General features: G+C 47.3%; 4 protein-coding genes across 14 annotated transcripts; all 4 read left to right on the top strand.

Annotated features, from left to right (window-relative positions):
- The first annotated feature begins 14,370 nt into the window (after window positions 1-14,370).
- Window positions 14,371-20,217, top strand: SRSF6 (serine and arginine rich splicing factor 6). Of its 3 annotated transcripts, XR_004345851.1 has the most exons (7): window positions 14,371-14,629; window positions 14,856-15,004; window positions 15,687-15,954; window positions 16,298-16,422; window positions 16,573-16,781; window positions 17,011-17,094; window positions 17,195-20,217. XR_004345851.1 is itself a non-coding variant. In XM_032605750.1 (6 exons), the coding sequence occupies exons 1-6, from the start codon at window positions 14,523-14,525 to the stop codon at window positions 17,556-17,558; spliced, it is 1,038 nt and encodes a 345-aa protein (XP_032461641.1). In that variant the 5' UTR covers window positions 14,372-14,522; the 3' UTR covers window positions 17,559-20,217. The 3 variants fall into 3 exon arrangements, 2 of the variants coding, with proteins under 2 accessions (XP_032461641.1, XP_032461640.1); XM_032605750.1 differs by lacking the exon at window positions 15,687-15,954 and having other exon boundaries at window positions 14,372-14,629; XM_032605749.1 differs by lacking the exons at window positions 14,371-14,629; window positions 15,687-15,954 and having other exon boundaries at window positions 14,731-15,004.
- A 14,951-nt stretch (window positions 20,218-35,168) lies between these two features.
- On the top strand, window positions 35,169-66,670 carry L3MBTL1 (L3MBTL histone methyl-lysine binding protein 1). 2 transcript variants are annotated; one of them, XM_032606637.1, is made up of 20 exons: window positions 35,169-35,555; window positions 35,727-35,953; window positions 36,286-36,427; window positions 36,741-36,891; window positions 37,024-37,159; window positions 37,834-37,918; window positions 46,088-46,176; window positions 46,670-46,774; window positions 47,629-47,764; window positions 48,107-48,198; window positions 49,459-49,610; window positions 51,658-51,734; window positions 52,298-52,383; window positions 52,568-52,678; window positions 53,156-53,270; window positions 54,064-54,163; window positions 54,345-54,542; window positions 54,633-54,682; window positions 58,451-58,608; window positions 64,384-66,670. In XM_032606637.1, the coding sequence occupies exons 1-20, from the start codon at window positions 35,420-35,422 to the stop codon at window positions 64,516-64,518; spliced, it is 2,481 nt and encodes an 826-aa protein (XP_032462528.1). In that variant the 5' UTR covers window positions 35,169-35,419; the 3' UTR covers window positions 64,519-66,670. The 2 variants fall into 2 exon arrangements, with proteins under 2 accessions (XP_032462528.1, XP_032462530.1); XM_032606639.1 differs by lacking the exons at window positions 35,169-35,555; window positions 35,727-35,953 and adding an exon at window positions 59,040-59,102 and having other exon boundaries at window positions 36,279-36,427.
- Window positions 66,671-74,637: 7,967 nt separating this feature from the next.
- On the top strand, window positions 74,638-95,835 carry SGK2 (serum/glucocorticoid regulated kinase 2). 2 transcript variants are annotated; one of them, XM_032607207.1, is made up of 15 exons: window positions 74,638-74,772; window positions 80,005-80,250; window positions 81,366-81,425; window positions 82,067-82,116; window positions 82,607-82,664; window positions 82,871-82,954; window positions 83,852-83,983; window positions 85,060-85,172; window positions 85,449-85,485; window positions 86,515-86,601; window positions 89,000-89,095; window positions 89,778-89,933; window positions 91,741-91,830; window positions 93,441-93,646; window positions 95,435-95,835. In XM_032607207.1, exons 3-14 carry the CDS (start codon window positions 81,390-81,392, stop codon window positions 93,603-93,605), a joined length of 1,104 nt encoding a protein of 367 aa, XP_032463098.1. In that variant the 5' UTR covers window positions 74,638-74,772; window positions 80,005-80,250; window positions 81,366-81,389; the 3' UTR covers window positions 93,606-93,646; window positions 95,435-95,835. The 2 variants fall into 2 exon arrangements, with proteins under 2 accessions (XP_032463098.1, XP_032463097.1); XM_032607206.1 differs by lacking the exons at window positions 74,638-74,772; window positions 80,005-80,250; window positions 81,366-81,425 and adding an exon at window positions 81,700-81,785 and having other exon boundaries at window positions 95,435-95,831.
- A 1,452-nt stretch (window positions 95,836-97,287) lies between these two features.
- On the top strand, window positions 97,288-132,653 carry IFT52 (intraflagellar transport 52). Of its 7 annotated transcripts, none has more exons than XR_004345706.1 (16): window positions 97,288-97,441; window positions 100,215-100,339; window positions 101,007-101,094; window positions 105,508-105,637; window positions 105,931-106,006; window positions 107,063-107,134; window positions 109,696-109,725; window positions 111,154-111,280; window positions 114,682-114,768; window positions 116,285-116,353; window positions 120,438-120,592; window positions 124,491-124,578; window positions 125,589-125,697; window positions 127,797-127,942; window positions 129,762-129,985; window positions 132,459-132,653. XR_004345706.1 is itself a non-coding variant. In XM_032604517.1 (16 exons), exons 3-16 carry the CDS (start codon window positions 100,221-100,223, stop codon window positions 129,807-129,809), a joined length of 1,344 nt encoding a protein of 447 aa, XP_032460408.1. In that variant the 5' UTR covers window positions 97,312-97,441; window positions 97,732-97,908; window positions 100,215-100,220; the 3' UTR covers window positions 129,810-130,040. The 7 variants fall into 7 exon arrangements, 6 of the variants coding, with proteins under 6 accessions (XP_032460407.1, XP_032460409.1, XP_032460411.1 ...); XM_032604517.1 differs by lacking the exon at window positions 132,459-132,653 and adding an exon at window positions 97,732-97,908 and having other exon boundaries at window positions 97,312-97,441; window positions 129,762-130,040; XM_032604516.1 differs by lacking the exon at window positions 132,459-132,653 and having other exon boundaries at window positions 129,762-130,040.
- The last annotated feature ends 8,031 nt before the right edge of the window (window positions 132,654-140,684 follow it).

The following is a 140,684-nucleotide window of genomic DNA, read 5'->3' as shown; positions in this document are numbered from 1 at the left end:
AATCTGGCCATGGGAGGAAAAAAAAAAATAGAGTTTCTTAATTCCAGAATCTTCCTTTTACATATCAAGGGCAAAGCCTAAATCTGGAGTTTATTATGAGCAATCAGGAGATGGGAGTCAGGAAAAGAGGTCAGGAAAGTGCCCACCCCACGAGAAGAAGGTGATCTCTTCTAGAGCTGGAGGTGGACCCAAGGAAGGAGGGAGACTTGGAAACAATGTGAATAGGAGAAAGACATTGACTGGGCCTCAGGGACCCAGTGCCCCTGCCTCTCTCACCCCAAAATGGGAAGGCAAGAAACTAGCAATCCCAGTAGGTAAGGGGATAAGGACAGATCAGAGGGAGTTTTGCTTTGTTGAGGCTCTAAGAGGAGACTGTGCCTCAGGATACGCCCATGCCCACCTGGAGCAGCTGAGATGGTGGAGAAAGGTGGGATAGCCATCAGGCTTTAGTCACAGAAATTAGAGCCTCTGCAAGTGCTATGGGAATAAGATGTTTCATATTGTAAGGACTCACACAGGTGTGGCAGGACTTGGGGAAGGGAAGGAAATGAGAGGGGCAGAGAAAGAGGCGCTATTGTGTCTGCCGGAAACACTGACGTGAGGGTTGCAGCGCACAGCAGAGCCCACAGGGTCATCCAAGAAGCTCTTCCTGTCGCCAAAGGGAGCCCACAAAGGGGGGCCTCATTGTGGAGAAGTGGTGGCAAAGGAGATGGAGAAAGGAGGATAGACTTGAGAGATGCTTGGAGGTAGGACTGAGAGATGAGCAATGGAAAGGAGAGGGGCCACAGAGGAGCCCAGATTTCTGGCTTGAGCCCCTGAGTGGACTGAGTGCAACCTACCAAGATGGGGATGACAAAGGGCTGCAACGGGACCAAGACAAAGGTGAGACGAATGAGGTACTGCCTCGGGCACCAGATACAAGGGCATGCCAAAAAACTCAGTGATCAAGACAAATAATGTTCTAGTGCAATATTTTTTTAATCAAAATGAATGCCAGAAAAAATCCATGATGAACAAGATCAGTACTACTGATTTTTCCTTTGCCTCAGGCTTCAATATGGCTTGGCACTGTTACTGATCCTGTCTAGATTTTAAATTCTGATATCTTTTTCATTGTGGATTTTTTTTGCATTTATTCCTTTTTTTAAAAATTGGGGCATAGTTGTTTTACGATGTTGTGTTAGTTTCTACTGTATGGTGAAGTGAGGTAGAGTTCCCTGTGCTATACAGCAGGCTCTTATTAGCTATCTATTTTATACATGTTACTGTATAGATGTCAACCCCAATCTCCCAATTCATCCCACCACCCCCCTTCATTCCTTCTTTTTTAAACGTTGCGTTAAAATATTATTTGATGGCCATGTTTTTTGGTGCCCCCTTAAATGTTGAGCCTGGCACGAAGGCCTCACTCTCACCCTAGTCCCAGTCCTAAGGAGTAGGACTGAGAAGAGGAGGTAAACTAAGATTCAGTCTTGGATATATGCAGAGGTTAAATGAGATGGCAGATGTTAAGTGCCTGGACCACAGTAGGTCTCTATGGGTGCCTGGCTTGAATTCACCAGGCCTTACCATTTCAAGGCATGCCAGCTGCCAACACCTGCATTTCCTGCCTGAGGACTGTCTTGGCCACCAAGTGAAACAGGCCAGAAGCACTGGGTAATTAACACCCCTGCAGCAGCCCTCAACCAATGATCCACAAGAGTGTAAATACCCCCACTCCTTCACCCTCCAATGGGGTAATTTTGAAGTGTATATGCTACACCATTTCCAGAGTCCCCAGGTGAGATTAAGCTCCGTTGTCCACAATGTAACTGGCTTGATAATACACCTCTAAGCTCTGTCCCTTCCCCACCTCGCTTCCCTTCCCTCCTGGTGTTTCCCAGGATCGCCTCCCAAATAAACTCCATGGACTCAAATCCTCATCTCAGAGCCTGCTTCAAGATCCACGTGTGTCCTTTCTTCCCTTACCCTCTTCTCTGTGAAATCATGGAATGTTCTGCATATACTTGGAAGTCTGAGCCTGCCCCCAAAGAGAGACCCCTGACTTCCACACTCTCCCGGGAGGGAAGTCAGTAGGGGGGTAATTGCCAGCCAGCGCTGGGAGGCCTGGATCTGAAATGGGCTCCACTGTGTTTCTGTAATCTCTGCGCCTTGAGTGGAAAAATAATTGGCAGACACCTTTCCTGGCCATTAATTTTTCATAGCCAACACTGAGCCCTTGGGGCAAAAACTGATTGTCTGCTGTTACTGCCAGCCTGGCCCTGAATTCATAACAGGAAGCATGACTCTCTCCCTCACCCTCTTTACAGACAACCTCTCTTCTCCCATGGTTCCATCTCCCACCCACCCACAGATCCCAAGAGCGGCCAGAGAGGGCTATCGGTGAAGACTAAAGACAAGAAATGACCCGCAATCCAGGGGGCCTAAGGGGTTGAGTCAAAAATCATCGAAGGTGGAGACTTTATGCTTCCTTTTTAGGAAAAAGTTTTTCAGCATCCACGCTTTTTCCCACGATCTCCATTCACACTTGCAACAACCTTATGCAGTAGGTAGGATTATCACGCCCATTTTACAGATGAAGAGGCTCAGAGAAGGGAAGTATGTTAGCTTAGGTGACAAAGAATCTCTCCTTGACCAAACTTTAACCTCTGAACTCTCTTCCCAGCTAGGGTCTGATTTCGAAGCTTCTGTGTTCATCTCTGCTAATATGTACAATTTTTGCAAGAATTCTGCTAAGGTGGTTTCACCAGAGTTCCCCACCCTTGATATCTGAACACAGTCAATATTTAATCAGGTTCCTCATCTTCTACCATCCCCCAGGTGATGACAAATCCCCCTGGCCCGCCTTCAGCAAGAATCCTTTTCGGTTGGTTTAACCAGAATCGCCCCTTACTCCTGATGTTTCCTCTTGATAATTTTCCATCTGTCAACCTGACACACCCTGCTCTTTGGCTATAAATTACTTGTTTTCCTTATTGTATTCGGAGTTGAGCTAAATCTCTCTCCCTACCACAAAACCCCAATGCAGTAGCCCCTACACTTATCTCAATTTTCCCCCCTGAATTGAGTCTGCTTTCCCGTTTTTTAACAAGGGTGGTGAATAATTTTTTTCCTTAACACATTTCTTTAATTTTTTTCCTTTCTTTCTTAGTCACAGGATTTGGACCCAGGTCTGCTTGACTCCAAAGGCCATTCTCTTCCCAGTGTCATATGCTGTTTTTCCAGAGCACCTACTATGCACCAGGCCCTATGCTGAGCCCGAAGGAGGACAAAGGTGAGTAGGAAAGATTGCTTCCCTCTAAGAGAGAGAAATTAAAACCTCCCCATTCTGCCCATTCCCTACCCCAGGGGTCAGCCTGGGGGCTTGAGCCTTAGAAGGGCAGATCGGAGTAGGTGAAACAGAGATTTAACCCACAAAGCCAGAGCATACACTGCCTCACCCTTTACAGAAAACATTTGCTGACATCTGGTCTACCGGGCTGTGCACTGCAGATACACCATCTTAACTACTGTTCAACTCAACTCTACAGCTTCATCCTACAGTTATGTCCATTCTACAGATGACGAATAAGGCTCAGAGGCACAAGATGACTTGGCACACTGCCAGAAAGGTGAAATTTGGATAATTCCAAAGCCCTCCACCCTTTCCTTTTAGGCACTCCTCCAAGTCACATCCAAAACATTGGCGGCCAAAGTTTTGAAACACGGACATTCACTCTTGAAACAGCCCACAACCCCTACCAGGAGTGCGCCACTGGGCCAGTCCCCTGACCTCCACCCTCCCCACCTCCAGACATCTGCCAGGCTGCTCCTACAGCTGAAGCCCATCTGGTCTCCAGCCTTGTATCATGCTTTTCACCAGCTAGTATCCAAAATCTGAGGCCCCGAGTAATTATTTCTACTGGTTTTATTATTGAACTTTTTATGAGAAGGGCAGAGCAGCAATCACTGGGGTTGGCATTTCAAGGTGGAGCTGGTGAAGGCAGGGAAGGGGTGGGGGGACTGGCGTGTGCTGCATGTCAAAAGCGCCCAGATCAGTTCACAAGAAACCGTACATCAATCCATTCTTATCAGGGGAAGATGCCTTGAAAACGGAATTGCAAGGCGAGGAAGTCGACATGCCCGTGGCAGATGCCGAGCTAGCTGCTTCGTCTTCTCAACACTCACCTCCACAGCCAAGGTTGCAGTGCTGGCAACACCTGTGCCTCTCTGCCCCAGGGCTTGATTTCTGGCTGTAGGAAACAGCTGGCCACTTGGGCAAGCTGGAAGTGGCAGGGAGTGAACGCTCCTGGAAGCAGCTCTCCTCCAACACGTCTGGCCAGCTGATGTACCGCTGCGAAACCTCTCAGTTGCGCAAAGGCCATTCTCTTCGCCAGTCTGAGGTGTGTGTGCACTGGCTCCCAGAGTCCTCAGGGGACTCCGCAGCATTTGGGATCTTCCCGGACCAGGGCTCGAACTCCGAGTTCTCAACCACTGCGCCACCAGGAAAGTCCCCTAGTGGACTATTACAGTGAGACATTGCGGGGCACAGCACCCCCTTCAGGCCTGGAGGGCCAGTACTCATTTTTGGCAGGGTGAGTAGGAAGCTCAGGTATGGGGGGTGGGGTGCAGGGCAACGGGGAGAGGCTTAACCTAGGCTGTCTGGAAACAGTACAGTCGGTAGGAAGCACTTGATGGTCTTGGTCTTGTTACATGTCTTTTTTTTTTTAATCATTTTTATTGATATATAATCTACGTACAAACACACCCATTTTAAGCATCCATTTCAATGAGTTTTGGTAAATGCATACGTTTGTGTACACACCACCACAGTCATGACATGGAACATTTCCCTCACTCCAGAAAGTTCCTTCCTGCCCCTCTGCAGTCAATCCTCCCCTCCAAACACCAGGCCCCACAACCCGTCCCTTTAGTTCTGCCTTTTCCAGAACATCATATAAGTGAATTCACACAGCATGCAGATTTTTGAGTCCAGCTCCTTCCACATAGTATAATGCATTAATCCACATTGTTCCTTCTTATTGCTGAGTAGTATTCTATTTTGTGAATCTGTTTATCCATTCACCTGGGCTGTTTGTAGTTTGGAGCTATTATGGGCAGAGCCGCTGTGAACATTCACGTACAAGATTTTCCCAGTTTTGGTAAAGATTTTCATTCATTTATTTTAATTACCGAGTAATGCATGAATACACTCTTCCTCTTATCAAAATAATACACAAGTAGGGTCAAAAGAACGACTCCCTTGCACCTTGCACTGGCAATGCTTCTCAAACTTGAATGTGCACACGAATCCCCCCGGAATCTTGTTAAAATGCCTGTTATGATTCAGTAGGTCTGGGATGGGGTCTGAGATCCTGCCTGTCTAACACGCTCTCAGGGAATGCTGATGGGAGGGAGGTCCACAGACCACGCTTTGAGTAGTAAGACCCCAGGCCAGTAATTCCCGAGCATGGTCACTTGACCATCTGCTTTACAATCACGCAGGAGGATGTTAAACATGCAGATTCCCAGGCTCTGCCCCATACCCACTGACCCCGGCTCTGAGGGGTGGAGCCCGCATAGCTTTGAGTTGAAATCATGCTGGCCAGTGTCCAAGGACCACTGCTTTGGGACTCGTTTTTGGAGGGCCTGACTGGGTCTGTTTTCACACCGGTTATGTCCCCTGAGCCTCACAGAGTGCCGGGACCATGCAAGATGCCTTTAAAAAGACTTACTTCCCCTCCCTCTGCTAGGAAGTGGATTTCGTGCGCTGGGCACACCCCTGGATGCTCTCCAGCACGTTCCACTCAAATTCTCTGCCCTACGACGTTAGAGGGCCACCATGCGATGTAGCTTTTGCTGCCAGGGTAAGAGCTGTAGTGAGAGGCATGAGCACTGACAAGGCAATCAGCTTCAGCTTAAATTTCCCCAAATAACAGCATGTGGAACTGATGATGGGTAAAATGTCTGCAAGCCAAGCTCAGTGCCAGGTGGAAGAACAGAAACCTACATGCAGCGGCCTCGGGGAACGTCTGTGAAGGGACCCAGCATTGCCTCTCATGGGACTCTGACAGGCTTGGAGCCCACAGCACTGGCTGAAGTCGGCTGTGGGTTCTGTAGTCATTCTTTTCGGATTTCCTCCACGGCCTCGTTTTCTTCACCTGACACATGGCCAACTCGGACCTTTCTCATCGGCACTTCTGCCTCCCGGCTGCCCCAGAAATTGGAGCAATGATTCTGAGTCCACCTGCCTATGAGCACTGGATTTCCATCCTGCTGCCTAGCCTGCTTCCATTCACAAGACAAACATTTTTTGCCACAGTGGGGTATTCCAGGAGCTTCTCAATCCCCATTTGGTTCCGCACAGCAAGAGAGGCAGGGCTGAGTGAGGAATAAGACAGCAGCCGCCACCTATGCCAACAGCGGCCGAAGCTCTTAACTGGCCCAGAGAACAGTATGGCGGCAGCAGCAACGGGCACGTCCAGACAAGCCCAAGGGGATGAGCTTGGCTCTTAGGGCCGCACCTGAAGAGGACCACAGATGAGTCTCCACACACGAGCGGCCGGCAGCCAAGGTGACAAATGGACTTGAAAGCAGGCCCCAGGAAAGATTTGGCGGAAACTGTAGACATTTAGCCAAAAGAGGGGGCATGAACAGGGAGAGGGTCTGTGTGCTGCCCCCAAACATCTGAAAGACCTATGTGTGGGAAACAGATGTGGCTACTGAACAGCCTCGGAGGCACAATCAGAACCAGTGGGTAGACAGTTCAAGGCAGCAACTTTTTTACTTTCTACAAAGAATTTAATCACAGTGCAAGATGTCCAAGAATGGACTTGGCTGCCCAGTTAGTCAGTGAACTCTCCATCAGGGGAGGTGTTCAAGTAAGGGCCAGAAAACCTCTGGGTAAGGGCTTGACAATTAGAAGATTTGGATTCAGGGACCTTCAAAGGCCTTGTCACTGAGCTTCAAGAGGCGTGGACGAGGCAGCAGGTGGAATTTATCTACCACTGTAATAACAAATAGCCACCAGGTGGCGACAGAGCCACATCTTCCCAGCCAAGAAGCAATTAGCTTACAGAAAACCATTTGGAAGCACACACAGCAACTAATGGATTCAAATCAACATTCATGGGCAAAAATTATGAATCAAGTCCTCAGTAGACCTTTAGTCCCCAGCAGGATCCAGAGGGCTCCAGGTCAAGTAAGTTACAATTTTCTTTGCGAGAGATTTATTATCTTTTTTCTTTAATTTTCCATTGAAGTACCACACACATACAGCAAGGTGCACAAATCATAAGCGTACACCTTAATGAATTTTCACAAACACAGCACACTGTGTAACTAGCCCCCAGCTCAAGAAACAAAATATGACCAGAACGCCAGAAGCCTCCTCTCTAGTCACTCCCCAGACTCCCGGTCCTAACTTCTAACACCATAGCCTCGTTTTGGTTGTTTTTTTCAGTTTTATATACATGGAATCATAGAGTACGGATTCCCGTGCATCTCGCTCAGAGGGCTACATCGTTGTGAGAGCCACTGACTTTGCTGTGTATGGTTGTAATTCCTTCTCGTTGCTGTGTGAATAAACCACAACTAATTTGTCCATTCTCCTGTTGATGGCATCTGAGTGATTTCCAATTTGGGGGCTGCTACACATTATGCTGTTGTGAATTTCTAGCACGTTCCCTAAGGAGAGCAAATGTACATGGTTCTGTTGGGTGTGGGATTGTTAGGTCATGGGGTAAGCACTTAGCAGGTTTCCCCTTTAGTGGACCCTACCAGCCAGTCTTCCAAAGCAACTGTATTAAGTTGCATCCCTACTGACAATGTATGAGAATTCTGGTGTCTCCATAGGCACCCCAGCCTTCTCCCTCTGTCTAGATAAGCTTGGGTGGAGGAAGTGTGGGATCTGGAGTGGACATCTCTGCACACCTCTCAGCCCTCGGAGCGGGTGAGTGTATGGGCAACACGAGTGGGTGAGCAGGAGCCAGAAGGAGGAAGATTCCATCCCACCAGCATGTCCCAGTGAGCCCTTCAGCACGGGTATCTGCTGGATGGACAGCCTCAGTTCCTGGGCTCTGAACAGTCACCACGCTGAGCACTTACTGTGGGCCTGGCACTTTCCTCCATACTGGGGATACAGCAGTGAAGAGACAGACGACATCCCCGTGCTAATGACTCTTATGCTCTAGTGGGGGTGGGGAGAGAGTAAATAAATACATGTCACGTGGTGAAAGTTTGATAAAGAAAAATACAACAGGGTAAGAAAGTACAGGGAGTGATGCTGGTTTAAAGTGGGTGATCACCGTATCACCTCACACCTGTCGGAATGGCTATGATCAAAAAGTGAGGATGCGGGGAGAAGGTGGGAGTGTAAATTGGTGCAGACACTATGGAAACAATGTGGAGGTTCTTTAAAAAATTAAAAATAGACTTATTTTTAATTCCACTTCTGGGTATACAGTATATCCAAAAGAAATGAAAGTGCTGTCTCAAAGAGATAACTGTACTCTCATGTTCACTGCAGCATTATTCACGGTAGCCAACACATAGAAACAACTTAAGTGTTCATCAACAAAAGAATGGATAAAGAAAACGTAGGGGGGCTTCCCTGGTAGCACAGTGGTTGAGAATCTGCCTGCCAATGCAGGGGACACGGGTTCGAGCCCTCGTCTGGGAAGATCCCACATGCTGCGGAGCAAGTAGGCCCGTGAGCCACAACTACTGAGCCTGCGCGTCTGGAGCCTGTGCTCCGCAACAAGAGAGGCCGCAATAGTGAGAGGCCTGCGCACCGCGATGTAGAGTGGCCCCCGCTTGGCGCAACTAGAGAAAGCCCTCACAGAGAAACGAAGACCCAACACAGCCAAAAATAAATAAAATTAATTAAAAAAAAAAAGAAAAGAAAACGTGGGGAGGGACTTCCCTGGCAGTCCAGTGGTTAAGGCTCTGCACTTCCACTGCAGGGGCGCAGGTTCAATCCCTGGTCGGGGAACTAAGATCCTATGTGCCTCACTGCGTGGCCAAAAAGAAAAAAAAATGTGAGGAATGTGATATATACACACACACAATGGAATGTTATTCAGCCATAAAAAAGAAGGAAACCCTGCCTTTTGCTACAACATAGGTGGACCTTGAGGGCATTATACTAAGCCAAGTAAGTCAGACAGAAAAAGACAAATATTGCGTGTTCGCACGTATACACAGAGTCCAAAAAAGTCGAACTTATAGAAACAGAGTAGAATACTGGTTGCCAGGGGCTGGGGAGTGGGAGAAATTGGGAGATGCAGGTCAAACGTTACACACTCCCAGCTCTAAGATGAATAAGTTCTGGGGAATCTCATATACAGCATGGTGACTATAATTAATAATTAACAATACTGTATTAACAACTTAAAAGTTGTTAAGAGAATAGACTTTAAAAATCATCACCACACACATTCCCCAAAAATTGTCCCTATGTGAGGGGATGGAGGTGTTAACTAACCTCATTTTTTTGTTTGTTTGTTTTTAATTTACTTCATTTGTCCCCAGTTTTCTTGAGATATAATTGACATACATCACTGTAGAAGTTTAAGATGTACAACATAATGTTTTGGCTTACATATATTGTGAAATGATTACTATAATAAGTTTATTTAGTATCCATCACCTCATAAAGGTACAAGAAAAAGAAAAAGGAAAAAAATGTTTTGTCCTTGTGATGAGAACTCTCAGGATCTACTCTTAACTACTTTGCTACACATCACACAGCAGTGTTAGCTCTGTTCATTATGTTGTGCATTACATCCCTAGTGCTTATCTTATAACTAGAAGTTTGTACCTTTTTTTAACATCTTTATTGGCGTATAATTGCTTTACAATGGTGTGTTAGTTTCTGCTTTATAACAGTGAATCAGTTATACATATACATATGTTCCCATATCTCTTCCCACTTGCGTCTCCCTCCCTCCCACCCTCCCTATCCCACCCCTCTAGGTGGTCACAAAGCACCGAGCTGATCTCCCTGTGCTATGCGGCTGCTTCCCACTAGCTATCTATTTTACATTTGGTAGTGTATATATGTCCATGCCACTGTCTCACTTTGTCCCAGCTTACCCTTCCCCCTCCCCGTGTCCTCAAGTCCATTCTCTAGTAGGTCTGTGTCTTTATTCCCGTCTTACCCCTAGGTTCTTTATGACATTTTTTTTTCTTAGATTCCATATATGTGTTAGCATATGGTATTTGTCTTTCTCTTTCTGACTTACTTCACTCTGTATGACAGACTCTAGGTCCATCCACCTCACTACAAATAACTCAATTTCTTTTCCTTTTATGGCTGAGTAATATTGCATTGTATATATGTGCCACATCTTCTTTATCTATTCATCCGATGATGGACACTTAGGTTGCTTCCATCTCCTGGCTATTATAAATAGAGCTACAATGAACATTTTGGTACATGACTCTTTTTGAATTATGGTTTTCTCAGGGTATATGCCCAGTAGTGGGATTGCTGGGTCATACAGTAGTTCTATTTGTAGTTTTTTAAGGAACCTCCATACTGTTCTCCACAGTGGCTGTACCAATTCACATTCCCACCAACAGTGCAAGAGTGTTCCCTTTTCTCCACACCCTCTCCAGCATTTATTGTTTCTAGATTTTTTGATGATGGCCATTCTGACCGGTGTGAGGTGACACCTCATTGTAGTTTTGATTTGCATTTCTCTAATGATTAGTGATGTTGAGCATCTTTCATGTGTTTGTTGGCAATCTGTATATCTCCTTTGGAGAAATGTCTATTTAGGTCTTCTGCCCATTTTTGGATTGGGTTGTTTGTTTTTTTGTTATTGAGCTGCATGAGCTGCTTGTAAATTTTAGAGATTAATCCTTTGTCAGTTGCTTCATTTGCAAATATTTTCTCCCATTGTGAGGGTTGTCTTCTGGTCTTATTTATGGTTTCCTTTGCTGTGCAAAAGCTTTTAAGTTTCATTAGGTTCCATTTGTTTATTTTTGTTTTTATTTCCATTTCTCTAGGAGGTGGGTCAAAAAGGATCTTGCTGTGATTTATGTCATAGAGTGTTCTGCCTATGTTTTCTTCTAAGAGTTTGATAGTTTCTGGCCTTACATTTAGGTCTTAACTAACCTTATTGTGGTAATCGTTTTGCAACATATACATGTATCAAATCATCACATTTTACATCTTAAACTTACATGTGTTATATGTCAATACTATCTCAATAAAACTGGGAAAAAATAAAATAAAGTGAGTGGTTAGAGGAGTGATAAGGTGATTTTGAGCAGAAACCAGAAATGAGGGAACAAACCATTGGAAAAGAGAGCTCCAGATACTGGGAGACAGTCAGGGCAAAGGCCCTGTGGTGGGTGGGTGCTTGGCACATTCAAGGCACAGTAAGAAGCAAGTGGGAGGAGGAGTAAGGAATGCTAGGAGAGGATTAGCGGGGACATGATTGGGTAGGACTCACCCCCACGGATGCTCAAAGACAACCACAAACCCAACCCTTACACACATATACGTTCATATATAGGGTTGAGGCTTGGGGTGATTGTTGTTGTTTATAAGAATAGGGTCAGGGCTTCCCTGGTGGTGCAGTGGTTGAGAGTCCACCTGCCGATGCAGGGGACACGGGTTCGTGCCCCGGTCCGGGAAGATCCCACGTGCCGCGGAGCAGCTGGGCCCGTGTGAGAGGCCCACGTACAGCAAAAAAAAAAAAAAAAAAAAAAAGAGTCATGCATATATTAAAACTAGCCTTTCTCACTTAACAACATACCACAGGCATCTTTAAAGTCCCTAACATGGACCAGGGGTAGGCAAACTTTTTCTGTGAAGAACCAACTAGTGTATATCTTAGGCTTTGCGGGCAGTCTCTGCTACTCAATATCGCTGTTGTGGCTTAAGAGCAGACACTAGGTAAGTAAGAGGGTGTGGCGGTGCTCTAGCAGAACTTTATTTACAAAACCCGAAAGCAGGCCTGATTTGGTCTGGGGCCATAGCTTGCCACAGTCATTGCACTCCACCCTCTTGAGTTGCCATGTTTTCCCAAAATCCGTTCAAATTGACAGCCTCTGGAATGATAAATTTTTCAAACATAAGACAGCCTATCAGAATCCAGCTTACAATGCTGGGAAATACTTTTGGTTTCCAAAAGTAAGTATACCCACTGGATTGAAAATCACAACTATGCCCTGCTCCAGACTGTACTTTACAATCTGGGTAATTATGGATTTGAAGTTATTAACTCTCTTCTGTATCAGATTGAGGCTCCTCTCCCTCTCTTTCTGACAGACTCCTGTCAGCACTCCACAACTTTCAAATGAGCAGTGACCTTTATCTGCCACCATGTTTATAGACACTTCAGACACCGCCACATGCTGTACATCCATCATTTCTCCTTTGAGTTGTTCTTCCAAAATATCAACAGAGGTGAGTTAGATTATCAGCAAGACTCCACAGAAAGCTGATGACCCAACACTCCCTTCAGTGATGCTACTTGAGACTGTTTCCTCTTAGGCAACTCAAATTTTTTGTTAAGAGTAGTCAGTGGGTGGTACTTCCCTGGCGGTCTAGTGCTTCCACTGCAGGGGACATGACTGCAATTCCTGGTCGGGGAACTAAGATCCTGCATGCTGCTGTGCGACCAAAAAAAAAAAAAGAGTCGTCACTGGGCTCTGGAGAAAGAGAGGTGAGAGAGTGTGGAGGACATCAGCTACATCTTTCTCTTTGGGCAAATGAACCGAAAGGAGAGAGGAGGTGACACCCCACTCCCCATATGCTTCTAAGTACCACCCCATTACCTTCCCAAAAGGAATATTCAGAGTGGCATTTCCTGGTTCACCTCTTGCCAACAATGAATTTTTGCCTGGCTTGTGGGATCTTAGTTCCCCAACCAGAGATCAAACCTGTGCGCTAAGGCAGTGAAAGCATGGAGTTCTAACCACTGGACGGCCAGGGAATTCCCCTCCAACAATGAATTTGAACAAACTTTAAAATATTGACAATTCAATGAGTGAAAAAAATGTTATCCCGTTAATTCTTCTTTCCCTAATTACTATATGCCACACACAACTTTTTTAAGATCCACCTATATATTTTACTTACCTAACTTTAAGCACAGACAGTGTAGTCTCTACCGTCAGATGCCAGTTATTAACACTCACCCTCCCCTAGTCGTAACAGCCAACAGACCCCCAGACTTTGCCAAATGTCCCTTGGTGGGGGCAAAATCGCCCCCTTTCAACAGAACCTGTAGAATATCAAGGTTGCCCCACTCACGAAGAGCTGGAATATACGGAGATACCTAAAGAGCCAGTATTATCCCCGTGATGCCATTTCGTCTCAGCTGTGTGACACCACGCCCTCCAGCTCTCCTTCCCACCTCTCTGGTCACTTCTTCCCAGCACCTTTTCCTGAACTGAAGTTTCAGAGGACTCCAGGGTCTTCTGCTCTCCACTTAAACTTATTCCTCTGTGGTTTTCATCTAGTTCTCCAGCTTTAAATGGCATCTCTAGTGATAAAACTCCAAAATGTGCGTTTCTGCCACATAGATAAGATGCCTTCCAAACCAATGGGGGAAGGGATCGCGTTGGGACAACGGACTCTCCACAGTGGGGAGAACATGAGCGTACCTCTGGGGCAGGACTGCCAGGTCTTGCTCAACTTTCTTGGGCCAGAGGCCTTGGCCCTGCTCCTTTCGTCGGCAATTACAGCGAGCGTGAGACTGCCATATACACCTCAATCTATAGGTGGCTCCAGGTGCCAGTGCTCCAAGAAAGACCCATGGAAGGAGAGGCGGACGTACAGGGAGGCGGTGAAGTGAGACCACGATGACGGCTGTGAGACCACGATCACGGCTGTGAGACCAAGAGGGATAGAAGCCAGCAGGGCTGTGCGCGCCCGGCCGGGTCCCCACGACCTCGGAGCGCAAACCTCGTACGCTGTGGAAAAGGGTACCTAATCGACTGTGTCCGAAAGCACCTTCCCCACCAGCCGAGCGTGAGCCGAACGACCCGCGGAGAAAATTCGAGCCTCGTTTCCCGGGACCAATCAGAGACCGCGGAGGCCTATCATGACAACCTCGAGAACCAATGAAAAAAGGGATTCTCCTAGCGCCAGTCCTGGAGAGATCACACAGAGGAACGGTTCGTTTTTTTATTTTAAGTACAAATTAGAAAACAAGTCCGCGGCTGGAGACGGAATACGACGTTTACAAGGATGTGTGGAGAAAATTCGGTGAGCTGCTAGACCCTCACTTCCCCAAAACTTGGCGGGCGAAGAACTCGCAAGTCACCCTCGCGCCCAGCGCACCGGCTTAAAGCGCGGGAGGGTAGGTGCAGCGCGCTGACGCCACACGCCGGGCCCCTCCCACAGCCGCCCGCCCTTATAGCGTAGCCCAGGCGCGCGCGCACCATTGTGTGGCTGGACTCGGCCGCCGCTGCGGAGGGAGGTGTGTGTCCGGGCTCTCGCCGTCCCCGCACCCGCACCGCGGCTTCTGCCTTGAGGTCCGCCGTTCGACAGCCAGCCCTCGGGCCCCTCGCCCGCCACGGACATGCCGCGCGTCTACATAGGACGCCTGAGCTACAACGTCCGGGAGAAGGACATCCAGCGCTTTTTCAGTGGCTATGGCCGCCTTCTCGAAATAGACCTTAAAAATGGGTGAGTCTAGCCTGGGTGCCCACGTCCGGCCGCAGCGCCCCGGGCCTGTGGCGGCAGGGTAACGTCGGAAGGAGGAGACGGCCAAGGCCGCGGCGCCGCGTGGCAGGGCCGCCAAGATGGCGGCGGCGCGGGGCTGCGGGAGCGCGCGGGGGGAGCGGGGGCGCGTGCGTGCGCGCCCCCGGCCTAACGACTCCCGCCGGTCTCCCGCCCTCGCACCGCCCCTCAGGTACGGCTTCGTGGAGTTCGAGGACTCCCGCGACGCCGACGACGCCGTTTACGAGCTGAACGGCAAGGAGCTCTGCGGCGAGCGCGTGATCGTGGAGCACGCCCGGGGCCCGCGCCGCGATCGTGACGGCTACAGCTACGGAAGCCGCAGTGAGTCCCACCCCCGCGCGCTCCGCGTCCTTGGGACCCCGGGGGGCGGGCGCAGGCTTAGGGGGGCCGGGGTGGGGCCTCCCAGCCGGGCAGGCGCGGTGGCCGGGGTCGTTTGACTCGGGTGTCCCCGGGGCCCGCTGCCTTCACGCCTGCCCGGTGAAGACACGGGACGCCGGAGCGCGGGGATTGGGTGGTGGGTTTTGCCTAGCCAGGGTTTGGGTGTTTGGGGGCGGGGTTGCTAAGCTGGGAGGGGGTGACGTGCTGGGCCCCTGTCAGCACTGTCGTGGGCTCTGCCTACGGAGGAAGTGAGGGATGGCTGTATTTGTTGCATGCCCCTTACTTACCTGTCAGTGCATTAGCTGGGAATGTGAATGATTTAGCCTAGAAGTTTGGGGACAGGCTGGGGTGGAGGTGGGGTCGGGGCGGGAAAGGGGGTGGGGTTTTAAGAGTAGATTTTAGTGTTATTCAAATTGGCGGGGGCCAAAGGAAATATTCTTTAGAAGTAATGTGGTAGTCTACCACAAAGTAGATTTAAATGAGCTTTATGCTGTATTTGAACTAGTTGGGGCATGTTATTGGGAGGAGGTGGGGGGATTTTTGGTTATGTTAAATGTTTGATGTTGAAATTGTTGCATGTTGAATTCAAACTTTTTAACAAGTCCTTGATGTTTCAATTTGAAAGTGACCAATGGGGCTGAGGCTGTGTCCACTGAGGCTAAGATGACTGCCTTTCCTGATTGGCCTTGGCTTTTCCATACATTGTGTGACCCTTGCCCTATGACCCTTTGGCTGACCTTACCGGAAGCCATGACGACAGCAGCCTTTTGCCATTAGACGCAGGGTGATGGTGAGGATTCCAAGGGTTAGACAAAACTGGTTAATCTGAACTAGGTGACTGTTACCTTGCGTGTTTTGTGGCCAAACCACCACCAAAAACCTCACACTGTGATGTAAGTACTTAGTGTAACTAGTAAACATTTTTGTAAAATGTAGAAATGCATGTAATCAGTTAAGTTTTATATTTTACAATGTTCTGTAAAATAAAACTTAGCGAGGTAAATTGAATAAAGGAGCAGTCACTTTCTAACAGAATGTAGGAGAGTTTAGTTGGATTTAGTCTATTTGACTTGCCCTTAATTTAATTTATGGCAAATCACAACTGTATCAAAGGTTTAGCAATATAGTAGCAAAGTCCTACTCCAGTAAATAAAAGTTGATATGTTTGTACTAACTTTCAAAAACTTGTATCCCTATCACTACAAAGCATCTAATTGTTCTCTTCATGTGATAAAGGTGGTGGAGGTGGATACAGCAGTCGGAGAACCTCTGGCAGAGACAAATATGGACCACCTGTACGCACAGAATTCAGGCTTATTGTAGAAAATCTTTCTAGTCGTTGCAGTTGGCAAGATTTAAAGGTGAGTGCTATAATGTGAGGTAAAAAAGATATGACTAATGGTTAAAAGGTAGGGTTTTGTATTGCTCTTTCGTTTCTGAGGATTGGATTTAGTGCATAGTTGTTTTTTCTTTAGATTTTTGGGTCTGATGTGTCTTGTTGCTCTTTTTAGGATTTCATGAGACAAGCAGGTGAAGTAACCTATGCGGATGCTCACAAAGAACGCACAAATGAAGGCGTCATTGAGTTTCGCTCCTACTCTGACATGAAGCGTGCTTTGGATAAGCTGGATGGTACGGAAATCAATGGGAGAAATATTAGACTAATTGAAGATAAACCACGAACAAGCCACAGGCGGTCTTATTCTGGAAGCAGATCAAGGTAACTTATTGAAGGATATGGAGAAGGGAGGAAACAGTATTTGCCACAAATAAAGAAAAATTCAATCAGCAGTATTTCAATTGCTGCTTAATTGAAATTAGGTCAGTTCTTAGTTTCTTTTGTTGCATCATTGGAGCAATTGTTGGTTAGTCTATTTTTCATAAATGGTACAAACATTCACATCAAGATGTCTTGAGATAAAGCTTTATTGTCGCGTTTCTTGTTACAGGTCACGGTCTAGAAGAAGGTCACGAAGTAGGAGTCGTAGGAGCAGCCGCAGTAGATCTCGAAGTATCTCAAAAAGTCGCTCCCGGTAAATGTGTTCTTGAGTGTTTTTCTGAATTACATACTTTATAGAGTGCTTATGTGTTTGGCAAGGTACTGAAAAAAAAAATCTGGCTTTTATTGTCTAGATCCAGGTCTCGGAGCAAAGGTCGATCACGTTCTCGTTCAAAAGGCAGGAAATCTAGATCAAAAAGCAAATCTAAACCTAAGTCTGATCGAGGCTCCCGTTCGCGCTCTCGGAGCAGATCGAAGGATGAATATGAGAAATCTCGAAGCAGGTCTCGTTCTCGATCTCGTTCCCCCAAAGAAAATGGGAAAGGTGATATAAAGTCAAAATCCAGATCAAGGAGCCAGTCTCGTTCCAATTCACCCCTACCTGCTCCACCCTCAAAGGCCCGTTCTGTGTCCCCTCCACCAAAAAGAGCTTCAAGATCCCATTCTAGATCTCATTCAAAGTCAAGGTCACGATCCAGATCGAGTTCCAGAGATTAACCCAGAACTCTACATTCTTTGCACACTATTACGGAACACTTTCCTACTTGCTTAGGCAGTTACTCTTCCACGTTTGTACTTGGCCTCTTCTGCAAGAAGAGTCTCCCGAAAACAGGGGCATACAAAAATTGGATTTGTAGCCAAATTTGATGAAAAAGATGAGATTCTAAAGAAATGGCATGAAGTCAAAGATCTTCTCCCTTTGTAGAATTAAGATAACTTTGATTTTATAGCTTTTGAGCTAAAATAACTTTTGTAAAGATTAAGCTCATTTAGATTTTTTTTTAAGTATTTCAGCAGCATCTGCTGCAGGGGTTTCTGTCATTGTTATATTTGTTTGCTTAATTTTAAATTAACCGTTTCAAGCTTTGAACACTTAAGGCTTTAGAGGGAGAACCCAATTTCCAATTATGTTGGCTTTTTATAAAGCTTGAGTTATGTAAGATTTCAATAAAAGTTTGCTACCAAGATGATTGCCTTATTGAATAGGTCACTCTTAAATTCCTTCAAATATTGATTATCTGCTATCTGTGGAAGTAATGTAAATTCTACTTAAGTGTAAAACAAGGCAAGTCTCAGACCAGCAATAAATTATTCAATTTGGATAACATTATTTTGTCCTGTTATTCAAATTTGCCAAAGTCATATTGGCCCCCTAAACAGGTTAAGTTAAAAAAAGATTTTATAGTCGATCTGTTATACAGTTTTGCCTAAATTAATAGATTTTTTAAATAATGAAACCTTTTTCAAACTTAAATTGATTGAACTCTTCAAAAAATAGTTCCTGTTGTTTGGGATCTTATCTAGCCTGGTAATCCCACTTTCTGGAAGTGGTCATTGTAATTAGTGTTTTGTTAGAAAAAGGTTCCGTGGTCTTTAATGTTTGTTATGTAAAAATGGAAGTAACCTTTCTTTGATCAGAAATTTGGTGTGTTATTCAAAATGGAAAAGCAAATATTTCATTTTCTACTGAAACATCCTTAACAGGCACTTAAAACAGATCGCTTGATAAATCAGTTTTACTGATTAAAGTAAAATTCCACCTAATAAGTCAGTCCCCTTTAGTTAGTGGGGTTCTGTGATAATTGGTTAGATCATCCTTGTAGAACTTTATGTGGTTGGCTTGGAAAAAATTTAAATGGGTTAACCCTAAACTTTTGTACATCGTCATGAAGGGTAATGAATACTGTGGAAACCAAATTTTATAATACTGCAAATTTGTAGGAGTTACTGGGTTACCAATTAGTCCATACATCCGTTAAGCCTAGTTAGTTGGGATTGCAGTTTGAGAAATGAATTACCTTATATATATATATCTTTCTCCAGATTCTTTAAATAAGGTAATTTCATTAAAAGCACTCATTAATCTTAGTCTGAAATCAAGATGTAGATTATATGGCTCAGCTTTAACATCTTCCTGGGAGCTGTCAATCTATATAAGGTGTTACGGGCTGGGTAGTGTTAGGGTGTGGTGGGTACCACTCATTGTGCTGCAGGGGGGACTAGAAAGCATCATAATCTAGAGTTGGTTTGTAGGTTCAGATAATCCAGAAGGCAAGCGTAATCAAATTGAGACTGTGTGGAAAAGATTGAGTCAAAGATCTAGATGCCAAAGTGACACTGTAACTGCTAGTGTTTGCTCATGTAAAAAGACTTGTTCTAATAATTACTGGGCTTCCTGTTATGAAATCTTAGAACCTAATCTTAGGAACATAGTGCCCCAGAAGGTTGATGCTTCTTCCAAGACCTTATTTTCTTTAATGCTTTTGATATTTTTTTTTTAGATGTTCATAAGAAATATGGTTTGTTTGGGGTTTTTTTTCAATATAAACTTCAGATTTTGAGAGAAGAAACTGGTATCTGTAATTATAGTTCATTGATTTGCCTGTTTGAAGGAACAAAAGTTAGGACTCTTACATGAGGAAGCAAGCCTCCACTGCCTTTCAAATTACATTTAAGGACAAGTTACTTTTAAGAATTGGCTTTGACCAAAGTTCTCTTGTTTTCAGCGGAAGAAAAAAAGCTTTTAAAACCACAGCCTGTTAAAATGAAAGAGGGGAGTACTACAATGTGAAATTAGGCTTTCTAAAAGTATGCAGCATCCTTCAACTGGGCTTTCTTGTGTCGATATTCCATCGCATGGTAGTCAGGTTTGTTTGCATTGTTAGCTCCCCGCCCCCCCCCACCCCGTGGGTAATTGTATAGCTAAATGTCTGCACCATAAGAATTCAGCAGCAAAGGCCAACTTATTAAAATTCTGGTTTCTATCCCACACCTGTGAACCTACATCATTGGATGTGCTAAACCACTGTATTTATAACACTGGCCCACTTGACCAGTGAAATGTTTAGTTCCTTGCTAACTTTGAAGTAGAATCTGAGTCTCTACAACTTGCCACATGTTCATCTGTGGCTAGATGGAGTATTAACCTGGTGGAGAGCAAACTAGAAGTGAATGATAACTGGATCCCCCTTTCTTTTATGTGATAGCGTGTGGACATGCCATAGTGCCTTTATGGCCAGTTCCAGTCCTTCCTGCTCCTGTGACTTAATGTTCCACTCCTGTGTTGTTACCATCTTTTCTCTTGGTATCTTCTTTCTCCCACTTTGTTAACCTGCTTTGTGCTTTATTACTTCAATAAAATGTTCACTGAGGGAAAGGTTTGTTTTGAGTTTATTGTGTATTCCCACTTAGCGCCACATATTTGGCAGATGGTGATTTGAATTTGAGTTGCCGTTGGCAAGTTTCATTCCTGATTTGAGTATGAGAAAAGGTCTTGTTTTCAGCTCCTCAGAAACGTGAGGTTAGGATCAACATAGTAGATGGTTTAACTGGGGCAAGTACTTAACATCGTGCTTCAGTGTCATCTGCAAAGTGGTAGGGATAACCCCTCATGGGTGGTGAAGGTGAAAGGTTAATATGTGAGAAGTACTTAGAACAGTACCATAATAAGTAACTATGCTGCTACGAAGGACTAAACATGCTAAGTCTCTGCTATTGTCCTGCTTTAGTTTTCACACAGAATTTACCCATTGTTACCTTGTAGCAGTTTGAACATTTTCTGTGACAATTACTCAGATAAACTAGGGAGCTCAGTCATCTTTTCCCACCTGATTTCACTTTTATTTACATTGCTTTCAGAAAGCATTGTTTTCTACCTTCATCCAGGTTTTGTGGTTGTACACAAATCTTGTGGAATGTTTTAAGTTCCTGATTTTTTAATTGCAAAAGTAGTATGTCCTTGGAATATAAAGTATCGCTCTTTTAGAGCCCACTTACTAAGGTAGCTGCTTCTAACACAGTGTATTTGCCCAGACTTCTCCAGTCGTAATTCCTGTGTGCTTCAGTAAGCTATTCATACCATGAGTGTGTTCTGCGACTTGCTTTTTCTTTTTTGGCCAAGCTGTGCGGCTTGTGGGATCTCAGTTTCCCAATCAGGGATCGAACCCGCAGCCTCGGCAGTGAAAGCGAGGTGTCCTAACCACTGGACTGCCGGGGAAGTCCCAAAATATTGAGCTTTTTGAGGCAGCAACCACATCTTGAACAAGATACATCTTTGTGTCCCTAACACCATGTATGCTTCCATTCACTAAAAGGATGTGTGTTTGCAGTTGTGTTAATTGGTCTTCTAGATCCTAAATAGCTTGTTTAGATTTGCCTGGCTGGCTTACAACAACTTCACATATGGGCCCCCAGCATAGTACTTAATAAAGTGATAAAGTGAATAGAAAGGAATCATGGTTCAAAAATCAGAAGGTAAATACAAAAAGTTAACAAACAGTAAATTCCATCCTTGACCCCTTGGAGGAAGCCAGGATTACTAGTTTCTTATGCATCTTTCTGGAGATGCAAACCTGGTAAAATTAATGTTTCCCAGGTAGTTTGATCATAGCTCATCTGAATTTTACAAAGTCAAGTGATATTTAAGTATTATACTTTCTACGAAGAAACTCTCACATGTAATTTATATTATTTATTGTTAACATCCAGAAACTTGCACCCATTTTTGAGATCATTACTGAGAAAAGTATGTTATTTGTATGGGAAGTTGTCAACAGAGGCAGGATTTAAATCCTGGTTCAGTTCTTAACAGCCCTAAAGTGTCAGTATCTATTTCAGATACTCAATTCCCCTTAGTGAAAAGCATTGAAGAGGCATTAATGAGCAGGCTTCTTTTATAGTTATTTTGATAAAATTTCAAAATTAGGAAAAACTTGCAATATAGTACAAAAAATTACATACCCTTTGCCATTCACCAATAATATTTTGTTTCATTTACGCTGTTTTTTCCTAAACCCTCTGAAAGGTAAGTTATATCTTTCTGTTTTATCCCTAAAATTTTGTGTATTTCCAGGGACATTCTCATATAACTATAGTGTCTGCCTGTCAAAACCAGGGAAATAGCTTTGATATAATCTTATCTCATCCACAGTATTTATATTTTGTCAGTTGTCTATAACATCCTTTATACTTTTTTTCAATTGGCCCAGGATCATTTGCTGCATTTAGTTGTCATGGTTTTATTTAGTCTCTTTTAAACTGGAACAGGTCCTTGGCCTTTCTTGACCTTGCCATTTTTGAAGAGTAAAGGGTGGTTATTTTGTAGAAGTTTTCTCAATTTGGGTTTGTCTGATGTCTCCTCATGATTGCATTTTTGGCAGAAATATCACAAAAATGAGACTGTCCTCAGTGCATCATATCTAGTGGCGCATTGTGATAATAACCTGAATCAATTATGAAGTCACTTTTTCCCTTTATAGTCAATAATTTGTGGGAGATAACCAGAGCCTATTCAATACCCAGTTCCTATCAAACTGTCACCCGCTATTAACATTTGTTGATTTTCTAAGTTTTGTTCATTGACATTCTGTCGGGGTGCTTTCTGTGGGGGGTAGACTGTTTTAAAGGTCAGATCTAAAGAAGGGGTGTTTGGGTTTTAGGAGGGGAGGGAATCCTTTTGGAGACTGACAAAGTTACTGAACGGAGAGCTTTGATGGCATCAATTTGTACTCCGTTATTGTGGAAACCAGGACAGTGGTTCCCCTGGCCAAGGGCCGAAAGGGAGTTGGAGGTAACTTTTACGTAGATGAGAGGAATATGCAATAGAAAACTGTCCTCAGCTATGAAACAGTGTCTTCCCGCGTTGTAGGCAGTGCGTGCGATCATCAGAGCAGCTGGCACAGCCACTTGTGAGATAGTAGCTGCCTGTGTTGTAAACCACTCCAGGAGACTCCCTGGCAGTACAGTGGTTAAGGACTCCGCGCTTTCACTGCCAAGGGCTCGGGTTCGATCCCCGCTCGGGGAACTAATCCCGCACACCGAGTGGTGCAGCCAAAGATGAAATAAAAATTTCCATGATTAGAATAGTCAAACCTTAATGTTCTAGCCAGGTGAGAAAAAGGTAAAGCAGAGTTGCTGAATATGGTGCCCAAGTATTAGAAATGTCACTACCCCTTTCCAGTCATTCACGAACAACCTTGCGTGTACTATTTAAATATATTGCTGCTACTTTTATACAAAAGTTCAAACACCGGCTAGAGAATAGTGTGATGGACCTCCTGTGCACTCATCCAGCTTTAACTATCTAGATGCCTATCCACTTTCTCTATAGATACTTTTGAAGGAAATCCTAGACATTTCAGCTGAAGATGGTTCAATATATACCTCTAAAAAGACATCTTAAGTCCCATTTATCTATAGGGTCCTCCAGTTTTTTTTCCTTGCACTGTATTTGGAGTTTTTTTGTTTTTTGTTTCTGCAGTGTATTTCTTGAAGGTCACTGTTGAGTAGTTTCCTGGTCTTGATTTCACTGATTGCATTCTCGTGGCATCCTTTAGCGTGTTCTGTCCCCTGCATTCCCTGTGAATTAATAAACCTAGAGCAGTGGTTCTGGAAGTGTGGTTCCTGAATCAGTAACATCGGCATCACCTGGGAACTTGTTAGAAATGCAGTTTCTCAAGCCCCACCCCAGACTCACTGAATCAAACTGTAGGTGGAGCCCAGCCATAGGTGTTTTAACAAGCCTTCCAGGTGAATCTGGGGCACGCTCAAATTTGAGACCCATTATTCCGGAGGCTTTTTATAAGATTCTGATTCATCTCTTGTTGTTCATATTGGCAGCCACTGATCTTTGTCAGGATCTTTGTCAAGATCCATTAATCCATGAACCCTTGATTTTAAAACTTTTTTTCAACCCACTGCAGTTTTTTTTGATGTTGCTTTATTCTATCTTTGATCAGTGGGAGTCAATTTAAGTTGCTTCCTGAGTTCTTTTGAAACAACCCTAATAATCTTAGCAGTTTTTTTGCTTTCTGGTATAAGATTTACAGGCTCATATATCTAGTCCCAAACCTGCAATCAGGCATTTTCTCCCAGGAGCCCTGGTTGCTGCTTTATTCTCAGGAGCCTGAGTCAGACCCACTTGCTGACCTTGGAGAGCTTCCCAGAGAGGCAGGAGGCAAGTGAGACTCCCCCCGGGGGCATACAGAAATGGGTGGCAGCCATTTTGGGGAGCTCGTTCTACCATGAGGTCACTGGTGCTGGCAAGCGCCATTTTGGAGTCCTCCCTGTGGCCTATTATTGCCAGGCGCTAACCCACCAACCGGCAGGCCAGCATCAGTTCCAGAACACCCCAGCCCCACAAGCCAGCTGTGGCCCAGGGGTCAGCCTCACCTACCACTGTACCCACAGTAATCAGTTCTGCCACAACAGAAGGGCCACAGAGCCCACATGGGGGCACCCCTAGAGCATATAGCACTGGTGGCCAGAGGGGAGTGTGCTGCCAGGCCCCATAGGACATCTAATAAAGCCACTCTTCCAAGAAAGGGAAATGTAACTGATCTACCTAATACAAAGAAATAAAAATAGAGATTTAGGCAAGATAAGGAGACACAGAAATATGTTCCAAAGGAACAAGACAAAACTCCAAAAGAAGAGCTAAGTGAAGTGGAGATAAGCAACCTACCCAATAAAGAATTCAAGGTAATGATCATAGAGATGCTCAACCAACTCAGCAGAAGAATGGATGAACACTGGGAGGGGTTTAACAAAGCGTTAGAAAATATAAAGAAAAACCAAAGAGCTGAGGAATGCAATAATAAAAATACACTAGAAAAAATCAGCAGTAGATTAGGTGATATGGAGGAACAGATCAGTGAATTGAAAGAGTAGTGGAAATAACCCAAGCTGAACAGAAAAAAAGAATTTTTAAAAGTGACAATAGTTCAAGAGACCTCTGGGTCAACATCAGATGTACTAAGTCTGAGAAGAAGAGAAGGGGCAGAGAATGTGTTTGAAGAAATAATAGTTGAAAACTACCCTAACCTGGGAAAGGACACAGACATCAAGGTCTAGGAAGCAAAGATAATCCCAAACAAGATCAATCCAAGAGGTTCACACCAAAACACATTGTAATTAAAATGGCAAAGAGAGAGTCTTAAAAGTAGCAAGGGAAGTAGAATGGAACACCCGTAAGGCTATCAGCTGGCTTTTCAGCAGAAACTGCAGGTCAGGAGGGAGTGGTGTGATACATTTAAAGTGATGAAAAGTAAAAAACCTACAACCAAGAATACTCTACCCAGCAAGTCTATCATTTAAATTTGAAGGAGAGAGAAAGAATTCTAGGGACAAGCAAAAGATAAAAGAGTTCAGCACCACCATTTTGGATTTCTGACCTCCAGAACTACAAGATAATTAATTTGTATTGTTATAAGCCACTAACTTTGTGGTCATTTGTTCACCAATTAAAAACTAGTAAGGACTTCCCTGGTGGTGCAGTGGTTAAGAATCCGCCTGCCAATGCACGGGACATGGGTTCGAGCCCTGGTCTGGGAAGATCCCACGTGCTGTGGAGCAACTAAGCCCGTGTGCCACAACTACTGAGCCTGTGCTCTAGAGCCTGTGAGCCACAACTGCTGAACCAGTGCGCCGCAACTACTGAAGTCTGTGTGCTCTAGGCCCACGTGCCACAACTACTGAGTCTGTGTGCTGCAACTACTGAAGCCCACGCACCTAGATCCCGTGCTCCGCAACAAGAGAAGCCACCACAATGAGAAGCCAGCTCACCACAACAAAAGTGTAGCCCCTGCTCACCGCAACTAGAGAAAGTCCATACGTAGCAATGAAGACCCGACGCAACCAAAATTTAAAAAAAAATAAGCTTAATCCAGTGATTTTTTTCCCATTTTTTTTTTAATGTTTTTTAAAATTTATTTTATTTTTTTGGCTGCGTTGGGTCTTCGTTGCTGCATGCGGGCTTTCTCTAGTTCCAGCGAGCAGGGACTACTCTTCGTTGCAGTGCGCGGGCTTCTCATTGCAGTGGCTTCTCTTGTTGCGGAGCATGGGCTCTAGGTGCACAGGCTTCAGTAGTTGTGGTGTGCAGGCTCAGTAGTTGTGGCTCGTGGGCTCTAGAGCACAGGCTCAGTAGTTGTGATGCACGGGCTTAGTTGCTCCATGGCATGTGAGATCTTCCCTGACCAGGGCTCGAACCCATGTCCCCTGCATTGGCAGGCAGATTCTTAACCACTGCGCCACCAGGGAAGCCCACCCATTGGGTTTTTCAGTAGCATCATGAGACATGAATTCTATCAGTATGTTGAGAACAAGATTCAGATATTTAGCAGGGCTGGGGTAGCAGAAATAGCCGAGGCTCTGGCCCTCACTGAGACAAATTTACCTAGTGGTTGCAAATATAAGCTTCAATTCCCAAAGCCAAATATAAATTTTGTCAGTTTCTGATGCTTTGGAAAACATACACCCATACACCTATGTCCAGGGGGAAAGCAGGACCTGGAGCTAATCATATTCGGAAACTTGCACCTCCCCTGCCTTTTCCACCGTGGGACCCCCAGGTCAGGGGTATCCAGTCTTTATACAGGGGTTTCAGTTTCAACTCCCAGTACCACATGGACCCAAGATCCCATCTCCCATCATTATGTGTGTGATGAAATCCAAATCCCTATCCAACCACCTCCAGGACAAGAGAGACATCAGGCCACCCCCTGGGTGCTGTTTCCATCTTTGTTTCTGACTCCTGCTGACTTCCCCTTCTTTCAAGTTCAGCCATGAATTTACTCTCCTTCCTTCTTGGCTTGCCTGCTTCCTTCCTTCCTTCCTTGTAATATTTTATCCAGGATTTTGGGGTGTCTGTGCTACAAAATGCTCCCTATTAGCAAAATGTGCCATACCGCTGAAACCAGAAGTGTTTTCCCACTTACAAAAAGGGCACATCCTGATGATTTTCGTAAAATACATGGACTGCCCCAATGGTGAATTTAAAATCTCCTGTAGGAACAGAAAGGTGTGGGCTGCTCACAAACAACAGTTTTCTCTGTGCTTCTATTCATCAACATTTCAAAAAGCTTTGGGTCCACTCTTGGATAGGGGGTTAACTTGGAGAAGACACTGGGGGCTATTAACTTGTAGAAGAGGGGGCTGTCTCTTGAGGGAAGAATTGGACTTGATCACTTTCTCCTGAGGGCAGATTGGACCAGCGGAGCAAACTCTGGCTATATTAGAGGGAGAACCTTCCCCAAACACATCCACTTGGGAGGAGCTCTCCATCCCTGAAGGTGTGGAGGCAAGCAGGCCCACCAAAGGTATCAAGACCACCAAATACTGTTAACAAGCAGAAAAAAATAATATATCGGCAACTCACACCCGCATTCATTGTTTATTCCTGCGTCCCACTAGATCAGATTCCACTAGTCTAAAAGACTCATTCCTTATTGAAATTTATGTGTTTGTGTAGTTCTGTCACTTTCCTTTAATCTTCTGAATACCTAAAATAAACCTTTTGGAATCTAGAACAAGCACAGTCTGGGTAGAAATGAGAGAAAAGTGAGTGGATGGTGTGTATGTTGGTGTGTATAAAGAGACTTCCATTGTTATGGCAACCAGCATCCTCAACTGCTGTAATCCTGTTCCCAATAATACAAGTTGTGATTAAAAACTGACACTCCGGCGAGGAAGGACACATGTAATGCGTTGGTGTGGCAACCAGAATAAAGTCTGCATAAATTTAAATCTGATGATCACAACAATTAGGGGAATTTGCCTACAATTAATTAGGAACTCTTTTCTCATCTGCACTGGAAATCAGGAGCCTGGAGGTCTGACCTGTGGCCATGACCTTAGGCCAGATGGACCTCAATATCCTTTTCTGTAAAATAAGAGGTTAGATTAAATCACTAATGTGGGTGTGGGGCACAACTCGACTGTAGCAAGAGTTGCCCTGTTTTCATCTGCATGCAGTACATCATTAGTCAACAAACGTTTATTGACCACCCACTCAAGTGTCCAGCCCTGTGCTAGGTGCTGGGGATACACAAACTAGTGTGTTTCCTTCCCTCTTGGAGCTTGCAGTCTCTTAACCTCTCCAATAACACAAATCTATGTGAAGTTACAGCTGCCGTACGTTTAGAGGCATTTTGTGCTACAAGAACCAGTAACAGGGAGATTTGACTAGTTAGATCAACCAAGGAAATCGAAGCACAGACAGGCAATGATTTGCGCAAGGCAACACCACCACGGGAACCCATTATTCAAAACAAAACAAAACACACAAACAAAAAACCCCAAAACAAAATCCCTACGCCATGAAGTAGCTTATAGTCTTTACAAATGGAGAAGTGGAGGACCAGGAGGATAAGTGATATGCCCCAGGTCACAGCAGCAGCCAATGTCAATGTGGTCATCCAGACGCAGGCGCGGCTGATGCTGCCCTTTAGGCCATCAGGGCCAGGATCGGAACCCGCACCTCGCGGGGGGCTCCTTTCTTCTGGTCGCATGGCCCTTCGTGCGCCCTGAGACGGTTTTCTGACGTTCCTCGGCTCTCCTTCCTCAGGTGAGAAGCACGCGCCGTGGGAAGGCGTTGGATAGCGCAGCGACCCGGCCGGGGTGCGTACGGGAGTGCAGCCTGGCCTTGTCACTGACCGCTCAGCTCAGGGGCCCACCAGGCTCTCTCTTCCGGAGCCGTGGTCCCCGCGCCCCGCTGCGCGCTGCTAGCTGTGAGGCAGGGGGTGGGGGACAGGGAGAATCTCGACCCGCCCCGCCCGCGCAGCAACCCGACCCCGGGGCTAGGGGACATTAGGCCCACGCAGTCGGTGCCTGGCAGGAGGGCCCCCGGCCGGCGTCCCCCAAACGGGCTCCGCGCGCGGTCTGCGCTCCGCGTCCTGCGGGGAGGCGGGCCCGCCCCCCTGTGCGCGCAGGCGCGCGCCGCGCGGGGCTCGGACCGCAGCTCGGCGCTGGGTGGCCGCACGCGGGCCTTGCAGGTAGGACCCCGGGTGCGGGGCGCCGCGCCGCCCGGCCCCGCCTGGCAAAGCGAGTGCTCGCGTCTGCGGCCGCGGGGCGTTGCTCCTCCAGAGCGCCTCCGGCGGGGTGCACGGGCCCAGGAGTAGGTTGGGGGAGCCTGAGTGCAAGGGGGTCTGGGCGGGTGCGGGGCTCGAGGGCAAGGCGAGCGCGTCCGCCGTGCTGCTGCTGGCGGCGATCGGGAGGGTGGGGAGGGAGGCGGCTTGGTTTTTAGAGAAATGCAGTCAATTAAGAGTTCATTAATAGAAGAGAAGGTGTAGAGGGCGGGGCTTTGGTTTTCTTGAAATGGGTCATTTGGCAAACTTTCTCTTTCCTACCGTTAATTTCCAATTTTTATAACGGAAAATTGAATTATTATTATTATTTTGCCATAAAGGGAAAGAATAAAAAGAATTCCGCCATTTTGGCGTTTTAAAAAGTAACCGTTCCGCGGGGCTGACTGGTCAGTGACTGCCCCGCCCGCCGCCGTCTACACTAGTCCCTGGAGGCGGGTACCCTGGAGCCCGCAGCCATCCCTCCGGCGTTCAGGCCGCAGCTGCAGCGGGGGGCGGGGCCGAGGCCCCAAGTTTGCGGCGCTCAGGCTCGCTGAGGCTCAGAGTGTGTGTTGAGGGTATCTGTCTGGGGCGGTAGCTCGCCACCCCCAACTCCTAGAGCGAGGGCATTTATTGAGGGTCTGTTTTATGTGAGGCCTTGACGGGCAAGGGCCGGGGGAAGCCTTGGCAGACAGTCCAAGAGAAAATAAACACGGACACATTCACTCAATAAATATTTATTGAGCATCTGCTATGTGCTAGACACTAATCTGGGTTGGGAATCCAACGGTTGTTTTAGGTCGGGTTCCCTGGAAACAGACTCTGAGAGGGAGGTTTGAGTGTAGGTTTATCGGGGTGGCCTTGGGAATATCACCTGTAGGGGAGTGAAGACAGCAGGCTGGTTGGGCGGAGGAAGAAGGTGAACTGCTGATGTAGTCTTAACAGAGGCCTCTGCCTGTCCCAAGGGAAGTTCTGGAGGGAAGAAGGCCCTGCAGAGATGTCCCAAATTGAGGCAAGGGGGCGGGGCCTTCCTACCCCGTATCAACTAGTGAGCAGATGGCTGCTTCCCGGAGAGGGCACTTGCTCCCCCTGGCTGAGGGCAGCTCAGAGAGGAGCTGACAGCTGAGGGCTGCCAGTGACAACCTTTGCAGTAGCCCGGGCCTCCCACTCTATCCCCTTCTCTTCCAGGCCCTGAGAGACACAGAAGGAGGAAATAGTATTCTAGCCCCTAAGGCAAGAATGGCTAAGCCATTTATGGATTTCAGAAATATGTGTTTCTTCTTATGTTATTGATCACTCTTTACTCCCATCTCTCTTTCATTCATTCACTGACTATTTGTGGGTGCAGGCTCTGGATCAGGCTCTTTGGTGCTTTGTTCTGTCCCAGGGGAAGACACAAGTTAATGTACAGTTAGATTGTGGTGTAGTGGAGAACAGTAGAGGGAGCGATGAACTTTGTTTTGGGGGGTGGATTCTGGGCCTTTCACAGAAGAGGTATCAAGCTGGATCTTGAAGGATGATCAGGAATTTTCCAGACATATGGGATCTGGTAAGGTACCAAGCAGAAGGATCAGCACGTGCACATAGAAGGCCACAGAAGTGGGGTTCTGAAGCTGTGACCAAGCTGCAGCAGGGAGTGGATGGATTCCTGGCATCTGGCTCAGGCCTGGGAGCCGTGTCAGACTGGTTGTGTTGCTGTGTGGACCTAGAGGGACAAAGCTTATGAAAATTCTGTGTGAGCTGCAAATTTGGGGGCTGGTAGTGGTAGAGGAGAAGTGAATCCAAATCACAGAGAAGGTAGTTCCAGGCCTCGGAGAAGTTAATGGTCCAGCTGGGGAAAAAACACACACAGTTGGTGCTGCTAGCCAGGAGCCCACAGCCACATGCGATGGGTCCCAAACATCACAGGTGCCCTGGATCCTCTCCCCTCCTGCACTGTCAAGGACTTGTCTTCTAGAATTATTCTTTTTCCCCTGCTCTGTCAGTTTCTTCCTTTATAGGCTCATTTTCATCAACTACAAACATGCTGTAGCATCTTCTATTTAAAAAACAAAAAAACAAAACAAACTCCCCCTTCCCTGAGAGCTCATCACTCTCCAAATACCATTCCCCACATCCATGTTCTCCTTCCCGTCACAACTCCTTGAAAGAGTTGTTAGTCTTGTTGTTCCCACTACCTTTTCTCCAATCCCCCTACAAGGACCAATTCTTACTGTCAGTTTCCCCACTAGAATGCAGACTCCATAATGGAGGTTTTTGTCTGTTTTGCTCATTACAAGTCTGCATTGCCTAGAACAGTGCCTGGCACATAGTAGATGCTCAATAAATATTGAACTAATCAATGATTTCTCTCTAGAACCCACTCTGATCAAGTTTTTGTGTCCACAGCTCCTCTGAAATGGCACTCGTCAAGATTTCTGGTGATTTCTTTATTGCTAAAATGGTCAACGCTCAGCTCTCATCTGACTTGATATGTCAGTGGCATTGAACACCACTGAGCAGTCCCTCTTTCTAGAAAACTTTCTTCCAGAAATCCCTCCAGGAGCCCAGATGCTTCTGGTTGCCCTTTGATCTCATTGCAAGCTCCTTCTCAGTCTCTTTGGCTAGATCTTCTTCCTCTTCCCAACCTATAAATTTTGGTGAGCTCCAAGCCTCCCACCTTTTTCTTTATACTCGGCACTATAATTTTTCCCTCCCGTCTGTACAGGATGGTTTTTAAATTATAACTCCAGCCTTAACTTTATCCCTTATTTCTAGAATGTAGGCTTCATGAGAGCACTTTCTCTTGTTTGAGACTATTCGCAGGGCACAGAAGGATGCTGATACCTAGTTGGCCCTCCAGTGTCTGCTGAAAAAAGGGCAGAAACCTGAACAGAGAAGGGCAGCTCTCTCAACCACCCTCCCTTCATAGACCTGAAATATATGATGGGCTTTCAGACAGAATGGAATTCTTTCAGGAGTAACCATATTCACTCCTAATGACTGCCAATGTTTTGAATAAAAAGGTTAACTCTATTTAAAAGAACTTAAAATGGTACAACTGTGTCAGCTGTGCAAAGCAAAATAATTGGAATTGAAATTCAGCGAATGCTATTATATTTTAACATTTTTTTGAAGGGGAGGAAGGGGGGAGAACAAACCTTGGTTTGACTGTTGCCTTAATTCATCAGGTTATATGTTTAAGCCTTTGCCTACCTGAATATACACTCTCTATATACTATATAGGAGGTACTCTGTATTTTAGGGAGGAAAAGCTGGAAGATAAATCAGTGCTCAAGAACAGCAGGAGGGAGGAATGAAGGGTGGGAAAGATAGCAACCATTGCAAGCTGATTTTGCCAGCAAGCAGCTTATTTGTTACTAGAGCTACCAAGCTCCTCAAAATTTCTGTTAAAAGGGAGTGAATTGGTATTTATTGAAGGCCTGCCGATATCAAGACTTTCCATATTTTTTCCATTTAATCTTCATCAGAGCCCTTCAAGATAGATACCATTACCCCCTTCATTTTACACATGAGGAAACTGAGGCTCAGGGAAGGTAAGCTACTTATTCAGAATCACAGGTATTAAGGGGGAGCTGAGATTCAAACTGACTTGTCTGTCTTAAGCCTACATCTATGTTCTTTCCTTTAAGCTGTATGCCAAAAGCCATTGTCAAGCCCTGCTAACACCTTAAAGCAACCAACTATCACTTACTCATACACTCCTTTTTGCTTTTTTTTTTGGCTGCACTGCCAGCTTGTGGGATCTTTGTTCCCCGATCGGGGACTGAACACGGCCCCCAGCAGTGGAATCATGGATCCTAACCACTGGACCACCAGGGAATTCCCTATACTGCTTTTTTTCTTTAATAAATTTATTTATTTATTTATTTTTGGGTGCGTTGGGTCTTCGTTGCTGCACGCGGGCTTTCTCTAGTGATGTGCAGGCCTTTCATTGCTGTGGCTTCTCTTGCTGCGGAGCACGGGCTCTACGCATGCGGGCTTCAGTAGTCATGACACGCAGGCTCTAGAGCACAGGCTCAGTAGTTGTGGCGCATGGGCTTAGTTGCTCTGCGGCATGTGGGATCTTCCCGGACCGGGGCACGAACCCGTGTCCCCTGCACTGGCAGGCGAACTCTTAACCACTGCGCCACCAGGGAAGCCCCCCTATACTGCTTTTTATTAACAAGTTCAAATTACTGAAATCCAACACAGTACATACTGTGTGCCAGGGACTATTCTAAGTGCTAGGGATATAGCAATGGACAAGACAGATAAAGTGTCTGCCCTTGTGGAACTTACATTTATGTGGGGACGACTGATCAAACACAAATAAATAAATGAAGATCATTATTGATTATAACGATGGACATAAAGGAAATCAACACAGTTATGAGATAAGAGATAGGGTGATGGGCATGGTGCTTTAAACTGAGTGATCAGGAAAGCCCTCTTCTGGGGACGTGACCGCTGAGCTGAGGCCTGCTGAAGGGGAAGGAGGCGGCCAAACGTAGAGCTTGGAGAAGAGCATTCCAGGTGGAAGGAACAGCAAGGGCAAAGGCTCTGAGGTGCAAACGTTTGTCAAGCAATAGAAGAAAACCAGAATCTATCAAGGGTAGAGAACAAGGTGAAGGGTGGTGGAGGATGAGGTCAGAGAGGAAGGCAGAGGTTGGATTCTATACCGTAAAGCACTTCGATTTTATTCTAAGGGCAGCCAAGAGCCCTTGGGGAATTGTGGATAGGGAAATTTTGTGATTTGGTTTACATTGTTAAAGATTGCTCTTAGGGCTTCCCTGGTGGCGCAGTGGTTGAGAGTCCGCCTGCCGATGCAGGGGATGCGGGTTCGTGCCCCGGTCCAGGAAGATCCCACATGCCGCGGAGCGGCTGGGCCCGTGAGCCATGGCCGCTGGGCCTGCGCGTCCAGAGCCTGTGCTCCGCAACGGGAGAGGCCACAACAGTGAGAGGCCCGCGTACCGCAAAAAAAAAAAAAGAAGAAAAATTTTAAAGTTGCTCTTAGTGGAGAATAGACTGTAGCAGGGGCTGGAGAGGCAGCAGGGAGATGAATTAGGAGGCAATTTCAGAAGTCCAAGGAGAGCTGATGGTGGTTGGGACTAGCATGGTGGTGATGGAGATGGGGGCAAGTGGTCAGACTCTGAGATGTGTTTTGGAGGTGGAGGTGACAGGCTAATTAGAATATGTAGGGACTTCCCTGGTGGTCCAGCGGTTAAGACTTCTCGCTTCCACTGCAGGGGGTGCGGGTTCGAACCCTGGTTGGGGAACTAAGATCCCACGTGCTGCGCAGCCAAAAAAAAAAAAAAGAAAATGTATAAAGTCGTTCTGTGCTAAACAATAGCTATGGCCAGCCCCGGTAGCTACTTAAATTTAAGTACAGTTAAACGAAATTTTTTTTTTTTTTTTTTTTGCAGTACGCGGGCCTCTCACTGTTGTGGCCTCTCCCGTTGCGGAGGACAGGCTCCGGACGCGCAGGCTCAGCGGCCATGGCTCACGGGCCCAGCCGCTCCGCGGCATGTGGGATCCTCCCAGACCGGGGCACGAACCCGTGTCCCCTGCATCGGCAGGCGGACTCTCAACCGCTGCGCCACCAGGGAAGCCCAGTTAAACGAAATTTAAAATTCAGTTCCTCAGACATATGAGCCACATTTCAAGTGCTGAGTAGCCTCATGTGGCTAGTGGCTACTGTGTTGGACAGTATAGGTATAGGACATTTCCATCATCACAGAAAATTCTACTGGACGGTGCTGGGAGGGCATCTAGGACAGTGGCCGACACATTTTAGGAGTTAAGTAAATGATAGGTATTAAGCCCATTTGTTATGTCACTAGGTCTTCTTTCTTATAAACTTACCTGTTCAACTAACTCTTTATTGAATGTCTCTGCTGCCCTGGCTTGATTAAAGCAAAATCATGCACTGCCTGCGTTCTCATACACTACCTCTTTGCTCTTCAGATGCATACATTTCTTCAACAGATGTTTGAGTGCCTACTCTGTGCTTGGGATTGGAGGGAGTGGTGGACAGGGGGCATAAAAGAACACGAACAGGAAAGATCATCTCCCAGGAAAATGAACGTGTATGAGTGAAGGAGAATCTGGTACTTGAAGGCTCTGAATCCCCAGAGGGAGAAGGGAGTGATTCTGTTGGGGATGGAGGTGGGGGTTGAGAAAGAGGGGGAGTTTGGACTTGGCCTGGGCTGTGCCATGAGACAGCTGGCTGAGACAGCTGGCCAGACAGAACCTTGGCCTGAAACACACTGCCTGCGACTCCCTAGAGTGTGCACGTCAGTTTACAAAGCACCCTCACACATGCCCATCTTACAGAGACTGGGGGAGGTGCAGGGCCTGGCCAGAGCCCTCACCTGAGTGACCTGGATAGAGCCAGGAGCCAAACTTGATGCTGGGCTCCTAAAACACCCTACTCCCCTCAGCACTGAGGCTTTTCTCTGTGGGTGGGCAGCTCCTCCTCAAGGAGGCCTCTTACCTCCCTGATCACCTTGGGGGCTGCGTTCCTTTTGTAGGCCTACCAGGATGGAGGGGCATGCTGAAATAGAGATGCTGAGGACACTGAAGGGACCCTCCACAGGGGAGGTCAGCGTGCACCTGGTGGCCAGAGACAGCCCAGGTTCAGGCTCTCACCTGCCCGCTGCTGCCTTTATCATTCCAGGTGGGCATAGCCAGGGGTCTGGGGAAGAGAAGCACCCACATACCTGCCCAAGCAGGTGTGGGTCCTGGGGAGGAGATGATACTTTTCACCTGCCTGCACACATGCATGGCCAGATTGGGGCAGGGCCACCAGGCTCATCTGTGTCGTGTCTGTCCGTGTATCTGTTCGCAGCCAGCTCGGCCACCCTTGGTCTGCCCAGCAGTGCCCTGGATGTGTCCTGCTTTCCGCGGGAGCAGATCCATGTGGGCACCTCAGAACGAGTGGCTGGCAGCGTACCTGTCACCGCCACCGTTCTGCCACAGTTAAGCGCTGGGCCGGCGGCCAGCCCCAGCGCCAGCACAGTGCGGCTCCTGGAGTGGACCGAGGCCGCGGACCCGCCTTCTAGAAGTGGCCTGCGGGTCAGTATCTGTGAGGATTGGGGGGGTCCAGCGAGCCGCAGCTGCGGGGCGGGGCCTGCGGGCCTGGAGGCGGGGCCTGAGGCGGAAGGTGTGGAAGCTGGCCGAGAGGAAGGATTCTGGGGGTGGGACTTGGAGTGAGGGACTCTGGGGGCGTGGCTTGGAGTGCAGACCTCCCCAAACGAGACATTTGCGGAGCCCTAGGGGCGTGGCTTATGGGGAATGGGTTCCGGGGGCGTGGCTTGCAGTGAGGCGGCTGGAGAGGGACCATGCTGACTAGGGGTGGGTCAAGGGCCAGTACAGGAGCCGTGGTCCTCTGACCCTCCGCACTCCAGTTTCAGATAAGCGAATACTCACCGCCGAACATGGTAGGAGCGGAGCAGCCCCCAAGCCCCGAGCTGCGGCGGGAAGGCGTGGCCGAGTACGAAGATGGCGAGGCCCTGGCGGGAGGTGGCGATGCGGGCCCCCAACAGCCGGGTAGGAGCCCAAGGCCCGAAGCTGGGCCCCTGTGGGAGTAGGGGGAGCCCTGAACTCCCTGAGGAGCCAAGGCCAGGGGCGTGGCCCGAGGGGGCGTGGCCCGGATGCCAGCAGGTGTGCCCACGCCCACGGGTCGGTCTTGGGGCGGAGAAGGCTGTGGGGTGGGGTGGGAGGGGAAGTAGATGGGGCTATCCAGTAGGGGAGCCCAAGGTGGGGGGACCAAAGGGGAGGCCAAGCGTGGGCTCCGAGGTGGGCGGAGCCTGAGAGTGGAAGTGATGGGTGGGAGGCCTGAGACCCTTTTGGCCCCCTGCAGAAGACGTCCCCCAGGACCCTCCAGAAGATAACCCTCAGGAACCGCCAGAGGATGATGGCACCTGCCAATGCCAGGCGTGTGGGCCTCAGCAAGGCGCTGGTCCAGATCCTGGTGCCTCCAATGATGGCTGCCCCCAGCTGTTCCAGGAGCGGTAAGGGGGGAGGGAATTCACCTCTTCTTCTCTGCCTGCGGGCCTCAAAGCCCCACGCCTGTTCAGGGCTTAGGAGAGGGTGTGGATGGTGCAGGGTGGGTAGTTCTTTCCCTCAGGCTGCCCCTCCCTCAGGTCAGTCATAGTGGAGAACTCTTCAGGCCAGAACAACTCCTGCACCAGCGCTTCTGAGCTCCTCAAACCCATGAAGAAAAGGAAGCATAGGGAATATCAGAGCCTATCTGAGGAGGATTCGGAGCCGGAGGCCATGGTAGGAAGAGGGCATGGGGAGGGGAGGGGGAGGCTAGAGGCTGTACCTCAATTCCACTATCCCCTCCATTAATCCAGATCGTGGGGCTGGGCTAGAGAAGACACATAGTGACTCACTCATCATATTTTGGGGTCCCACCCTGAGTCAGATCCTGTACTTGGTTGGAGGGAAATAAATAAACCGCTCTCCTGTTTTTCTAGAGCTCCCATCTCAGTCTAGTGGCAGGGCTAAGTCACATTGACATGAATCAGTAACCAAGTAGATGTGCAGGCAGATGGAAAGCTTCATCACTGGAGCCCCATCTCTGAGCCAGAGGCCAGGGAGCACAGGGCTCTAGTTGCAGAGAAGCTGGAAAAGACAGAGCATGAAAGTTCCACTGGGCAGGCAAAATTGGCACAGGGCAAGTATTTGTGTCCTCAGTTTCCCCACCTGGGAATGAGGACAGTTGTAGTCAGGCTGTGTAACTAGGGGGGGTGTGCTAATGTGAGTCTCTGCCCATGTGGTAAGGGACTGTCTGCCAGAGCTGTGTTCCTGCTGGTAGCCTAGAAGAATATCCATCTGTTTGGGGAAGAGCACCATGTGACCAGAGAGCTAGGCAGGGGCCAGGAATAGAGGCTGAGGCTTCACGCCAATCCATGAGGACAGGAAGCTGGGATCTGGCTTGCCTTCCACAGGAGAAGCAGGAAGAAGGAAAGGATTCAGAGGGACAGCCCACCACTAGCACCCCAGAAAGTGAGGAGTGGAACAGCAGCCAGCCTGGTATGATGGCCCGTGTATATATTATATTCATGTGTGTATACACCTTCGGAAGTGTGAGGCTGGGAGTGTGGGTTACCATTGTGATAGTGTGTTGTACATATACAGATAACCATAAGTTAGCATGTGTGTGACAGAGAGAATGAGAGAGAGAGAGAGAGAGAGAGAGAGACGGTGTTTTTGGTTTGTGCATCAGTATATGTGTGTTCTTGGGGCTTATATCATGTGTTTGTTTATCCAGTTGTGAGTAGGCCTCACAATATCCAAAGACTTGAGCAGCCTTTAATGGCACCATGTGGTGGTGTGAGCAAGTCCGTAGTGGTCATTGGTCTGACCTTGCTATTTGGGCCCCCATTCTGACCCTTCAGTTCTAAGAAAAATGGAACAAAGGTCATTCATAGTTAGCTCTGGCCCTCAGGTCTTCTCCATTACCATCTCCACATTGCCATGTGACAACAGCCAACTGGAGCCAAGTAACATTTATCACACTTATAATCACCTAGATACTGGGGAGCAATGTCTGTCTTCCTCCCTCAAAACCGAATCTTCTTCTACTAAGCATTTGTATCCCTGGTCCTTAGTCCAGAGGCTGGTGTGGAGTACACTGTCAGTAAATGTGTTTGTTCAGTGGATGAATGGAGGAGTTGTATGTTGGTGCTTCCTCTTGGACCATGGCTCAGTTGCATGAGTCACTGTCTTTCCTGTCCCAGAGAGAACCAGAGAGCAAGGTCAGTTCTAGGGCATCATTCTGCCTTGATGGATCCAGTGCCATACAGAAGAGTGCAATCTGTGTCCAGGGCTCTGAACTCTATAGTGCCTATTCCATATTTTGCCCATCTTAGCCAAACCAGATTTTCACTGCTCTCTCTTTCACCCGAGGCTGTCACATCAGAAGCCAAAGTCTTAGCTCTCATTGGTTTATGGCATCTTAAGTCTTAAATAGAGGAAGGAGTTAGTGTCTAACTGCTGTTGGCTCAACTGCTCTATCTCTCTTAAGGAAATACATTCTTTTTTTGTTTTTTGGGGCCGCACTGTGTGGCTTGTGGGATCTTAGTTCCCTGACCAGGTATCGAAGCTGGGCCATCGGCAGTGAGAGCACAGAGTCCTAACCACTGGATCTCCAGGGAATTCCCTCCCCAGAAATACATTCTTAAACCAGCATTTTTTTAGCTGGCTCCCGTTGACCAGTCTAAAGTTATCTTTTGATTCATACATTTCACCATCTCAACTGTGAACATTAGTGTGGCATTTGTTTCTGGATATTTTCTCCCTTCCGCCTTTTTTCAAGGGAAGAAACTTTGTCAGTAGACAGAAGTTTGCATTTATGGCTAAAATCTTTTTCCACTCATTTTTGGGATCTTTTGGGAGAAGAATTTTGGGGTAGAGGTGGAGGTGGCAGGGCTGCTTGCATGTCCTGTGTGTGAGGATAATCTGTATTTTATCTACATTCTATTTGGTAGTTTGATGGCTACCCTATTGGATTCATGTTCTACAGACCTGATGTATCTAGTCCTGATGGAATGTTCCAATAGTTTAAGAGTTAGAACCATGTAACTCATGTACACACACTCAGCCTTCTCTCCCATATATCTCCTTCACCTTTTCGATTGTTTTGTGTGAAGCATCATTTTCTTTTTTTAAATTTATTTATTTTTTGGCTGCTTTGGGTCTTTGTTGCTGCCTGCGGGCTTTCTCTAGTTGCGGCGAGCAGGGGCTACTCTTTGTTGCGGTGCGTGGGCTTCTCATTGCTGTGTCTTCTCTTGTTGTGGAGCACGGGCTCTAGGTGCGCAGGCTTCAGTAGTTGTGGCTCGCGGGCTTAATTGTTCCATGGCATGTGGGATCTTCCCGGACCAGGGCTCAAACCCATGTCCCCTACATTGGCAGGCAGATTCTTAACCACTGCACCACCAGGGAAGTCCAATGAAGCATCATTTTCTAACACACCATTGCAGAAGTCTTAATAATTTATATAGTCGTTAATAGCTATTCTGATAATTTTAACAGTTACTGATATTCTCATTTCATCTCTCATCCTGCCCACATCCAGGTCAAGTATCTGCAGTGGCACTCTTTGGGGTCAACTTGTTATAGCCTTTTCAGGTTCAGAGAAATCCTGTTCTATTTCCTTATAGTTACTTTAGACATATATTTTTACCCATTTTGAATTGAGTTATTGTCTTAATTATTTGAATTAATTGTCATTAATTCTTTATTCTGGATACAAGTCCTTTGTCAGATGTATATATTACAAATATTTTCTCCCAGTTTTTGGCTAGCTTTTTTGTTTTCTTCTGAATGATGTCTTTTGAGGAACAGAAAGTTTTCATTTTGATGATGTCTAACATATCCATTTTTTTACAGTTAGTGCTTTATACATATTTTTACAAGAAACAGCTTTTTTTTTTGCCACGATGCACGCCTTGTGGGATCTCAGTTCCCCGACCAGGGATCAAATTGGGCCATGGCAGTGAGAGCTAGGAATCCTAACCATTAGGCCACCAGGGAACTCCCAAGAAACAACTTTTTAATAGGTTTAGAGAGATATAATTCACATACCATATAGTCCACTCATTTGAAGTGTACAATTCAGTGGTTTTTAGTTGATTCACAGAGTTGTATAGCCATTATCACAATCAATTTTAAAACATTTTCATCACTCCAAAGAGAAACCCTGTACCCATTAATTGACATTCCCCACAAACCACCAATTCCCATCCAGCCGTAGGCAACCACCAATCTATTTTCTGTATATATGGATTTGCCTATTCTGGGCATTTCATATAAATGGGATCATATAACATGTGGTCCTTTGTGACTGGCTTCTTTCACTTAGCACAGTGTTTTCATGGTTTATCCATGTTGTAGCACGTATCAGTACTTCATCCCTTTTTTTTCCATCTCTTTTTTATTGCTGAACAATATTGTATGGATAGATCACACTTTATTTATCAATTGATGAATATATATGGGTTGTTTCCACTTTGGGGCTATTATGAATAATGCTGATATGAACATCTGTGTGCAAGTTTTGTCTGGACATAAGTGTTCATTTCTCTTGGGTATATACCTAGGAGTGGAATTGCTGGGTCATATGGTAACCCTATGTTGGGCCTTTTAAGGAACTACTAGTCTGTGTTCCAAAGTGGCTGTACCATTTTATATACCCACCAGTAGCATATAAGGGTTCCAGTTTATCCACATTCTCACCAAGCCTTGTTATTAACTGTCTTCTTGATTATAGCCATCATAGTGGGTATGGAGTGGTATCTCTTTGTGTGTTCTTTTTTTAAATAAATTTATTTATTTATTTGTTTGTTTGTTTTTGGCTGTGTTGGGTCTTCGTTGTCGCACGCAGGCTTTCTCTAGTTGCAGTGAGTGGGGGCTACTCTTCATTGCATTGCGTGGGCTTCTCATTGCGGTGGCTTCTCTTGTTGCGGAACACGGGCTCTAGGTGCGTGGGCTTCAGTAGTTGTGGCACGTGGGCTCAGTAGTTGTGGCTCACAGGCTCTAGAGCACAGGCTCAGTAATTGCAGTGCACGGGTTTACTTGCTCCGTGGTATGTGGGATCTTCCCGGACCAGGGCTTGAACCATGTCCCCTGCTTTGGCAGGCAGATTCTTAACCACTGCACCACCGGGGAAGTTCCTCTCCTTGTGGTTTTGATTTGCATTTCCCTGATGGCTAATGATGTTGAACATCTTTTCATATGCTTGTTGGCCATTTATATATTCTCTTTGGAGAAATATTTATTCAGATCCTTGCCGTTTTCAAATTGGTTATAAGAAACACGTTTCCTATCAAAATACAAGGAGTGCCATGCAGAGTTGGGGAACAAGTTGAGAATATAAGTGTGTGATTCAGTACAAGACATTGATCAGTATGCCGCTTGCAGCAGTGCCCTCTTAAATTTACATGCAAAATTCTGTGAATTGCTCATTTTCCTGGGGAGGTGGCCCATGGCTTTCATTAGATTTTGAAAAGAGTCCATTTATACTCCGTAGAAACTGAGGGCTGGATAAACAGTAGAGCACAGCATTATGGAGCCCAACCTCTTGAGTCTGGTATTCCCAGGCATAGATCCCTTATACTTTTGGAACACAAGTAACAGGCTCTTCATTAAGCATTCTGTCTTAAAATGAACTGATTATGAATTGGCTAACCATGCTCTATAAGAAGTAGATAAATACAGAGATGTATCTGTAGCAATTTAAAATGAAAAGAGCCAGCCAATGGTGGCATCCTGATGACTGCTTGTCATCGGTTGTTCTTGAACCATGGTGTTCTGTTCTTCTCTTTACATTTTTTTGTCTTTCCTGTTGACCTTCCAGTGGAAGGTCTGGCTAGAACCATTCATTTGGGAATTATCTACTGAAAAGCTGAAGCCATGCTGAAGAAGCTTCCAGAGAGAAGATGGGAGGGAAGTACTATATTGATTTCTAGGGATCCACCATTAATGAGCAGGGTTAGGGTGGGAGAAAGAAAAACTGGTAATGGAAGTAGAAGAGGCGGAAGATACAGCCAAGAAAGTACAGCAAGAAGGAAATGCTGAGATGGAACAGGTGGTTGGTAGCACATGGAGATCAAGAGAGTTGAGTAATAAGACAAGATCATTGGATTGTGGCCCTGGTGACTCAAGAGAGCAATTTCCTTAGTGTGTAGAAGTAGGCTTAAGACTGGGTGATTACGAAGGGAATTCGTCAAAAGAATGTTAAAGTTCTTCATAATATCCCTTTATCTTTTTGAAGTCTGCAGGATATGTAGTGATATCCCTTTTAAAATTTCTCCTATTATTACGTGTGCCTTCTCTCTGTTTCTTTTTTTTCCCAGCTTTGAGAGGCCCACGTACCGGAAAAAAAAAAAAAGAAAAAAGCCCTATGCTAGGTGCCAGAGATATGGCTGGGTCTTGAAGGATGAGAAAAAGATAGGAGGATGGGACAGGGTGGTGACAGAATCTCTGAGACAGAGGGATCAGCATGTGCAAAGGCACAGAGGCATGGAAATGCAGGATGAGGCTAGTTCACTAGGGGGTTTGTATGTGTGGAAAGGTATTTGGATTTTTGGTTTTTGATTGGAAATCCAAAGCCGTTGAGGACCTCAAAGCAAAAAAATAACAAACTAATTTTTATTTTAGAGATATTCTGGCAACAGACTGAGTTTTAGGCACAGTAAATTAAGAGGCTCTAGGACTAGGTTCAAAACAAGAAGGACAGAGAACATGGAGAAGTGGAGATATAGTCAAGAGATAGCTAGGAGTTGGCATCAGTAGGACTCAGGCACTAAAGAATCCTGGGGAGTAAAAAAAGAAATGTAAAGGATCCCTTCCAAGCTTCCAGCTTGCATGACTGGATGAATGGTGTGGTGCTGTTGACTAGGATAGAGAATACTGAGAGGGGCAGAAGCTTTGGCAGAGAAGTTGCGAGTTTGGTTTTGGACAGCCTGACCTTGCTAAGAAAATGCTAGCCAGGGGCATCTAGTCTAAGGGAGCAGAAATAAGCAAAGGAGCATTTCTGGAAATCAAGGGAGGATCGGTGCTACAGCCAGCCTATATGGTGCCTTTGTGCAAATTATAAAAAGGTGCCCCTTCAGAACAGACCAATTAGAAAAAGGCAACCTGTCTTCATAGCAGACTAAGCCACGTGGCCTGGCAAGGAGCCAAGCTAGATTTCAGCCCCCATTCACCCTCTTGGCTGGGCACCTATGTATGGTACACAAACTATACAAACATGCACGGGAGCTTTGGGACTTACTTGAGCTTGGGGATTTACCTAAAGTTTCAGCCAGTTGTTCACCATGGAAAAAGGATGCAGGAAACTGGAGGAGGCTGGAGGCTTGGTCAGGGAGGGAGTCTAGTCATTACTAAAAGGTTTAGTGGTCAGGCCTCTCTCTAGTGGATTACATTTAATCTCTTTTCTCATCTGTGAAAAGGATTACTACCAGCCCTGCCTATCATGTCCAGACAATGTTAGGATTAAAGGGGACCACGTATATGAAGTCTCTGAACCATCCCTGTACCCCCAGTTTCTGGCACCAGACATGGTGCATGGGAGGTACCCCTACATGATAAAAGGAATGGTTGAGGTAGAAGGAAGTGGTGGGCGATGGTAAACTGTAAAGATGCGTTATGACTATGAGAGAATCCAGGTAATAAAGGCCCAGGGAGGGAAGTGGCGGGGAGGATGGGAGGGTAAGGATGGGAGTGTGAGGGATGGCAGGTGAAGATGTCAGAGGTCTCTACTATGGCATGAGGGGCTTAGAGCTTGGCCATGTTGGAGTATGGCTAAAGAGAAATGAACTTGGAATGAAAGAGCCGAGGCGGGGCCGAGGTGCCTGAGATGAGGAATCTGACAGCTAATCAGCTCCTTGGCTTGTGTTATAGTTTGGGAAGAGTGAGACAAAAAGCTAGATGTCATCCACAGAGAACTGGGTGCTGTAAAGGGATTGGTAAATAGTACTGGTGATTTGAAAAAACAGGTATTATGCAGGATGATGTGGAATGCCAGTGGCCAGAAACAGCAAGGTGATGCTAAGCCTGGCATCCTGAAGTCTCCTCCCTGCCCCTCCCCCTACACCGTAAGTCCAGATGAGGACCGAATGGGAACAGTGAGAGTTTCTTGAGGGACCGTAGTGGGTGATGTGTTCTAAGGCAGGGGTTCTCAACCCCCGGTCCGGTCTTCGGCCTGCTAGGAACTGGGCTGCAGAGCAGGAGGTGAATGGCAGGCAAGCGAGCGAAGCTTCATCTGCCGCTCCCCTTACCCCCCACCCATCGCTCACATTACCACCTGAACCATCCCCCCTACCCCCCTCCATGGAAAAACTCTTCCACGAAACCCGGTCCCTGGTGCCAAAAAGGTTGGGGACCGCTATTCTAAGGGGCGACCCAGGTTTCACTCTGGACAAAGGGGAGTTGGAAGAGCAGTGCTCTAGGTTGCTGTGTCGGTGTAGGTCTCAGAGTTTCCTGGCTTAGTTGATCTGTTGGTGAAGAAAATACCTGCTTTGGCCCATCTGGGTTAGATGGTTGGGATCTCAAGATTCAGTGGAGTGACTGGTGAACTTAGGCAGCTCCTAGGAGCCATGTAGGTTCCAATTAAGGAAAAAGCTTCTTCCTGAGTGACAAACCACTCCACACCAGAATGACCCAGAGCAATCACCAAGCGAGCCAGAGCTAGGCAGAGCGAGAATCCAGACCAGACGGCCTTCGTGGAGACCTGGGAAGGATCCAGTATCTCATAAGGATCTTTTACTCACAGCATCTCACTTGCTCTTCCTGATGACCCTCTCGGGTAGACAAAGCGATCTGCATTTGACAGATGACAAAATTGAGGCACGGAAGTTTCTAGAAGAAGCTGGAGCTATTCACCCAAGCGATATGAATTGATTGTGGCAAATTTTTTCAGGCTGACGTTGGGAGCTTACCTTACATGTTGCCAGCTTTTCCCATCTTTTTTTTTTTTTTTTTTTTTTTTTTAGCTTTTCCCATCTTTAAAGGATGTTTCGCCTCTGTGTTGGAGGCCAGGACTCCATCTCAGGCTAAATTGAAGGTCCCACAGGGGGATTCAGCTCCCCCTCCCCAGGACCTGGAGACTCCGAGGGCTGTAGGCTCTGACCAAAGTACGTGTGTGTGAGTGTGTGTTTGTGTGCACTCTGTGTGTATGTCTGGTGTGTGTGTGTGTAATCAGTCTCTACTCTGTGGGCACGCCAAGCACACATACATACATTTTGTCTCTGTGTGAGCCTGTCAGTCAGTGCTCAGAGGAAGAAGAATCGGGAAAAGGGGGTTTCTTCTTTCTGTGTGGTCTCTTCTGTTTCTTCCTCATTGCATGTTTTCCTCCCATCTCTCTTTTTCCTCTTCTTTCCCGGTGAGCTTAGGTGTTGCTGTGATTAAGTCCTCTGGCTCAGGATTTGTCACGCAGCTTTGTCCCTCTGTGGTTGAGACTCTAACCTCGGTTAGTCGCTCCCTAATCCGAAGTGCTTTTGCTGACAGTGGGCTGGGGTGGGACGGGGCGGACAGAATTTGGTACAGCCCACTGTGTGCGGCACCTCATGGCTGAGTGGGACCAGAGGGCAGCACGTAATCACAGACAAAAGTTTGTTTTGGAGGTTAAGGTAGAGTTGGGTTGGAAGATGGTATTTGAGGAGCAGCCCAGCGGTCAGCCTGTCTGTCTCCTGCCCACAGCCTCAGGGGAGAAGAAGGAAGGCTGGTCGTGGGAATCCTACCTTGAGGAACAGAAGGCCGTCACTGCCCCCGTCAGCCTCTTCCAGGATGTGAGTCACATACTTTCCTCCTAGGAAGAGCTTGTCTTCCCAGTCCAGGGACTCACCACCAAACTCAGGCCTTCTGGTGTTTTCTGTGTCTGACATCCCTCAAAGGACTTGCAGAATAGAAGGTGGAAAGACTCGTTAGGGGCCCAGAGTAGAAAAGGGCTCACTGTAAGGGGCTTCCTCGGTGGGAAGAAACAGGGGAGTGGGACCCAGGCTCACCCATCACTGGGCCTGCAGACTTTTGAATTCTGGTGCTTTCTAATCAATTCTGATCTTTCCATGACTTGGGTAAGAGAGAGCCCTGCAATCCATTGTTCGAGGGACCTAGGAGCTAGTCTGTCCTGCTTTGGATCCCTGCACTAAAGATCTCCAAATAAGTTACCCCTTTGGTAGTACTGGGTGGGTGGAGCCCAAAGGCAGTTCCTTTGCCCTGAGCGCACTAAGCAAGGGTAAGGCTGGAGGGAAGCTGAGCCCTTTTCCATCTGTGCGTTGACAGTACCAGGTGGTCACTCATAACAAGAATGGCTTCAAACCGGGCATGAAGTTGGAAGGCATTGACCCTCAGCACCCAAGCATGTACTTCATCCTCACCGTGGCTGAGGTGAGCTGAGACTGGCACCCCCATCCTGGTGATGCCTCTCAGGATGGCTTGAAGGAGCCAGCCAGGGGCACGGAGGGCCCGAACTCAGATGAGGGGGGCACTGCACTGCCCTCAGAAAGGGGAGGGGAAGGCGCAGAAAGCTAAAAATCGGACAAAAGGCAGGCGAAGGGTCGGGGTGGTGATGTTACCGAGGAGGAGCGCTCCTGAGGGCGGGGATGGTGGCACGAGTCCAACAAGGTCCTTGTCCTCTTAGGAGCTCACCGTTGTGTGGGAATCAGCCAGATAAACGGCCACAGCCCACAGGGGTGATGACAGATGTGAGCAGGGGGGCACTGAGGGGACAGGAGCGGCTTCAGAGAGGAAGGGCCTCCATTGCTGAGTCTCGAGAGATGAGTTGTGAATGAATAGGATGTTCCAGGCACAAGAGGCAAAGCGAGCGGAAGCACTGAGGCATGGAATGCCACGTTCAAGGGCGCCGTGCTCAAGGAGCCGCCATCAGCTTGCTGAGGTCTGAGCAGTGAGAGAAGGTAGCAGAAGGAAAGGTCCCCGGGGGCCCTGAGCAGGCCTGAGCCTTGGTCACTGCCCTTGGGATTCTATCCAGGGTTCAGAGGGGCCAGAGAGTGCCTTAGAATCTACCTGTCTTGTGCCCAGAGCTCAGGGCTCGTGGGTACGTGAACCATCCTCACTGCAGGATGGGAGGGTGTGGGGCAAAGTGCAGGGTGCAGGGAAACCTGGGGGTGAGGAGGGGTGGAGTGGGGGACCTGCCAGAGCCCCTGAGACACCAGGCTGGGCCAGGAGAGGTGAGGGAAGGGGAGTGCAGCAACTGTTTCCCTCCGTCCCCGTCATGGGGCCAGGTATGTGGCTACCGCCTACGTCTGCACTTCGATGGGTATTCCGAGTGCCACGACTTCTGGATCAATGCCAGTTCCCCTGACATTCATCCCGCTGGCTGGTTCGAGAAGACGGGGCACAAGCTGCAGCCCCCCAAAGGTAAGGCCTAGCTGGGTTGGTCCCAGTGAGCAACAGTGAGCCTCCCAGACCTGCCCCCACCCCTTCCTGGTGGTAGCTCCTTCCCTGTTCCCATTGCACAGCCAGCCTCTCTGCGTCTCATCCTGCTACGCCTCGGCCCCAGGGCTTCTGCTTTGCCCTTTGCCCTTTGAGCGGACGTCCACCCCGGTTGTGTTCTGCTTCAGCAGGGGTTCCCTGGGCAGGTTCTCGAGGCTTGTGGGGTCCTCAGGCCTGCCTGATTCTGCTGCTTCAGTGTGGGGTGCGCACGCCATGGCCCAGCCTCTGTCTGCACGGTGCTCTGTTCTTCCCCCACGAGGGGCCCAGGTTACAAGGAGGAGGAGTTCAGCTGGAGCCATTACCTGCGCAGCACAAGAACCCAGGCTGCCCCCAAGCACCTGTTTGTGAGCCAGAGCCACGTGAGTGCCCCTGAACAAGCGGACATGTGCTTACCAGGATAGATTCACTGCAGCCGGCCAGGCTTTCTGACTCAGCAGACAAGCACTCATCTCCTGGTGCCCCCAGCTGGGCTCTGGTCCTCACCAGATGGGAGGGGCCCACTGGGCAGGCCCAGGGCCAGAGGAGGAAGCCGATTATGGGGTTCCCCCAGTTCCCTCCCTCCTCCCTACCGCTGAAATCCTCTCCTCCGCACATCCTCCTCCAAGCCTGGGCACTGAGGTGTCATTCTTCTTTTTGGCTTGGGTTTCTCTGCAGTTCTTGGTGTCAGGTCTAAGCCTGTATTGTGGGAGTGGCTTTTTCCTTCCTTTTGACCAACATTGAGGCTTTCCCATTTAGTTCCAACACTCACCCCTTGTCTTTCTCTCTGTTCAAGGCAGCCGGCAACTTTATCCCGCAGCTAAAATATCTCCTAATCCCAAGCGAAAGGTTTGAGAGATATATAGGGAACTCCCAGTACAACTGTTACCATCTGGAAAGCCCAGGGTCCCCATGGGCCAGGGGCTGTACCATGCTGTCCAGGAACGGGCAGGTACCCCCAGCCCCAGTCCAGCCCCAGAGATCATACTTTGAGGTTCCCATGTGACCGGTGGGCTTCTACCAGCTATTGTGACGGGGGATGCAGATTTTTAAATCAAACTGTTTAAGTCCTGTCCCCACCATTGACCAGCTTTGTGGTCCTGGGCAAGTCACTTAATTTATAAAATGGGGGTGATAATACCCATCTCCCTAGGGCTTTGGTAAAGATTGAGGGAGGTGATGGGTTTTGGAGTTCATGCCCGACACGTGGCAGGTGCCTCCCTGCCCTGCCCCCGCCGCTCCCTGCCTCACATGTCAACTCCTCTTTCTCTGCCACCCCTCTGTGGACCCACCTGCCTTGGCCCAAGCTGGGCCAGGCTTGTCTGGGGAGGGGAGGCTTGTGCTCAGCCTGGCAGGCTCTTTGGGTGAGTGTGTAGCCTCGTGTTAGTCAGTCATCTTCTGCCACAGTGAGGCTTCCTCTGAGAGTCCCTTGGAGGCCAGAAATTCCTGAGTGGCTCAGGGCTGAGGTTGGTGATTCTGCCCTGGAGGGACCCTCTTTCTCAGCCTCTTTGTCCCGCCCTCCTCCCTGCCCACCCACCAGGCATGACCCCCAGGGAACCTACTCCTCTTCCTTTGCCGGTGGGTCCTGGGCCAGCACAAGCCAGCCTGGGCCTGGCCGTGGCAGCCCCTCTTCTTGCCCCCAGAGTCCCCCACCCCTGGGCTTCCAGGTGGGCATGAAGCTGGAGGCCGTGGACCGCATGAACCCATCCCTCATCTGTGTGGCCAGTGTGACCGACGTGGTGGACAGCCGCTTCCTGGTGCACTTTGACAACTGGGATGACACTTATGACTACTGGTAGTGGGAGGACCCAGACTTGGCCCTGGGGGGTGGGGACGGGGATGGGGAGGGGATGGCAGGGGCGGGAGGCTTCACATAGACCCAGCCCAGCCCTGACATATTGCTCGGGGGACAATTGACTGCCCTGTGGATTTGATCTACATCATTTATTAATTATGATGGCAATTAAATATTTCATCTAAAAGTACCAAGGTTAAGACGAGCAAACCCCTGTGACCCATGATTGTCCCTGAGATATTAAGGTGCTGTTAGAGTTTTTAGTTACTGTTGGAATTTTCTGACTTTCTCACCTCATTTGTCTCACTCTCACTCAGAAGTAACATGAGGGTGTGCCCTGTCGCCATGATCTCATAGGATAGCAGATTTAGGACCTCGAAGTTTCATCTGGGACAGTGCATAATTCTTTTTTTAATTTTTATTTTATTTATTTTTTTATACAGCAGGTTCTTATTAGTCATGCATTTTATACACATTAGTGTATACATGTCCATCCCAATCTCCCAATTCATCCCACCACCACCACCCCCGCCACTTTCCCCCCGTGGTGTCCATACATTTGTTCTCTACATCTGTCTCTCTGTTTCTGCCCTGCAAACAGGTTCATCTGTACCATTTTTCTAGGTTCCACATACATGCGTGGATACACGATATTTGTTTTTCTCTTTCTGACTTACTTCACTCTGTATGACAGTCTCTAGATCCATCCACGTCTCTACAGATGACCCAATTTTGTTCCTTTTTATGGCTGAGTAATATTCCATTGTATATATGTGCCACATCATCTTTATCCCTTCGTATGTTGATGGACATTTAGGTTGCTTCCATGACCTGGCTATTGTAAATAGTGCTGCAATGAACATTGGGGTGCATGTGTCTTTTTGAATTATGGTTTTCTCTGGGTATATGCCCAGTAGTGGGATTGCTGGGTCATATGGTAATTCTATTTTTAGTTTTTTAAGGACCCTCCATACTGTTCTCCGTAGTGGCTATATCAATTTACATTCCCACCAACAGTGCAAGAGGGTTCCCTTTTCTCCACACCCTCTCCAGCATTTGTTGTAGTAGATTTTCTGTTGATGCCCATTCTAACTGGTGTGAGGTGATACCTCATTGTAGTTTTGATTTGCATTTCTCTAATAATTAGTGATGTTGAGCAGCTTTTCATGTGCCTCTTGGCCATCTGTATGTCTTCTTTGGAGAAATGTCTGTTTAGGTCTTCTGCCCGTTTTTGGATTGGGTTGTTTGTTTTTTTAATATTGAGCTGCATGAGCTGTTTATATATTTTGAGATTAATCCTTTGTCCATTGATTCATTTGCAAATATTTTCTCCCATTCTGAGGGTTTTTTTTTTTTGTCTTGTTCGTAGTTTCCTTTGCTTTGCAAAAGTTTTTAAGTTTCATTAGGTCCCATTTGTTTATTTTTGTTTTTATTTCCATTACTCTAGGAGGTGGATCAAAAAAGATCTTGCTGTGATTTATGTCAAGGAGTGTTCTTCCTATGTTTTCCTCTAAGAGTTTTATAGTGTCTGGTCTTACATTTAGGTCTCTAATCCATTTTGAGTTTATTTTTGTGTATGGTGTTAGGGAGCATTCTGATTTCATTCTTTTACATGTAGCTGTCCAGTTTTCCCAGCACCACTTATTGAAGAGACTGTCTTTTCTCCATTGTATATCCTTGCCTCCTTTGTCATAGATTAGTTGACCATAGGTGCGTGGGTTTATCTCTGGGCTTTCTATCCTGTTCCGTCGATCTATATTTCTGTTTTTGTGCCAATACCATATTGTCTTGATTACTGTAGCTTTGTAGTATAGTCTGAAGTCAGGAAGTCTGATTCCTCCCGCTCCATTTTTTCCCCTCAAGACTGCTTTGGCTATTCGGGGTCTTTTGTGTCTCCATACAAATTTTAAGATTTTTTGTTCTAGTTCTGTAAAAAATGCCACTGGTAATTTGATAGGGATTGCACTGAATCTGTAGATTGCTTTGGGTAGTAGAGTCATTTTCACAAGATTGATTCTTGGGACAGTGAATAATTCTTGCCTTTCAGGTGTGATCCCAGCAGCCCCTACATCCACCCGGTGGGTTGGTGCCAGAAGCAAGGAAAGCCCCTCACCCCTCCACAAGGTGACCCTGCAGCCTGAGCCAAGCCCCCCTCTCCCTGGTCCCCTACCAGTATCTCATTAGCTGGGTCTTTAGGGGGCAGGGAGAGGGGACAGATGTGGCCTGGAGCCTTAGCTTCTTTGCCTGGGAGTTGAGAACCCTCTGATCTTAGGAGAGGCCTGTCAAACCCTGACTCTGTTAAGGTTGAAGGGAAGAAAGTTAGTTGACCCCCCCCTCAGCAAGGGAGCAGGAGTCCAGAACAACGAAAGTGTATCCTTCCCTGTTGGGGTGTTACGCTGGCCCACACGCAGTAGGGGTTCAGATGGGACTGGGGCTGGAGCAACAGAGCCAAGGAGGGGGCTAGGGGCCAGGGTTCCCAGAAAGCCCTGTGAGCTGTGAGGTGGTGTGCTTGCTTCTGCCTGGCACCCCTCTGCCTCAGGAGCCCCCTGCAAGGAGCAGGCTGTGGTGATGCCAGGGGACTTCTCTGCACGGGCCTTTGTCCTTTCCATGCCCCTGGGCCTTCTTGGAGGGGAGAGCTCCCCCAGTACACCTGGGTGCCTAGACATTACGCTCATCCTCTCCTCCAGACTACCCAGACCCTGACAGCTTCTGTTGGGAGAAATATCTGGAAGAAACTGGGGCCTCTGCTGTGCCCGCCTGGGCCTTCAAGGTGGTGAGTCATCTCTCCCCGCCCCGAGCTGAGCTCGGGAAGGCGAGGAGCCCTCGGCCAGCCAGGATGGGGCCCTGGCCTACCCGCTTTGGCTGTGGTTTCCCCAGGCACAGCACCTGGGCTCCCCTCTTGGGGATTCAGCTCTGCTGAACTGGGCCTCAGCCTGAAGGCTGCTGTCCCCCCGCAGCGACCCCCGCACAGCTTCCTGGTCAACATGAAACTGGAGGCCGTGGACCGCAGGAACCCAGCCCTAATTCGTGTGGCCAGCGTGGAGGATGTTGAGGACCATCGGATAAAGGTGGCTCTGGGCTCCTTGGGCTGGCGGAGTGGACAGGCCAGTTGGGCAGGACTTCTGTAGGCTGGGTTGAGGTCAAGGGCATGGCATGAGCCAGACTTGAGGGAGGCTGTGCGTTGCAGGGAAGGGAGCTCTAAACCTGAGGCCGAAGATCTTGGGTCTCAGTCTGGCCTCATCTGTGACTTACTTTTGTGAGTCTGGACAAGTCACGTCCACTCTCTGAGCCTATAAAATGGGCCTAATAATCCTTGTCCTATCCAAGGATTGATGGGAGATACCACTAACTTAAAGGGTGAAACCCTTGGGAAGTGTGGTGGCCAAGACAGACTACTGTGGGGTGGGCCCCTTGGTTCTTCCAATCCAGGATCTTGCTTCTGACGGGCCCCAGGGATGGGGAGAGCCTCCTGGAGCCTGGAGGACCTCCTGGCTGAGCTGGGCTCCACAAGGAGCACCTGACCTCCAAGGGTCTTTCCTCCCCAGCTCCACTTTGATGGCTGGAGTCACGCCTATGACTTTTGGATCGATGCCGATCACCCTGACATCCACCCCGCGGGCTGGTGCTCCAAGACAGGGCATCCCCTGCAGCCTCCTCTCCGTGTGTACCCCTGGGGCCCTCTGACCCTCTCCTCCTGATGTCCGGCCCTGCCCCCGAGCTCTGGCACCCCTCCCCCTTCTATAGCATGCCCACAGTGAGCTCTGGGGTCCCTCATCCTCCCCACCTCAGGGGTCTTTGCTACACATAGCGGTGCCTCTGGCCTCCCCAGTTTGTGGGGTTTGGAGCCTGGAGGTGTGAAGGCCAAGCTCACTTGGGAGCATATGCTTAGGAGGTAGTTGTACCCCTGGGGAGTTCTCTCAGCGAATAGCAGAGCCACACCGAGCATGTGCTGTGTTTGCTAAGGCAGTGTGGCTCCCTAAATCGAATCCTGGTCCCCTCAGCAGGCAGGGGTTAGAGGTCACCCACATCTGTTTCACATGTGGCGTTGATTCTTCTTGATCGTTCTCTGCACATGGGCAGAGCCTAAAAAAGGTCACCAAAGTCTTGGGGGTAAAACTGAGAAACAAGAATAACATGAAAATCTGCCTGATGTGGCTTTCCGGGGCAGCTGTGCCCACACCGGCTCTGAGTTGCTCTCCCCAAGGGTTCTCCTCCTTTCAGAGAGTATGGCCTGCAGGTTTCCACAGAGTGTATGAGAGCCAAGCCCTCATTCCCCCAAGAGGGGCTGACATCCATATCCATCCAGGAAGTGGTGTCCCAGCCTGGTTCAGGGCCCCTTGCACCTGGGGAACTGGTTCCTAGTCAGGGAGCTGACCTTCCCTGCCCTGCATGACTCCTCTCCCAGCCCCGCCCCCACCGCCCTGTGCTGACCCTTTTCTTCCTGCCCCTCCAGGACCCAGAGAGCCCAGCTCAGCCTCCACTGGGGGCTGTCCCCCTCTCAGCTGTCGAAGCCTGCCACAGACCAGGACCTCCAAGTACAGCTTTCACCACCGGTGAGTGAAGGGCTCCTGCTAAGAGACCCTCGGGCATTGTTGCTCAGAGAGGGTCTGTTTTATACCCACTATGGGTGGCCGACCAGGGCCCACCCAGCCGCTCTCCTAATGGGGCCAGGGTTGGGAAGAGCTAAGTGGGAACTATCAGATTCAGCCCATCTTAAGCCTTCTTCTTCTCCAGAAAGTGCCCCACTCCTGGTTGTGATGGCTCTGGCCACGTCACAGGCAAGTTCACAGCCCACCACTGCCTCTCGGGCTGCCCACTGGCCGAGAGGAACCAGAGCCGGCTGAAGGCAGAGCTGTCCGACACGGAGGCCTTGGCCCGTAAGAGGAACCTCTCGGGCTTCTCCCTAAGGAAGAAGCCTCGCCATCACAGCCGGTGCGGAGGGCAAGGGTGCAGGGCCTCGAGTCCTCCTGGGCCAGGCCAGGCCCTGATTCCCTGCCATGGACCTGGTCCCTCTCTCTCCAGGATTGGACGCCCTCCAAAGTATCAGAAGATCCCACAGGAAGATTTCCCGAGTGAGTCCTGGGCCATTTATTCCTGTGTCCTCCGCCGCATTCACAATGAGTACTTAGTAATTGGTGGGAGGAGTCACCAGGGGTGCCCAGAGCCGGAGAAGCTGGCAGGCAGGCCACCTCTGCATTCGAGATACTTGGGGATACAGAGCAGTGGCAAGACCACAGGGTAGGGCCTTGAGCGACCTCGGATTCCAGCCCCTTTTCATCCCTGGTTTTGCTGTGATTTTCCAGGAAAGGCGCAGAGCCTCTCTGGACTTCTGGTTCACTGTAAGGTGGGATGATGCCTCCAGCTCTGCTTTTCTCAATCTAGGCTTCCAGGGAGGGAGGCCATGGCTGTCACTTTCTAGCTGTGTGGGCTTGAGCAACTTAGTTAACATCTCTGAGCTTCAGTTTCCTCATTTGAAAACATGAATAATATCTGCCTTTCTGGTGTCAATTACCTGAAATAACAGTGGCTACTTTGCTGTTTATTGAGCACCTACTATGGGCCCAGCACCATTTCAGATGCTTTACCTATACTGTTGCTGACTCTCACAAGTGGTCTGTAACATAGATGTCATTCTCTCCTGAGAGAAGAGGAGTGAGAGGTTGGTAGAGTGAGGTCATTTGCCCAAGGTCATTCGCCTCATAAGGGGCTGAGCTGGGCTTCAAACTCAGATCTGACTTCTCCTGCTATCGCTGCTGGTACAACAGACGTAAATTATCTGACCCACACGTCAGTTCACTTTTCCACCTCCTTTGTCTTAACTTGGCGGCAACAGCCAAGTACCACAGACTGGGTGGCTTCAACAGAAGTGTACTTTCTCACACTTCTGGAGGCTGGAGGCCCAAGCTCAAAGGATCAACAGGTTTGGTTTCTTCTGAGGCCTCTCTGCTTGGCGTACAGACAGCCACCTTCCTGCTTGTGTCCCACATGGTCTTTGCTCTATGCCTGTGTGTCCCCAGGGTCTCTCCATGTCTCCAAAATTCCTTTTCTTATAAGGATACCAGACAGATTGGATTAGGGTCCACCTTATCAGCCTCATTTTAACTTAATCACCTCTTTAAAGGCCCTTTCTCCAAATACAGTCGCATTCTGAGGTACTGGAGATTAGAGCTTTAACATATCAATTTTAAGGGGCATGGGACACAGCTCAAGCCCATGGCTCCAAGGGGAGGGACAAGGTGACCGAGCCCTCTACTGCATGATGAATTCATCTATATCTTCAGCCACCCGCATAGGTCCTGATACACAGCAGGGATGCTGGGGATCTTGTTTCAGTTGAGTTGAATGCGCATCATGTTTTTTGTTAGATAGATAATTTTTTTGGCCACGCCTGGGGGCACACGGGATCTTAGTTCCCCGACGAGGGATCGACCTGGGCCCCTTGCAGTGGAAGCACAGAGTCCTAACCACTGGACCACCAGGGAATTCCCTGAATGCACATCACTTTAAGGCAAGAAGAGACCTTGAGAAATCACCTGGATCAATGCACAATTTCTGGGCAGGACCCAGGCTATTCCAGTTCTTCAGGAACAGTCTCTGTAACCCGGGCAGTATTAGCACAGAGATTTAAAGCACAACCTCAAGGCAGACTGTCTTTTACATGCTGTGAGAGCTCGAGCAGAAGCCACGTCTCCGAGCCTCAGCTTCCTCATCTGTAAAATGCTAATAATAATAGTGCCAATCTTAAAAGGTGGTGAGAGGCTTAAATGAGGTGGTCCATGTGAAGTGCTCGATAACCTGCAGGAATCATTAGTCCTGATGTCTTGCCTCACTCCCTCTTGCTGCTGTTCCATACTGTTTCCTCTTGGTAGAAACAGAAGGCAATTCCCGCAGCCTCAGGCCTGAGTGAGGTGGGTCTTGGCCTGCCTCCCGGCCCTCAGAGTGGGGACTTTCAGAGATGGGACTGCCGTGGGCACCTCTTCTATCCCATCCTGGTACACCTTGTTGGCTTCCATGTTCTGACTGCCAGAGGGCTCTTGCCTACTGTGTTCATTCCAGAATTATCCTGAGAACTCTTCCCACAGACTGAGGCTGTGGCCCAGGTTGGACCGGGAAGGACTCACCCAAGGCCTGAAGCACTTCAGGGACAGGGTGGGGGACAGAGCCCAGGCCTCTGACCTCTGGGCAGAGCTCCCCATTCCACCAGCTGGCTCTCGCAGAGGGGACACTTGTCACTCTGGCTTTCGTTCCGGCGGAATCTTCTCACGCATCTGTGGGTAGACCTCCTCCCTGTGGGTTTGCTGGGAAACAGCTCCCTGGGGGAGACTGCCTGGAGAGGACAGGCCTCAGCTGTGCTCACTCTGTTCGCAGGGCCATTCACGCCCCATGAGTGTCAGCTGTTGGAAGGAATGAGGAAACAGCAGTGATTTCCTTACCCAACCAGTTTATTTACAGATGGAGAAACTGAGGCCCATGTTAAATGACCTGCCCAGGACTAAAGAGCAAGTTAGTAAGGAACTAACCCCATTTCCTGATTCTGAGTCCAGTTTGTGTTTTCTATTATATTGCATTAACCCCACTGTCCCCCTCACCGTGGTTCCCCTGCCTTTCCGCAGTGCCTATTCAGCACACCGTTATTAACCTCCAATAATAATAGTGCTATAGACTGAACGTCTGTATCCCCCCCAAATTCATATGTTGCAACCTAATCCCCAGTATCATGGTATATGGGGTGGGGCCTTTGGGAGATGATTAGGTCATGAGGATGGAGCCCTTGAGAATGGGATTAGTGCCCTTATAAGAGACCCCTTGCCCCTTCTGCCACGTGAAGACACAGTGAGAAGATGAAGTCCAAGCAGACAGCCACCAAGCCTGGCCAAAGAGGAAGCCAGGTAGAACAGGGTCACTCACCAAATCGAAGAGCCGCTTGGAGGCTGGAGTCGGGAGCCAGAGGTTCCAGGAACAGATCAGGAAGCAGAGGGACAGGCAGCATGCCTAGTTGGTCAGGGGTCACCCCAGATGTGCCTGAGTAGACCGGGGTCTGGTACGCAGAGAATAAAGTAGACCCAGCTGGGGACGCAGTGGGGAGGAGTGGAGCTTGAGACAGAGGCAGCAGGTAGCAGGTGCGTGTCAGGCTGGGCAGGCTGATCCTGATTCTCAAACAGGATCCCCCTGAGGCTGCAAGAATGGGGGCCCAAAAGGACTTAGGAAAAGGAGGACAAGCAGAATGGACTTTTTTTTTTTTTTGCGGTACGCGGGCCTCTCACTGTTGCGGCCTCTCCCGTTGTGGAGCACAGGCTCGGGACGCGCAGGCTCAGCGGCCGTGGCTCACGGGCCCAGCCGCTCCGTGGCATGTGGGATCTTCCCGGACCGGGGCATGAACCCGTGTCCCCTGCATCGGCAGGCGGACTCTCAACCACTGCGCCACCAGGGAAGCCCCAGAATGGACTTTTGATATCCGGGCTGAGGTTGCTTGGATGTTGGGGGCCATTTTGATGCAAGGTATCTAGTGGTGTTTCTGGGATGCTACAGCAGATCCAGGAGAGAAGAGCATCCTCGAAGGGCCCAGGGTGATGCAGCCTCAGAAGGTTGGGGGTGGGGTCATCCTACACAGTCTGTAACATGAGTAACCCACTTTACCCCAAGGGGCGAGCCCTGGATGAGGAGTCAGGAGATCCGGATCACCCTCTCGGCTCTGCAGGGCTATCCGAAAGGGGCCATGGTCCTGCCCGCTCTGCCAGCCAGTCTCTCAGGTGGCCTGGGGATGAGCGGGCTTCAGAGACCAGGTTAGCCTTCGGCCTTGGCCGCCAGCCTCTGCTTCTGCCTCTGCCTCTGCCTTCCAGCACTGACCACTGACGTCATGCACCAGTCCCTCTTCATGTCGGCCCTGTCGGCCCACCCCGACCGGTCACTGTCAGCGTGCTGGGAGCAGCACCGCAAGCTCCTACCAGGAGTGGCGGGCATCTCGGCCTCGACAGTCGCCAAGTGGACCATCAATGAGGTGAGGACCCCTCCCTCTTCCTCCTCCTCTGCTTTGCCCTCACCGCACCCTGGCAGGAGGGCTCAGGAAAGGCCCCTGTCGGGCAGAGGCCCACACTGCTCCTGACTCAACCTCCTGCGGTCCACGGTCCCTCCCAGCTGCTCAGTGGGGGCCTTGGGGGGGACTGAGGGACTGTCTGATAGGCCCATCCTAGTGCATGGGGAGGAGGGCGTGCTGCTAGTCTAGCAGGAGAGACAGGCTCAGGCCCGGGCCTCGGGAGCAAGGGGCCCCACCTCGCTCACTCAGCAGCACAGAGATGCAAGATCCTCTTAGGCTGATAAGAAAAAGCAACACTGCCATAGCCCAGGAGGCACCAAGGCCGGGTAGGCCGGCCTCCTCCCTCCTCTCCCAAGCCCCGTCGCCTTGGCAACACATCTTCTTTGGTTTCCAAGGTCTTCGGCTTTGTTCAGACCCTGACAGGTTGTGAGGACCAAGCACGGCTCTTCAAAGATGAGGTAAGGTGCAAAGCCCAGGGTGGGGACAGAGGAGGGTCACCATCGTTGAGATAGCAGGATGCAGGAGCCCTCCCCAGCACTGCCCCCAGCTAGAGAGGGCCCTCTGTCGTCCCACCTAGGGGGACCAGTCATAGTGACCCACGTCTCTGGGAAAAATCTGGTACACACCATGGCCCAGCTTGGGAACCAAACCCTCTGTTCAGACCGTCCTCAGGAAGGGAAACCATCCTGGAAACAGGATTCCATTCACAACAGAAATTGTGCTCTCTGCTCGAACTTCTGTTTTCCAAACTTAGCTTCCTCAATGGCAGTCAATTAAAGTGTATTTTCACTGGCACAGCCATTGCCATTTACTGCAAGCATCCTAACACACACTTAAAATTAAGACCCGAAAGCTTACCAAAGTTGAGAAGCAGTGAACCGTAGGTGAAAGACCACTAGTTTTGTGGACAGGTGGATTTGAATCCTAGTTCTGCTGGTTGGAGCTCTTTTGAGTCTGCATCTTCTCATCCGTGAGATAGAGGTGGGGAGTTCCCTGGTGGTCTAGTGGTTAGGATTTGGTGCTTTCACTGTCATGGCCCAGGATCAATCCCTGATTGGAGAACTGAGATCCCATAAGCCATGCAGCATGGCCAAAAAAATAGAGATAAAATGGGTGTAATAATGACTGCCTTGCAGGGCCATGTGAGCGCTGGAAATGATGAGTGGATCACTATACCAGAATGTCTAGTGTAACTATATCATCAGCATCTATATTATTATCTACCAATGCTGTAGAGTAATATACAAATCACATCACTATAGCCACATGCCTGATACAGGGAGAGCTCAATCCATGGTGTTTCTGGCTTTCAATGTGTAGTTGTCCTCAAATAAAGAGCTTTATCATGACTCGCCTAATTCGTAGAGTTTGAAATAGGAAGGGACCTTTCAGTTTGTTTAGGTCTTCCTTCCAAAGAATACACATACCCCCCTTAACCCAAGAGAGTGTGGTTTCAGCTCCCCATAGATGCCACCTCCAGGTCAGGTGCCCAGGAGAAAGAAGTATATTCCTCTTTCCCTGAAAGAATCTCTTTATCCAGGCCCAACACAGCCAGTTTCTTCATTGCCCCTTGGGTGGTGGCGCTCCCAAACTCCTCCCCACTCTGGGTGCTTGCCTTCTGGGTTGATGATCTTCTTATCAGAATGTGTCGATGCCCCAAGTTTCAGACGCCGTCTGACCAACACAGAACACACTGGGCTGCTGCTCCCCTGTGTGTCTGATGCTTTTGTTTTTAAAAAGACTTTGTTTTTTTTTAGAGCAGTTTTAGGTTCAAGGAAAATTGAGAGGAAGGTACAGAGAGTTCCCACGTACCGCCTGCCCCCTGCACATGCACAACCTCCCCCATTGTCAGCATCCCCACCAGAGTGGGACCTTTGTTACAACCTATGAACTGACACCTAGATGTTTTGTTTTCTTAATGGAGGTAAAATATGCACGGAGTGAAATGCACACATCTTAAAAGTTCTACAAGTTTTGTGAACTGTGCACACCCCGAGCCCAACATGTCAATCCAGATATAAAACATTTCCATCACACCGGAAAGTTCTTTCCTGGCCCCTTTCGTCAGCTCTCATAGGCAACCACTGTTCTCATTTCTAGCGCCATAAATTAGTTTTACCTGTCCTTGAACTTCACATAAGTGGAATCATACAGCACGTACTCGTTTGCATCTGTCTCTCTTCAGTGTAATGTTTTGCAGGTTCATGCATGTTATGGTGTACACCAGCAATTAGCTCCTTTTTATTTCTGAGAAGTGCTCTGTTTTATGAAAATCCCACAGTTCTGTTAGTGGGCATTGGCATTGTTTTCTCCGTCTCCAGATTTGAACCCTATGTTTTTGTTGGCAAAACTTAAGTTTGCACTAGCTTTATTACAGCCACATCACACCAGTTTGGAGCTCATCAAAGTCCCCCAAGTGCCTTTTCTGTCAATTATCTATTATAGTCTAACCAAATTTTCCAGTGTGTTCCTTGTACCACTGGGGGTTTTTTTTTTGTTTTTTTTTTTAGCCTAATGTAAAACTTTACATTTATCCCTATTAAATGTTCTCTCGTTGGTTTCATAGTCTCATTGTTTTAAATCTTGATTCTGTCATCTCTGATATTCATAGGGCTTTCCAGCCTCACACAACTTGTACATTTGAAAGCTAAGCTTTCTGTGTCTTCCACCAAGTCTTCACCGCATGTGTTTAATGAGACAGAGCAGAAGCACGTGACACCCATTAGAGATCTTCCTGTAGGTGAGAGCAGGTCACAAATCAACGCTCTTTGAGTGCAGTGGTTTAGCCAGCTGTGGAATCACCCCAGAGTTTGATCCTTGGGCATCCTCCCCTTTTTAGGAAAAGGTCTATCTCTCCCAGGAACATCTGCTGTGTATCTCAGTTCAGCATGATCTGTGAAACAAAAAAGCAATGGCAAAAGCGGGGAAGGTGTGCTGGTGGCCCACGGGCATCACATAGAGTCTCAGGGTGGAGGAGGACCTTTGCAGGGTCTGAGGATTACCTTCTCCGGGATCTGGTCCATGTCATCCACGGTCCAGGGAGGACCGTGCTCCAAGGAATGGGCTTTCTCTGGCTGAACTGATGATTTCAGGGACATGAGTCAGGATTCTTTCCAGCCAAGACACAGACCGTTCATTAGAGGGATGCTTCATGAGTGAGAAATTAGAGCATATCGGATAGATGGTCTTAGGGGTAGTCTGTTCAGTCTGGTGGCTGGCACTGATGGGCCTAAGAAAAGTCTGCCCAGTCCTCCCTTTGTCACCTTTATTGTAGCTCTCATGTATTTGTTTAATTTACTCGGCAAATAATTATTGAAGTCTGCTGTGTGCCTGGCCCAGCGTCATGTGATGAGGACAAATTCCTTAGTCTTTCTGCCTCAGTTTCCTCACCTGTAAAATGGGGGTAATTAATACTGGTACTGCTTCAGAGGGGTGTTGTGAGAATTATTAAATCAGTTAATATACGAAAAGTGTTTAAGAACAGTGTTGGCCATATAAGAAACACCATAGAAGTGTTTTGTTTGCCATGATTCTTAAGGAGGGAGCATAGGAGGGATGATACCTTTTCAAAAAAGGGGTCCCAGTACCCAGAGGAGGGGATTCTTCAGGCCAAATGGTGGGACCAGGAGCCACATGGCCCTCCTGCCCAGAGGCTCCGCAGCCCAGCCAGGCCCACCCGCTAAGAGAAAAGGCCCTTGTGCTCACCATACCCCACCCCTAGCCCCATCTCCCGCCCTGGCTGTCAGCATCTCTTTCCCTCCTCCACAATGGGCTTCTCCCCTCCCTCTCCCTACCCATCTCCCTATCCCAGAGAATTAACGATTATTTGCTTCACCTTTTTTTTTTTTTTTTTTTTTTTTTTTGCGGTACGCGGGCCTCTCACTGTTATGGCCTCTCCCGTTGCGGAGCACAGGTTCCGGACGCGCAGGCTCAGCGGCCATGGCTCACGGGCCCAGCCGCTTCGCGGCATGTGGGATCCTCCCTGACCGAGGCACGAACCTGTGTCCCCTGCATCGGCAGGCAGACTCTCAACCACTGCGCCACCAGGGAAGCCCTGCTTCACCTATTTTTAGATGAAGCAGGGTTTTTTTGTTTTTTTTTAAGAAAGGTTATTTTATTTATTTATTTAGGGCTGCATTGGGTCTTTGTTGCTGCGCGCGGGCTTTCTCTAGTTGCGGCGAGCGGGGACTGCTCTTCGTTGCGGTGCGCGGGCTTCTCATCGCGGTGGCTTCTCTTGTTGTGGAGCACGGGCTCCAGGCTCACGGGCTTCAGTAGTTGTGGCTTGTGGGCTTAGTTGCTCCGCGGCACGTGGGATCCTCCCGGACCAGGGCTCGAAGCCATGTCCCCTGCATTGGCAGGCGGATTCTTAACCACTGCGCCACCAGGGAAGTCCCAGATGAAGTAGTTTTTTTTTTTTTTTTTTGATAAATTTATTTATTTATTTTTGGCTGTGTTGGGTCTTCGTTTCTGTGCGAGGGCTTTCTCCAATTGCGGCGAGTGGGGGCCGCTCTTCATCGCGGTGCGCGGGCCTCTCACTGTCGCGGCCTCTCTTGTTGAGGAGCACAGGCTCCAGATGCGCAGGCTCAGTTGTGGCTCACGGGCCTAGTTGCTCCGCGGCACGTGGGATCTTCCCAGACCAGGGCTCGAACCCGTGTCCCCTGCATCAGCAGGCAGATTCTCAACCACTGCGCCACCAGGGAAGCCCCAGATGAAGTAGTTTTAAGCAGATAATGGCCATCATGACATTTCACCCCTGAGTACTTCAGCACGCATCTCTAAAAACTAAGGTCTTTCTCCGCACAACCACAACCTTGTTATCCCACTGAACAAGTGGACAGTAGCTCCTTTATATCACCTAATACCCAGCCTGTACTCAAATTTCTCTGCTTGTGCCCAGAGTATCTTTTGCAGTTGGTGTTTTTGAGCCAGGACCCAAGCAAGGTCCGCACAGTTGGTTTGGGTTGTTATGTCTCTTAAATATCTTCTATTCTAGAATAGTTTCCTCTCCTTTTTTAAATTTTTTTGTGTGTGTGTGACATTGGAAACAGTCTTGGTGAATGTGAACTTCTAGATCTGTCTCACTGCTTCCTCGTGGTGTCGTTTAACTAGGTCCACTCTCCCCTGTGTTTCTTATAAACTGGATGTCAGGTGCAGAGGTTGGTTAGATTCAGATTTAATCTCTCTTTTTCTCTCTTCCTCTCTTCCTTCCCCGCTGCCCCTTCCTTCTCAGGAATAGCTCATAGGTAACATGGTAGCGCTCAGCCTGCAGCACGTGGGAATGCCCTCGGTGTCTGCTTATTTACTATTCGCAGTGCCAAGATTGACCCTTATGTGGGCACAGCAACAGCAGGTATTTTGAAGCCACTGTCAGTGAGGACTCAGAGGACATTATGTAAACACATACTGAAATCCAGACCAGCCAGAAGAAAGAGACAGAGCTAGAGCACGTGTGCGTGCGTGTGTGTGTGTGTGTGTGTGTGTCTGTGTGTCTCTGTGTGGACGTGGGGAAACCAGTGGATATCTTTCTTTCCTTCTCTCTCCCCATTGCTGTCTTCCTTTTTTCCTTCCTCCCTCCCTTGTCCTTTCTCCTCCCTCTCCCCCTCCCTCCTGTTTCCCTTCCCCCCATCTGTCCTTTACTCCTATTTTCTTTCTCCCTCTCCACTCCCCACACACACCCCCTCCTTCCCCGTGACCCTCTCCACCTTCTCCGCTTTCCACCTCCCTCCCGCAACTCCTCAGATGATTGACGGCGAGGCCTTCCTTTTGCTGACACAGGCGGACATTGTGAAGATCATGAGTGTCAAGCTGGGCCCAGCCTTGAAGATCTATAACGCCATTCTCATGTTCAAAAACGCCGACGACACCTTAAAGTGACCGGCTCAGGGCTGGTCTCTTAATTTATCTCCCTCTGCAGCTGCTGCTTCCTTCCCGGCTCGAGTTCCTCACATCCCATCCGTGCCCCTGCCACCCTCTGTCCCTTACAGGGGTGGTCCTTCTCTCCGGGGCTGCCTTGTACAAGGTCCAGGGAAGCAGAGGAGCCCTGGGGAGGATGGAGTCCTAGCCCCCGAGCCCTAGAGCTCATCTGCCACCGGGCACACCGGTGAGGGTGAGACTGGGCGGGGGGAGCGCCACTGATGGAGAAGTTTGAAGGTGCCCCACCCATGGCGGCCCCGCATCTCCAGCGACTTGTTTCATCACCAAAGGGTCTTTCTCTCAGCCGTTAAGAACAGTCTGGTAGAACAGGAGTCCTCCAATCTGAGGCCCTTTTCTCTTTGGCATCTCTCTGCGCTCTTGCTTCCTTTCCTCCTATCAGGAAGTGACCCTGCCGAAAATGTATTTATTCAAAAAGACACCTCCCCTCTGTCTGTCTGCTGGTTTTGCTGCCCACATTCTGCTGTCTGGTTTCCTGGGCGCGGCCCAGCCAGACCCCGCTGGCTCTTCCCCCTTAGACGGGTGAGCCCCAGAGATATGTCTTCATAGGATCCATTGGGAGGCTTTGACTGCCTTTCTCTCTTTTTTGCCTGGAAGTGGGGGATTCTGAGCCAGGATGCCTTCTTCAACACGCCCAATTCTGGACCACATGGTATTTTAGTGTCCCATGCCCTGTCCTGTTTCCAGTAGAGCGGGTGGTTAGAACCTGTTTAACTTCTGTAGCAGAGGTTAAGGTTCTACGATGTCCCCCTTACACCCCTTCTGTGTCAAGTGTGGAGAAGAGGCACCCTGGCTGGCTAGGTGGCTGAGGCCAGCCCTAGGGCACATCATATAACCTCGGGCCTTGGGCCAGCAGGGCAGTCCGGCAGGCATGGTGGCTTTCAAAGCTGGGTATAGCATCCTTCTTTGCAGCCATGGGTCTCAGCCAACGTGTTGCCTGGGGGGTGAGGGCCCTATGCCTGCCAGGCCTCCTGCCGTGGGCATGTAGCATGCTACCTGGCACATACGCCCCATGGCATCACAATCAACCTGTCCCTTAAATGTCTTGCTCTTGGGGAGTCTTACAAACACCCCTTGAAGTTGGGAGTTGCGAAGAAGGTGAATTCTATCTTCGATGTCTCCATGTCCCTTAAGCCTCTCTTACCACTCTCCATCTGTCTTGCACTGCCAGCCAGGTGCCTGCCAGGGCTCTGGGACTTTGACCTTTCTGTCCAGGAGGGGGCCTAGCCTCTGCTGAGCCACTGCCAAACCCGCCTCCCAGCCTACAGGGGCGGGGCAGAGGCCACGGCAAGAGCCAGCCCCACACATGGAGGTGCGGAGCCACCGCCAAGCTCCTGTGGAGCCAGGGGCCTTCCCCAGACCCCTCCTGTCCATCATGTGATGTGTACGTGCGGGTGCGTGTAGGGCACTCTTGGAAGTGTTTGACAGGGTGCAGGTGTGAGCCTTGGTGCTGGGAAAATGTCAAGGGCTATTATTGTTAAAATATGAAGCTTTATCTTTGGGAAACCCAAAGCTCTGTTGAGTTCCTGCCCCAGTCCAGGAGGGAACCTTCTCTCACAGAGGCAGATTGGCCAGGGCAGCCATTCAACTCCCCCAGCTGAGCTGCCGCAGGGCCGCAGACGGTCCTCAGAGGCCCTACCTTCCTGGGAGGGCTCGGCCAGGCCCTGCCTCGGGCTGGGGGTTGGATTTACAGAGGCTTGGGGCCCCCTTGGCCAGGAGTAAGGTGGAGCAAGCTGAGCCTCTCTCTCTTGGTTGCTTGGGTGGCAGTAAATCCCACCAGCTCCGTGGCCTCGTCTGCTCCTTGTGAAACTGGGGAGAGATGCTCGTTGACTCTGGTGTGAGGAGAAGACAGCAAGTACACACAGCTGTGCTGTGGGGCCTCTCCGCTTCTAAGGAGTGCCGCTGGGACGGCTGTGCCATGTGGGTCTGTCCACCACCATCCTAATACTTGTCTACAGGAGAGACAGGATGGACCAAGGGCCTCGGAGAAAAGGGCCCCCAGGCCTCCGAACTTGGAGGCCTCAGCACTGTCTGCGCCAACATCAAACTCTGGAAAGAAACCAAATCATAAAAAAGGGGGAAAGAAATCTGCCTTCCGTCGACCCCGCTGCCGCTTCACCCCTATCCCTTCCCCAATGAGATCATTGCACCTTGACCTGGGCACGTGCGGTGAGGGGTGAGGGGAGGGAGTTGGCACCGCTGCCCTGTGCCCTCCGCCCTGCTCTCCAGCGGCAGGAACCACATACCCTTTGGCCCCGGCAGCCTCTCCCAGCCCTTGCCCAGCCCCGGCCTAGGGCAGTGAGACGCTTTCTGTTTAATTTATGAAGCAGAGAGAATGATCCCAGAGTTCAAAAATGAAGCCTGTTTGCACTTTCATTCACATGCACTTTGGTGGAGTTAATGTTTTTTGTACTTGCCTCACGAGAGAGAGAGAGAGAGAGAGAGAGAGAGAGAGAGAGAGAGAGAGAGAGAGAGAGCGCGTGTTCGTGTGTGCACGCATATGTGCGTGTTCTTTAAGAGAATCCTCTGGTTAAAGATTATGTCACTCTTGACTCTTGAGAGAGAAAAAGTGACAAACAAAATGTGGTGTATTTTGTCAGTGTATTGAAACAACATAAATAAACCTGAAGAACGGGATGATTTGCTCTGAGTCTGCTTCTCTTTTCATGATCCAACATCCAGAAAACACAAGATGAATATTTTGCCATCACTGAAGAGAATAAAGCATTCTGTTTGCTGTTAGGGGTCCTAAAGAGCCTGATTTTTATTCTATTTTAAAGATAAAAAACAAAGGATAAAGATAAATGGGTATACTTGTCAACACTGAGAAATGTAAACAATGGAAACCCCCTGAAAACAGTGTGAAAATGGCCTGATCCTTGACAGTTTATAAGTGGTCAAGGGCAGAAAATTCAATGAAGCCTCTGGTTTTTAAAATAACCTCAAATTTTGGGGTGTGGAAATGTCAAACTGAACAGTTAGAATTTGTTAAGGTTCCCAGAGATAGTATGAGCTGATGGGAAAGTGGCAGAAAAATTCAATCACATCAACGCCTTTCTGTCAGCATCCTTAATTCCTCTGCCCCACTGCTTTAGCCAGACTGCTTGGCTAGAATACCAGCCATGGAGCTGTCCAAGAGCCCATCTTCTCCACACCTTAACCAGGAACTTACCTTACCGAGTCGATTTGTGCCATGGTTGACTGATGATCTCTGGCTTCAGTGTCAACCCTTAGGGCTGCCCAGGAAGCAGCTGGAATTTGGAGGGCGGGTGGTGGATTAGGTTTGACTTCCCTTTTCATGCTCCTCAAACCTCCTACCCCATCACCTTCCTACTTGTCTCAATAGATGTCCTCACCATCTATGTCACAGAGAAAATGGGGGTCCTCAGAAGGAATACCCCACCTTCCAGCCACCTCATCTTCCAGTCCCCTCCTACCTACATCCATCCTTCCTTCTTTCCTGCTATCATAGCGCAATAATTGATCCTTCCATTTGTCCAAAGTTAATCGTCTACCAGCCATGGCTGCTATAAAAGGAAAAGAGGGGCTTCCCTGGTGGCGCAGTGGTTGAGAGTCCGCCTGCCGATGCAGGGGACGCGGGTTCGTGCGCCGGTCCGGGAAGCGGCTGGGCCCGTGAGACGGCTGCTGAGCCTGCGCGTCCGGAGCCTGTGCTCCGCAACGGGAGAGGCCGCAACAGTGAGAGGCCCGCAAAAAAAAAAAAAAAAAAGGAAAAGAAACATTGAGTGATGAGTAGGGACTTTTGGAAATTTCAAATGTGATTGCAGAGATAATTCAATACAAGTGTTGAAAGATAAAGTTGATATTGCCGCAAAAGTGGAATAAAAAAAGAGATGAAAATGGGAAAGAATAAGAAAATTAGAGGACTAACTAGAAGTCCAATATACAACTAACAGGAATGCCATTAAGAGAGAACAGAGAAAACAAATTATATGAAACAAAAACAAACTTAAAAAAAAAAAAGGAAATTTCACAGAGAGACAAATTAAAAAATCACACTGAATGCCCAGCACAATGGATGTAAAAGGAATGATACCAAGCCTCATTACAGTGAGATGTCAGAATAATGAGAACAAAGAGAAGATCTAAAAGCTTCCAGCGGGAATAAGACAGGTCACATCGAAAGGAACATGAATTACAGTAGCACTGAACGTCTCAATAGCTATGCTGGAAGCAAGAGAAAGGAGCAATGTCTTCACAATTCCAAAGGAAAATTATTTCTACCCTAGAATTCTGTACCCAGCCAAGCTATCGGTCAAATATGAAAGCAGAACATTTTCAAACGTACAAGGTTTCAAACTTTTACCTCCTATGCACCTTCCCTCAGGAAGCCACCGGAGGGTGTGTTCCATCAAAATGAGAGAGTATATAAAAAAGGAGGAAGATCCCAGGAATGCAAGGATATGTCTTTTCAACATAAGAAAACCAATCTATATAATAGGCCACCTTACTAGAATGAAGGGGGAAAACATATGATCATCTGAATTGATGCAGAAAAGGCATTTGACAAAAATCCAACACCTTTTCACAATAAAAACTGTCAGAAAACTAAGAATAGAAGGGAACCTCCTCAACATGACAAATGGAAAGAATTAATATTCGTGGGTAGGAAGACAATATTGTTAAGATGTCAATACTACCCAAAGTGACCTATAGGGTCGGTGCAAACCCTATCAAAATTCCAATGGCCTTTTTTGCAGGAATGTAACATCTGATTCTTATGTTTGTATGGAATTGCGAGGAGCTCCCAAAAGCCAAAACAATCTTGAAAAGGAACAAAGTTGGAGGACTCACACTTTGTGATTTCAAAACTGACGGCAAAGATAATGTAATCAACATGTATGATACTGACATAAAGGCAGACCTAACGGCCAATTGCATAGAACTGTGAGTCCAGAAATAAACCCATATATTTATGGCCAATTGATATTTTTAATAAATTTATTTATTTTATTTATTTTTATTTTTGGCTGTGTTGGGTCTTCGTTGCTGCATGTGGGCTTTCTCTAGTTGCAGCGTGCAGGCTTTCTCTACTTGCAGCACGCGGGGGCTACTCTTCGTTGCAGTGCGCGGGCTTCTCATTGCAGTGGCTTCTCTTGTTGCGGAGCATGGGCTCTAGGCATGCAGGCTCAGTAGTTGTGGCGCACGGGCTTAGTTCCTCCGCAGTATGTGGGATCTTCCCGGACCAGGGCTCAAACCAATGTCCCCTGCATCGGCAGGCGGATTCTTAACCACAGCGCCACCACGGAAGCCCCAGCCAATTGATTTTTGATGAGTGTCAGGTCCATTCAATAAGGATAAGAACAGGACAATAGGATTTCCACATGTGAAAAAAGTGAAGTTCGATGCCTACCTTACACTATACAAAAAATGAACTCAAAATGGATCGATGACCCAAATGTAAGAGCTAAAACCATAAAACCCTTAGAAGAAAACATAGAGGTAAATCTTTATGACCTTGGAATTGACAATGGATTCTAGATGTGACACGAAAAGTACAAGCAACAAAAGAAAAAAAAATAGATAAGTTGAACTTCATCAAAATTAAAAACTTTGGGGACTTACCTGGTGGCACAGTGGTTAAGAATCTGCCTGCCAATGCAGGAGACAGGTTCGAGCCCTGCTCCGGGAAGATCCCACATGCTGCGGAGCAACTAAGCCCGTGTGCCACAACTCCTGAGCCTGCGCTCTAGAGCCCACGAGCCACAACTCCTGAAGCCCGCGTGCCTATAGCCCGTGCTCTGCAACAAAAGAAGCCACTGCAATAAGCCTGCACAGCACAACAAAGAGTAGCCCCTGCTCGCCGCAACTAGAGGAAGCCCGTGCACAGCAACGAAGACCCAACACAGCCAAAAATAAATAAATAAATAAATTTATTTTTAAAAATGAAAACCTTTTGTCTATCAAAGGACATTATCAAAAATGTGAGAAGAAAACCTGCAGGGAGAGAATAGGTGCAAATTTTATATCTGACAATAGTTTAATATCCAGAATATATAAAGAATTCCTAAAACTAAACAACAAAAAGACAAGCGACCCAAATAAAAAGTGGCAGAGGACTTGACTAGACATTTCTCCAAAGAAGATACATTGACACAAATGGCTAATAAACACATGGGAAGATGATCAACATCATTAGTCATTGGAAAAATGCAAATCAAAACCACAATGAGAGGGCTTCCCTGGTGGCGCAGTGGTTGAGAGTCCGCCTGCTGATGCAGGGGATGCGGGTTCGTGCCCTGGTCCGGGAAGATCCCACATGCCGCAGAGCGGCTGGGCCCGTGAGCCATGGCCGCTGAGCCTGCGCGTCCAGAGCCTGTGCTCCGCAATGGGAGAGGCCACGACAGTGAGAGGCCCACGTACAGCGGGAAAAAAGAAAAAGAAAAAAACCACAATGAGATACCATGTCACATTCACTAGGATGCCTTAATCGAAAAAAAAAAAAGAAAAATAATAATTGTTGGCAAGGATGTGGAGAAACTGCTGGTCAGAATGTAAAGTGATGCAGCCACCATGAAAATTTTGGCTCTTCAAGGAGAAGTTTGGTTCCTCAGAAAGCTAAATATAGAATTACCATATTACCCAGCAATTTCACTCCTAAGTATATACACCTAAAAGATGTGAAAATGGATTATTTGTATGCCAGTGTTCATTGAAGCATTATTCACAATGGCCAAAAGGTAGAAACAACCCAAGTGTCCACTGATAGATGAATAGGTAGACAAAATATAGATGAATAGGTAGACAAAAACTGGTATATCCATCCATACAATGGAATATTATTCAACCATAAAATGGAATAAGCAACATGGATGAACATTTTGCTAAGTGATATAAGCCAGGTACAAAAGGACAAATATTGTATGATTCCACTTATATGAAGTATCTAGAATAGGCAATAGAGACAGAAAGTAGATTAGAGGTTACCAGGGGCTGTGGTGAAGGGGGAAGTGGGAGTTACTGCTTAATAGCTACAGAGTTTCTCTTTGGGTGATGAAAAAGTTTTGGAAATAGATAATGAAGGTGGTTGTACAACACTGAAAGAACTTAATAGTACTGAATTGTCCACTTCATAATGGTTAAAATGGCAAATTTTATTTATATAGATTTGACCACAATTTTAAAGATTAAAAAAAAAAGAGGACACACAGAGAGAAAAATAAATACCATATGCTAACACATATATATGGAATCTAAAAAAAAAAAAAAAAAAGGTTCTGAAGAACCTAGGGGCAGGACAGGAATAAAGACGCAGACGTAGAGAGTGGACTTGAGGACACAGGGAGGGGGAAGGGTAAGCTGGGACAAAGTGAGAGAGTGGCATGGACATATATACACTACCAAATGTAAAGTAGATAGCTAGTGGGAAGCAGCCGCATAGCACAGGGAGATCAGCTCGGTGCTTTGTGACCACCTAGAGGGGTGGGATAGGGAGGGTGGGAGGGAGACGCAAGAGGGAGGAGATCTGGGGATATATGTAAATGTCTAGCTGATTCACTTTGTTACACAGCAGAAACTAACACAGCATTGTAAAGCAATTATACTCCAATAAAGGTGTTAAAAAAAGAAAAAGAAAAAGAAGGAAGCCACTTGAGAATTTCTAAAAGTGACAGATGGAGGAATCACAGTATAATCATGCTACTTAGACACGTGGACGTGATTTTACCAAAGGAAGCAGCTAAAGTGCGTTCCTTGTTGGTGAGGAATGAGACAAGGAACTGAAGTTTTTCATTATCCACCTCATAGTCCAGCTTGATTTTTAAAATTTTGTACATTTATCACTTTCTAAAAATCTTTTTTCCTAAGAGAAAACTAGGGAGCTCATCTCTGGCCTGTGTGTGAACGATGTTGGCCCAAGCGTCCTGTGCCCAGCCCACTTGGGTAACAGGTTTTTCAGTCCAATGCCTGTTATTCCCTCGGCCTATGGATGAATCTGCAGGTGTGAGGGGGTGTGTGCAAGTGTAGGGTATTTGGTGGGAGTAGGGACAGGGGACCAGATAAAGCACAGAAAAGTGGGCTGAGGAATGTCAAGGTGGAGGGAATATTCACGGAGGTGGGTTCCTATTGGTTCAGGCTCTCGTTTCCCCTTCTCATCCCTGAGAACAAACCTTTGACCTTCACACCCAAACTACAGAATCCAGCCAGCTGAGAGAGAAGAGACAGGGAGATTGGAAGGGGAAAGAAGAAGGAAGATGAAGATGGGAAGGGATTGCCTTACTGCAGTGGCATCAGGGTAGGGGTGGCCTTGGCTATTTTCTGCAGTATTTTGAGGGGAATGGGCAAGTTTAAGCACTGCCGATGGCCATGTCAGTTGGTACAGCTCGTTACAGTAATTTGGTAGATAGGTCAAAATTAACCCAGCATTCCCACTTGCAGGAGTTTATCAGACAGAAACGCTTGCCCAAGGTCACAGGATATTAACACAAAGATGTTCTCTGCGCCCCGCTGAGAATTACTGTGATTTTGGTAACAGTTTGAATGTCCATCAGCAAAGGAACAGTGAATAGGAAATATGAATGGGAAATTAATCCCACAATATGCAATGTGATACAGATGTTTTTTAAAATGTTGTATGTGTTGACATGGAAAGCTGTGTGTGAGGGGAAGAAAGTGAGTTGCTGAACAATATGTATAGTACGGCGCATTTTTCTGGGGGGAAAATGGATGCGATATGTAGCTGAGGGCGCAGACAAAAGTCTGGAAGGAGAATCACCGTTTTGTTAACAGCAGTTACCCCTGGCAATGAGATTGAAGGTGGGTTGGAGGAGAAGCTTTCACTGTTTATTTCAAAGTCTTCGGTATGTTGGAATTCTTCCCTACAGTTTATGCAACACCATTATGTGGGTTGTTGTTTTTTTTTTAACTGGCTTTGCGAGTGTGTGGGAGGAGGGATGTAGGGGAGGAGGAGCTTGGCAGAGCAGGCGCAGCTCTGTCCGGAAAGGGGCAGGACCCGGGGCTCTGCCCTGGTTTGCTTGGTGCCCTTGGCCAGCCACCACTTCTCTCGGGGCAGGACCCAGACACCTGCCGCTGTGTGTTGGCGGAGGCTGGGAATGAGGTGTGCAGGGTTCCTCCAGAGCACATTAGAGCAGCCAGTTTCTAAGGCACTGGGAAATTGTTGACATTTTAATAAAAAAGCAGCGAAGGAGGCAGCATGGCAGTCAGACTCTTGAGTTGCCTGCTAAGAAGGGGGCACTGGGCGGAGGTTTTCTCAACTGTCCAGCAGGCCAGGCCCTACGCCTTCCCTGAGTTAGAACCCTTGGTCTGGGCAGCTTCAGATCAAGCAGGAGAAAACCTGGGGCGAGCTGAGCCCTGGTGCCTGAGCCTCAGTTCTCCAAAAAGCCGAGCGGGGCACGGGTCTCAGCTCAGCCATGGTTCTCCTCCCAGGACGGTGCCCAGGCAGTGCAAGACCAGGTGAGCTCTGTGCCCCGGCTCTGGCTCAACACAAGAGACTGCCAAAGGTATCAGGTGATGAGGTTGGCTCCGGAGGGAATGAGCTGCCCCTCCCTCGATGGATCCACGATTGGGCTAATCCCAGAGGCGGGTGGTCCCCATCAGGGAGGCTGTGCAAGACAAGCCCTTTCAATGGTCAGTTCTCCAGGCTCTAAGACAAAGGGAAAGTGACTCCGCTGATGGAATCAGGGAAGGCTATGTGGGAGAATCAGCATCTGAGCTGGAATTGGAGGTGGGGTTCGGTGGAGGGGGGCGGAGGGAAGATTTCAGATAGTGAAATGTGACAGTGTTAAAGGGACTTCAGAGCGCCTCCCTGTAAGGCAGAACACACACTGTCATCACCGATTCACATGAGGCTCAGGGAGCTGGAGTCGCTTGCCCAAGGTCACACAACTTAAGCTGTGCTGTACCTTTTTCAAAAGGGTCCCCAGGGCAGGGCCCCGTGGAGGAGCCAGTGGGAGCAGCCAGCATCGTGATTCAGGTCCAGCGGTTAATTAGTAACTGGAAAGCCCTCCCAGCCGGTTCCCAGCCAGCCAGCAGGGCTGGGAGGTTGAACTTCAGCTGGTTTGGGAGCCTGAGCGAGTGGGTGACAGGTCGCTCCTGACCAGGAAGGTCGTCCGGCAAGTCAGGGTTGGGTTTCAGGTCAGAGGGACCATGCAGAGAGGCCGGAAGGCAGAGCTGGGCACGGGACTGCTGCCCAGGACCTGAGCTGGGATCCAGCCTTCTCAGGTGAGCGGCTCAGCTGTGAGCAGAGCACCTGCCTGCCGGCCTGTTGGTCTACCAAACTGGGGAACTGGTTACCTAGCTAAGTTCCTTTCTAACTACCCTATGGACTTCTTTCCTTCCTAACACCCTCCTTGCTAACTCCCTTCCTTCATTTCTTCTGTCATTTCCCTCCTCCCTTCCTTTTTTTTTTTTTTTTTTTTTTGTGGGATCTTTAGTTCCCCGACCAGAGATCAAAGCCACACCCCCTGCAGTGGAAGCGCAGAGTCTTAACCACTGGACCGCCGGGGAAGTCCCCCTCCATCCCTTCTTTGCTCCTTTCCTTCCTTCCCTCTCAACTAATTCTCTGCCTTCTCAGCTGCCTAATTTTCTTCCTTCCTAACTAACCCATTTAATCCTAACTTCCTTCCCACTAACTTCATCCCTTTCTTTTCTAAATTCCTAACTTCTTCCTGAAATTCCAGGCCATGGGCTTTGGAGTCAGACTGCCTGGGTTCAAAACCCAGTTATATCATTTACTACCTAGATGTCTCAGTCAAGTCACTTCGCCTCTCCATGCCTGTTTCCTCCTCTTTAAAACAGCAATGGTGATAGTTCCTAACCCGTGGCACTGCAGGAACGAAATGAGACCCGGTTGGTATGCACTGTTATTGGTATGTCATTGCTAGGCACTGGGCAGGCAGGCTTGTAAAGGAATAAATGACAGTAGCGTGAAGGCAGTGTAATAACTGAAGTGGGCCCAAGGAAGGGAGCTAGGGTACATGGCACTGGGGGTGGTCTGGCGGGGCTTCTGGGGAAGGCGAGTGAGGACAGGTGCAAAGGTTAGCTGAGCAGACCAGATTGGTCAGGGGAGTGTTCCAAGAAGAGGGAGCTGTGTGACACCACCCGCACTCCCACCGCATTCAGCAGGTCCAGGGAGATGGGGGCAGGTGAGTGTAGTGATGGGGCAGAGGGATGCAAGTCTAGGCTGGGGCAAGTTAGGGGTGGAACAGGCTGGAGGGTTCACGGAGGAGCTTGGACTACCCCCCGCCGGGAGTTTGCAGGGGTCTCTGTAGGTCTGAAGAGTCGGGGAAAAAGTATCGATGTTCATTCAGCCTCTGGCCAGAAAAATCAGAGGGCAGTGGTACCAGGAGAGAAAGATGCTGAGAGTTTGCTCAGGTGTGAGAGTCACAGTCAAGGTGATGGGAGAGTGTGTTTGGGGGCAGCAACAATGTCAAAGCTCCCACCAGGACTTAGTACCTAAGTATTAAGTGAACAGCAACACTTTGAGAATTTTTACACAGTGGTACAAAGATAAAAAGGAACATAACCCACTGTCACCTTGGGTCATGTCCCTCCAGCCATTTTTTTGATGGTTATTTGCATGTCTATACTTTCTTTACAAAGATGGTATTCCTGGTCACCTACCATTTGGAAACCTGCTTTTTGCCTTGACATTGTATCACACGTATGTTCCCATTTTGATTCACATAAGCTTGTATACCATTTTTTAAATAAATTAATTTATTTTATTTATTTATTTTTGGCTGCGTTGGGTCTTCGTTGCTGCGGGCTTTCTCTAGTTGTAGTGAGCAGGGGGCGACTCTTCATTGCAGTGCACAGGCTTCTCATTGCGGTGGCTTCTCTTGTTGTGGAGCACGGGCTCTAGGCGCACGGGCTTCAGTAATTGTGGCTTGTGGGCTCTAGAGTACAGGCTCAGTAGCTGTGGCGCACGGGGTTTAGTTGCTCCACAGCATGTGGGATCTTCCGGGACCAGGGCTCGAACCTGTGTCCCCTGCATTGGCAGGAGTATTCTTAACCACTGTACCACCAGGGAAGCCCTTGTATACCATTTTTCAGCTGGGTAATTTTCCATTTTATGTATGTACTATAATTTATCTTATCAGTTCATCCCTTGATTCATTAGTCAAATAGGTACTGAGCACCAACCGTATTCCAGGTTCTGATCTAGATGCTGGAGATTCAACAGTGAACAAGAAAAGACTTTGCACTTGCAGAGCCGATGTTCTAGTTCAAGACAGAAAATAAACAAAGAGTTGCAGGATAAAGTGTCAGAGAGTGATGTGTTACACCGGATGGGGAACCGGTGGGACTTGTATTGCAGTGTGGCCAACCATCCTGGTTTGCCCAGGACTGTACTGGTTTAAGCACTGAAAGTCTCACATCCCAGGACACCCCTAGGGTCCAAGACAAACTGGGACAATCAGTCATGCGCAATCAGAAAAGTCCTCTCCGAGAGGTGACATTTGAGCAGAGACTTCTGTGATGTTAGTGGAAGCCAGCCATGCAGACATCTGGGGGAAGAATTCTAAGCAGAGGGAAACGTAAGTGCAAGGGACAGGAGTCTAGAGGGCGCTCTGTGTGTTTGAGGAACAGCAAAAAGGCCAGACAGGTTCTAGTGTAGTGAGAGGGAGCGCCTGGAGACCCAGGTGGAGATGGAGATGGGAGCCGGTTCACATGGAATCTTGTTGACTGTGGTAAAGACTTTGGATCTGAATCCTAAGTGTGGTGGGAAGAACAATGGAGTTTTTGAGCAACAAAGTCACATGATCTGATTTCCAGTTTTAAAGAGTCACTCTGGCTTTGGTGAAGAAAGATTCTAGAGGCTTAAGATAGAAATAGGGACACAGGCATATATACAATGGAATATTACTCAGCCATAAAAAGGAACGATATAGTGTCATTTGCAGAGACGTGGATGGACCTAGAGAGTGTCATACAGAGTGAAGTAAGTCAGAAAGAGAAAAACAAACATTGTGTGATATCGCTTATATGCTGAATCTAGAAAAATAGTAGAGATGAACTTATTGGCAAAGCAGAAATAGAATTACAGATGTAGAGAACAAACTTATGGATACCAAGGAGGGAAGAGAGGGGTGGGACGAATTGGGAGATTGGGATCGACATATATATACTACTATGTATAAAATAAATAAGTAATGAGAACCTACTGTTTACTCAATGATCTGTGCTGACCTAAATGGGAAGGAAATCCAAAAAGGAGGGGATAAATGTATACATATAACTGATTCACTTTGCTGTAGAGCAGAAACTAACCCAATATTGTAAAGCAACTCTACTCCAATAAAAATTAATTAAAAAAAAAAAAGAAATAGGGACACAGTAGGGATGCTAGGGCAATAATCCATGCAAGTGATAATGGTGGCTCAGGACAGGGTGGTTGCAGTAGTTTCTGGATATATTTTGAAGGTGGAGTCTAATGGGATTTCATGGTGGAATGGAGGAGGGAGGAGGGTGCAGAGTTTCTAGAATGAATTCCAAGTTGGTGGCTTGAACTTTTGAGTAGGTGGTAGTACCATTACTGAGATGGATGTCAGAGGGAGGAGTAGTCTGGGGCAGAGTGGAAGGAATAAGGTTCAAGACTTTCCTTTTGGACATGTTAAGAGTGAAGCGCCTCTAGGCATCTAACTAGTGAAGTGTCGGAGAAGCCAGAGTCAGGAGAGAAGCAGAACTAGAGAGATGAGTTTGGAAATCGTGGCGTTTAGTCGACACTTAAAACCATGAAACTGGTTGTGGTCAACTGGGGAACAAGTATAGATAGAGGCCGGGCCAGTGTTTCAGGGTAAAAAAGAGGGGAATCCAGCGGAAGATCTGAAGAAATAGCAATCCTCGAGGCAGGAGGGAAACCGGGAGATCCTAAAGCCAGCTGCGCAAAACAGGTTATGTCCTCAGAGACACTGACTTAGATGAGGACAAAGAATCCATCGCTGGCTCTGGTACAGGAGGTCATTGGTCCACTCTTCTGGAGGCATGTTGGGATGACAGCCTCTTGGGAATGGGTTCAAGAGAGAAAAGGAGGGGGAGTGGGGACCAAGTCCAGACAACTCTTTCAAGGACTTTAACTGAGAAGCGAACATAGCAGTGGGACAGTCTCTCAAGAGGGATGTAAGTTCCAGAGAGGGAGCTATTACAGCCGGCGGGTGTTCTGAAGTGCCCTACTGTGGGACACTGAGGTTATTATTATTTTTATTATTGTTTTCCTGTTCTAAGCAGTGCTCCTAAATGAAGGCTGCATCAGTGTCTCATCATTGAAAAGAAATGTCCTTGTTCTGGGCATTTGTTTTGCCAACATGATATCCTGTCCATCTGTGTATTGGTTCAACATTTCTGTTCTTAAAAAATGGAGAGCTCTGATACTGTTCTTGGGTTTTCCTCGTATGACACCCCCGCTTCAGAGCCCACAGAGAACCCCCAAGGCCACTGGTCCCTCCCTGACCAGCCCCCTCGGCCCCAGCTGCACAGATACCCACCCTGTGGTGAACTGCAGAGGTCTGGGTGTGGCATGTGGTAACCACATAGAAAGTTCCAGAAGGATAGGAGCTTAGTCAGGCCCTGTCAACTCCTTCATTCCCCAGAACGCCCCATGTAACCTCCGCGAGAGAGAGGAAGGGACCCTGTGAGTACCTGATTATCGCACCAGGCAGCAAGGCCTTCATGCACCAGGGTGCCACCGGGACCCTGCTTCCTGGCTCTTACACAGCCAACCAGCCCTGCCCTGGAGACAGCGGCCAGAGCCCCGGAGGGCCGGCAGGGAAAGGCCCAAAGGGCCAGGTGTTCAGCAAAGACCAAGGCCACGCTGACTGAACCAGACACCTGGGCTCTGAAACACCTGCAGGTTCTTGGGAGGCAAAGGGCTCTCGGCTGCCACAGTGAGGTCTCTGGAACCTCATCTTCAGCCCTAGATGGTCTGCACCAGGCCTTGGTAGGCCCTGGGGAACATGTCTCCTCACAGACAGGCCCCCTACACACACACACACACACACACACACACACACAACACACACACACAATTTACTGATATACACCGATATGAACACAGACACACAATGATGACTGTCACACACAGGTATCACACAGACTCACACTTATACACATACACACAGCACATTAACATATAGAGGTACACACTGCCATGTCCACACACTACACTACACAGAGACTCATTGAAGCACATCTCCACACAGTGAGAACAGAGAGTCACAGGTGTACAGACACACGGACAAAATTATACAAACGCGGTCACACTGATGCACAAATACCCTGACATACAGGGACACACTGATACACCAGACAGACAGACACACTGACACACATTTCTGCACGAAAACCTGCACACACACTCCTTGCCCCACACTTTCACACGCATTCTAGCAAGCCCCAGCGTCACCCGGGCTCTCTGGCAGCTGCCGCTCACCGCCTTCCACCCACACCCCCCAGGGGGAGGCGACGTCCCCGAGGGAACAGAGGTCTTCGGTCCCTTCTTAAGCCCCGCTGGCTCCCGCGTGACATCAACAGCCCCCTTGCTGCGGCCGGGAGTTCCGAGCTGGGTGCCGGGGCCGGGCCGGCGCCAGGCACAGACACTTCGGCCCTTGTTGGGAGAACAGAGAGAGGCTCTCTTGTCCACTGCCCATCCTCCGGCTCCAACCACTGGTTCTCCCAGCGGCCTCTCCTCAGGCTGTGCAGGTACGTGGGGCTGGGGAGGCCGGGGCCTGGCAGAGGGGCTGTCAGGGCCAGGCCCGGGGGGCGTGTGGGCTGTCTGCGGGAGCACAGACACAGGGCACTGGCTGAAGCCAGGCTGCACTCCCTATCTGGGCAGTTCTGTGGCTCACTCTCTCAGGGCTCCACAGGGCTGGCCCATTCCCTCGCTTCCCCTGTGGTCACTTTGTCAGCTCCCAAGAAGGCCAGGGGGTGATTGCTCCAGGGACCCCCTTGTAAAGACGGGTGGTCTCTACTGCAACCCAGGTCCCACAGTAGGCCAAAGCTGTGGTCCTGGCATGCACAGTGCCCAGCGGCCTGCACGAGCAACTGGGTTCTCAGGTGAGATCTCGGTTCTTGGCCTTGACCATCCAAGCAGGGATAGGGCTATGGGGTCCTGGGCACGCTGAGCCAGGGCCTGGACATACCGGCCTCCCCCACCCTGCAGGCTGGGGGCAGGGAAGACATATGCTCCTGGCCACATAGACTGTTGGTCACACTCTCCACTGTTTCATCTCAAACAGACATAGGTCAGTGGGTCTGTCCGTGGCTCTGGCCCAAGGTCCCCAGGACAGCTGCCCTTCCAGGGACATTAGGTGGAAGTCTCTGTGACAGAGAGATAATAGTCAGCACAGAGCCCAGCCCGGCGCCATCCACAGGGATCCAGGGGAGCCCAGCCTGCCCCTCAGAAGCTGTGGGACCCTAGGCAAGTCCCTTTCTGGGCCTCAGACTATCCACCAGTGAAATGGGGGGAAGGGTTCAGACTTCATGCTCTGCAAGTCTCCTTCCAGCCTTGGCCACCCCAGATATCCAGAGTTGCCCTGGCTCACAGGGATCTTGCTGCCCTGGCCGTCCTCAACCCTTGAAAGGACTCAGCCTGGGAGGGGCCACCGCTGACCATCCTCCTTCTCCCTCCTGAGATGTTTGATGGGAGAGGCTGGGTCCAGGGGATATCATTTCTTGTCCCACGCAGGGGTTGCTGACCTCGGGCAGGTGTCTGGGTTGGGGAAGGGTGGAGAAGGCAGTGGTGCCTAAGGCCCCAGACAGGTGACACTAATTCCCCAACATCAGCTATCTCATCCTGCTTCTCCTTGTGTCCCCAGAGCCCACCTGATCACTGTTACAAGATGGACTCTAGCCCGGCTGGGACCCGCAGTCTGCAGGTGAGTGGGTCTTGGTTCCCCCACCCACCACCAGGGGGCTCACTTCCTCCCAAGGCTGAGGAAAGCCCTGGAAGTCCCAGTCAGCCGCGTGGGCGGTCCCAGGACTGGGGGTGCCCGCAGGGGTCACTGTGAGCCCACAGAACTGGGCCGTTTGCGGGGTAAAGAGAGAAGAGACTTGGGCAAGGGCTTCAAGAAGTAAATGGGGTGGAAAATCATGGGATTGGCCCTGAGGACACCTGCGTTCTCAGGCCAGTGGGGCATCCTGGAAGTCCTTGGATGGCTCTTCTCTGGGCTTCAGTTTCCTCACGCTCACATTTGGTACAACGGCCAGCAGCCTCCCAAGGCTGTTGTGTGAAGCAGGTGAGATGGTGGGTGGGTTGGCAGGTGGACGGAAAGAAGGAAGGAAGGGAGGGAGGGAGGGAGGGAGGGGGGGAGGGGGAGGGGGGAGGGAGGGAGGGAGAGAGGAGGGAGGGGAATGGGGGAGGGAGAGAGGAGGGAGGGAGGCAGGGAGGAGGGAGGGGGGAGGGAAGAAGCCTAGTAGAGATACTGGAAAAGGAGCAGGGCTTGGACCAGGGGAAAGAGAGGGAGCCAAGGCCTAGGGACCCTCTGACTTTAATCACTTTTTCTTTAAATGTCTTTAGCCCCCAAGGGCCAATGGGAATATCAACCTGGGGCCTTCGGCCAACCCAAAGTGAGTTCTCATCTCTCATATAACTTTCCTCCCTGGCTCCCCCCTCACCTTGGGAATATAATCCAATTCTCTGGTCCAGCGTCAAGGTCCTCTGTCATCTGGGCCTAGGACCGGCCCCTAGCTTCATCTCCCACTAATTCCCCAGCCTCTGCCCATGCTGAGCCCTGTGGCTGAAGTATCCCCCCAAAGTCTGCATTACTAGCAGCTCCCCACCCTCCAGGCCCTTCTCAGTCTTCGGAGGTCAGATTCCTTTGCCTTCTATGCTGTTGCGTCTGGTTTTCTCCCAACCTTGTCTGTTTTTACACGATTGTGAGATCCCCAGGGGCAGGGGCCAGTCTTATAAGACCCTCCTGGCTGGGAGAACGTGGCGTTCTTAGAAAGCTCCCTGCCTTCTCCAGCTTCAAAGTTAAAAAGAAGCTCTGATTTGAACTAAAGCATCAAGTTCCCCAAGCTTGCAAATGCTGACCCGTGTCCCTCCCTCATCCCCCAGTGCCCGGCCCACCGACTTCGACTTCCTCAAAGTCATTGGCAAAGGAAACTACGGGAAGGTGAGTGACCCATGAGCATGGAAGCCCTGGGTCTCCCCTTCTCTGGCCTCTTCTGCTCCCTGCTGTTACCTGCACGTGCAGAGAGGGGGCTTACAACCTGCAGAATCACGGGCGCAGGGCAGGGGCTGGAGGCCTGCACTGCCATCGAGAAATACAAAGCCTGGAGGAGTAGTCACCACGGGTTCTGCATTTGTCTTTCTGCTCAGGTCCTACTGGCCAAGCACAAGTCCGACGGGATGTTCTACGCAGTGAAGGTGCTACAGAAAAAGTCCATCTTAAAGAAGAAAGAGGTACCAGGGCTTGGGCCCAGGCATCCCCTCTCCTGCTTCTTGACGGCCCCCCGCCCCCAGCCTCAGGTGGATTCCAAAGATGCATCCCAACTCTGGGCACAGAGTGGCCCAGCAGGGGGGCCAGGTGGTGCCTGGGATGCTGACCCTTCTCCAGGAAGGCAGGCTAACCGCCTTACCCCAAGGGCCTGCAGGTGACCCGGCCCGGCTCTCTGATTTCCCCTAAAGATTCAGGGCTCCATGGTGGACCAGTCCTCTGCTCTGTCAGGTGCCGGCCTCCCCATCTGTGCAACGTGGGGGTCACACTTCAGGCGCTCCAAAGGCACTTCAAGCTACAGCCAACGGGGAGTTCTAGATACTTTGGCTGACTTGAGTCTCTTAACACCAACTCCCTAAGAAGGACAGAGCGGGCCCTGAGAGAGAACTGGATGTCAAGTTGGAGGACTCAGGAGAGGGAATTAATGTTAACAAGTACGTCGAAGGGAAGGTGTCCTTCAGAAAGCTGAAGGAGGTGGCCTTGCCGTTGGCCTTGAAGATAGGATTTTGATGGTCTGAAAATGGCATCCAGGCAGGGGGACAGCAACCAAGGCTGAATGTGGATAACGCTCAGCTTCTCCCTCTGCAAGATTGTCCTTGGGACTCATTTATGCGGTATTAACATAGCTTTGCTTACTGTCCCAGGGAGGGGGGCGGGGCATTTGGATCCAGGGCTGGAGGTGCACCCACGTGGACTGGTCAGGGATGAGGTAGACCGCAGAGTCCTGGATACTAAGCAAGGAGCCTGGGCTTGGCTCTGAGGGCAGCGAGGAGTCACGGTGGGTGTCTGAGCAGGGGCACGAGAAGGTCCTGGGTGAGGTGGCCGTGTAGGCGGTGACACAGCCCGTCTGTGTGACTCTGTAGCAGAGCCACATCATGGCGGAGCGCAGCGTGCTCCTGAAGAACGTGTGCCACCCCTTCCTCGTGGGCCTGCGCTACTCCTTCCAGACGCCGGAGAAGCTCTACTTTGTGCTGGACTATGTCAACGGGGGAGAGGTGGGTATAGGTCCACCTGGCGCCTTCCCTGCCCGGCCCTCGGCAGGAGCTTCCCATCCCACATGCTCATGATGCCCCAGGTTCTGGAACAATCTCCCCTCATCCTTACAACAGACCCATTCTGCAGCTGAAAAAATCCGAGGCTCGGGCAGGTAACTCACTTGCTCAAGGCCACTCAGCCTGTACCCGGCAGAGCCAGGATTTGAAGGCAGGTCTATCGAACTCCCAGCCATCATCATTACTTGACTTCCAAGCAGAGCTGCCCAGAATCCCTTCAGTGGACCTGGGAAAAGTCAATGTTAAAGGAGCTCTGTGGTCAGTATTTCTAATGCCCCCATCTTACACCAAAGACCACTCCATGGGAGTGACCAGTCCCTGTGGGAATGACCTGAGGCCACCTGGTGCCCCAGAAGCACAGCTGGGATAAGCTGGGCTCCCTCTTCTGCCTCTCTGATCAAGATGACAAGATGGCCCTTCTCAGTTCCCCAGATTTAACCTGTGTGACCTCATGCTCCTTAGCCTGATGCCAAGAGGGAAGTTTTCGTCCTGCATCCCTAAATTCCCTGGTGGAGGTAAAGGGCTTTCTTCGCCAGCCAAATAGACCAAAGCAACTGGCCCGGGAGCAGATCTAACCTAGGCTCAGTTTGACCATCATAATCATTTTATCACCTGGGTTGGAGGAAAAGCACATCTTTGACGCACCCGGGTTCACATCACAGCTCTGCCTACAGTACGTGACCTTGGGCAAGTCACCTGACTGCTCTGACTCTTCCAGTTTCCTTTTCTGTGAAACTGGCCTCCTACTTGATACCTGGAAGGTAGTCAGGAAGATTAAAGGAGATTAGAGACGTGAGAGGGTCTGGCTGGAGCCTGAAACTCAGTAGGTGGTCCACCCCTGCCTATTCATCTTTCCTGCTGACACTTTGCCCGCTCTGTGGGGCAGGGACCAGCATGCCCTTCCTTGTATGAGGACATTGCAGCTTAGAGAGTGGGTCACTTGGCCAGCTGCCCCCCACCCCACTCTCGAGGAGCTGGAGCCCCCCAGGAACCCGCTCACCTGTCTCCTCCCCCTCCAGCTCTTCTTCCATCTGCAGCGGGAGCGCCGGTTCCTGGAGCCCCGGGCCCGGTTTTACGCCGCCGAGGTGGCCAGCGCCATTGGCTACCTGCACTCCCTCAACATCATTTACAGGTGAGGCCTGCCTGTGGCTCAGAGCTAGGCCTGGCCCTTCTGCCCCAACAGCCAGGCGTCGTATGGACCCCCAGACCCTGCTGAAATCCTGGTGAACCCGGTCCTCTGTCTGAGGAGGAGGGCCCGCCAGCGAGTGGGGGCCTCCTCCTTCCTGGAATTGAGTGCCCATCCTCCTCGGGCTCTCCCTGTGCATCTCTGCATCTCCATGAAGAGTCCTCTTGCAGGACCCCGGTCCCCAGCTCACGTCACTAAGCCCGTTTCTCTCGTTTTCTGCAGGGACCTGAAACCAGAGAACATTCTTTTGGACGGCCAGGTTGGTGGGTATGTGTGTGTGCGTGCGCACGTGTGTGCTGTGTGCCCGTGTGTGTGCACGCATTACGCATGCCTGCATGGGGCTAGGGATGCATTCAAGTATGTGTGCACATGTGTGCCTATGCCTGTATACGCACATACACACATATATGTACACGCATGTGCGTTATGTGTACACGTGGCTACGTATCCATGTGTGTGTACGTGTATACGGGGTGGGGGGCAGGGGTGGAGCCATGTGGAGGCTCGAGGATTTTGTAGTCCTTCCGTGGCACAGACTGTGTTCCCTGGAAATAGACTCTGAGATGGACCACTGGGTGCAGAAGCTTCCTGGGGAACAGTCTCAAGAGATCCACGTTTAAGGGGCTGAGGAGGCAGGACTGGGCAGCGGAAGCAGCTCGCCTGCCTTGTGGTTGCAAGTGAGGCCTCCTCAGCTGATCGTACAGGGGTGGGGTGGGCCTGAGCTAGAACTGTCCTAAACTGAGGCAAGGAGGCTGGGCATCTGTGCCCCTACACTGACCAGTCATAGGATGGGGATTGCCCCTGAGAGGGGGCATGACTTTGGATGAGGGCAATAGCCCAGCATAGGGGGATGGGCTGGACAGCTCCTAAAGAGGGGATCTGGACAGAGCCCCGCAGCATCCACTCCCTGCTCTACCAACCACCCTCTCGCTCAGCTGCCACAAGGCATGCTTTCTGGGTCCCCAGCCCTCTGTTAAGGGGGCTGCTGACACTAGGCCCCTCCAGCGAGAACATTCTGGAACTGTTGCTGTTGTAGGTTGTCGATCTGAGTTTGTGATGAGCTGGGGGTAGACAGTGCAATGCCATCTCCCCACCTGGCCCCTGTGCTGCTCTTAGCATCCAGGTTAGAAGCGCTGAGTCTCTGAGTGGAGCCGCCAGCTCGTGCCTTTGCCAGGGACAACAGACCCCACAGCCGCTGCCCCAGATATGGCATCTGGGCTTTGGGGATAGACCCGGGTATACCTTTGGCTCAGACCACCCTCCCACCCCTGCCCTCCCTCCTCTATAGGGACACGTGGTGCTGACGGATTTTGGCCTCTGCAAGGAAGGTGTAGAGCCTGAGGAGACCACGTCCACATTTTGTGGCACCCCAGAGGTAAGCTAAACCTCCTGGGAGGCGCAAGGCTGGGAGTGGATGAGACCACAGCTCCTGATTAGGGCCACCAGCTTATATCAGAGGGACTCACTTCTTCCACCCAAGCACTTCCCCGAGCTGGCTGTACACTCAGCCTTGGTTCCCTCCTCCGTGTCATGGGGGCACCAGCTCTAGGGGCTGCTGGGACCCGGCTGGTGAAACTCTGCAGTAGTGCTGTCCGATAGAAATAGAAACAGAAATGCAAACCATATATGCAGTTAAAAAATTTCCAGCAAGCACATTTAAAAAGAAAAAAGAAAGAGGAGAAATCAATTTTAATAATATATTTTATTTAACCCAACACAGGCAAAGTAGTATCATGTCAGCATACAATCCACATAAAATTGTTGAAATACTTTATTCTTTTTTTTCTAAGTAAGTCTTTGACCTGGTATGCCTTTTATACTTATGGTCCCTCTCAGCTCAGATCAGCCACATTTCAAATGTTCGGCAGTCACGCGTGGCTAGTGGCTACTGTATTGGACAGCACTGCCCTACAGGGTGAAGTCCATGTGCCACAGGAGGCCCTGGCCTGACAGTTAAGATCGAGGTTTGCAAGGGTAAAGACACTGGTCTACCTCCTTCTTCCAGCCACCAAGATCCTGGAGGGTTAAAATTTGCGAGTTTCAGCAGTAATTCACATACATCTCTCTGTCCTGCCAAGGCCTCCCTGCAGCTTTGGGGTTAAAAACCTTTCCTTAAACTCCTTAGACCTTGGGTCCAAAGGGTTTCCCAGCTGCTTGGACAGATGTCTGGATTGGGGGTGGGGGACTGAGGCTGCAGGGCTGGCAAGTCCTCCCGAACTGGCATGGGACAGGAACTTAGCTTTTGTTTTTCTCCATGTGCTTGAGAATCTGGGTCTCAGATTTCAGCTGTCTCCTCAATTTGGTTTTAGGGGAGCTGATGGACAGACAGCCTCTCTAAGCAGGAGCTATTGTCTAGTGTTTGGGTATGGCAGGGTGTCCTCAGACAGAACTGGCCTCGCAAAGCCTAAAAGCGTAGCCGTCCCTTCCTTGGACACTGCTGAGGCGAGGAGGGGATACGGCACCTTGGATTGTGTCGGAGACATGTGGCCCTGACGAGTCTCTTCCATGACTCAGCCACTGCCATGGTGCTGGGAGCACAGACAGGAGTAACCACAGTTGCTCCCATTGTTCAAGGGGTAACACATATGTTAGCATGTGTCCTTAACACAGCCCCTAGAGAGGGATTCTGCGGTCCCATTATGTGGATGAGGAAACCAAGGTTCTAGGAGGTTCAATGACCTGCTTGTGACCACACACCCAGTAGGGCTCAGGTCTGCGTAATTCCCTGCCCCTCTCCGCACGCACAGTCTCTCGAAGTGGCTTTGTCTGTTGCTGAGACCCTTTCCTCAGTGGCAGAGACACCAGGCTAAGAGGCCACTAAGCCCTCGGGTTTGGCGGGAAGCACAGCTCTGCCTCAGGTTCTCTCCTTGCGCAAGGCACACATTCAGCTGTCAGGAGGAACGCAAGTGCCACCTCCTCTTTCCTGACTCCTTTCCATTCATCTGTTACTAAGATTTCCAGAGCAAGTATGTGCCACACTGACTTACACTTTATCCGTTAGTCTTCCCACTGCCCCGTGAGTATCCCTAGGGCTTTCCTAGTCCCAAGACACTGATTGGATGCTTTTGAGCAAATTTGATAAAGGCACCTACTTTGGGCAGACTAATTAGAAAAAGTTTTCCCTTTAAATATATGTCAGTTGGGACTTCCCTGGTGGCACAGTGGTTAAGAATCCACCTGCCAATACAGGGGACACGGATTCGAGCCCTGATTCGGGAAGATCCCACACGCCACGTAACAACTAAGCCCACATGCCACAACTACTGAAGCCCGCACACCTAGAGTCTGTGGTCCACAACAGGAGAAGCCACCTCAATGAGAAGCCCGTGCACCACAGCAAAGAGTAGCCCCCACTTACTGCAGCTAGAGAAAGCCTGAGCAGCAACAAAGACCCAACATGGCCAAAAATAAATAAATAAAATTTAAAAATAAATATATGTCAGTTGTCAGATGCACCCCTATATGGCTTGGTAAGTTGTTCATAGCCAGGCTTGCAGCCCCTTTTACCCCTTTGGTTGGTACTTTTGCGTGATGCACAACACATACAACTGTACAGGGCAGTCCTGCCTGATCTCCTCTATGTCCCTAGCACACTGGCAAAGAGCCCCCGCAAATCAGGTCTTTGACAAATGGATGCTGAATAAACATAGGCACAGACAAGTAAATATCACAGCAGGATCAACCCCTGTTGAGTTTTTCCTCCAAGTGCCTTGCTTACAAATGGGGAGACAGAGGCTGAGTGTCTTTCAGATAAATGTATTTCCCCTCAACAGTACCTGGCTCCAGAAGTGCTTCGTAAAGAGCCTTATGATCGGGCAGTGGATTGGTGGTCCTTGGGGGCCGTTCTCTACGAGATGCTGCACGGCCTGGTGAGTGGGGTATAGCGAACTCTGGAAGAGATGGGGGTGGATCTGTCCCTTGTGTGGCCTCCTCAGGCTCCTTGAGGAACTGAATGAGCCATCACTCCTCTCCAAGCTGAAAAAAGATGATGCCAAAGTGAATACAAGGATTAGATATATTTTTTCAATAAAGTCAGTTCCGCACTTTACAGTATACCATCTCACATGTTACTCCTGTGGTGCCACATGACAAGGAAACTGAGACCCAGAAAGGTCACAGTGCTGGCAGGTTGTGGAACCGGCCCCTGGACCCAATCCTAGGCTGCCTGCTCTTCTCATCTGAAAAATTACAACCTGTCTCAAAGGATGGTTATGAGGCTGGGATGAAATGATGACAGGAAACTGTTAACTTCGCAAAGTGCAAAGTCGTTGCACAAGCTGGATTAAGAGACATGGGATAGAGGAGGCACCTGGGGGATCCACAAGCCTCACACTGGTGGGAAGAGACTTCTAGGCCTTCCCAACAGCCTGTCCACTGTGCTGGATGCCCTTAGGTCTCTGTCTCTCTCCCATCTGCCATGTGAGCCATCACACAGACACAGGTCTGGCTGAATCCTTCCAGCTGCCCACTTTGCTCCAAGTATCCCTGAGAACTGTGCCCACTTTAGCACGGATGATCCTCCCGTCTCTCTCTCTCTCTCTCTCTCACCAGCCGCCCTTCTACAGCCAAGATTTATCCCAGATGTATGAGAACATTCTGAACCAGCCACTACGGATCCCTGGGGGTCTCACAGTGGCCGCCTGTGACCTCCTGCAAGCCCTTCTTCACAAGGACCAGAGGCAGCGGCTGGGCTCCCAAACAGACTTTGTAAGTGACCTGCTAGCGGAGCACTGGCCCCTCGTGGGGCTCTCAGCTTCCTGCAGAGGCAACCCAGAAGCAGTGACATGCATCCAGCTATTTTCTAAAACCAGGCACAGCTAATTCACGCATTTGGAGATTCACAGCTGCCTACTTATTTCCTTCATTCTAACGCTTTTATTCAACCAGTACTTATGGAACACCTACTATGTGCCAGGCATTGAGCTAAATGCTAGGGATTCGTTAGACTGGGTCTCTGCCCTTATTAAGTTTATGAGGGGAAGGCAGACAAACAAACACAAATTATTACACAGTGTGACAATACGATGAGAGGCCAGACAGGAATTCAGGCAGGGCTTTATTGGGACTTGTGCTATACAGCGCAAGGGGGCAAAAGAAAGTAACAGGTGCCCTTGCTTGCTCTCTGAGGAGGGTGGACTCATTCCTTAAATGCGGTGAGAGTAGGGGCAGATCTGTGGGTTGGGCAGGAGGGGTGGCTTAGGTTGTCTGCCCACCCCCTTGGTGGTGGTGTGTGCAGGGCTCATGCCCGGTATCCTGCTTTTGCTCCCAGCACCTCAGAAGTGACAGTTGGTTTTTGGCCTTTTTGTATCTTATGGTTCATAATTTGTCCCAACTGTGCATGCTCCCTAGAAGCTTGCTCTTCTAGCGTAGAAGTTGAGATGCATGGATTGTGAGACAGACTACGTGGGTTCAGACCCCTCCTCTACCAATTACTAGGCGCAGGACCCTGGGCACATGGCTAACCTCTCTCTGTGCGCCTGTTTCCCCATCTGTAATAACAGCAGCCAGCTCATAGCTCTTATGAAGATTAAATAATATATACAAACACCTAGGCCAGTGTCTAGCACGTAGTGCTTTTACAAAGTGCCCTATATGCCAGGTACTGTGAAGTATAACATTTAGGGCATTTGCCTACCCATCCCTGGACAGCTTAAAGAACAGGGCTTTCATGAAGACAGGTCCCCTCCTTTCCAGAGGAAATTTGCATCTTAAAAAATATGTATGATTTTTAAAATAAGGTATACATTCCCATAGATCAGAGCCCAAAGGATATTCAGAAAAAGTCCCTCCAGCCACTGGGTTTTTTAAATTTGGGGGCAATGAGTGTTACCAGTTTCTTGGGTGTTCGTCTGGAAATAGTTTTGATCTGGCTTTGTAGCAACCCCCCAGGGGGTTTTGATATGGAGCCAGAGAATCATTCTTTGAGAAACACAGGTAGAGAGAGGGTCCTGCTGGAACAGGTGGAAGTTCGTGCCAGCACTGGTTTGGATTAGGAAAGGAGTGGTGAATCACGCCCAGGGCTGAATCCTAAATTCTGGATCTTTGGGAAACTGCAGCTTTTCTTGGGGTTTTATTTCCCAAATCTTCCATAGTGAGTCGATTTGCTCTATTTCTCTGGTTAGAATTCTGGAAGAGTCAGGATGCACTGAAGCAGAATGGGGGGCAGGGGGTCCCCAAGATCCCCTGGGGCCCCCAAGAGCAGGTCCTGCTGTCTTGTTCACTGACATACCTCTACAGCCTAGTATGGTACAGAGTAGGTGCTCACTAAATAGCTGTGGAATAAACAACTGCTACGAGGAGAGAGCTGGAGTTCGAGATAATGGCGAAGGGGAGAAGTCTAACTGCAGACACTCCTTTGTCCCAGGAAACCAGCCAGAACAGCAAGTTACTTTCCTGGTAAAGAGTTTAGGGCTTGACAACCAGTTGCCAATAGAGTTGGAGCTCCAAGGCATGTGAGGTGGGGTGGGAACGCCAATGGAAAGGGCTACTTCTGATCAGCGCCTTCTTCCTGCAGCTTGAGATAAAGAACCATGTATTCTTCAGCCCCATAAACTGGGACGACTTGTACCACAAGAGGCTGACTCCACCCTTCAACCCTAATGTGGTAAGAGGTCTTCACATTCTAGATTCTGGATTCCCAGGGCTGATGGAAGCTTGGAGGGTATCTGGGGAGGTTATCTGAGCCTGCTGTCTTTCTACAGATGGGAGAACCAAGGGTCTAAGAGGCTCAGTGATTTGTCCAAGGCCGCCCCATAAGTTAGACACAGAATTGGGTCTAGAGCCCAGAAGTCCTGACCGCCAGTTCAGCTCTGTGTGAGGAGCCAGGCTGCACTTCTTTACTTTTAGCGCCAATAACCCTCATTGCAGAGCTCTTTACAGTTTTTAAAGTGCTGTGTCATGGAGCACACCCAGACAGAGCCAAGCCCTGTAAAGATTTTCTCTCTATGTTTAGCTTTTTTCCTTATAATAAAAATGACATGTATTCTTTCTAGAAAGTGTGTAAAACAGATGTTTAAAGCATCAAGGAGAAAAAGCTTATTATCTCACTACCCAAGAGAAAGCACCACTGGCATGTTTCCTTCAAGTCTTTTCTATGTTTTTTACATAGGTCACACTTCATATATATAAATATCATCTCTCCCCTCTTTCTTTTTGCTAAAAACTATGTCATTATTTCCCTAAGTCATATAAGACATTATAAGTATGATTTTAAGTGGCTGTATAATATTTCAGCCCTATGTTGGCAACATAATTTATTCTACCACATTCCTAATGGTGAACTTTAGGTTATTACCATTTTTTCTTTATCATAATGGACCGATTAATAGCTTTAAGTGTATATCTATGCCCACAATTGTGATTATTTCCTTAAGATGGATTCCAATTGGGGAATTACCAAGTCAAAGAATGTGAATGTATTTTTATTTATTTATTTATTATTGAGATATAGTTGACTTACAGTATTACATTAGTTTCAGGTGTACAACATAGTAATTTGATATTTTTATACATTATACTCCATACGAAGTTATTATAAAGCATTACTATATTCCCTGTGCTGTCCATTATATCCTTGTAACTTATTTATTTTATACCTAGTAGTTTGTACCTCTTAATCCCCTTCACCTATTTTGCCCTTCCTCCCACCCCTCTCCCCTCTGGGAACCACTAGCTTGTTCTCTGTACTGTATCTGTTGTGAACTTTTTTTTTTTGTGGTACGTGGGCCACTCTCACTGTTGTGGCCTCTCCCCTTGCGGAGCACAGGCTCCGGACACGCAGGCTCAGCGGCCATGGCTCACGGGCCCAGCCGCTCCGCGGCATGTGGGATCTTCCCGGACCGGGGCACGAACCCGTGTCCCCTGCATCGGCAGGCGGACTCTCAACCACTGCGCCACCAGGGAAGCACCGTTGTGCACATTTTTTATGTCCTTGATTCATACTGCATTTATGTCACAATCTACTTCCTACCAGCAGCGTCTGGAGGGTTGATGTGGAGCAGGTAGGGTGCTGGGGTGGGGGATGAAGGAATTGATAGATTGTTATTGGACCTCATGGAGTACAATGACCAATGTAAATGCATAAATAAGTGACAATTAAGTAAGGATGCCCCTGGGGCACTCAGAGGGGAGCATTGACATCTCTCTCATGGCTGTGGGCTCCTTTGGCAGCTCTGACCCCAGTGTTCCCTTCTTATCATTGGCTTATATTCACAGGCAGGACCTGCTGACTTGAAACACTTTGACCCAGAGTTCACCCAAGAAGCTGTGTCAAAGTCCATTGGCTGCACTCCCGACACTATGGCCAGCAGTTCCGGGGCCTCAAGTGCCTTCCTGGGATTTTCCTATGCACCGGAGGATGACGCCATCTTAGATTGCTAGAAGAGAAGCACCTGTGAAACCACTGAAGCCAGCTTGTATCTGTAAGAATTACCTTCAGCTGCTAGTCACAGTGACCCAGAGTAACGATGGCTTAAATAAGATTTTTTTTTTTTCCCAGCCCATAAAAGAAGGGTGATGTTAGGTGGTGCAGGGCTGGTATGACAGGTCATCAGAGGCTTTCTGTATTTCTGCTCTGCCTTCCTTAGCAAGTGGTTTCTACTATTAGGATTGTTATATTATCATAAGATGATGCTGGAGCTCTAACCACTGCTTCTGTGTCCTGGGCAGGGAAAAAGGAGGAAACGGCAAAAGGGCACCTTTATAGAGCTTCCCCAGAAGCCCCACCCAATGACTTCTGCTTGCATCTCAGTAACCGTCCACCCTACCTGTAATGGAGGTTGGGATATATGTCTGATTAACTGGGCACATTACTCCCCACAACAACACAGGGGTTCCAACACTAAGAGAGAAGGGGGAAATGTTGGGTAGGCAACCAGCACCTCTTTACCAGAGGGTCTCTTGGTGTTTGGAGTTTGATCTCAATGTGTAAAATGACGGAGATGTAACAAGCCTATAGGGTATCACCCAACACCCTCTTATTTTTCTGTGTCGATGATGTCTTTCTTTGGGTGGGTGGATTGCACATTTGTTAGGTTTGTCTGCCTGTCTGAACCTCTTGCTGTATTCAGGGAATCTCCTGTTTTATGAGCCATAATGAGAGGCAATAACTACCTCCACTTACAGTAGCTGAAAATACTAGATACTAACTTTCCCAGCCCACCCTGCGGCTCAGGCCAGGCATGTGGCCTCAGGATGCACCTGTGCCAGATTTTTGACTCAAGGAAGGAACTGGGAGCTCTCTTTCATGTGGTAGCTGCGGTAACAACACCCACAAAACTGAGCTCCTGGTGTAGAAGTGGCAACGATATAGCAATTGGTACTTATTGGCAGCATCAGTTTCCTCATCAGATCGGTGCTGCAGCGTCATTCCTGTCATTCCTGGGAATCCTTGAGTCTTATTCTCTAGTTTTCCCAATGATTTTGAGAGATTCTGATCCTGTTAACCACTTCTTTTTTGCTTAACTGGTCAAAGTCAGCTTGAGAACGTCTGCCTATGCTGAACCAGTTTCTGTGCTAGACTTTTGCAAGTCTCAGTTTTCATCAAAACAACCCCAAGGTAGCAACTATCCCCTTTTTACCAATGAAGAAACAGAGAGAAGTTGTACCTTGCCTGGAGGTCACATAGCTAATAAGGGCCAGAGCTGGGACTTGGAGCCATATAAGCTGACTCTGGGGCTCTCACAGGTAACCTCTGTGCTGGTCTGCCTCTCACTCTGTTAGATCCAAGCAGAATGACTTTCAAAATCTCTAAGGAGAGCCAAGCCGGGTTATGGGAAACGGGGTCTTGAAGAGGAGGCATTCAACTGGATGCTCATCGTCTGAGCCTGGCTGCCAAGTTCATGCTATGCTCTACCTCACATACCTCCGTATGTTTGGCAGGTCTAGGGCCATAGGGAGCCCAGGCTGGGGCTGGTACAGTCCTGGGGATTAGCCATTTCTAAAAGCAATTCTGATTGGACAGAATGTGAGCATATAACACCCCATGAGTCCAGGACACCCTGCACTTATCTGATGGATCTTGCTGCCTTATTTCAGTGCAACAAAAGTCTTTTTCACAAGCTTGTGGTTCATCACCTACTTCATGGTGGTCTCATTAGCTTTCTGATTTGTGAATAAGAACTTTCTTAATATCAGTGTGTGCTGGTGATTTTACTGCCTTTTCCTCTTAACTCAGTCCCACTCTTTGCCTTACATTTTTGTTTATCCAGCCCCCTGCCCCAGGAATTACGGGGGATGAAGCTGGAAGACCATGGAAAACACACCAGTGACACTGACACTGACCTACTGGGGATCAAAGCTGAGTCAAGAAGAGCTACTATTATCCTTTGATATGTGCTGTGAATTCTGAGCGAAACACTATGATTTGATTTCCATCTTAATAGCGTCAGCTAATAGACAAATGTGAACTGTGATGAAGGCGAAGCCAAAATCCCCCCAACTTCCCAAAGCAAAAAGCAACAGAGCGTAGTTGTCAGAAATGTGATAGTATTGTCAAAGTATACAACCTGCTATGGGTTGTGAAACACGTAATGGTTCTATCTGCTCTAAGACTGTAAAATCACAAAATTTTCACCAGGAGAGGAAATAAAAATGATAAATTATGAATCTTGAATTGATCTGTTCAATATCAGAACAGATATGTTCACACCTCGGTTTATTGAGCACATTCTGAGCCACATGTGCATTATCTACAATCCTCACAATAAGCCAGCATTTAGAAGTTATTAACTTGACTTTCCAGGTAAGAAACTTTCACTCAGAGATAGTAAGCAACTTGCCCAAGGTCACCCAGATGGTACAAGGCACAGCCAGGAACTGAACTTGGTGGCAGCTGATTCTAAGGCCCTTGCTCTGTCTACAACCTCCAATAGTGGAAGAAGTGCTCTGGGCAGCTTTTTTGGTCTTCCGGCAAAGCCTGACTGCAAACTGTATTCACCCAATTTGGTACCAAACGACAGCATCCTCAGGAAGAGAAATCACAATCACCCTCTTCTTCACTTTTTAACTTTGCAGTCACAGTAGTTGTGAAAAAGCAACAGGAGTAGTTTGTGTGTTTTAAGACCCTAAAACTCCGACTACTCTGTACCCGTTGAAGACTAACAAAAATTCTAGTCTCTGCTCACATCGGTTTGAGCCAGCGAGACAGCTGCATTGCACACACGTCCACGCTCCCTCAGGGCAGGCACTGAGCCCTCCCCTGGGGAGAGGGGTTGCCTGTTTGTGGTTATCGGCGTCTGGTTTCTCATTTTCACGGCGACAGCAGGGCAGACCGTACTTGGCGATGGCTCTTCCGCATAAGCAGTTCCTTCTGCCCAAATGCCCTTCCCCAACCCTTGCCTTAATGAACCATTCTTCTCTCACTTTTCTGCTCAACGGGGACCCCTGTCTGCCCAGCTTCGGCCTCTCACAGCTCCCTTAAAACAGTTTATATTTTTATTTTTTGGTAGAATCTGGTCAGGTCTAACTCGCCGCCAGGGGATGCCCAGAGGCTGGTTCACCGCCACATCCTGGGCGTGGCACTGTTGCGCTCAGAGATGCGGGGCTAATCAAACAGAAAGAATTATCTCATATTCCCATCCTCACCACTACACCTGCCCACCCTCCAGTCTGGACCTCCCCGGTCTTCCAGGGCGCTGAAACCCTCCTATAATGCGCGCCGTGCCTAGAGTCCCGCGTTCTAAAAAGGGTGACACCGACCCACAAGAGCAGCCGCAGCCTCAGCCGCAAAGCCCCGCCCCGCGTCGGGTCACCGCTCTGCGCCTGCGCCCTTGGGATCAAGGCTGGGCCTTCCGCACTCTCCGCCGGAAGCCTCCACTAGTCTCCTCCCTCAGGGTGGGGCGAAGTTTGGGCCCTTGGGGCCTATCATTTTTATCAGGCTTTAATGAGACTGGGTATTAAAGGAGAAAATGAAATGAGTTTATCTTTGGCCTAAAGTTAATCCACATTCTATTTGGATTTACCCCTCATCTAAAATAATGGTACAGTCCCACATTAGTCCCGCCCCCTGCCCCCACCCATACTTCTCCCTCCTCGCTGGCTAGGTAAATCGGCCTCTTCCGTCCTGTCGTCATCACGTCGCTCCGGAGGTAGTTCCACGCTCGGGTCCACGCCCTTGCAGCGCGCAGCTTCGCCTCCGCAGTTGCTAAGCGGCCTTGGATACCAGGCCGCAGGATGCTGGGCGGCGTCAGGTGAAGATGGTGGTCACTGGGCTTCAGGTAAGACGGACTCCGACCGCGGTGGGCCGGCCGAGGTGTTGGGAATTGGCGAGGGCCTCGACGGACTGTCCGCGAGGCCGCTGGGCCCGTCTTAGAGAAAATCGAGGTGCGCTAGGGTAAAATAAAAGTGGGGGTGGGGGGCGCAGATATAGCCCCGGATCCCGGACCTCAGACTGGGCTCGAATCTAACTCGCCTTCGGCTGGGAGATGTTTAGTCATCCTGCTGAGTATGAAAGAGCATTGGACAAGAAACCATAATGTGACATCCTAGTTCCATCCCCTTTTTCTAGGAATCCTGCTCTTAGGAATCTGTCCTACGGCAAAAATGATTAATGGCAGAAGCAGAAATATGTACATTTCAGTAGGATCTACGATGGCAAAAAATTGAAAAGATGCTCATGAAGATTGAGTTTATTATGGCATAACCACGCAACCACTAACCTAATCAGAAGGCAGAATACAATGTTGTATGTACACACTGTGAAAATAAGCATAGACATGGATGGAATGGAACATGAAAAGATAGCTGTGGTGGGATCATGGGGGGATTTTTTTTTTTTAACCTGACAAAATGATTTTAAAGTTCAACCTAAAAAATAAATATGTGGGACTAACGAGAAAAATTCTAAAACTTAAGAGGAATAAGAGAGATTAGCTCGTATCAGCACCACCAAGTATTATAACATACATATTATAAACCTGTAGTAATTAAAATAGTATGGAACTGGGCAGGAACTTACAGGCAGATAGAATATATAGAATTCATGATAAAATTCAGTTTTTAGGGATTTATTATATAGGCAAGGTGGTATTTTAAATTAGCATAGAAGGGATGGATTGGTGTCAGGCAGCTTGCTAGTAATTAAAACAATAACAAAATTAAAGCACCAAAATAAAGTCCAAATGGACTAAAATTTAAGTCTTAAAAATTTTGACATCATAAAAGTACTAGGAGAAAGCATTGTTGGATGTATTTATAATCTTAGCATGGTAAAAACTCTTCTAAAGGGCTTCCCTGGTGGCTCAGTGGTTAAGAACCTGCCTGCCGATGCAGGGGACACAGGTTCAAGCCCTGGTCCGGGAAGATCCCACATGCCGTGGAGCAACTAAGCCCATGTGCCACAACTACTGAGCTCATGTGCTGCAACTACTGAAGCCCATGTGCCTAGAGCCCATGCTCTGCAACAAGAGAAGCCACCGCAATGAGAAGCCGGCGCACCGCAACGAAGAGTAGCCCCCACTTGCCACAACTAGAGGAAGCCCGCGTGCAGCAACGAAGGCCCAACGCAGCCATAAATTAATTAATTAATTTATTTATTTATTTATTAAAAAAATAAAAACTCTTCTAAATATATCATGCAATCCAGAAGCCAGAAAGGAAAAGATTAATGCTTTCGACTCTATAAAATTTAAAACTTGCTGTGTGGCCTGCAAAATTCAAGCAAACTAAACCAAAACTACCAGCAGCTAAGTCTAAAGACAAATAAACTTATGGAAGTCTTTATTTAATGATCAATTAGAAAAATTTTAAACCCAATAGCAGAGTATATGAACAAGAAAAACAGAAAAAATACAAGTGGCCAATATAAACAGTGAAAGATGGCCATCTCACTAATTTCAAAGTGCAAATTAAAATAATAAGGATTTTTTTTGCCTATCTTATTAGCAAAGATTAAAAAAATTAAAAATAAGATTGTGTGGAAACAGAAATATATTAGCATTAATGGAAGTAAAAATTAGTACAATATTTTGGAGGGCAATTTGGAAATAATTTACTTAGTCATTCAACAGGTAAGAATTTATAGATATGCAAAGTGCACAAAAACATCATGTTCAAAGATGATGTTTGTAGTATTCTTTTACTAGCAAAAATTTGGGGGAAAAAACATGTCAATTGGTATGTGAGTGGTTATGTAAATTTCAGTACATCCATGAAATGGAATGCTGTGCAGCAGTTTAAAAAAAAAAGTGGTAGATCCATATATAGTGACATGGAAAGATATGAAAGGTCCCGGTTAGGTGAAAAAAGTGTGTTGCAGAATAGTGCATATGGTCCTATTTAGTAAATAAAACTATAAGTTACCATATGTATAAAAAGAATTTAGAAAACTATACCCCACATTTAACAGTAGTTAGCAGTGAGGAATCAGGTTGGAAACATGGTTCCCCACATTGTAGCGTGATGGCAGGGCAGGGCCATGGAAGTGGGCTGATGGGAAGCCCAGGGTTTGCCTTGGGTTTCTGCAGCCGTGATTATTCATTTCACTTTCAGCCTTTGAATTGTAGGGAAATTGTAGCTAAGTTGCAGCAGTGTACCTTTTTAAAAAATACATTTATTTAATTAATTAATTTGTTTATTTTTTGGCTCCGTTGGGTCTTCGTTGCTGTGCGCGGGCTTTCTCTAGTTGAGCTGAGCAGGGGCTACTCTTCGTTGAGTTGCGTGGGTTTCTCACTGTGGTGGCTTCTCTTGTTGTGGAGCATGGGCTCTAGGTGCGTGGGCTTCAGTAGTTGTGGCTCGCAGGCTCTAGAGCACAGGCTCAGTAGTTGTGGTGCATGGGCTTAGTTGCTCCGCGGCATGTGGGATCTTCCCAGACCAGGGCTTGAACCCGTGTTCCCTGCATTGGCAGGAGGATTCTTAACCACTGCGCCACCAGGGAAGCCCACCTTTTCTTAATGAATTATAAGAAGTAGACTGTTGGTTCCTTTTAGGGTCTTTCTTTTGGAATATTGTTTATTGTTTCCCTTTTTTCTGATCCCTTCTTTTTTCCATAAGGTGACCATGGAGAAAGAGCTTCGGAGCACCATTCTTTTCAATGCATACAAAAAGGAAGTATTTACCACCAGCAATGGCTATAAATCCATGCAGAAAAGACTTCGGAGTAATTGGAAGATTCAGAGGTGATCGAGTGAATTGTTTTCCCTTCTAAGTGATGATGACAGCCTGCTTATAACACTGAAACGTCTTATTTTCTTATGTAAAATAGATTGTTTAGGTGGGAGGAATTCCATTTAAAGGTCGTTCAGAAAAAAATAAATGATTATTAAAACATATCTTTCAAAAATTGGCAATTAGCATATTATTAAGTGGTCCCCCCAAATCACAAATCAAGTAATTATTCCAGTTATACATATGCAAGTTTTTAAGAGGTTAGAGGCTTTCCCCATATTTTAACTTGGGTCAGTACTTTAGTTTAGGGAAAGGAAAAATGAAAATATCCGTGTATGTGTGTGTGTGTGTGGTTTTTGTTAATGGGTAAAGGATGTGTAATCATACAAGCTAATGGTAGAGCTGATTGAATTAGTAGTTGGAGGACTTCTTTATGCTCTAGTGTGGTTTAATTTGGACACCTTGGCTTATAGGTAGTGCTTGAGCACAGGCTGATGACTGGGGCAGACCTATTAGAGGGGATTCTCACTTTGGGAGAGAGGCTAGACCAGGTACCTCTAAATCCCTTCATTCCTGTGCCTCTGTAGCCTCTGATTCCATACAGTCTAGACACTAAAATAGCTCATAAATTGGTTTAAATAATGGATCTAACACTTGCTTTTAAAATCATATTTCTAGCTTAAAAGATGAAATTACATCTGAGAAGCTAACTGGAGTGAAGCTGTGGATTACAGCGGGGCCAAGGGAAAAATTTACTGCAGCTGAGGTAAGAAATATCCATAAAGAAGAAATGTAGTGAGGTAGTTAGGAGCATGGGCTCTGAAATCCCGGGCTTAAATCCCTCTTCACCACTTGACTGCCTTAAGGTGGTCACTTCATCTCTTTCTTCATCATGGAGTTGTGATGATTAACTGAGTTAATGCATGATAAGTGCCAGACACATAGCGCAGGCTAACTCAATATTAACCATACTTCTTTGCCATGTTTTTGCTTTAAAAATAGGAAAATTCCATTTAAAATTAAACTGTTTTTTATTCTGTTTCATGGACAGACAAAGAATCGTTAAGTGTAAAACCCAAACAAAAATAACAAGTGTTGGGCTTCCCTGATGGCGCAGTGGCTGAGAGTCCGCCTGCCGATGCAGGGGACACGGGTTTGTGCCCCGGTCCGGGAAGATCCCACGTACTGCGGAGCGGCTCCACAACGGAAGAGGCCACAACAGTGAGAGGCCCGTGTACCGCAAAAATAGTAATAAATAAATAACAAGTATTGGCAAAGATGTGGAGAAATGGGAACCCTTGTGCACTATTGGTGGAAAGGTAAAATGGTGCAGCCACTATGGAAAACAGTATGGCGGTTCCTCAAAAAATTAATAATAGAATTATATGATCCAGCAATCCCACTTCTGGATATATATAGTCAAAAGAATGGAAAGCAGCATCTCAAAGAGGTGTTTGTACACCCATGTTCATCACAGCATTATTCACAGTAGCCAAAAGGTAGAAGCAACGCAGGTGTCCACCAACAGATGATAAATAAAATGGGATCAATACGTCAATGAATTATTATTCAGTCTTAAGAAAGAAGGCAGTTCCGGTACTTGCCGCGACATGCATGAATCTTGAGGACATTATGCAAAGTGAAATAAGCCAGTTTCAAAAGGGCAAACACTGTATGGTACCATTCATATGGTGTACCTAGGGTAATCAAATTCATAGAAAGTTAAAGTGGTAGTTGCCAGGACCTAGGGGGAGGAGGGAGACGGAGTTATTTTGTAATGGGTATGAAGGTTTTGTTTTGCAAGGTGAAGAGTTCTGTAGATTGTTTGTACAACATTGTGAATGTACTTTACTGAACTGTACACTTAAAAGTAGTTAAGAGGGTAGATTGTATATTATGTATATTTTACCACAGTTAAAAAAGCAGAAAACCCGGAACATAGCAAGAGCCTTTCTCACAGAGACTTGGAAGTGCTTGGTGTTCAGGGAGGGTTGTGGGGAGGACGGAGGGAGTAGAGGCAGGGTGGGGCCGGTGTGGTCCTTAGACTTAGGTGTCCAAGGTCTCCTTCTCTTACTTTGGGTGAGGCCACGGGGAGGGGTCCACAGGGGAGCATTCCTGTTGTCCTTTTTTTTTAGATGTTGGGGGTAGGAGTTTATTAATTAATTAATTAATTTTTGCTGCGTTGGGCCTTCGTTTCTGTGCGAGGGCTTTCTCTAGTTGCGGCAAGCGGGGGCCACTCTTCATCGCAGTGCGTGGGCCCCTCACTATCGCGGCCTCTCTTGTTGCAGAGCACAGGCTCTAGATGCGCAGGCTCAGTAGTTGCGGCTCACGGGCCTAGTTGCTCTGCGGCATGCGGGATCTTCCCAGACCAGGGCTCGAACCCGTGTCCCCTGCATTAACAGGCAGATTCTCAACCACTGCGCCACCAGGGAAGCCCCTGTCGTCCTTTTTTTTCTCAACCTGACTGCAAGGCCACCCTCTCATCTGGGAGGGGCATGGAGGGAGACATAACTATTTAATCAGGTTAATTGAGAGGAGGAGCAGGGATTATCATCGGGAATGTGGAGGTGACCAGCCACTCCTACCCCATGAGACCCCTCGGAAGGTACACACAGCGGGCAGTGGCCTGCAAAGGAATACTGTTGGGCTTTGGTCCCACACTCTGATAGTTTCTCTTCCACCTCCCTTCTCCAGCTAGGGAGGAAAGAGAGGTGTCCCCATCTGGGCCAAGGAGCAAGCAGCCTCAGGAAAGCCGGGGCATCCAGAGAAAGGGCCAGAGACCCACGCCTGGGCCTTTTTCCAAGAGGAGATGAGCGCCAGGCCAAACCTTTTTTCAGGCTTTCAGGGATGGGAAGTGGCTTCCAAAAGACAAGGGTTCCTTGAGAGGCAGATTTTGTTCTTTGGAACTTTAGCCTAATGTTCTCTCACCAGACCAGCCCCGGCACCATGTTTTCTCTTTCGAGTTGGAGTGAGGCGGGAAGGAAAGGGAGAAAAGTGTTTAGCTTCTGCCTAAGAACAAACATCCTCTTGTGTTTTTATGCTTCCACTGGGCTGATCGTAGTGGTCAGCAGAGGTCTTCATCCAGGGCAGAGATCACCGCTTTCCTGGTTATCGTTGCTGGTCTCTGAGGACTCGTAAAGGGTCAGTTCACACCTCAAGGGCTATGTAATCCCTCTTTGATGTTGTCCTCCAGAAACTTCTGTGACAGGACAGACATCATATGTCTGACATTAGTTGCAAGAATCAAGCTAGAGGCGAGGCTGAATTCAGAGTCTTCCCCTGTTTCCCACCTCACCTCCACGGGCTCATCGCACTCGCTTAGTGGTGGTATTCAGTTATCTCCAGCAGCCCACGCCATGCTTCCCAACCCCGTCAGATCAAGGGCCACCTTATTACAAATGCCCCTTTATCATACTGAATTGAAAAGCATAGATAATATAACTCATCACCGTTTAAACAAAAAGTTGATGCTCTAACTATATTAAAGGGAGATGATTTATTTAAAAAAATATGAATTTCAAATTGTAAATGTATGGGCATATATACTCTAGAAGAATATGTATGTTTTAGTGTGTTAATCCTTGAACTTACATACAGTTAGAACACTTCTTTACATTTGCCATCTTGAAACAAAGGCTAACTGTAAATCTAAGTATACAGAATCACCATGAATGGGACAGCCTGTTGTGTGGAGTCCAGAATCAGTGAAGTTTTGTCTCATTTGGGAGCAAGCCATCTTGGCGATGTTAACTGTTGCCCTGTATTTTCTATATTTAGGGGGTTGGGGGAGAGAAGCAAATCCAGGTTGTGTGCAAGAGGAAGAGGGCCATGCTGTAGCAGAGCTGCTTTGGGACAGTGGTTTCCCAAGTGGGATGCGTGTGATGAACCACTGGGGTGCCAGAAGGAAATTATTCATATCTTTATCATCCTTAAAAAGGTCCTTTTGGGGAGTTTTTGTTTTTGGCCACGCCGTGCGGCTTGCAAGATCTTAGTTCCCAACCAGGGATTGAACCCGGGCCCTCGGCAGTGAAAGCGCGAGTCCTAACCACTGGACTGCCAGGGAATTCCCTGGGGAGCGTATTTTGTAATGATATAAATATACATACTTTCTATACATATTGGAGCGCACATTCAAATTTTTTCCTAATGGGGTGCTTGAAGAAAGTTGAGAGACTGTTGGTCTAGACCGCCCACCCCAGGTGTTCTTAGGCTAGGTCAACAAAATCAGCCCTAGATTTTCTTCTCTCCCCAGCTTTGTGAAAGCAAGAGAGCTTTCCAAGAGATAGGTAGACAGCATGCCTTTCTTATGTGGTTTGATCAGTCAGTGACTTGAACAGAATTTGTCCCTGAGAGATGGTATGAAATGCCTTTATCCTGATATCCTTGGCTGGCAGTGAGGAAGAGGTATGATCTCTATCAGTAGTTTTCAAACAGGGATGGTTTTGCTCACTTCACACCCCCTCCCCCAACCCCCGGGGACATTTGGCAACATCTGGAGACATTTTTGATTGTCCAGAGAGGGTAGGTACAACTAGCATCTAGTAGGTAAAGACCAGGGATGCTGCTGATTGGAGGAGACCTGTGAGCTTCCTTTAGCTAATAGTTTTCCACTTTTAGTTTGCTGTCCAGATAGTCAACTTGGAAAATGTCATTTCAGTTTGAGTATTTTGGAGCTTTATACTAAAGACAAGTGTGGAAATCCTACACAGAGAGTAAATTTTATATTATCTTAATATAGATTTACGTTTAAGTGCCTTTATAGATTTGAAGTTGTTTCTTTTTCATCTAGTTAAGGCCTTTTTTTTTTTTTTTTGGCTGTGTTGGGTCTTCGTTGCTGCGTGCGGGCTTTCTCTAGTTGCAGCAGGTGAGGGCTGCTCTTCATTGCGGTGCACAGGCTTCTCATTGCGGTGGCTTCTCTTGTTGCAGAGCACGGGCTCTAGGGCACACGGGCTTCAGTAGTCGTGGCGTGCGGTGTCAGTAGTTGCGGCGCATGGGCTTAGTTGCTCCGTGGCATGTGGGATCTTCTCGGACCAGGGCTCGAACCCGTGTCCCCTGCATTGGCAGGCAGATTCTTAACCACTCTGCCACCAGGGAAGTCCCTAGTTAAGGTCTTATTCATAGTAGTTTGGATAAGAGTCTTCAAGGTATATTCATAGATTGTTTCTTTTTCTTTGTGTAGTTTGAAGTCCTGAAGAAGTACCTTGATGGCGGTGGAGATATCCTTGTAATGCTAGGAGAGGGTGGGGAATCCAGATTTGACACCAACATTAACTTTCTCCTAGAAGAATATGGAATCATGGTTAATAACGGTAATTATTATTGTTGTTTTAATAGAGGCAGTAATTTCCTGTTTATTATTTATATTGTAGTCCTCTGGGCCTAGTAGTACAATGGAAAAAGCCCTGGGCTGTGAGGGTGCATGGTCCAGGATTCTGGCCTCACTGGCAGTCTGAATTTTCTAGTGCTAGGCTTCTTGCATTTATAAAATGAGAGAGATTGGAATATAGTTCCAGGATTCCTTTCAGGTCAAAGTTTGTATGTGTCTATAATATCAAACTTACTTCTAATCTAAGAAATGCCTTCCTCTCTTTTTCCCTTAAAGATGCTGTGGTTAGAAATGTATATTATAAGTATTTCCATCCTAAAGAAGCTCTAGTTTCCAATGGAGTCTTGAATAGGTAAGCATATTGAAAACAGAAATGACTTTGCCAGTGACTCTCCCCTTTCCTACATGACTCTTCCCTTCTCCCTCTCACACATTCTTTTCTCTGGCCCTTTTTCCTTTCTTGCCTTTTCTAAAAATTTTATTATATCATAGTTTATTTTATTATATTACTTCTCATCCATCAAATTACATTCCTCCTATCTTTTGAAAGCTTACTCCACATCACCTTTTTGACGATTAGGATATATTCAGTTGCAAGTAAAGAAAACCCTATTTGGATGGGATTAAACAATACAGAGACTTTATTGATTCATGTCATTGAAAAGTCGAGAACTAGGGCAGGCTTTGGGTATGGATTGACTGTAATATTCATAAGGTCATCAGGGCTCCAGTTCCATTTCTCTGCAGTTCTCTTGGCTCTGCTCTCCTGTTGTGGGGGAGCTGACTAGTTTTAACAGTTCCCAAATCTGTATCCTCATGCCACACCATTTAGGGCAAGAGCATATGCCTTGGTCCCAGCATTCCCAGCAATAGTAGACCTGGGGTTTGCTGTGACAGAAGGCATAGAATGCCCTGGTGGCACAGTTATGTCATATTCTCCACCCCTGGAACCTAGGATGAAGTCAGTTTTTTCTCATCCATTGGATCCTAATACATAAGAGATTTGAGAAAGTGAGAAATGAATGCATGAGGGGGCAACAACAGGGGCCTTCTGGGAGCTTTTCCCTATATTCCAAATGATTCATTCCACACTTGAACTTGCCAGGTACTCTGCTCGGTCTGAAGATAGAGAGTCTAGAACACAGGACTAGAATGCGGGTCTAGTACATATATGGACCTTTCCCTCAGGACTCAAGAAAGAGGAACTGATTCTTATATTTTCATGTTCACTTTTGCAGGCTTCCCAAAAGAGCTGTAGGTGTGTAGGAGTACCTTTATTTGATTTTTAAGAATGGTATTTTGAACAAGTCTGCACAGTACTTTTATCTAATTCATAGTTACTATTAATGAATGGATTGTGAAATTCCTAAATTTTTTTGTTTACTAGATTTTAATTTTTTTCTTCAAGGGAAATTAGCCGAGCTGCAGGGAAGGCAGTGCCTGGGATCATTGAAGAAGAGAGCAGTGGAAACAATGCCCAGTGAGTGTTTTCTGAGGCCACCTGAAGAGGACGTATTTGCCATTTGAAGAGTTTTCTTTTTCAAAGCGAAGCATTTTCATTTCTGATTACAAAAGTAATTCTCACCAAAAACCAGATTGATCAGTTCAAAAGGAAGAAAATAGAAGTCCTCTGGCGTAAATCCATGCCCCTCTCCCCAAAGATAATCCTTCTTAACAGTATTTAGATTTTTTTCGGGAATTCCCTGGCGGTCCAGCGGTTAGGACTCCGTGCTTCCACTGCAGGGGGCATGAGTTCAATCCCTGGTCAGGGAACTAAGATCCTGCATGCCGCACTGTGTGGCCAGAAAAATAAAAAAGGTATTCAGATTTTTAAATTTTTTTTCATATATAAAAATAGAGTTAGGTACTTTATCCTTTTTATGACTGGATTAAACTAGATGTATCCTAATCTACTCAATCTCCTATTATTGAACATTTAGGTAGTTTATAATATTTTGGTTTAATAATAACACCTAACATTCATTGAGCACTTACTGTGTCACAGGCATGTATTATTACCTCATTTAATCCTCACAACAACCTATAAGGTTGTTGACAAGATAACAGTTTAATTGCCCAAGCTCACTTGACTAGTAAGTGTCAGAACTGAGTTTCAAACCTAGGCAGTCTGCTCTAGGGCCTGTACTCTTAACTTCTTTTCCTTACTGTTATTATAAACAGTTTTATATTATCATAAATAACGAAGCACAAAGTGAACGTCTTTGTATGTACAATTTGTGCACTTAATGCTAATATCTTAGTAGGCCAGATTCTTAGCATTACCAAATGTGATGCATTGCCAAGTCACCCTCCAGGCTTTTGTAACATTTACAGTCCCTATGAACGTGCCCCTTTTCCCTCTCTTGCCAGCATGGAATATTCTGTTGAAAATGATACCACTTTATTTTAACTTGCAATTCTTTTTTCTTTTTTTTAATACATTTATTTATTTTATTTTTGGCTACGTTGGGTCTTCGTTGCTGTTCGTGGGCTTTCTCTAGTTGCGGAGAGCGGGGGCTACTCTCCGTTGCGGTGCGCGGGCTTCTCATTGCGGTGGCTTCTCTTGTTGGGAGCACAGGCTCTAGGCACGTGGGCTCTAGAGCGCAGGCTCAGTAGTTGTGGTGCACGGGATTAGTTGCTCCGCGGTATGTGGGATCTTCCTGGGCCAGGGCTCAAACCCATGTCCCCTGCGTTGGCAGGCGGATTCTTAACCACTGCGCCACCAGGGAAGCCCCAATTCTTTGATTATTATGAATGGGATGGCTTTTAAAGTCTACTGGCTGATTGTATTTATTCTGTGAATTTCCTGCTCACTGCTTTTTTGCCTGTTTTTCTATTGGTGGTTTGTCTTTCTTATTCACTTATAAGACCTCCATGTGTTGCAAATGTTTTTCCCAGTTTACCTTTTTACTTTGGGGTATTTTGCCCCATAGAAGTTGAATGTTTTTGTATAATTAAAGCATATTACAAAGCTCTAGTAGTTAGAATAATGTGATACTAATACAGAAATAGTGAAAAATAAATTTAAAAATTAGAATCAGATCCAAAATATGTGGAAGGTAGGGGTTATTAGTTTATAGTTAAAGTGACATTTCAAATTATTGGGGAATGAATGGTATGATTTTTTTTTTTTTTTTTTTTTTGCTGTACGTGGCCCTCTCACTGTGTGGCCTTTCCTGTTGCGGAGCACAGGCTCCAGACGCGCAGGCTCAGTGGCCATGGCTCACGGGCCCAGCCGCTCTGCGGCATGTGGGATCTTCCCGGACCGGGGCACGAACCCATGTCCCCTGCATTGGCAGGTGGACTCTCAACCACTGTGCCACCAGGGAAGCCCTGGTATAATTTTGGCTAATCATTTGGAAAAACATTTCCATTTTCATGCCACGCCCCAAAATATATTTCAGATGGATTAAATCTTTAAATATTAAAAATGAAACCATAAAAAGCACTAAAAGAAACTATAGGTGAATGTTTTGTAATCTTAGAGTACAAAAGACCTTTCTTAGTATGAAACCAAGGTAAAGTCATAAAGAGGAAAATGTATAGCAACATATATCATAAGTTGACATTTTTGACATTCAAGAATCACAATCTGATTCTTGGTGAATAAGTGAAAGAACTGTGGACTTGGAGTTAGAAGGATTTAGAAGTTCCTGACTTCATGCCTTACTTGCAGCGTGACCCAGGGCAAAGTAACTCTTAGCTTCAGTTGCCATATCTGTGTAATGGGGACAGTATTAATCTTACAAAGTTCTTGGGAAACTCCAGTGTGGCAGTACGTGTGGAAGTGCTCTGTAAGGTAGAGGGCATTGTACCTTACCTGTGATGTGACCATCATTACTTCCTCAGTAGTTGTCGTGAAGGGCAGATGGCAGGTTGTTAATTTCCTGGGTCATCCCGGAAGCAGCACAGTGTCTTGGGAGGCTTTGAGGTGGGATAAGTAGTCCTGCTTTGTGCTTTGAAATATCTTGACCTAATGGAGTCTCAAGCTCTCATTTAGCCCCATTTTTTATCATGTCCCTTTTTCCTTCTCTTACTCAGCCGTAGCCGCACTGACTTTGTTCTAATTCCGTAAGTATGCCAAGCTCTGTCTCACCTTAGGGCCTTCACATATCTGCTCCCTCTTCCAGGAATATACTCTCCCAGCTAATCTTACTCACTCACACTTGGTTAGAAAAACTCCTGTATTTGTTTTGGGGGTGGGTGTTTAACCTTATGCTTAAAGTCTTATCAAAATGTCAGTCTGATTGATTTCTTAGTAATAATAAAAGAAATAGAGGAGTGTAAATAATAGCTTGACAATTTCTGTCATATAATCATTCTACCTTCCTCCTTAAGAATTATCTCCCTTGAGTGCATTTGGGGAAGGTGTGGGGAAGAATGTGCCCTGACATCCACAGAACTATTTCTCCCACTTACCTTTTCTTCCTCCTTGGCAATTGCTCATTTTTTTCTGTTCTTGTCCTGGAAATCATGGGCTGCACCCCCCTTACTGGGATACTACTGGGGTAGGGGCGGAAGGAGGAGAATGGGGAACATGGGGCAGGTACCACTTCTCAACCATGATGAGACACAGAAGTCATAGCGGTAGGTGAGACTTTACTGAAGGGATGGGGAAAACTAACACTGGAAGGAAATAATTTAAAACTTAAGCTAAAAAGAATGGTCTAAGAGAAAGGAAAATTAAAATCTTCATAAGGAACTTTTCATGGGTATTCCCTCTGCCCATTCCCCCTCCCCCCTGCCCTGGTTTCCAGTTGTATGCTTTGGTTTTAAGATTCTCGTTTCTTTCCTTTCTGAGGACACTTCCTTCAAACAAATACCTTTGCAGAGCTCCGTTTTTCTTTCACTAAAACCCTAGCCCCTCCTGCAGGGGTTGACCTCCTCTAGGTCTGCACCCCACCCTTATCCCCTCCATCCCACACCCTTTCTAGGAGTACATTGCCCCAAGTACTGATTCACTCAAGACACTCGCAGTCTTTGCTAGGACAGTGGAGAGTAGAGGAGGGACTCCAAAGCAGGTCTGTGTAAAAGTGTCCAATGTGAGATAAATATATGCCTCTCTTGATAGAAGCTCTCAACAGGTAGCATACCCTTCTGATGACAGATACTCATTCTTAGAGATAACATCAGTCAAATTTATAAGGGAGAGGAAAGTATTTACATCTAAGACATTGTTACACAGGGCAGGCTCATGTATAGCTCTGGTTCAGTTCTTAGATGAGGCCCCCTCTTCTTCCTCTTCCTCTGTTGGGGCTACTTTAGTTCTTCTAGTTACAGTCATTTACACGTACGATTGTAAATTGTTAATTTATACTCACATTTCTTAAAATGCTTTATTAAACCTGTAGCTAGAGTGATACTAATTTTAAGTTAACAAACCAAAGCTTATAGAATATTTTCTGTTTGTTTGTGACTTGCTCAAGAAACACTGAGATTACCTTCAAAAAATTTTTATTCATTAAAAAAAAACCTTGAATATTTCTTTATTTCTTTCAGGGCTCTCACCTTTGTCTATCCTTTTGGTGCCACATTGAGTGTCATGAAACCAGCAGTGGCTGTTCTGTCCACAGGCTCTGTCTGTTTCCCACTTAACAGACCCATCCTGGCTTTCTATCACTCGAAGGTACAGCCTTTCTTAGATAAGGGTGGATATGTAATTTTTATTACTGAAATAGTAAGAACTACTTTAGTTTCCATGGGGTTTCATATATTTTCTCTTTTTTTCTTTGGCTGCGCCACTATGTGGGATCTTAGTTCCCCGACCAGCTATTGAACTCATGCCCCCTGCAGTGGAAGCTTGGAGTCCTAAACACTGGACCACCAGGGAACTCCCATATTTTCTCATTGGTCTTCACAATAGTCCTGTGAAGTAGGATTTCAATGAACTACCTTTTACTTATGGGGAAACAGTGGATTGTCCAGTCATTGATGGAATCAAGACTACACCTAGCTCTTATTCTAGATCCAAAGCCTTTCCACTGTAGCATGAGGCCACTGTAGTATAACTGTCTCTGACTACCAGCTCTCACCCTCAGTGTAAGAGAATCCATTCAGAGAAAGGTCGAGTTAGCAACTGTACCACAGTGCACAGAATTGTGCTGCTGGTATTTTAGTGCATCCCAGGAAGACATACCAGAAGACTAGTTGTTCAGTTCTCATCCTGGAAACCCCACAAAATGTGGGAACAGGTGGTCCCAGAGGACACAGCCGTCCTCATTATCACCCCACGTATCCACGGCCTTTGAATTCATGTTTGCTGAATTCACCTTCATCTGTCTACCAAGACTTGGAATTCACCAGCTGACCTCTCAGTTTTTCTCCAGAGACTTGCATGTCTCTAGCTACACATGATTCTGTTTTTCTTTGTGGGACCTAAGTATTACTTTTCCCTCTCATATTTAAAAGCTCTGACGTCATTTTTATTAGGAAGTAAATAAATGTCTACGCTGTGTTTGAAAGATGAGATTTAGACAAAATTGGTATAGCTATTAATGGTAGTTAGTCTCTCCTAAACAGCAGGAAATACTGTTTTAAAATTAAACTGTTATTGGACTTCCCTGGTGGTCTAGTGATTAAGACTCTGTGCTTCCACTGCAAGGGGCACAGGTTCGATCCCTGGTCCGGGAACTAAGATCCCGCATGCCCCACGGCACGGCCAAAAAAAACCAAATTAACGTGTTGTTAAATGATTCAAGACGTGGAAATAACTGTTTACATTAAATGGCTGTTTATAGGCACAAAAGTAATGAGACACCATCTTAAGGGGCCTCTGGCAGTATAATACTAGAACTGTTGTAATTATTTGATTTTCTAACTGTGCACAGAGATTTTACCTGGCTTAATCAGTGGATTTATATGGAGCATCTGTTGGGTACAGAATTCTGTGCTAAGTGTGGTGATTCTTCTAGAATGCATGAGATTATCATGTGCTCATTGCCTAGCTATTTAAAGCCCATTTTCTCCTCCTGATAGGCTTTCAGTCCTGCCTTATAAACACAATCTTTCAGAGAGGTTGTTGCCTGTCACTCTTGTTGGTGAGATGAAGCAGTGATCCCAGGGAGAGGCTCCATCTGGAACCCATAGCAGCGCCAGGCTAGCACCGGGGGCGTTCTGCCTCCTTGCCCAGGGCCATTGCCTTCCTTGAGCTTATCATGGTCCTTTCTAGGTCTTTGGTTTACTGGGATAGACTCATTAACATTGAAGGAGCAAATTGGTCCTTGAGTAGACATACTCTTATAATTAAATAATTGGAACAAATTATAGACAGATGCTGGTAAAGGAAGCTGAAGACAATGGTAGAATCAGTCAGGACAGAATAAAAGGATTAAAAGACGATGTATAATCTATTTGAAATAAATGAGGTAGGGAAAAGAAAATACAGTTGACTCTTGAGCAGTGCAGGGGTTTGAGGTGCCAGCCCTCTGCACAGTGGAAAATCGTGTGTTACAGAGTCAGTCCTCTGTATATGCGGTGTGCATCTGCGAGTTCAACCAGCCACGGATTGTGCGGTACAGTACTCTTTACTATTGAAAAAATTCGCTAGTAAGTGGCCCATGCAGTTCAAACCCATGTGCGGTACAGTACTCTTTACTATTGAAAAAATTCGCTAGTAAGTGGCCCATGCCGTTCAAACCCATGTTGTTCAAGGGTCAACTGTATACTAAGGAAAAGATACTATAAATCTGACTGTGAGTAGAGGTCTAGGTGTTTACTCACCTACAGGGATTCAAATCGCGGCCCAGTTCATTTAGTCACGTCCCGGCTATTTCTATAGAATTCCACCCAATTCACTTCCTATTCTCAGTAACCTATCTGTTTGCAGTGGTTATGGTATAGTAATCGTATTATTTTTCCTCTGAAGCATTTGCTTTTAATGTGGGACAGGTCAGAGTTTGTTTTGCAAATTTTGTTCTATTTACAGAATTTGTGCATTTGTAGCTCAACAACTCTGCTTAGGTGTCATTCTTTCCCAGCGTGGTTGCAGTTGTGCCTGTTCTCTGTATGCGATGTTGCTAGAAAATCTGATTTCATTTTGTGTTTTTAATATTGCACTGTTTTTTTTCTCATTACAAAAATAATATATGCTCATTGCAGAAAAATTTTAAATGCAGAGATGCAGTACTCTGAGGCAGCCCAGGCTGACGTTTTGATCATTTTCTCCCACTTTTGCTTGTGCCTCATTTTTGTTTACTTGCCTCACAGGCTTTAAACTCCAATAGCTGTACAACTGATGGTACACTTTTCTTTTAGCCTAATGTTATGACAGAAGCATTTTCCCGTATTATTGAGAAACCTTTCTAATATATAATTTAACAACTGGGGGAGGTTCCATTATTCTTAACCATATTTCTGTGGGTGGACATTTGGATTTGTTTCTAATCTTTTGTGATTATGACTATAAAGTTGTGCAGAGTGTTTGGTATATTTTATACTGCTTTGTTGCATTTGTTGACAGTTTCAGCAACGTTGTGTCAAAGAAGTTACTTCACTAAACCTGACCAACACTGTTTGTAGTCATGTTTTTCTTATTAATCTGAGGAAAAAATACTTTGTTTTGATTTTTAAAAATTACTAATATTAAATTTTTTATTATTAACCAGTTGTTTCTTTTGTGAATTTTTCATGCTTGTGGCTTAGTTTTCTGTTTGGATCTTAAATACTGTTTTTTGGTATTCATAAATGTCTAAATCTTTATAGATTATCTATGGATTTGTCTGTTTTTTCCTTTAAGATTATGATATTCATTTATAATTTCACTAACAATGGGAAAATACTGTCGAATGAATTCACACTGCTTTCTATTAATGTCAAATTGAAGGGTATAGAAGTGTCTAAATTGAGAAGCAGGCTGGAATATAGTTGTTATCATAATTGACATTTCTAGACCATTAAAATACCCATGTGAATTGGCATTTCTCAGTATATAAGACATTTGCTCACATGGTTGTAATAAGTGTTTGGGGACTGAAATGCACGTGGTACATTTTGGGATCTGAATATCTGACACTGCTTTGTCATCAACAGAACCAAGGTGGGAAACTGGCAGTGCTTGGCTCATGTCACATGTTCAGTGACCAATATTTGGATAAAGAAGAAAACAGCAAAATCATGGTAAGCTCTTCTCTTTTATCTAATGAATAATATGTATGATTTTCCTGTCATTAAAAAAAAAAAGTACTGCTGAGTTCATCTAGTCATTTAAAACCAGCTTTTCAGAACCCGTTATACACCAGGCACTAAGGATACAAAGATGAGTCAGGCATAGTCTCTGCTCTAAAAAAGTATATAGGACACTGAGACAGAATGTGAGAGACAGAGAATTAAATCCAGAAGGCCGTGGCGAGCGTTTCTAAGCACACCACCCCGGGCTGGGAGCCACCCTGGAGAAGTGGGGAGGAGCAGACCCAAGCAGGGCCTCCCGTATAGAGCCTAGGAACTCAAACTTTCTTCGAAAAGCCACGGAGAGCCCTTGTAGAGGGTCCAGCAGCCTTGGGCATAGTCAGATCTGTGAGTGCAGAAGATGGAAGGGAGAGGGCAATCTGGAGCCAGTTAGGAGGCTGGCAGAGAAGGAACAAGGACCTGAATGAAGGCAGGGAAGGTGTGAGTGGGAGGAGGGGCTGGCCAGCACGAGTGGGATTTAGGAGGGGTTATGATAGGTCTGTCCCTGATTGAGGCGGGGAAGGAGGGTAAGGCATGGTAAGTGCAAAGGAAACATGTCCTGTGAAGGGTGATGGGGTGCAGGCCAGAGCTGGATGTTGGCGTGATGCCGGTGACTCACTCAACCAGAGGGAGAAGGTCCTGCTGAGCTTTCTCATTAATGAAGTAAGTTCCTTCAGCCTTAAGGATTATTGTCTTATTGAGAGATTGATTTAAGATCTCGTTTCCGGGAATTCCCTGGCGGTCCGGTGGTTAGGACTCTGCACTTTCACTGCCGAGGGCTTGGTTTCAGTCCCTGGTTGGGGAACTAAGATCCCACAAGCTGAGAGCTGCGGCCAAAAAAAAAAAAAGGATCTTGTTTCTGTAGAATCTATACAAAGTTCCAACATGTTTATCACATTCTGGGGGCATCTTGTTATATTGTACCTTTTTTTTTTTTTTGGTACGCGGGCCTCTCACTATTGTGGCCTCTCCCGTTGCGGAGCACAGGCTCCGGACGCGCAGGCTCAGCGGCCATGGCTCACGGGCCTAGCCGCTCTGCAGCATGTGGGATCTTCCCGGACCGGGGCACGAACCCGTGTCCCCCACATCGGCAGGCGGACTCTCAACCACTGCGCCACCAGGGAAGCCCTATATTATACTTTTTAAGTCCAGACTGTCATCAGCACATTACACAGGGATTGTTTCAGAACAGTGAACAAATTTTAATAAATTCTGGCTGGTGATTAAAGGTTAGAGTGCCCTAAGATAAATGATAAATTTCCATTAATAAAAATGGCACTAGGGTAAGGAAAACTTTGCAGTTTTCATATGATTTCACCAAGATAAGGGTGGCTACCCTTTTTCAAATCACTGGTGTGTATTCTCTTTCCCTTTATCATTTTTCTTGATTGGTTTTATTCTCTAGTCCTGCCCTCAGCTTTCTCAAATAACCAAATGGGTAATTCTGTGTTTATTTTTTTAAATTTAGGATGTTGTTTTCCAGTGGCTCACAACAGGAGACATCCACCTAAACCAGATTGATGCTGAGGACCCAGAGGTAGGAGGTTGTGAATCATTAAAAAAAAACTTTGAAATGAAAAATGGGTCCAGCTTCTCAGCACCACTTCTAACAGTTCCAAAAGAATATCTATCTCTTACTTTATCTGTTAGACAGATGGCAAGAAGTGATGCTTTTTAAATTTATTTATTTATTTTTGGCTGTGTTGGGTCTTCGTTTCTGTGCGAGGGCTTTCTCTAGTTGTGGCAAGCGGGGGCCACTCACTATCGCGGCCTCTTTTCTCGTGGAGCACAGGCTCCAGACGCGCAGGCTCGGTAGGTGTGGCTCACAGGCCCAGTTGCTCCACGGCATGTGGGATCATCCCAGACCAGGGCTCGAACCCATGTCCCCTGCATTAGCAGGCAGATTCTCAACCACTGCGCCACCAGGGAAGCCCAAGAAGTGATGCTTTTTGGCGAGACGAAGGCCATGTTGTAAAAAAATAATCAATGAATTATGTAATTCGTCGTAGAGTTCAGTGGGGTGGGAGCCGCTCTCTGTATATGTAATAATTGGAATTTAATGTATGCTGTCTGGCCCAAACTTTCAGAGTCAGTATCTGTAGAGAAATACTTCTTTCAAAAATATGAATGATAATAAAAATAATTTTTTCATGAAGAAACAAAGATCATCAGAATTTAAGTTTCAAGCTATCATTTTGTTGCCTTTAGGAATAACAATCCTAAGGGCATTATGATAATACTTATCAGACAAATCAGAGTGGTGAGACCAGCACTGGACTAGGAACCAGTAACTACATTCTAGGTCCCGCTCCACCATGAGCCCTGGGACCTTAAGCAGGTTATTTCGGACCTTTTTCATCTTAGTTTTCTCATTAGTTTTGGGGACACTAACACCTGTGTTCTTTGTCTCACAGGATAATTGTGAGGCCTAAATGAATAGATGTAAATTTACTTGTTAAACTAAAGGCTGTAAAAAGGGCTATATATCTATCAAGACTTTAAAAAAAATTCTTGTATTTTTTATCTACCAAGCACTGTATATCATGTACTTCCACATAAATCATCCTGTTTAAACCTCACCACAGCCCTGGGAGGTAGATGGTCTTATTCTCATTTTACAGATGAGGAAACTGAAATTCTGCAGGATTGTAATATGCCCAAAGAGCAAGCAATTACAGAGCTGGGACTCAAACCCAGGTCTCCTAATTCAAAGTCTACTCGTTCTTCCTTTAGTTCTGTGTTTCTTAAACTCTGAAATGTCAGGAAAATGATTTCTTGGCGATGGGTAGCAGGAGGTGGGCAGAGGCCCTCAGAAATGGCTGCCCGCTGACTGCTTCTGCCCTCAGCTGAGGACTGACTTCTCTGGGAAACCCAGGGCCTGACTAGGGTTAGCAAACGCGAGAGCCCTATGTCTAAAATACTCCCTTACATGGAAACATTAAGTGTGGAGCTATTTTGCTTAAATTTCTCCTGAAAAGTGATGTTCGCCCCCAAAACAGAAGAATTGGGGTACAGCCAGGAATTCGCTTTTCAGGTCTCACAGGACCCAACTCTGAGTGGACGGCATCTTTGACAGCCGCCAATCCTACTTAGAGTGTCGTGGGTTGAGGGAAGCAGCGCTAAGAGGTGCTGCATCTGCTCGTGTCCTGTGTGGCCGCTTTGCTCCTGCTAAGTTTCTGTCATTCCTGTTTTCTAGCTGAGGAAGCTGAAGTAAGTAAATTCTCCAAGGTTCCCACTTCGATTAATACCTGCTCAAGCCATTCTTAACGCCCACTTCAGGCTGATTCCGGAGCCTGAGCCTTTTCTACTGCTCTGTTGTTCACACTCCACCACGTGTGACATTGGGCTGGTTCCAAAGGGAAGAAGCATCAGTAGAAACCAGAGGAGGGGAGTGTTGTTAAGGCCCCTCTCGAAAACCGTGCAGTTTCATATATCTTCCAGTTGTGAGACCTGGTGAAAAACATTCTTTGTATTGTAAGGCTTTGGAAAGTAAAACACTGGACCCAGTAACATTGTACAGTAAGAAATTCTGAAAATCTAAACTTCCTGTGATTTCAGGTCAAATCTTATTATGTTGGAATGGGTTTCAAACCCAGACAGTAGCCCAGTTTCAAATGATATTTAATAAAATAATAGTTTGATAAAGAGCTGAAGGAATTTACATAACAAGTTTTAACCTCAAAATCTGCCAGGAAGTCATGAAAACCCGTGGTCTTGGGAGCACTCTTTTTATTTATTTTTATTTATTTATTTATTTTAACACCTTTATTGGAGTATAATTGCTTTACAGTGGTGTGTTAGTTTCTGCTTTATAACAAAGTGACTCAGCTATACATATACATATATCCCCATATCTCCTCCCTCTTGCATCTCCCTCCCACCCTCCCTATCCCACCCCTCTAGGTGGTCACAAAGCACCAAGCTGATCTCCTGGGGAGCACTCTTTTTATGTTTCTGTCTGGACATCTAAGTCCTTGCTACTTGTCTGAACTAGGATTTTGTAGCAGGCTTCTGTGCGGAGCTAAGAATTAGCCACGGGACCTTTGGGACTGCTGGGCCCATACTTACCTCTGTGCTGTGACCCAGGTGTATGTTCTGCCATAGTCAGCGCCCTTGTTACTGCTCTCACCTTCATCCCTGTCCTATTAGAGGGTTGAAGCCTCTACAACAGCCAAATAGTGCTAGGAAGGGCATTTATTTGTTGATGCTTCTCTCCTGTTTCCTGTCTAAAAAAAAAACTTTGAGAATTGGGGGAGTTTTCGACGCTTGGGATATAGGGGAAAGTGAGCCTGTTTGTCTTGACGTCTCATTTCCGTCACGCTCAGGCACGTTTCCCCAGGTTCTGGCTCTGGAGAATGTGGAACAGTATGTTGTGGGTGACTTCAGAGACCAGTTTTTAAAACTATCACCAAGTTGGCCTTGTTAGAAGTCAAGGCTAAAAGCAGTTCAAAGGGAAATTAGGAATACACAGACTCCTGGTTGCCAGCATGCATTTATTTAAACTTCAATTTATTGCTCGACTAGGTAATGCCTTCACATAGTTTGGAATTCAAAAGCATATGCAATGAACAGTCTTCCTTCTGTCTTTGCCCAGCCACTTGGTTCCCTTCCCCAGTGACAGCAGTCTTAGCAGTTTCTTGTATGTTCTTCCAGAGAGATTTTATATAGAGATAAGCAAATATGCATATGTGTATGCTCTCCTTCCCCCTTGTTTTACCCAAATGGTGCTATGTACGCTTTGTATACACACTGTCTAGCACCTTGCTTTTTACAATTACCAGTATGTCTTGGAGGTTTTTCCATACTTATTCATAAAGAGCTTTCTTTTGATTGTTTTTTGAAAACTGAATTTTCTATTATTTGTACTGTGGTATATTTAACCAGTCTCCTATTGATGGTCATTTAGGTTTTCCCAGTCTTTTACCAACAGACAGCACATGTCATCATTAAGGGTTCTCAGCAGTGCTGCAGGCATGTCCTCGGCTAGGTGAGAAGGGCTGGGGTCTAGTGTCCAAGGAGGGGTTGTCTGTGCTGGGGTCACAGGTGGTTCGTACACAGGACAGGAGAGAAAGCAGAGCGTACGGCCCAGATGCTAGTGGGTGGAGAGAGGATAGATGTTGAAATGGTAGCTTGTGGACTTTCTTTTATGATTGTGTCTGTTTTCTCACTGATGTAGAAAATAAGGTCATCAGCTAAAATTAAGAGATAGAAAATCATATTAGATGGTTGAAGTGACAGAAGGAAAGTGTTGCCTACGAGAATGGGAAAAGGGAATGAACTTGAGAATTTAATTGATGGCTGAGCACTCAAGATCAGTGTGTAATGAAAAGGAGACCAGTCAGCAGGGTTGTGCGTTTCTCCAGCCATATTCAGCTGTGTGCGGACCAGCATGAATCATTGCAGAACTGGGTTTTGTCAGCGTTGGGGATTACCCAGGTGACCTTTGTCCTTCTTTCCACCGAGAGTGACTTATTTAAGCTTTAGTTGTCAGTGATCATGAACAGTGAGATGTCTTAGCAAGAGAGTAGAAATATCGCAGATTTAGACCTGAGGCACTGGAGACCAGACAGAGTAAATTCTTGCCCCTGCTGTGCTGAAAGGAACCCTCTTGTGGCTTTCAGATTTCCGACTACATGATGCTGCCCGACACGGCCACCCTGTCCGAGCGGCTGCGAGTGTGTCTCCAGGAGGGCGATGAGAACCCTCGGGACTTCACCACCCTCTTCGACCTGTCCATCTACCAGCTGGATACCACTTCCCTCCCCAAGGTCATCAAGTCAGTACCTCGGCTCTCTCAGCTGCTCTGCACTCCATTGAGTGTTTGGTTTGAAAACACTGGCCTGGGGGCGGGAGTTAGGGGCACGGCCAGTGCGGTGTGCAGAACGTGTTCTCAGACCTGTGAGGAGGTTGGCCGAGACAGCTGGGAGTCCGGGGCGGGGCTCGGTACAGAGGGAACTGCCAGCAGTTGTCAGTTCCTGCTGTGTTCCAGGCTCTGTATTGGGCATTTAGAGAAACCAGCTTGTCCGGTTTGCCCAGGACATTCCTGGTCTGAGCACAGAGAGCCCCACGTCCCAGAGACCCCCCTCAGTAAACCGAGGGGGGCAGTCACCCTGTAAGCACTCCACACTGTGCCTTCATTTAATACTTTCAGTGGTCCTCTGAGTTACCTGCCTCACTTCCAGCTGAGGAAACAGGTTTAGAGAGGGAAAGGATTCTCCCACGGTGGGAGCAGGGATCTCAAGCCAGGCCTGAGTGTCTTTCAGGCCAGTCCTTGACTCTGTTTCATGCCGGCTTTGTTGGTGGTGTTCTGCATCCCTAACAACAGGGGCAGGGCCTAACATTTTTGAGCATCTCTGGCCTGGCACAGGATCGACATCTGGATAAACCAAAGGCTGAAGGCACAGCTACAGATGATTGTCTAACGTCCTGGCCCTGTACTTATGTTCAAGGTCATGAAGCACTCACAGAGCTCTGACTGTGCTGAGCACCGTATCTAAAGTGTATGGTTTTATGGAGGAGACAGACAAAAGCTGTGATGCAAGGTTAATCTAATGCTAAATGTGAAATGTAAAACTGGAGGCCATGGCATAATGAGGAAAGAGAATTCGATTCCGACTGGGGTAAGCAGGGAAGGCTTTAAGAAAGAGGGGCCATTTTAGCCAGGCATTGAGGATTTCAAAAAACATTTCTGGGTGACTTGTGTCTGCTTGGCCCTCTGATGGATGGCACACTTTAAGGGGTGAGAGGATTTCAGGAGATGGTTTGGGGTGTTGGGAGAGAACATTCTGCAGGGAGGTTGCTTTCTGAGCAAAGGCAGGGTATGTCCAGGCAAGGAAGTTCATTCCTAGTTGCCATTTGAACTGCATTTAGCCTTGACTCCTTTAACAAGTACCATGTTAATTTTTTTATGTACGTTGCTTTATCATGTACTAATCATAATACAGTTATTATCCCTGTTTTACATATGAGGACACTGAGGCACAGAAAAAATAAGTGAGTTGCTTCAGGTCACACGGCGAGTTTTTGGTGGTACCTGAATTTGAATCCAGCCAATCTTAACCCTGAACCTGGGAAGAAATTATCTGGAGATATATTACTGTAGGAAGTTAGAGAGTCTCTGAAAAAGAGGACAACACTGACACCCCCAGAGCTGCCAGGGCATCTCTGTCACCCCCTCACCACCTGCAGCCTGCGGGTGACAGCCAGGTTGTAAATCCTGCCTGCACATTTGGCTCTTCATTTGCACTTTGGTTTTGAGCTCTGATGTTCTCCTTCTAACTCAGGGCTTTTCTTAGGATAACAAAAGTTCCATCAGGCTGCTCCTCTGGCTGCTTCCAGTCCGACCGGCTTCTGCCGTTTTGACCTGCTTCTCTCCTGATGCAGGTGAACCAGGCCATCACGACCATTCTTCAGTGTTGAATGAGGGACTGATTGGAACTGTCTGCTATTTTAGTGTCGGCAGAATCAGGTGGTGGATGTTTCAGAGGCTTGGACGGCTCCTTTAATTGTATTTGTCTTTCATACCACAGCAAAGGGCAGGAGTTACTGGTTTACAGTTTCTGTATGGAGCTCTTAGGTATTTTTATTCGCATGTAACAACTTTTGAATGCAGTTTCTCTTTTTGAATAAAAATTGCATTCGTCATTAAATATTTATGTCAGCTGTAGGGTATTGCTCTGAAGTGACTTCATTTGTCCAGGGTATTTATTGATGCCTGTGGGGTGTGAGGTAGAGATAAACAGTGTGGCGGTCCCTGCCCTCAGAGTTCATGGTGGGATGGAGAGTGAGACATGGGCGGTGAAAATGCACCACCAAAGGTCAGGCCAGAGTATTCTGGAATATAGAGCAGCCCCATTTCACAGATTTGTGTATAGCAATAGCATTTATTCTTGCCCTTTTCCCATATTGATCATCTTTCTGAATTAGGTTTTGCTTGCTTTTAAGATTAGTTTCTCCACCCATTCCCCACCCCCATCAAGTACATGTTGGCTACTAGTAGGAGGACGATTTGGGCAGGTGGTGAGCCGAGTGGAGAAAGGGAAGGCTTAATGGAATTTATTTTATTACTTACACAGGGCTCCAGCACAGTCAGCTCTACCTAGGGACAGAAAACAGAATGTCATGGCTAGAATGACCAAGGCCAGGACTTGGCATCAGGGTTCTTTGTGTGTGGGTACTAGAACCTTTAGCTTAGAACTGCCTCTAATTCTGCCATCTGAGTAGACTTAGTCGCGGGGCTTCTGGTTGGCAGGGATTAGCCAGGTCTGAGTTCTGACCTTGCCTTTGTTGCTTCCTAAGCACACGACCTTGGGGAGCTACTTCAACTCTATACCTGTTTCCTCTTCTGTAAGAGATTACACCCACTGTCCAGGGCTGTTTTGAGGGTTACATTAAATAAGTGCCTCGTACAGGGTCAGGTACAGCATGTGGCATGTTGTAGATGCTCAAGAAAAGTTATTTCTCTTCTCTCCGTGGGGATCATCTGCTCATTGCTAGGATAGACGCTCCCCAAGCATCTTGGACTAGTGGAGGTGGTGACGGCATAAGCTCAGCTAGCCATCTTTCTGCGGTCATAGACCTGTCTCCTTTCTCAAAGCACCCCTACAGAGAAACAGTCATGAACTTTGTCCACATCCCTTGGCATTTGCTTGCTTAGATGAATTTTGAAAGGCCACAAATGAGCACACAATTTAAGTTGGGTGAGTGAGTATATTTTAATTTGCCTCATTCCCAGAGGAGGTCACAGAGCTTGTACAATCTATACCCCGATGCAGAAGGTCAAATTAAGGTTTGGGAGGACGGAGGCAAAGGGGAAGCCGCAATAAAAAAACTACCGTAGGGGAAGGTCAGCCCTTGACTCCATTAACTCCTTCGTGCCGTTCTCACTCCACCACAGCTGCTCTGGCTGCCCCGCTGTTCCGTGAAAATGTCTCGCTCCCCTTTCCCTCTTCTTGCTCTGGCCTCTGCCTGGGACGCCTCTGAGGGAGACTGCCCGACCTGCCCCTCCCCTCACTCAGGGCTGCTCTGGCAAAGCCCCACTCCCTGCCCCTTCCCTGTCTCTGTCCCTCTCTGCAGATTTGCTTTTCTTCCTAATGCTTATTAATCCCTGGCATCTTGTCTTTTGTTTATTGTGTGTCTCTCTTCCGCTAGAATGTCAGTCCCACGAGGGCCTGCCTTGGTCTCTCTTCTCCCCTGCTGCCGTACTCCTGGCAGATAAAACTGCCTGGTACACAGTAGGTGTTCAGTAGATGTTTGTGGAGTGAATGAGCACACAGAAGTGCATATCCTGTGGATCTGTTCAGTCGCCAGAAGCAGACTTCAGATTTGACTCCTGTCTCTTGATGGTGAAAACAAATAAGGAAACACAGTGAGTTACAAGATTCACGGTGTCCAGTGGGTAAAAATTAAAAGCCTGTTTAGGAGAAGCCCGATAGGAAACTTGAATGAACTTTCCCTTTCAGTTCTCAATAAAGTCATGCCGTCTGTTGCAGTAGAGAAGATTCCTGAAAGGATCATTACATTACGTGTAACAATACATTTTGTGTGATTTTTATTTTTTTGCCAAAGTGCTGAGCCTCCTGATCGTTGGAGACGAGCACCGTGAGATCAGTTAGACATGCTTTGCATCAGCGTCTCATCTTGATTTCTGCTTTTTTATCTTCTTCTTAACACAGGGCTCACGAACAGCTAAACGTGAAACATGAACCTCTCCAGCTCATCCAACCTCAGTTTGAGACGCCGCTGCCAGCCCTTCAGCCAGCGGTCAGTGGGTGTGTGGGGGCCATCCTGCCGCGGAGCCCTGCTGTTTGCCCCTCCCTCACCAGCTGGCCTCGTGTGGGGCTGGCTTCCTCATGGGGTCATGTTTCTCTGGCTCAAACCATGCACAGAGACCAAACCTGTTAGTATCTACAGGGACTTCCATTTGGTGTAGTTCCCAACTGAGGAATCACGGGTGTGGACCTCTCTGGCTGTTAAACGTTTCCTGTCTTGTGGGGTTGAAGGGCATGTATGAGAACACCTGGCTGAAAAGGAGGAAGAGCTTTGTGCTAGAAAGCTTTGAGCTCTCCAGGCAACGGGCATTCAGATTCACAGCACAGTTCTAAGAGCCCAGGGGACAGTCATGTGTCTATAGGTTATTTTTCAACATTCCAGTCCAGCGTGAGCTCCACTTGCCTTCAAAATTGTCTTATCCCACCACATTCTGGAAGGTTATGAGCCAGTTGGCTTCACCTTGGTAACCTGAAAATTGGCCACAGCGGAAGTGTTTACAAAACAGGAAATGACAAATGCTACAGATGAGGCCTCTTGTTTTGAGTGATAGCTCAACATTTATCAGCACACCACTGCCTCATACCTGCACAAATTCTGGCTATAAGTTCAGCACTTTCTACATTAATCTACATCTGTTTCCCCAGTTTCTGTCCCTGAAGAACTCATCATCAGATGAGAAACGACTCATGCAATCAAGTGTTCAACACAAATTTGCACAAAATGCAAATAAGCCGGATAAGCCCCAAGCTGTGTGTCCTTGCATGAGTTGGTACATGCAAGGACGCTGGTACATCAGCTTGGCGAGTTTGGCGGCGTGCTTGGAGCTGGTTCTACTGGGTTGCTTGCACTGGGCCGCCGTCTTGCTTGCTGTGGCCTCATGGGTTAGGACGGAAGGTGGTGATGGGCGCTGGGCGGTTCTTCGTCTCATTTTCCTTACATCTTATCACCGTCAGTTATGGCTTTGGATGCGCTCTTTCATGAAAGACTTTATTGCCTTTTAGGTTTTCCCTCCTAGTTTCAGGGAATTATCACCCCCTCCGCTGGAGCTGTTTGACTTAGATGAGACGTTCTCCTCTGAGAAGGCCCGGCTTGCTCAGATCACCAATAAGTGTGAGTGTGGTCAAATTCTTGCTTGTTTTCTTTTGTGAGTTTTATTAAATTGTGAATTTCTGAGATTTGTCGTGAAAGAAAGCTTAGAGTTTGTTTAGGGAGAACAGAATATGAATGGAAGTATAAAAGCACAATTTTTGTTTATTTCATGTGAATGATGTGGCTTGTTTCCCTAGGGGTCAGTTAGCTCAGTGAGCTAGAACATGGTGCCAGGCAGAGGCCAGGGTCTCAGCTTTAATTCCTGTGTGTCTTTAGTTCTGACCTGTTGGGTGACCCCAGGATGAATTCTGACTCTGGCTGCCTCTTAGCAAACCTAGGCCATTGGTCACAGGAGCCGTTGAATAAAAAAATTCAGTCAGGGCCAAGAGAATTACAGAGACTTCAAATTGGAAGGGATTCTAGAGAGAGTCAAGTGTGCCCACCCTGACCCGTGGGTGAGGAAATGAGGCTCCGGGCCGCACAGCTGCAGGGTGAGTGGTGTTCCCGACTCTCAGCCCCGTGCTCCTCCTGACATGCCCTTCCTCCAGCACAGCAGGTGGGCCTGCACACATGGATTCGGAGACAGAAAATTGAGGCAGGGACCCCACTCCTGGGAATCTAACCTAGGGAGGTAAATGAAGGTACACAGATGACTACGACATTACTTATTAAAAAATAAAATTCAGTTGGGAATAGCCTTCGTGTTCACTCACAGGGAAATGGTGGTAAATTGCACCACATTCAATCAGTGGGACGATATGTAGTCATTATAAAAGAGGCTTACGAAGGCCAGGGGGTGACACTGAGATTCCTAAATGAAGAAAGCAAGATATAAAACTGCACTTAGAGTAGGATCCCAACTATGTGAACATCTGTATGTGCTCGAAGACCAGAAAGGAATGTGCAAAAATGAAAATAGTTCAATGTCAGACACCTTTACTGCATCTCTCTCCCATGCCAGGCATTGTGGTAGGTGCTAGGCAATCAGAAATTAGCAAGACCTAGTAATTAGTCCAGTGGGAATAATAGACCTGTGAAGGATCAGACCCTTTGACCATGCGTTTCTGTTTCTAGCGGTTTATCCTGCAGAAATCCTAGTAGAAATGCATAACAGAAGAGATAGAGATATTAATTGTAGCATTCAAAAAATAGACAACAACAGTCTAATAGTCTATCAGTAGGAGAATTGGTTTAAAAAAATATGAGACAAAGTGGAATATTATACATCTGTTAAAAGAAAGATGTGGAGCATAAGCTTTGACTGGAATGTCCATGTTACATCGTTAAATGATGACAGCAACTTACAGAACTATTATAGTTTGATCCCCTGTTTTTACACATATGTAGACATGTAGACATACATGGCAGTAATTACCTTAGGAAGTATTGGTGGGGGTAGAGCTAGAGTGAGAGAACACTTCTATCATAACTTTAAAAATGCAAATCAGAGGGGAAGAAAAGAAATTACAGTATAGTGTAAGTAGGGCAGTAATGGCTGTCCATCCTTGATACAGGACTGGGGATGGTTACACAGAGAATTATGGATGATTTTTTGTTTCTTTTATTTCCTTTCCTATAATATTGCTATAGTAAATGCTATTTAAAATACCCCTGGGACTTCCCTGGCAATACAGTGGTTAAGACTCCACGCTTCCACTGCTGGGGGCGCGGGTTTGATCCCTGGTCAGGGAACTGAGATCCTGCAAGCTGCGTGGTGTGGCCAAAAAAATTTTTTTTAATAAATAATATACATAAAATAAAATACGCATATGTCCTTCACATAATGATCCTTGCGGCAATCAGAGAATGGTACTTTGATTCCCCGCCGGTGGCTCCTGTTCTTTGTAATGTAGGAATGCCAGATCTGGTAATAGCGAGCCAGAACCTGGCTAGCTTTATTCTAATTAGGAGTGTCACACTTTTGTCCTAATTTACAAAAACAGCACATCAGAGATCTCTACAGTTTGTCACTGTTTAAGTCCTTTGGTCACATTACCCAAGGGAGAGGTGAGTGATCTTGAGAGATGTAGGAACCTGACAGGGATACCCAAACCACAGTAAGTCTGTACTTGGGGAAGGGCAGAGTCACGGGTGAACCTAACCGCCCCAGCTGTGCTTAGGTACTGAAGAAGACCTGGAATTCTACATCAGGAAGTGTGGTGACATCCTTGGAGTCACCAATAAACTACCAAAGGACCAGCAAGATGCCAAACATATCCTCGAGCACATCTTCTTCCAAGTGGTGGAATTCAAGAAATTGAACCAGGTACAGAACCCAGAAGGCCCACTCAAGTGGGAGTCCTTCCAGTGGTGATATCATCCATAAACTGGACTTCTCGTGTTCCATGCCATTCATTCTGCAGGCATTTCACTAGCTACTAGGTGAACAAAACAGATGATGTTCCCTGCACTTCTGGGACATATATCTAGCTGGAGGAGACAGTAAACAATAAACGTAATATATAAGTAAATCACATAGGATGCTAGGAGATGATAAGCGCTATTAAAAAGTAGAGCAGGGTCAGAGGGATCAGTGTGCTGAATGTGGTGATATTAAATAGGGTGGTCAGGATAGGCCACACTACAAAGCTGACATGGGAGCAAAGACTTGAAGGTGTTGAGGGAGTTGGCCATGGAGATAGCTGGGGGACAAGTGTCCCAGGCAGAGAGAAGACCTGTGCAGAGTCCCTAAGGCTGGGCTCTGCCTGGCTTGTTTGAGGGACAGCAGTAATGCCTGTGTGGCTGGAGATAACTGAACCAAGGATGGAGCAGCAGGACGTGAGGTCAGCACCTTATGTTAGAAATCATCTTGCCCAGGGCTGACGACCAAGAACTTAAAAATTATGCCTGGCCTTCATCTTGTGTATCCCTGGACAGGATTTCTAAAATTAAATGTCCAACCAAGGTTGGTAAATGGGCATTCATTTATATGAGAGAATAAGCTGGTTCCACTTTTATGGAGATATTTTTTATAATATCGTTCAGAAGCCCTAAATATATATATATATATATATATATATATATATATATATATATATATATATATACCTTTGACCCAGCAATTCTAATGCTTAGAATTTGTCTTAATAATATAATCCTGGGATTTCCCTGGTGGCCCAGTGGCTAAGACTCCACACTTCCACTGCAGGGGGCACAGATTCAATCCCTGGGCAGGGAACTAAGATCCTGCATGCCATGTGGCATGGCCAAAATATATATACATATTCCTGAATGTGTGCAGATTTACCAGTCAGGATGCTCAGTGAAGCACTGTTTTAACTGAAGAAAAACTTTCATCAGTAGGGAACAAGTACCTAGGGTGCATCCATAGGATTAAGAATGTTTAGAAGGATGTTTAAGGATTTAGGAAGACATTCATGATACAGTAAATGGGGTGGGGGGAAAGGACTATAAAACAGTATAAAGAGAATGTCCATCTTTCATACACACACACACACACACACACACACACACACGATTTTAGATGCTGAACAGAAAGACTGATTAGGATCTGAGCCACTATTGGCGGGGGCTGGCTCTGCTGTGTACTCATAATATATGCCTCGTATGTGCCGGCCTGGTGCTAGATGTCAGCGCTGTGGCGGTGAATGCTGTCGTTGCTGTCTGCCTGAGCTACGTGGAGCGAGACAGGAACATTTGGGCAATTAGAGTGCTCTGAGATCAGTACCAGGAAAGCAACTCAGAGGCAAGGTATTGGTATCCTTGCTCAGCACTGAAATGTGGGGTGGGGGCCAGGCAGATTCCCAGCAGTACTTACCTTGGTGGCAAGGCAGAGTCAGGCCCCTAAGGCCAAGGTAAGAAGTCTGGTGTGGTGTCTGCATCAGTACCTTCAAATGTATTTGCTCCCCATTCATCATGGTGGGTGGTGGGCTGTGGTCAAAGCCTTCTCCTGGTCGTGAAAACTTAATCCTCGGGCTGGATTTAGCCTTAAAGCCCAGAGATTAGCTGTGTGTCCCAATCAGTGATGATTTAGAATCTCTAATCAAAGTCCAAAACAACAAAGAGTTCACATTTCAGGTTTTGAACTGAAATTCTAAAATTCTCTGTCTTATTCCCTCATCCAGGAACATGATATTGATACAAGTGAAACGGCATTCCAGAACAATTTCTGAGGACCAAGCCTCTTCAAGCATTTTCTGCCTCCAGATTCTCTCTTTATAAACTCTTTTTGAATTGTCCCTCAATTCTTTATCAAAATTGTCTATACAGTCTTTCTTCTATGAGCTGTGGAAGGTCTTTGCATCTTCTGTAGTGCCCAGAGAGGGATAACATTTCTAACTTCTGTAAGGTATGTTCCATTTTTTAAATTAAATCTGTTTGAATCTGTATTTTTATAATTTATGCATCAGTCTTTCATTGAAGTCTTTTCTTTCGACTCCAGTTCTAGATTTGAGTCTCTTTTATCAGAAGCATAAATAACTCTCAAGCTTATGAATACTGTACAGCTTTTGGACTAGCTCAAAAGGATAGAAAACAAACTTAACCCACAGTCTGTTTGCCCCACTGTACCTAATGAAAAAGGTAAAATAGTTGATAGGTATCTTCTTTACATAGCTTACTCACTCCTTCATCTCCCAGCTGCACACAGGCACAACCATTTGGAGGCTGTTGCCTTCACCCACACTTTGTCCCTCTCCTCTGAGCTCCTGCCACTCAGTTCTATCATCGTTTTAGGTTATAATGCAGGGCAAAATGTGATCATCTGTCCCGAGGACAATGGGAGAGACTGTACCTGCTTGAATGGAGCAGTTGATGTGGAAATGCACAGCATTTGTGCATTGTGCAAATGTACTGGATACACTGAGAACCAGCTTTGGGGAAAGCCTGAAAGACAGATAGAAGATTGCAAAACCACTGCCAGTGTGTAAGGGGTATGGTGCAATGGGAATAGCTTAGCTGGTGGGTTCTGTAAAGATAGAACTTTGGAAGGAAGGCCCTTAGGGGGAGTGTCATATAACTCCAAGAGGAAGTAACGAGAGTTCGGATTTAAGATGCTGTTGTAGGAGAGGTGGCATTCTGAAATAGATTTGGTCTGGGCGTTAGAGGTCAGGTTGGCAAGATTTTGAGCCCGACTGCCTGGGACAGTGGTGGAGTTTTTGGAAGACGGGGATTCTGAAGCGTGAGCTGAGACACTGGCAATACGTGCAAGTGGTAATAACCAGTAAATAGCTAGAAATACCTAACTAAGGCTTAGGAAAGGTGTCCAGTCTCAAGACCTGAGTTGTTCACATGGAGTTGGATAATTGAAGCCAGGAAAATAGTCTGTCGAGGAATTAACATTTTTGGAATTTCATTTTTTGAAATTTGTATTGGAGTCTAGTTGCTTTACAGTGTTGTGTTAGTTTCTGCTGTACAGCCAAGTGAATACTTATACGTATACATATATCTCCTCTTTTTTAGATTTCCTTCCCATTTGGGTCACCACAGAGCATTCAGTAGAGTTCCCTGTGCTATATAGTAGGTTCTCATTAGTTATCTATTTTATACATTTTTGGAAATTTAAAACCTTGGGGAGAAAGGCTCAAGTCACATCCTGAATTTCAAATGATTTTTTCATGTTAAGGCTCTGTAGGCTTCCATTCTCTGACACTGAAGCCCTAGTGCAGGGCTTATTCAGAGTAGCCAAGCCAGAACACAGTGTTAGGGATGGGGGAGGCCACTTTGCTCAAAGGGCAGACCTGGGGGCCAGCTGAGAACAAGCAGCTGTGGAACAGCAGGGAGTGTCATGGAAATGTATTTGGAATACATTCCAAAAATGTGCTCAACAATTACCTCCCTTCCCATGTGCTCTTCTCTCACACTGTGGTTTTGGTTCTCCTGCCATTGAGAGGTGAGATCTCTGTTCCCTCCCTCTCAATCTGGCACTATGTTACTGACACTGTGACTTCTGAGGCTAGGTCATAAAAGGCTATACAGCTTCTGCCTGGTTCACTTGGGGCACTCGGAGCCTCCATACAAGTCTGCGGCCACCTGGATAGGCTACGTGGATATGCCACGTATAGATGTTCTGGCCAACAGCCAGAAGTCCCAACCTGTACGAGCATCACCTGCTAAACACGTGGTGAAGAGGACTCCAAACATGAAGTCACCCCTAGTCTGTTGAGTTGTCCTAGTTGAGTTCCCAGACATCATGGAGCAGAGACAAGCTGTCTCTGCTCTGACCTTCCTGAATTCCTGACCCACAGAATCTATGAACATAATAAAATGGCAGTTTTAAGCCATTAATTTGGAGTAAACTGTTATGCAGCAGTAGATAACAATTTTGTTATTGAGGTAACACTGGTGTATAACATTCTGTGTTTCATGTGTACATTTCTACTCCTCTGTTTCCTACAGTGTGCTCACCACCATAAATTTAGTTTCCATCTGTCACCACAGTTGATCCCTTTTATCCATTTTGCCCTCCCCCCTGCCTCTTCCCCTCTGGTAACCACTACTCTGTTCTTTGTATCTACGTGTTCATACCTACAATTTTATTTTTTATCTTTTTATAAATTTACTTATTTTATTTATTTTTGGCTGCGTTGGGTCTTCATTGCTGCGCGTGGGCTTTTAGTTGCAGCGAGCGAGGGCTGCTCTTTATTGCGGTGCACGGGCTTCTCATTGCAGTGGTTTCTCTTGTTGCAAAGCATGGGCTCTAGGTGCGCGGGCTTCAGTAGTGGCACACGGGCTCAGTAGTTGTGGCTCGCAGGCTTAGTTGCTCCGCGGCATGTAGCATCTTCCTGGACCAGGGCTCAAATCCGTGTCCGCTTCATTGGCAGGCGGATTCTTAACCACTGCGCCACCAGAGAAGTCCCATACCTACAATTTTAGAAGGAACTTTTTGGATCTGAATCTAATCCAACTTCCCTTTCCAACTGGGACACAGAGGACTAGGGAAACCTAGGTCCAGAGGAGCACTGCCTGCCTGCTAACCTGGATCTTCTCCCCCCACACTACTGACTCGAGAAGGTTCCTCAGAGGAAGCAAGGCCTGTCCTGCCATGCATCAGCTGCCTTTTCCCCTTCGTCTATGGGTGACTGTGGCAAGGATGTGTTTTTCCCCAACTTCTTATGAAAAACTTGAACCATACAGAAAAGCGGTAAGAATAGTACAATAAACACCAGTACCCACCACCTACTTTCAAAAGTTAACATATTGCCATGTATACTTGATGTGTGTATAATTTTTCTTACTGAACATCTGAAATTAAACTTCAGACATTATAATACTTTACCCCTTAATATACATCAGTGTATAACTACAACACACCATTATCATACCTAATATTTAATATTTATTCAGATGTCTCCCAACTGTCCCCAAAATGTTTTATAGATGTTTTTTCAAGCCAGGATCCAGTCAAGTTTCACATATTGGATTTGTCTCTTCAGTTTCTTTAAATCCAATACACAGTCTCCCTACCTCTTTCTTTGGTTCCTTTTCTTTTTTAAATGACATTGACTTTTTGAAGAGACTAAATTTATCTGATGTCTATTAACTTGTCCCTTTATCTCCTTTATTTCCTGCATACTGGAAGTTAGACATAAAAGGCTAGCTTTGAATTAAACCTTTTTGGCAAGAATATTTCATAGGTGATGCTATGTATAATGTCAGATTGGTCCAGTATTAGTGAAGTTAAGTCTAAACAATTGGTTAAGATAACGAGCAGGGCTGTTTTTAAATTCAAACATGAGCCCTTTATCCCAGATGCTGTTCACCTATGTGCACATACTTTTTCTGGCACATAAACCACTTGAGATGAAAAAGTTAACTGACTTGAACAAGTGTTTCAACTTCACTCTTTAAAAAAAAACACACACACATACACACAAAACAACAATAAAGTGGTAGTACCAGTCCTAGCAGGTAGCAGCGGAAAAAAAAATTGTTGGAGACTTTGTTGAACTCAAAAAAATCTCTCATCAGAGGAATGTTGGTATCAAAACGAAGAGGAAGGGGCTTCCCTGGTGGTGCAGTGGTTAAGAATCCTCCTGCCAATGCAAGGGACACGGGTTCGAGCCCTGGCACTGGAAGATCCCACATGCCGTGAAGCAACTAAGCCCGTGTGCCACAACTACTGAGCCCACGTGCCACAACTACTGAAGGCTGCGCACCTAGAGCCCGTGCTCTGCAACAAGAGAAGCCACGACAATGAGAAGCCTCCACTCACCACAACTAGAGAAAGCCCACGCTCAGCAATGAAGACCCAACACAGCCATAAATAAATAAATAAACTTATTTATTTATTTATTTAAAAGAAAAACGAAGAGGAGGGACTTCCCTGGTGACCCAGTGGTAGAGAATCCACCTTGCAATGCAGGGTACGCAAGTTCGATCCCTGGCCTGGGGAACTAAGATCCCACATGCCGCGGGGCAACTAAGCCCACGGGCCACAACTACTGAGCTCTCACACCTCAACTAGAGAGTCCGCGTGCCACAAACTACAGAGCCCACGCTCTCTGGAGCCTGCACGCCACAACTAGAGAGAGAAAACCCGCACTTCCCAACTAGAACGAAGCCTGCGGGCCGCAACGAAGAGCCAGTGTGCCACAACTAAGACCCTATACAGCCAAAAATAAATAACAAGTAAATAAATATTAAAAGAAAAAAAAAAAGGGCTTCCCTGGTGGCGCAGTGGTTGAGAGTCCGCCTGCCGATGCAGGGGACGCGGGTTCGTGCCCCGGTCCAGGAAGATCCCACATGCCGCTGAGCAGCTGGGCCTGTGAGCCATGGCCGCTGAGCCTGCGCGCCCGGAGCCTGTGCTCCGCAACGGGAGAGGCCACAACAGTGAGAGGCCCGCGTGCCACAAAAAAAAAAAAAAACAAAAAGCGAAGAGGTGATAACATAATGAGAGAGATGTATGGGTGACAAAGGGTCTCTCCTCCCGCAACAGCACGGAGGAAAACTTGAAGTATCTTATGATAGATCATAGATCCATTGTGTGGCTTTTGCTAAGTTACTTCTTATTCATAAAATCGTATGTGAGACGTTTTCAAACTCTCCCGTAAAAGGTCCTAGAGCGCTACGTATGCCTTAAGGAAATTTAAATTTTAATTAAAAAAATTTTAGGTAATACGTAAGCACGGGACTGAAGGATGTTGAAAGAGAATTTCACCCTCTTTAGCCATTCAGTTCCTCTTTCTGCAACCAATGTTATTAATTTCTTCCGCTGCCTTCAAGAGACAGGAAGAAATACATACTTTAAAAAGAGTAATAAATCTTGCTTATACCAAATTTTAACACGAAGCCCACTAATGATTCATCCTAGGGTTGCGCTCCTGCAGCTCACAATGCGAGAGAGAAATTAACCTCGTAAGAGTTGCTGACGGTGACAAATAGCGTGAAGGAAACTTGCAGTGTCAGGGGCTTGTGCAGGGCTTGCTGAGCCACACGGCGAGTCAGGGACGGCTCGAGGTTGAAGGGGGTCAACCGGGCTCCGGGCCGTGACCGCCATAGTGTCGGAGGCCGGCGACGTACCTGCCCTGCTCCCTCTCCTCCCCCGGGCCTTTCACCCGTCCTCTCACGATCAGGCTCCCAGGGAGTATGGCTCAGAGGGTGCGGGGCCGGCGGGGGTCACCGGGCGAGACCGCGTCGCGGGGAAAGTCTGCTGGAGCTCCACAGCCCAGCAGCCGGGATCCAACCTAACCCCAAGCCCGCGCCCTATAGTGACGTCAGGCGGTGCGACTCCCGCGATGCCTCGCGCGGAGCCGGAGCCGGAGCGCACGCCTGGAAGTGGGCCGGCTCTGGGCGGAGGCGTGGGCCCCGCGGTCAGACAGCCTGGGATCTTCAGCCTTTATTCACTAGTTGGACCCCTCGAAACAGGTCACGTCTCTTGTCCCTGCTCACTGTGGGCGGCGAGAGACTGCCAGGTGGACTCCAAGGCCTGATTTTCCCTCTCCATCTTCACAGGTGGGTGATGTTACCTTCAAGTGCGGCCGCGGGGCCTGGCCGGGCTGGGCAGTGCAGATGGTTTCCACCCGCCTCTGGACTAGGCCTTGGTGTCCGTCGTTCGTTCCCTCCCTGAATTTGTGCCCTAACTCCTTAATCCGCGACTCCTTCCAGCTTGATTGCTGAACTGCAAGTGGCCATGTTACAAAAGGAAGAACTAAATGTTTGTGAAAGCTGATGCCCCAGAAGGCCCAGGATAAGAAGTCAGAGGTGTGGGCTGGACGTGGTGTGTGTATTAAAGCAGTCCAGGATCCTGGCTCTTCTCATGGAGTCTCATGCCCCTCATCAGGAATGCAAGAGATTTGCATTAGTCAATTCCCCGATTGACCAGGAATGGAACCCGTGCCCCATGAAGTGGGAGTGCGGAGTCCTAACCACTGGACCGCCAGGGAATTCCCAGAAGGTTTCTAAGAGACCAAATTCTCACCCTTTGCGATTGCATAAATGACACACAGCTGGGGCGGGCATGAGTCTGGACAAGCCCACGCAGGGTTGATTGCCCTGTTCTGTGGTCAATGACCCCACACTTCTCCCAGTGATTGAAGAGGGACCCCTAGAGTCATGCAAATGGAACATATCCATCACTCCCCCAAAACGTCCTCGTGTCCCTTTGTCATCCCTTCTCTACAACCATTGTCACTTTAGATTGGTTCTGTCACTAGATTGGTTTGCAATTTCTGGAGTCGTGTAAATGGAATCACAAAGTGTGTACTCTTTGTCTTCTTTCAGCCTAATTATTTTGAGATTCACATTGTATAAGTAATTCCTTTTTATTGTCAGAGTGCATATATTTGTTTTATATCTATAATTTGTTTATCCAGTTGCCTGTTGATGGACATTTGGGGTGTTTCCAGTTAGGGGCTATTACAAATAAAAGTATGTAAAAGGCTCTGTGTGGACATGTGCATTCATTTTTCTTGGCTCCATATGGCTGGGTCATATGGTAGGTGTATATGTTTTTAAGAAACTGCTGAGCTGTTTCCAAAGTGGTTGTACACTTTCACATTCCACCAGCAGTACTGGAGAAGTCTGATTACTCCCCATCTTCAACATTTGACATGATTAGTCTTTTTAGTCAGCGATTATAATAGGTGTGTAAATCTCATTGCGGTTTTAAATTTGCATTTCCCAAATGAAATAGTATGGAGCATCTTTTCGTGTGCTTTGCCACTGGATATATTTTGAAGGTAGAGTTTGAGGGTAGAGCCAATACGATTTGCAGATGGGTCAGATAGGTGATGTGAGAGAAGAATCAAAAATGACTTCAACTCAACTCTACTCAGTGCTCTGTGGTGACCTAAATGGGAAGGAATCTAAAAAGAGTGGATATATGCATAACTGATTGACTTTGCTGTACAGCAGAAACTATACTCCAATAAAAATTTTTTTTTTAAAGTCAAAAAAGAAAAAGTGACTTCAACTCTGGGCAGTCTGAGTACTTCCTAATATTTCTCTCCTTGATATGCACTGGCTTTTCCCTCTGGCCACCTTGCAAATTCCTAAGTCACCCAGCTTTGAAGAGCCTTCAGTGACCCCTTTGGTTGATAACCACAGCCCCTGCCTTTATCTTCGCCCTGATAGATCTAATTTTCTGTTTACCCATTGTCTCTCCTATCATCTGGTGAGGTTCTAGAGAGTATGGATGTTGGATTGTCTCCTGATGACTAGGTCCTGGTGCAGCCCAGCCTCAATCATTTCGACATATTTTCACAAACTACTCTCAATTTACATTTCAAAGTACGGGTGCTTTGCTTCAAGCCACCTGCCCACTAGCTGTGTGATCATGGCAACTTAACACCTGTGTACCTCAGTTTCCTTATCTTTAGAATGAGGAGCTTACTGATTGACACCTGCCTCTCACAGTGATGAGCATTAAATGGAAAATGAAGGCAAAGCTCTTAGTATGGTGCCTGGCCCATGGTGTCTTCCCCAGTAAAATCCAGCTATTATTTTCTGACCTGAATATTTTGCAGGTCCTTTGCTGGAACTCAAATATAGGTGCTTTGCAAATAGTTATTCATAAAATCTCAATCTTTTGAGAAGTGGGCGAGGAAATTTCTCTGTTGAGGTCTGATTTCTTGAATCAGTTAATTGAATTGCTTCCCTGCATTGGGATCCACCCTGTTGTTGAAAGTTTCCCATTTCCACTGCTGGTTCTGGACCTCTCATGCCTCTGGCCACTTACCTGCTGCCATGACTCTGTCCTCTACACTGATGCCCTTGGGGGTGAGGCAGAAGTATCTTTTTTTTTTTTTTAAATATTTTTCTTTTTTTCCAGCTGCACGGTGTGTCTTGTGGGATCTCAGTTCCCTTCAGGGATTGAACCTGAGCCCTCGGCATTGAGAGCGCAGAGTCTTAACCACTGGACCGTCAGGGAATTCCTTGAGCAGAAGTATCTGAAAAACATTCCTTTGTTTCAAAATCTCTTTTGATGGTCTTTATAAGACACAATTGAAACTCTAGCATTCCAAGTTCCCCCAGTTCTGTGCCTTCCTAACAACTCTCCAGCCCAAATGTTAGTTTTAACATTTCATTCATTCAATTAAAAATGTGTAACACCCCTTCTGTGAGTACCTGCCGGGGGCCAAACATTATGGTCAACATCTGAAGCTGAAATGTGAATGTGGGACTGTCTGCTCTTGAGAGAGCAAGTAAAATTACGGGCAGAGGAAGTACGGTGGTGGGAGGACAAGGGTGAAAAGGGAGGTGCTCAGTAAGTGGAGGGGAAGATGCCAGGCAGAGGGACATATGATCCTACTTATCATTTATTTGAGATCAATCCGTGTTTGTTTTGTGTCCAGGCTGATGCTGCATCCTGAGCATTTAATAGATTTGATGCTGCCTTCCCAAGACAGGGGCAGGCCCTGGGTCTGGAACCTGGGGTGGGGCAAACTGTGGAATGACCAAATGACTGAAGCCTCCCTGTCCAAGGAGGGTATGTGCAGGAAAAGGTTCCTGGTAGAGTGCAGTCTATATGTTATCAGTCCTGAGCCCAGGGACCACTCCCAGCTGTGGCTGCACCCAGGACACTTGGAGTCTTCTCTCCAGGGGTATCTGTTGGCATGATGGTAACTGGAGAAGACACACTTGTGCAGATAACCAGATTCCATCTGGTACCAGGGTGACCTCCCTGCTCTCTGACTCGCAGCACTGACTCCAGGCTTCTTAGACTCTGATATGGACAAAGAATATCACCTGCCACTTCAGTAAACAAAGGATGTTGTGGCCATCAAGCCAGCAGCCACTGCAGCCACCCCTGATGGTGCGCCCTGAGGGGATTCAGGATAGAGAAAAATAGGATACTGGCCCTAGATGGTTAAGGTGCGTATCAAACAAGTAATTTCAATAAGCTCAGACTCCTGCATCTTCCCACACGTAGAAGAGTGCTAAATTCATTAACTTAAGATGTCTGGTTTTCTTTAATTAGCAGAAACTTTTGATGTTCTGACTACTTGGGGTTTTTTTGTTTTTGTTATTGCAAAAACTACTATATATCCTGGCTCCTCCCTTACCTCTTCGGAACAGTCCGTCAGCTATCTGAGATGCTATATCCCAGGCTTAAGTCCTCAATAATACTGCTGAATAAAACATAATTCTCAACTTCTAGGTTGTGCATTCTTTTTCAGTCAATAAGTGTATTGGTCAACTGGCTAGCAACTGGAGACAGCCGCTCCCTGTCTCTTGCCTTGGGCAAATACCTTGCCTGAGCTGGCAGGTCCTGTCTCTCTCCTGAAATGGGACTAATAATCCATGTGAGAGTGTGTGCTGTGTGCAAAGCAGCTTCCTAGACCTCAAAGGGCAAGCATGAGAGCAGCTGAAGAGTTATAATAACAACAAAAAGTAATATAGTGCTTATTATGTACCAGAGATTATTCTCAGTGGTTTACATATATGTTTATTTAATCCTAAAACCATCCCACAAAGTAGGTACCAGTGTAGTGATTAATAGCATATACTCTGGAACTAGACAGCCCAGGCTTAAATCCCTTCTTTGCCATTTACTAGCAGTGTGACCTGGGGGGAGGCCTGTGTCTCAGTGTCCCCATCTGCCAAAGGAAGAGAATACTAATACTACCTCATAGGGTTGCTATGAGGATTAAATGAATTAAAATGTATAAAGCATACAGAACAGTGGCTGGCACATAGTAAAAGCAATCTGTCTTTGATAACTCTCATTTTTATAGATGAGAAAACTGAGGCACAGAGAAGTTATTTGCCTATGATCACATAACTAGTAAATGATGGAGCTGGGAATCAAACCCTAGGAAGTCCGGCTTCAGAGCCTACACTCTTAAACATTATGCCCTAGCAATGAAGAGGGGATGTCCACATGAATTACTTTACGAGGGAAGTGGGTGGGGGAAGCCCTGAATTAATTGATGTGGAAGCTTCTAGCAAGTATAATAAGATGTCAGTGTTCCTTCTGTTGTGGTAAGTGAAGTTTGCAGCAGTGGGCTAGACTGTCCCCAGGTGGCCAGAAGTTTCTGGAAGAGGGGTCTGAGGCATAAGCAGGGGCTAAGAGGCTGAGGTTTAAGCCCATCTCCCCAGGCTCCTGTCTCATAATTCATTTACCCCCCCTTTCAGCACCTGTCTTAGATGTGGGGTGACACTCAGGAGGTACTTGGTAAATGGCAACTTAAAATGGAAAATCCTTGCTAAGCCTCTAGGAGTTTAAGCATGTGGTAAACTGAATTCAGTGCAACAGTTGAATTCTGGGCCCTGGGGATACTGCTGTGAATTGAGGGGCCACTTGGACCTTAGCAATCCCATAGTTCAAATGGGGAGACGCACAAGTCAACAAGCAGGTTGTGGGCCATGGACTCTAAGGGTAAACAGGAACTATTCGGGTGGGAGGGGTGGGAAGTGTACTGGGCCCGAGTAAAGGTCAGGAGGCTGCGAGTTTTCTTTGGCTGGGGGCGGTGGGTTGCGGGGTGGGGCGGTGATCTGGCAGAATCCTATAAATACCTGATTACAGAGTATTTTACCCTGAGGGAGAGGACTTAGATTTTAAGTTCTGGAGAGTCAAGATCAGGTTTGCATTCTAGGAGGCTCACTTT

The sequence above is a fragment of the Phocoena sinus genome, chromosome 15 (genome assembly GCF_008692025.1).
Source record: "Phocoena sinus isolate mPhoSin1 chromosome 15, mPhoSin1.pri, whole genome shotgun sequence".
NCBI lineage: Eukaryota > Metazoa > Chordata > Mammalia > Artiodactyla > Phocoenidae > Phocoena > Phocoena sinus.
Note: the sequence above shows the minus strand (reverse complement) of the source record. Positions and strands in the feature narration are given on the sequence as shown.

Excerpts from the sequence above, each read along its gene's own strand:
- SRSF6 (XM_032605749.1), top strand. The coding sequence starts at position 14,746 with ATGGCGGCGGCGCGGGGCTGCGGGAGCGCGCGGGGGGAGCGGGGGCGC. Across the intron at positions 15,005-16,297 it reads CTACAGCTACGGAAGCCGCA|GTGGTGGAGGTGGATACAGC; the intron begins GTGAGTCCCACC and ends CATGTGATAAAG. Across the intron at positions 17,095-17,194 it reads ATCTCAAAAAGTCGCTCCCG|ATCCAGGTCTCGGAGCAAAG; the intron begins GTAAATGTGTTC and ends TTTATTGTCTAG.
- L3MBTL1 (XM_032606637.1), top strand. The coding sequence starts at position 35,420 with ATGGAGGGGCATGCTGAAATAGAGATGCTGAGGACACTGAAGGGACCC. Across the intron at positions 46,775-47,628 it reads TCATCCTCACCGTGGCTGAG|GTATGTGGCTACCGCCTACG; the intron begins GTGAGCTGAGAC and ends TCATGGGGCCAG. Across the intron at positions 48,199-49,458 it reads TGTTTGTGAGCCAGAGCCAC|AGTCCCCCACCCCTGGGCTT; the intron begins GTGAGTGCCCCT and ends TCTTGCCCCCAG.
- SGK2 (XM_032607206.1), top strand. The coding sequence starts at position 81,702 with ATGGCTCTTCTCTGGGCTTCAGTTTCCTCACGCTCACATTTGGTACAA. Across the intron at positions 83,984-85,059 it reads ACTATGTCAACGGGGGAGAG|CTCTTCTTCCATCTGCAGCG; the intron begins GTGGGTATAGGT and ends CTCCCCCTCCAG. Across the intron at positions 85,173-85,448 it reads TCCCTCAACATCATTTACAG|GGACCTGAAACCAGAGAACA; the intron begins GTGAGGCCTGCC and ends CGTTTTCTGCAG.
- IFT52 (XM_032604516.1), top strand. The coding sequence starts at position 97,421 with ATGGTGGTCACTGGGCTTCAG. Across the intron at positions 97,442-100,214 it reads TGGTGGTCACTGGGCTTCAG|GTGACCATGGAGAAAGAGCT; the intron begins GTAAGACGGACT and ends TTTTTCCATAAG. Across the intron at positions 127,943-129,761 it reads AATTCAAGAAATTGAACCAG|GAACATGATATTGATACAAG; the intron begins GTACAGAACCCA and ends TCCCTCATCCAG.